The sequence below is a fragment of the Haliotis rufescens genome, unplaced genomic scaffold (genome assembly GCF_023055435.1).
Source record: "Haliotis rufescens isolate VD_foot unplaced genomic scaffold, xgHalRufe1.0.p SCAF_10, whole genome shotgun sequence".
In the NCBI taxonomy this organism is placed as follows: domain Eukaryota; kingdom Metazoa; phylum Mollusca; class Gastropoda; order Lepetellida; family Haliotidae; genus Haliotis; species Haliotis rufescens.
This window is the reverse complement of record NW_025963780.1, coordinates 45,455,272-45,558,958: the sequence shown is the minus strand read 5'-3', so window position 1 is coordinate 45,558,958 and position 103,687 is coordinate 45,455,272. Positions and strand designations below refer to the sequence as shown.

At 42.6% G+C, this 103,687-nt stretch overlaps 2 protein-coding genes across 4 annotated transcripts; both read left to right on the top strand.

Annotated features, from left to right (window-relative positions):
• The first annotated feature begins 33,855 nt into the window (after positions 1 to 33,855).
• On the top strand, positions 33,856 to 78,318 carry LOC124115624 (heparan-alpha-glucosaminide N-acetyltransferase-like). The gene is made up of 17 exons (XM_048391358.1): positions 33,856 to 34,137; positions 60,482 to 60,690; positions 61,346 to 61,473; positions 62,707 to 62,825; positions 64,088 to 64,157; positions 65,138 to 65,219; positions 67,296 to 67,405; positions 67,595 to 67,702; positions 68,473 to 68,621; positions 70,573 to 70,685; positions 71,998 to 72,119; positions 73,603 to 73,729; positions 74,040 to 74,126; positions 74,723 to 74,797; positions 75,476 to 75,546; positions 75,964 to 76,076; positions 77,087 to 78,318. Exons 1-17 carry the CDS (start codon positions 34,071 to 34,073, stop codon positions 77,260 to 77,262), a joined length of 1,926 nt encoding a protein of 641 aa, XP_048247315.1. The 5' UTR covers positions 33,856 to 34,070; the 3' UTR covers positions 77,263 to 78,318.
• A 7,608-nt stretch (positions 78,319 to 85,926) lies between these two features.
• LOC124115619 (aquaporin-11-like) lies at positions 85,927 to 96,633 on the top strand. Of its 3 annotated transcripts, none has more exons than XM_046476674.2 (4): positions 85,927 to 86,243; positions 86,815 to 86,943; positions 89,266 to 89,910; positions 92,570 to 96,633. In XM_046476674.2, the coding sequence occupies exons 3-4, from the start codon at positions 89,271 to 89,273 to the stop codon at positions 92,773 to 92,775; spliced, it is 846 nt and encodes a 281-aa protein (XP_046332630.1). In that variant the 5' UTR covers positions 85,927 to 86,243; positions 86,815 to 86,943; positions 89,266 to 89,270; the 3' UTR covers positions 92,776 to 96,633. The 3 variants fall into 3 exon arrangements, 2 of the variants coding, with proteins under 2 accessions (XP_046332630.1, XP_046332629.1); XR_006858004.2 differs by lacking the exon at positions 86,815 to 86,943 and having other exon boundaries at positions 85,928 to 86,243; positions 92,570 to 93,688; positions 93,743 to 96,633; XM_046476673.2 differs by lacking the exon at positions 86,815 to 86,943 and having other exon boundaries at positions 85,928 to 86,243.
• The last annotated feature ends 7,054 nt before the right edge of the window (positions 96,634 to 103,687 follow it).

Genomic DNA, 103,687 nt, shown 5'->3' with positions numbered 1-103,687 from the left:
AACAGAGAGGTTACACACGTTCAAAGACAAGGGGGGATAACTCCGTTATACTTAGCACTAGTATATTTTACTTAGTAAGAATTAGCTGTGGATAAGGACAATATATTTCCGTGGTGATATGTTAACGAGGAAGCAAACTATTTCAACACAAATTTCGATATTGAAACTGTACACGTTTAGGTATAAACAAACCCATAAGAAATGATAAAATCTTACTTCATAAAAGAGGAATTAAAAGCGAAATAGATGGCCTTATCTAACCTGTAAAGTTAGACCTAAGATTCCAACATTCTCCTGATTGTGCAAGTGTAGTTTGACTAATGTTGCGCCATTTTTAATGGAGCACTAGCCTTTTCATCAAAGATAATGAATTACTAAACAAATGACACCATTCTATTTGACGTCATGCCTGGTTTCATGGCATTGGCAACAGACGGATGACACTGGTATTTTGATAATATATGTCTCCCCTACTTTTCGTTCATGGTATGGAAAATATCGATGTATAAAACGAAATTTGACGCTTTTTCGACACAGCATAAAATGACTGCTTTTACAATGTAGATAATGTCTTGAATACATAAACAATTACATAATTCACCGTGTATCTTCATTGGACAAGACACGCATCAATTTTACGTAATCAAATACCCAAAAGATTGTTTAAAAACATCCCAAATTATATTAAATATTGGACATGTTCATTTGTGATTTCTTGTCTTCATCTCGGGGGCGGTCGGGTAGCCTAGTGATTAAAGCGTTCGCTCGTCACGTCGAAGACCCGGGTTCGATTCCCGACATGGGTACAATGTTTGAAGCCCTATTTCTGGCGTCCCCCGCCGTGATATTGCTGGAATATTGCTAAAAGCGGCGTAAAACCATCCTCACTTACTCACTCTTCATCTCGTCTCAGAATCATGCAATTAAAGATGCGAGAAATGTTCATTTGGTATAGAACTATGAGAAGAGTCGTATCAGGCTCGACCAACGGGGTAATGACACGACCGACGGGGTAATGACACGACCAACGGGGTAATGACACCGTTTAAACTTTTTATACTATGAACAATTCTTGGAGAAATATAGTAAACTGTTCAAAATCCTGTGATCACAATATTTAAAAAAAGGGTGAATCCATTGATTATATAATACAAAACGAGAGGTATTATTCGTAAATCGTTTGTGACTAACACGCGCACCTGGCGTACGTGTCATTGGTATCACCTTTCTGTATATCACTAACGAAATAAAAAACAATTCCAAGACCAAGACAATTCTTTTAACATTGTGCACATATTTTAACAAAAATATTTATTCATTTTGTAAAAGTAATATATTCAGCTAAGGATTTAAAATAAAATGAAACGGCTGTTCATTGACCTATTTTTTTAATGAAATTACAATATTGAGTATTACACCCCAAAGGAATACGTACACGTTGCAGTTACTAGTGGGGTGTACTATGAGATACATTTACATTTCATCTTCTAACACTCGTCTCAAGGGGGAAAAAATATCGTATACGATACTATAAACTTATCAATTTCTTATGTAAACAATGTTCAAACAAACAGGAGAATGTCAAAGATTCATACATTTTGTGGCCAAAATCTACGGATGATCAGATGCTCGTACCTGTATCCATGGCTGAAGGATGAGGTGATCCGATGTTCGTACCTGTATCCATGGCTGAAGGATGAGATGATCCGATGTTCGTACCTGTATCCATGGCTGTAGGATGAGAAGATCCGATGTTCGTGCCTGTATCCATAGCTGTAGGATGAGATGATCCGATGTTCGTACCTGTATCCATGGCTGAAGGATGAGTTTATCCGATGTTCGTACTTGTATCCATGGCTGAAGGATGAGATGATCCGATGTTCGTACCTGTATCCATGGCTGTAGGATGAGATGATCCGATGTTCGTACCTGTATCCGTGGCTGAAGGATGAGATGATCCGATGTTCGTACCTGTATCCATGGCTGAAGGATGAGGTAATCCGATGTTCGTACCTGTATCCATGGCTGTAGGATGAGATGATCCGATGTTCGTACTTGTATCCATGGCTGAAGGATGAGGTGATCCGATGTTTGTACCTGTATCCATGGCTGAAGGATGGGAAGATCCGATGTTCGTACCTGTATCCATGGCTGAAGGATGAGATGATCCGATGTTCGTACTTGTATCCATGGCTGAAGGATGAGATGATCCGATGTTCGTACCTGTATCCATGGCTGAAGGATGAGGTGATCCGATGTTCGCACTTGTATCCATGGCTGAAGGATGAGATGATCCGATGTTCGTACCTGTATCCGTGGCTGAAGGATGAGATGATCCGATGTTCGTACCTGTATCCATGGCTGAAGGATGAGAAGATCCGATGTTCGCACTTGTTTCCATGGCTGAAGGATGGGAAGATCCGATGTTCGTACCTGTATCCGTGGCTGAAGGATCAGGTGATCCGATGTTCGTACCTGTATCCATGGCTGAAGGATGAGAAGATCCGATGTTCGTACCTGTATCCATGGCTGAAGGATGAGAAGATCCGATGTTCGTACCTGTATCCATGGCTGAAGGATGAGAAGATCCGATGTTCGTACCTGTATCCATGGCTGAAGGATGAGGTGATCCGATGTTCGTACCTGTATCCATGGCTGAAGGATGAGAAGATCCGATGTTCGTACCTGTATCCATGGCTGAAGGAAGAGATGATCCGATGTTCGTACCTGTATCCATGGCTGAAGGATGAGGTGATCCGATGTTCGTACCTGTATCCATGGCTGAAGGATGGGAAGATCCGATGTTCGTACCTGTATCCATGGCTGAAGGATGAGGTAATCCGATATTCGTACCTGTATCCATGGCTGTAGGATGAGATGATCCGATGTTCGTACCTGTATCCATGGCTGAAGGATGACTTTATCCGATGTTCGTACCTGTATCCGTGGCTGAAGGATGAGATGATCCGATGTTCGTACCTGTATCCATGGCTGAAGGATGAGTTTATCCGATGTTCGTACTTGTATCCGTGGCTGAAGGATGAGGTGATCCGATGTTCGCACTTGTTTCCATGGCTGAAGGATGAGATGATCCGATGTTCGTACCTATATCCATGGCTGAAGGATGAGTTTATCCGATGTTCGTACTTGTATCCGTGGCTGAAGGATGAGGTGATCCGATGTTCGCACTTGTTTCCATGGCTGAAGGAAGGGATGATCCGATGTTCGTACCTGTATCCATGGCTGAAGGATGAGGTAATCCGATGTTCGTACCTGTATCCATGGCTGAAGGATGAGTTTATCCGATGTTCGTACTTGTATCCGTGGCTGAAGGATGAGGTGATCCGATGTTCGCACTTGTTTCCATGGCTGAAGGATGAGATGATCCGATGTTCGTACCTATATCCATGGCTGAAGGATGAGTTTATCCGATGTTCGTACTTGTATCCGTGGCTGAAGGATGAGGTGATCCGATGTTCGCACTTGTTTCCATGGCTGAAGGAAGGGATGATCCGATGTTCGTACCTGTATCCATGGCTGAAGGATGAGGTGATCCGATGTTCGTACCTGTATCCATGGCTGAAGGATGAGATGATCCGATGTTCGTACCTGTATCCATGGCTGAAAGATGAGATGATCCGATGTTCGTACCTGTATCCATGGCTGAAGCATGAGAAGATCCGATGTTCGTACCTGTATCCATGGCTGAAGGATGAGTTTATCCGATGTTCGTACCTGTATCCATGGCTGAAGGATGAGGTGATCCGATGTTCGTACCTGTATCCATGGCTGAAGGATGAGAAGATCCGATGTTCGTACCTGTATCCATGGCAGAAGGAAGGGATGATCCGATGTTCGTACCTGTATCCATGGCTGAAGGAAGAATTAATCCGATGTTCGTACCTGTATCCATGGCTGAAGGATGAGATGATCCGATGTTCGGACCTGTATACATGGCTGAAGGATGAGAAGATCCGATGTTCGTACCTGTATCCATGGCTGAAGGATGAGTTTATCCGATGTTCGTACTTGTATCCATGGCTCAAGGATGAGGTGATCCGATGTTTGTACTTGTATCCATGGCTGAAGGATGGGAAGATCCGATGTTCGTACTTGTATCCATGGCTGAAGGATGAGGTAATCCGATCTTCGTACCTGTATCCATGGCTGTAGGATGAGATGATCCGATGTTCGTACCTGTATCCATGGCTGAAGGATGACTTAATCCGATGTTCGTACCTGTATCCATGGCAGAAGGATAAGGTGATCCGATGTTCGCACTTGTTTCCATGGCTGAAGGATGGGAAGATCCGATGTTCGTACCTGTATCCTTGGCTGAAGGATGAGTTTATCCGATGTTCGTACCTGTATCCATGGCTGAAGGATGAGGTGATCCGATTTTCGCACTTGTATCCATGGCTGAAGGATGAGATAATCCGATGTTCGTACCTGTATCCGTGGCTGAAGGATGAGATGATCCGATGTTCGTACCTGTATCCATGGCTGAAGGATGAGAAGATCCGATGTTCGTACCTGTATCCATGGCTGAAGGATGAGTTTATCCGATGTTCGTACCTGTATCCATGGCTCAAGGATGAGGTGATCCGATGTTTGTACTTGTATCCATGGCTGAAGGATGAGGTGATCCGATGTTCGTACCTGTATCCATGGCTGAAGGATGAGTTTATCCGATGTTCGTACCTGTATCCATGGCTGAAGGATGAGAAGATCCGATGTTCGTACCTGTATCCATGGCTGAAGGATGACTTAATCCGATGTTCGTACCTGTATCCATGGCTCAAGGATGAGGTGATCCGATGTTTGTACTAGTATCCATGGCTGAAGGATGAGGTGATCCGATGTTCGTACCTGTATCCATGGCTGAAGGATGAGTTTATCCGATGTTCGTACCTGTATCCGTGGCTGAAGGATGAGATGATCCGATGTTCGTACCTGTATCCATGGCTGAAGGATGTGAAGATCCGATGTTCGTACCTGTATCCATGGCTCAAGGATGAGATGATCCGATGTTCGTACTTGTATCCATGGCTGAAGGATGAGATGATCCGATGTTCGTACCTGTATCCATGGCTGAAGGATGAGAAGATCCGATGTTCGGACCTGTATACATGGCTGAAGGATGAGAAGATCCGATGTTCGTACCTGTATCCATGGCTGAAGGATGAGTTTATCCGATGTTCGTACTTGTATCCATGGCTCAAGGATGAGATAATCCGATGTTTGTACTTGTATCCATGGCTGAAGGATGGGAAGATCCGATGTTCGTACTTGTATCCATGGCTGAAGGATGAGGTAATCCGATCTTCGTACCTGTATCCATGGCTGTAGGATGAGATGATCCGATGTTCGTACCTGTATCCATGGCTGAAGGATGACTTAATCCGATGTTCGTACCTGTATCCATGGCAGAAGGATAAGGTGATCCGATGTTCGCACTTGTTTCCATGGCTGAAGGATGGGAAGATCCGATGTTCGTACCTGTATCCTTGGCTGAAGGATGAGTTTATCCGATGTTCGTACCTGTATCCATGGCTGAAGGATGAGGTGATCCGATTTTCGCACTTGTATCCATGGCTGAAGGATGAGATAATCCGATGTTCGTACCTGTATCCGTGGCTGAAGGATGAGATGATCCGATGTTCGTACCTGTATCCATGGCTGAAGGATGAGAAGATCCGATGTTCGTACCTGTATCCATGGCTGAAGGATGAGTTTATCCGATGTTCGTACCTGTATCCATGGCTCAAGGATGAGGTGATCCGATGTTTGTACTTGTATCCATGGCTGAAGGATGAGGTGATCCGATGTTCGTACCTGTATCCATGGCTGAAGGATGAGTTTATCCGATGTTCGTACCTGTATCCATGGCTGAAGGATGAGAAGATCTGATGTTCGTACCTATATCCATGGCTGAAGGATGAGTTTATCCGATGTTCGTACCTGTATCCATGGCTCAAGGATGAGGTGATCCGATGTTTGTACTTGTATCCATGGCTGAAGGATGAGGTGATCCGATGTTCGTACCTGTATCCATGGCTGAAGGATGAGTTTATCCGGTGTTCGTACCTGTATCCGTGGCTGAAGGATGAGATGATCCGATGTTCGTACCTGTATCCATGGCTGAAGGATGTGAAGATCCGATGTTCGTACCTGTATCCATGGCTCAAGGATGAGATGATCCGATGTTCGTACTTGTATCCATGGCTGAAGGATGAGATGATCCGATGTTCGTACCTGTATCCATGGCTGAAGGATGAGAAGATCCGATGTTCGTACCTGTATCCATGGCTGAAGGATGAGAAGATCCGATGTTCGTACCTGTATCCATGGCTGAAGGATGAGATGATCCGATGTTCGTACTTGTATCCATGGCTGAAGGATGAGATGCTCCGATGTTCGTACCTGTATCCATGGCTGAAGGATGAGTTTATCCGATGTTCGTACCTGTATCCATGGCTGAAGGATGAGGTGATCCGATGTTCGTACCTTTATCCATGGCTGAAGGATGAGAAGATCCGATGTTCGTACCTGTATCCATGGCTGAAGGAAGGGATGATCCGATGTTCGTACCTGTATCCATGGCTGAAGGATGAGTTTATCCGATGTTCGTACCTGTATCCATGGCTGAAGGATGAGAAGATCCGATGTTCGTACCTGTATCCATGGCTGAAGGATGAGAAGATCCGATGTTCGTACCTGTATCCGTGGCTGAAGGATGAGAAGATCCGATGTTCGTACCTGTATCCATGGCTGAAGGATGAGGTGATCCGATGTTCGTACCTGTATCCATGGCTGAAGGATGAGAAGATCCGATGTACGTACCTGTATCCATGGCTGAAGGAAGTGATGATCCGATGTTCGTACCTGTATCCATGGCTGAAGGATGAGAAGATCCGATGTTTGTACCTGTATCCATGGCTGAAGGATGAGATGATCCGATGTTCGTACCTGTATCCATGGCTGAAGGATGAGTAACCGATGTTCGTACCTGTATCCATGGCTGAAGGATGAGTTTATCCGATGTTCGTACCTGTATCCATGGCTGAAGGATGACTTTATCCGATGTTCGTACCTGTATCCATGGCAAAAGGATGAGTTTATCCGATGTTCGTACCTGTATCCTTGGCTGAAGGATGAGGTGATCCGATGTTTGTACCTGTATCCATGGCTGAAGGATGGGAAGATCCGATGTTCGTACCTGTATCCATAGCTGAAGGATGAGGTTATCCGATGTTCGTACCTGTATCCGTGGCTGAAGGATGAGATGATCCGATGTTCGTACCTGTATCCATGGCTGTAGGATGAGATGATCCGATGTTCGTACCTGTACCCATGGCTGAAGAATGACTTTATCCGATGTTCGTACCTGTATCCATGGCTGAAGGATGAGGTGATCCGATGTTCGCACTTGTTTCCATGGCTGAAGGATGAGATGATCCGATGTTCGTACCTGTATCCATGGCTGAAGGATGAGAAGATCCGATGTTCGTACCTGTATCCATGGCTGAAGGATGAGTTTATCCGATGTTCGTACCTGTATCCATGGCTGAAGGATGAGGTGATCCGATGTTCGCACTTGTTTCCATGGCTGAAGGATGAGATGATCCGATGTTCGTACCTGTATCAATGGCTGAAGGATGAGAAGATCCGATGTTCGTACCTGTATCCATGGCTGAAGGATGAGTTTATCCGATGTTCGTACCTGTATCCATGGCTGAAGGATGAGTTTATCCGATGTTCGTACCTGTATCCATGGCTGAAGGATGAGGTGATCCGATGTTTGTACCTGTATCCATGGCTGAAGGATGGGAAGATCCGATGTTCGTACCTGTATCCATAGCTGAAGGATGAGGTTATCCGATGTTCGTACCTGTATCCGTGGCTGAAGGATGAGAAGATCCGATGTTCGTACCTGTATCCATGGCTGAAGGATGAGGTGATCTGATGTTCGTACCTGTATCCATGGCTGAAGGATGAGAAGATCCGATGTTCGTACCTGTATCCATGGCTGTAGGATGAGATGATCCGATGTTCGTACCTGTACCCATGGCTGAAGAATGACTTTATCCGATGTTCGTACCTGTATCCATGGCTGAAGGATGAGGTGATCCGATGTTCGTACCTGTATCCATGGCTGAAGGATGAGAAGATCCGATGTTCGTACCTGTATCCATGGCTGAAGGAAGGGATGATCCGATGTTCGTACCTGTATCCATGGCTGAAGGATGAGTTTATCCGATGTTCGTACCTGTATCCGTGGCTGAAGGATGAGATGATCCGATGTTCGTACCTGTATCCATGGCTGAAGGATGAGAAGATCCGATGTTCGTACCTGTATCCATGGCCGAAGGATGAGGTGATCCGATGTTCGTACCTGTATCCTTGGCTGAAGGATGAGTTGATCCGATGTTCGTACCTGTATCCATGGCTGAAGGATGAGGTGATCCGATGTTCGTACCTGTATCCATGGCTGAAGGATGAGTTTATCCGATGTTCGTACTTGTATCCATGGCTGAAGGATGAAGTGATCCGATGTTTGTACCTGTATCCATGGCTGAAGGATGACTTTACCCGATGTTCGTACCTGTATCCATGGCTGAAGGATGAGGTTATCTGATGTTCGTACCTGTATCCATGGCTGAAGGATGAGATGATCCGATGTTCGTACCTGTATCCATGGCTGAAGGATGAGGTGATCCGATGTTCGTACCTGTATCCATGGCTGAAGGATGAGAAGATCCGATGTTTGTACCTGTATCCATGGCTGAAGGATGAGATGATCCGATGTTCGTACTTGTATCCATGGCTGAAGGATGAGTAACCGAAGTTCGTACCTGTATCCATGGCTGAAGGATGAGTTTATCCGATGTTCGTACCTGTATCCATGGCTGAAGGATGACTTTATCCGATGTTCGTACCTGTATCCATGGCAAAAGGATGAGTTTATCCGATGTTCGTACCTGTATCCATGGCTGTAGGATGAGATGATCCGATGTTCGTACCTGTACCCATGGCTGAAGAATGACTTTATCCGATGTTCGTACCTGTATCCATGGCTGAAGGATGAGGTGATCCGATGTTCGCACTTGTTTCCATGGCTGAAGGATGAGATGATCCGATGTTCGTACCTGTATCCATGGCTGAAGGATGAGAAGATCCGATGTTCGTACCTGTATCCATGGCTGAAGGATGAGTTTATCCGATGTTCGTACCTGTATCCATGGCTGAAGGATGAGGTGATCCGATGTTCGTACCTGTATCCATGGCTGAAGGATGAGGTGATCCGATGTTCGTACCTGTATCCATGGCTGAAGGATGAGAAGATCCGATGTTTGTACCTGTATCCATGGCTGAAGGATGAGATGATCCGATGTTCGTACTTGTATCCATGGCTGAAGGATGAGTAACCGAAGTTCGTACCTGTATCCATGGCTGAAGGATGAGTTTATCCGATGTTCGTACCTGTATCCATGGCTGAAGGATGACTTTATCCGATGTTCGTACCTGTATCCATGGCAAAAGGATGAGTTTATCCGATGTTCGTACCTGTATCCATGGCTGTAGGATGAGATGATCCGATGTTCGTACCTGTACCCATGGCTGAAGAATGACTTTATCCGATGTTCGTACCTGTATCCATGGCTGAAGGATGAGGTGATCCGATGTTCGCACTTGTTTCCATGGCTGAAGGATGAGATGATCCGATGTTCGTACCTGTATCCATGGCTGAAGGATGAGAAGATCCGATGTTCGTACCTGTATCCATGGCTGAAGGATGAGTTTATCCGATGTTCGTACCTGTATCCATGGCTGAATGATGAGGTGATCCGATGTTCGTACCTGTATCCATGGCTGAAGGATGAGAAGATCCGATGTTCGTACCTGTATCCATGGCTGAAGGAAGGGATGATCCGATGTTCGTACCTGTATCCATGGCTGAAGGATGAGTTTATCCGATGTTCGTACCTGTATCCGTGGCTGAAGGATGAGATGATCCGATGTTCGTACCTGTATCCATGGCTGAAGGATGAGAAGATCCGATGTTCGTACCTGTATCCATGGCCGAATCATGAGGTGATCCGATGTTCGTACCTGTATCCTTGGCTGAAGGATGAGTTTATCCGATGTTCGTACCTGTATCCATGGCTGAAGGATGAGGTGATCCGATGTTCGTACCTGTATCCATGGCTGAAGGATGAGTTTATCCGATGTTCGTACTTGTATCCATGGCTGAAGGATGAGGTGATCCGATGTTTCTACCTGTATCCATGGCTGAAGGATGACTTTACCCGATGTTCGTACCTGTATCCATGGCTGAAGGATGAGGTTATCTGATGTTCGTACCTGTATCCATGGCTGAAGGATGAGATGATCCGATGTTCGTACCTGTATCCATGGCTGAAGGATGAGGTGATCCGATGTTCGTACCTGTATCCATGGCTGAAGGATGAGAAGATCCGATGTTTGTACCTGTATCCATGGCTGAAGGATGAGATGATCCGATGTTCGTACCTGTATCCATGGCTGAAGGATGAGTAACCGAAGTTCGTACCTGTATCCATGGCTGAAGCATGAGAAGATCCGATGTTCGTACCTGTATCCATGGCTGAAGGATGACTTTATCCGATGTTCGTACCTGTATCCATGGCAAAAGGATGAGATGATCCGATGTTCGTACCTGTATCCATGGCTGAAGGATGAGGTGATCCGATGTTTGTACCTGTATCCATGGCTGAAGGATGGGAAGATCCGATGTTCGTACCTGTATCCATAGCTTAAGGATGAGGTTATCCGATGTTCGTACCTGTATCCATGGCTGAAGGATGAGAAGATCCGATGTTCGTACCTGTATCCATGGCTGAAGGATGAGGTGATCTGATGTTCGTACCTGTATCCATGGCTGAAGGATGAGAAGATCCGATGTTCGTACCTGTATCCATGGCTATAGGATGAGATGATCCGATGTTCGTACCTGTACCCATGGCTGAAGGATGACTTTATCCGATGTTCGTACCTGTTTCCATGGCTGAAGGATGAGGTGATCCGATGTTCGTACCTGTATCCATGGCTGAAGGATGAGAAGATCCGATGTTCGTACCTGTATCCATGGCTCAAGGATGAAATGATCCGATGTTCGTACCTGTATCCATGGCTGAAGGATGAGAAGATCCGATGTTCGTACCTGTATCCATCATGGCTGAAGGATGAGATGATCCGATGTTCGTACCTGTATCCATGGCTGAAGGATGAGATGTTCCGATGCTCGTACCTGTATCCATGGCTGAAGGATGAGTTTATCCGATGTTCGTACCTGTATCCATGGCTGAAGGATGAGGTGATCCGATGTTTGTACCTGTATCCTTGGCTGAAGGATGGGAAGATCCGATGTTCGTACCTGTATCCATGGCTGAAGGATGAGGTTATCCGATGTTCGTACCTGTATCCATGGCTGAAGGATGAGATGATCCGATGTTCGTACCTGTATCCATGGCTGATGGATGAGTTTATCCGATGTTCGTACCTGTATCCATGGCTGAAGGATGAGGTGATCCGATGTTTGTACCTGTATCCATGGCTGAAGGATGGGAAGATCCGATGTTCGTACCTATATCTATGGCTGAAGGATGAGATGATCCGATGTTCGTACCTTTATCCATGGCTGAAGGATTGGAAGATCCGATTTTCGAACCTGTCATTCTGACTAAAGGATGAGAAGACCCCCCGTATTCGTTCGTACCTGCCCAGCAAACACATAAATGTTGTAAAAACATCCGCAAAACATTTCACGAAATGTTCTTGAAATGTTTTAAAAAATGTTTTATTTCACTTTATTTTGTATGGTTCCTGAAACACTGAGCGCCGCTTTCTGTGAACATTTGGTCATAACGTTTCTAAAATGTTTTGAAAACGCACAATGATGTTGGAAAAGCTCAGTGTTTAGCTACCAATGTGTAAAACGCACAACACCAACTAACGGTTAACAAGATACAAATGATTATGACAAATAGTCAGGGGCCGTACACCCTTCAGGCATGTACTGCAGAAAACACAATACCAATGACCGACATGGTAATCCATGCCATGCCTTCAACTTTCCGTCAACAAAGAACTTCAAGACTCAGTTCTGTGGAGATTGTATTACCTTTACCTTTCGAAATTATTGATTGTCAGAAACTTCTTTCTTTAGTTTTGCCTCTATCCACGTTTCTGAAACCTAAACCAAATTCTGAAAATATCTAAAGCAGGTATTTGAAATATATATTGTTAATACATTTAACTGAAGAGATAATATTCAATTTAAGATAATATTTTATCAATATTCAAACAATAATAAATTTGTAGGTATTTGGTGGAAACATATATATTTTAATATTCATTCAGAGACAGATAAATGCTTGTGGTAACTATTATAGTGTAACAGTATCATGCATCACATTGAATACAAATGTATGGTACACCAGGAACACCCCAACCCACTTAACGGTCAGTGGCTGAGTGCAGATACAAATCCAATTCTTAGCATTCGTTTTAAGGCACAAAACCATCAAAAGATACAAGATCTAGTAGCTCATGGTACATGTAATTAACAACAGTGTCTGCACTTACGTTTGCATCAGTCACAGCCCCAGTTGTATTTGATGTATTCCTCAATACATTCAACGTTTACGTTTGTATCTCCTGTAAAGCTGGCGTCTCACTTTCCCCCTTGTTCCACGGTATAACACAGTTATAACTTGAACTTTATTCAATAAGCATTATATTGTAACTCCAAAGATGAAATATATTATATAGGTTCCTAATTTGATTGGGGAAAAACGTTAGTGCACATTTAATATCCACAGAAATAACATCGGAAAAATAATACATGTACATCAGCCTACAGATAAGTAACGTATAAAGCAAGTACAAAAACTAACAAATTATCTAACATATTTTTTCCACATCACACTCCAAGTCGTCCCCTAAATAATGGAGCCGTGGCGAGGCAAACCAGTGACTGACAGTGAGAAACGACCTGTGAACTGTGAACTGTGAACTCAGGTTAGCCCACCGCCGCTTTACTGATGTAAACATTCTTTATTACCCATGTCTCATTTCTTCAGTCGTTGATGATAAATATCTGGACCCATTCGCTCTTCTCTCAAACCAACAGAAGCTTTCTCGAGCTCATAAGCTTGAAATCAACACCCAAACAAGATGGCCCTTCTTAATGCAAGTTCGTCAAAGATAAACATTCATTGCAGCTTCGTACCGCGGTGCTTTGATGTATGATAGAATAAGAAGATGTATTAATGAGCTTTGTTTTGCGACATACGCATAATGTCGTAAAGCGCACGTACAATCTTCAATTGTAAGTCATGAACTTCAGCTGGAAAAGATTTGTCCTCAGTATCAATAATATATGCGACAAAACCCTATCACAAAATGATGACACCAGGTGTTCGCGAATAGGTGAGCATATCCTACCCCACCGGTGGCACCCGTCTCACGCAAAGGCAAGTCAATTGTTCACCTGAAATGGTGCCCCTGAAAATAAGTAAACATATGGTACAATTCAAAATATGGAATTGCATCTGACGTCATGTTTGTCACTGGTGAGTGAGTGAGTGAGTGAGTATGGTTTAACGCCGCTTTTAGCAATGTTCCAGCAATATCACGCGGGGGGTGGGGGGGTGGGGGTGGGGGGGTGTGGGGGGGGGGGGGTGTGGGGGGGGAGGGGGGAGGGCATCAGTAATGGGCTTCACACATTGTACCCATGACGGGAATCGAACCCGGGTCTTCGGCGTGATTGTCACTGATGCATGACAGGAGGGCGCCCTTATGCTACAAGAAGTTATAAGTTGTATATGGGACTGGACACAACACGACGATTCGTGTCCCGTTTGTTTCAACCATGACTGCACATGGTATCTGATTGGTGCAGAGTTAGGGTTAGAGCTAGGGTGACAATAGTGACTGCACATGGTATCTGTGCCGGATGGTTAGGGTTAAAGCTAGGGTGACAATAGTGACTGCACATGGTATCTGATGGGTGCAGAGTTAGGGTTAGAGCTAGGGTGACAATAGTGACTGCACATGGTATCTGATTGTCGGATGGTTAGGGTTAGGGCTAAGGTGACAATAGTGACTGCACATGGTTTCTGATTGGTACAGAGTTAGGGTTAGGGCTAGGGTGACAATAGTGACTGCACATGGTATCTGATTGTCGGATGGCTAGGGTTAGGGCTAAGGTGACAACAGTGACTGCACATGGTATCTGATTGTCGGATGGTTAGGGTTAGAGCTAGTGTGACAATAGTGACTGCACATGGTATCTGATGGGTGCAGGGTTAGGGTTAGGGCTAGGGTGACAATAGTGACTGCACATGGTATCTGATTGTCGGATGGTTAGGGTTAGGGCTAGGGTGACAATAGTGACTGCACTTGGTATCTGATTGTCGGATGGTTAGGGTTAGGGCTAGTGTGACAATAGTGACTGCACATGGTATCTGATTGTCGGATGTTTAGGGTTAGGGCTAGGGTGACAATAGTGACTGCACATGGTATCTGATTGTCGGATGGTTAGGGTTAGAGCTAGGGTGACAATAGTGACTGCACATGGTATCTGATTGTCGGATGGTTAGGGTTAAGTCTAGGGTGACAATAGTGACTGCACATGGTAACTAATTGTCGGATGGTTAGGGTTAGAGCTAGGGTGACAATAGTGACTGCACATGGTATCTGATTGTCGGATGGTTAGGGTTAGGGCTAGGGTGACAACAGTGACTGCACATGGTATCTGATTGTCGGATGGTTAGGGTTAGAGCTAGGGTGACAATAGTGACTGCACATGGTTTCTGATGGGTGCAGGGTTAGGGTTAGGGCTAAGGTGACAACAGTGACTGCACATGGTATCTGATTGTCAGATGGTTAGGGTTAGGGCTATGGTTACAATAGTGACTGCACATGGTATCTGATTGTCTGATGATTAGGGTTAGGGCTAGGGTGACAATAGTGACTGCACATGGTATCTGATTGTCGGATGGTTAGGGTTAGAGCTAGTGTGACAATAGTGACTGCACATGGTATCTGATTGTCGGATGGTTAGGGTTAGAGCTAGGGTGACAATAGTGACTGCACATGGTATCTGATTGTCGGATGGTTAGGGTTAAGTCTAGGGTGACAATAGTGACTGCACATGGTATCTGATTGTCGGATGGTTAGGGTTTGAGCTAGGGTGACAATAGTGACTGCACATGGTATCTGATTGTCGGATGGTTAGGGTTAGAGCTAGGGTGACAATAGTGACTGCACATGGTATCTGATTGTCGGATGGTTAGGGTTAGGGCTAGGGTGACAACAGTGACTGCACATGGTATCTGATTGTCGGATGGTTAGGGTTAGAGCTAGGGTGACAATAGTGACTGCACATGGTTTCTGATGGGTGCAGGGTTAGGGTTAGGGCTAAGGTGACAACAGTGACTGCACATGGTATCTGATTGTCAGATGGTTAGGGTTAGGGCTATGGTTACAACAGTGACTGCACATGGTATCTGATTGTCTGATGATTAGGGTTAGGGCTATGGTTACAATAGTGACTGCAAATGGTATCTGATTGTCGGATGGTTAGGGTTAGAGCTAGGATGACAATAGTGACTGCACATGGTATCTGATTGTCGGATGGTTAGGGTTAAGTCTAGGGTGACAATAGTGACTGCAAATGGTATCTGATTGTCGGATGGTTAGGGTTAGAGCTAGGATGACAATAGTGACTGCACATGGTATCTGATTGTCGGATGGTTAGGGTTAGAGCTAGGATGACAATAGTGACTGCACATGGTTTCTGATGAGTGCAGGGTTAGGGTTAGGGTTAGGGTGACAATAGTGACTTCACATGGTATCTGATGGGTGCAGAGTTAGGGTTACAGCTAAGGTGACAATAGTGACTGCAAATAGTTTCTGATTGTCGGATGGTTAGGGTTAGGGCTAGGGTGACAATATTGACTGCACATGGTATCTGACTGTCGGATGGTTAGGGTTAGGGCTAAGGTGACAATAGTGACTGCACATGGTTTCTGATTGGTACAGAGTTAGGGTTAGGGCTAGGGTGACAACAGTGACTGCACATGGTATCTGATTGTCGGATGGTTAGGGTTAGAGCTAGTGTGACAATAGTGACTGCACATGGTATCTTAAGGGTGCAGGGTTAGGGTTAGGGCTAGGGTGACAATAGTGACTGCACATGGTATCTGATTGTCGGATGGTTAGGGTTAGGGCTAAGGTGACAATAGTGACTGCACATGGTTTCTGATTGGTACAGAGTTAGGGTTAGGGCTAGGGTGACAACAGTGACTGCACATGGTATCTGATTGTCGGATGGTTAGGGTTAGAGCTAGTGTGACAATAGTGACTGCACATGGTATCTGATGGGTGCAGGGTTAGGGTTAGGGCTAGGGTGACAATAGTGACTGCACATGGTATCTGATTGTCGGATGGTTAGGGTTAGGGCTAGGGTGACAATAGTGACTGCACTTGGTATCTGATTGTCGGATGGTTAGGGTTAGGGCTAGGGTGACAATAGTGACTGCACATGGTATCTGATTGTCGGATGGTTAGGGTTAGGGCTAGTGTGACAATAGTGACTGCACATGGTATCTGATTGTCGGATGGTTAGGGTTAGGGCTAGGGTGACAATAGTGACTGCACATGGTATCTGATGGGTGCAAACACGTGTCTCAGATGGCTCACGTTGCTTAGCTCTAAAGATCACGACGGTGATACAGTCTATGAAGTAGTCTGTCTCACAGTTCCTGTATCATCTTATGTCCCCTTCCGCCCAGCCCTTACTGTAATGCGATAGCTCAAAACAAAACAAGCCTAAATGTTCAACAGGTTCCGGCTGAAATTTCCATCTCATGGGGACTCCTTTTTGACTGATAGTTTCTCGTTTTTGCCAAAATAATATATTTTCAGAGACTAAGCTTTAGTCTAACCGTGAAGTACAACTATCCACAAGATCCCATGATATTCTAGATTTCTTCAGACAGGCTGTCCATGTTCCTATCGATATATATCCCAAAACAGTAAGTTGTTTTCTATAAATTCAGAGTGTCTGTGTTATTCTAGCGCTTTGCTAAACATATCAGTTTCAACATTTTCTCGAATTTCTTTTTCAGCATTGGTGAATAGGTTATATGCATGTCAGTGTCGATCTAACCGTATAATTTTGCGCAAAACACATACATACTGATTACAATTGATAAATGGAATATATGTCCCATGTATATATCAGTTTGATTTTGGCTCTTTTTACATGTTATACATAGCTGTAGAAATCAGATATTTAAATACGGGATGTATCAATAACGCTGCCATGTATGTAGCTGTAGAATCACACACTTCTATACACGTTATATATAGCTGTAGAAATGAGATATTTAAATGCAGGATGCATCAATAACACTGTCATGTATAGAGCTGTAGAATCAAACACATAAGGCTGTAGAAATCAGATGTTTAAATACAGGATGAATCATTAACACGGTCATGTATACAGCTGTAGAATCAAACACTTCAATATACGATTTATTACTAACACTGTCATGTATACAGCTGTAGAATCAGACCCTTCTATACACGATGTATCAATAACACTGCCATGTATACAGCTGTAGAATCACACACTTCTATACACGATGTATCAATAACACTGTCATGTATATAGCTGTAGAATCACACACTTCTATACACGATGTATCAATAACACTGTCATGTATACAGCTGTAGAATCAAACTCTTCTATACACGATGTATCAATAACACTGTCATGTATACAGCTGTAGAATCAAACTCTTCTATACACGATGTATCAATAACACTGTCATCTATACAGCTGTAGAATCAAACTCTTCTATGCACGATGTATCAAAAACACTGTCGTGTATATAGCTGTAGAATCACACACTTCTATACACGATGTATCAATAACACTGTCATGTATACAGCTGTAGAATCAAACTCTTCTATACACGATGTATCAATAACACTGTCATGTATACAGCTGTAGAATCAAACTCTTCTATACACGATGTATCAATAACACTGTCATGTATACAGCTGTAGAATTAAACTCTTCTATGCACGATGTATCAATAACACTGTCGTGTATATAGCTGTAGAATCACACACTTCTATACACGATGTATCAATAACACTGTCATGTATACAGCTGTAGAATCAAACTCTTCTATGCACGATGTATCAATAACACTGTCATGTATACAGCTATAGAATCAGACCCTTCTATGCACGATGTATCAATAATACTGTCATGTATATAGCTGTAGAATCACACACTTCTATACACGATGTATCAATAATATTGTCATGTATACAACTGTAGAATCACACACTTCGATACACGATGTATCAATAATACTGTCATGTATATAGCTGTAGAATCAAACTCTTCTATACACGATGTATCAATAACACTGTCATGTATACAGCTGTAGAATCAAACTCTTCTATACACGATGTATCAATAACACTGTCATCTATACAGCTGTAGAATCAGACCCTTCTATGCACGATGTATCAATAACACTGTCATGTATACAGCTGTAGAATCAGACCCTTCTATGCACGATGTATCAATAATACTGTCATGTATATAGCTGTAGAATCACACACTTCTATACACGATGTATCAATTATACTGTCATGTATATAGCTGTAGAATCACACACTTCTATACAGGGTGTATCAATAACACTGTCATGTATACAGCTGTAGAATCACACACTTCTATGCACGATGTATCAATAATACTGTCATGTATATAGCTGTAGAATCACACACTTCTATGCACGATGTATCAATAACACTGTCATGTATACAACTCTAGAATCACACACTTCTATACACGATGTATCAATAATACTGTCATGTATAGAGCTGTAGAATCACACACTTCTATACACGATGTATCAATAACACTGTCATGTGTACAGCTGTAGAATCAGACACTTCTATACACGATGTATCAATAATACTGTCATGTATATAGCTGTAGAATCACACACTTCTATACACGATGTATCAATAACACTGTCATGTGTACAGCTGTAGAATCAGACACTTCTATACACGATGTACCAATAACACTGTCATGTATACAGCTGTAGAATCAGACACTTCTATCCAGATGTATCAATAACACTGTCATGAATACAGCTGTAGAATCACACACTTCTATGCACGATGTATCAATAACACTCTCATGTATACAGCTGTAGAATCACACACTTCTATACACAATGTATCAATAATACTGTCATGTGTACAGCTGTAGAATCAGACACTTCTATACACGATGTATCAATAACACTGTCATGTATACAGCTGTAGAATCACACACTTCTATACACGATGTATCAATAACACTGTCATCTATACAGCTGTAGAATCATACACTTCGATACACATTATATATAGCTGTAGAAATCAGATATTTAAATACAGGATGTATCATTAACACTGCCATGTATAGAGCTGTAGAATCAAACACTTCAATACACGATGTATCAATAACACTGCCATGTATACAGCTGTAGAATCACGGACTTCTATACACGATGTATCAATAACACTGCCATGTATACAGCTGTAGAATCACACACTTCTATACACATTATATAGCTGTAGAAATCAAATATTAAAACACAGGATGTATCAATAACACTGTCAGTTGTATAGCTGTCGATCAGACACTTCTATACATGATGTAATACTAGCACTGTCAGGTGAATAGCTGTTGAATCATACACTTCTATATATGACGTAATAATAGCACTGTCATATACAGCTGTAGAATCATACACTTCTATACATGATGTAATAATAACACTGTCATGTATACAGGTGTAGAAACATACCCTTCTATATATGATGTAATAATAACACTGTCATGTATACAGGTGTAGAATCATACACTTCTATATATGACGTAATAATAACACTGTCATGTATACAGGTGTAGAATCATACCCTTCTATATATGTTGTAATAATAACACTGTCAGGTGTACAGGTGTAGAATCATACCCTTCTATATATGATGTAATAATAACACTGTCATGTATACAGCTGTAGAAACATACCCTTCTATATATGATGTAATAATAACACTGTCATGTATGCAGGTGTAGAAACATACCCTTCTATATATGATGTAATAATAACACTGTCATGTATACATGTAGAATCATACCCTTCTATATATGATGTAATAATAACACTGTCAGGTGTACAGGTGTAGAAACATACCCTTCTATATATGATGTAATAATAACACTGTCATTTATGCAGGTGTAGAATCATACCCTTCTATATATGATGTAATAATAACACTGTCATGTATACAGGTGTAGAAACATACCCTTCTATATATGATGTAATAATAACACTGTCATGTATGCAGGTGTAGAATCATACCCTTCTATATATGATGTAATAATAACACTGTCATGTATACAGGTGTAGAAACATACACTTCTATACATGATGTAATAATAACACTGTCATGTATACAGGTGTAGAATCATACCCTTCTATATATGATGTAATAATAACACTGTCATGTATACAGGTGTAGAAACATACACTTCTATATATGATGTAATAATAACACTGTCATGTATACAGGTGTAGAAACATACCCTTCTATATATGATGTAATAATAACACTGTCATGTATGCAGGTGTAGAATCATACACTTCTATACATGATGTAATAATAACACTGTCATGTATACAGGTGTAGAAACATGCCCTTTTATGTATGATGTAATAATAACACTGTCATGTATACAGGTGTAGAAACATACCCTTTTATGTATGATGTAATAATAACACTGTCATGTATACAGGTGTAGAAACATACATTTCTATATATGATGTAATAATAACACTGTCATGTATACAGGTGTAGAAACATACCCTTTTATGTATGATGTAATAATAACACTGTCATGTATACAGGTGTAGAAACATACCCTTTTATGTGTGATGTAATAATAACACTGTCATGTATACAGGTGTAGAATCATACCCTTTTATGTATGATGTAATAATAACACTGTCATGTATACAGGTGTAGAAACATACCCTTTTATGTATGATGTAATAATAACACTGTCATGTATACAGGTGTAGAATCATACCCTTTTATGTATGATGTAATAATAACACTGTCATGTATACAGGTGTAGAAACATACCCTTTTATGTATGATGTAATAATAACACTGTCATGTATACAGCTGTAGAAACATACACTTCTATACATGATGTAATAATAACACTGTCATGTATACAGCTGTAGAAACATACACTTCTATACATGATGTAATAATAACACTGTCATGTATACAGCTGTAGAATCATACCCTTCTATACATGATGTAATAATAACACTGTCATGTATACAGGTGTAGAAACATACACTTCTATACATGATGTAATAATAACACTGTCATGTATACAGCTGTAGAAACATACACTTCTATACATGATGTAATAATAACACTGTCATGTATACAGCTGTAGAATCATACCCTTCTATACATGATGTAATAATAACACTGTCATGTATACAGGTGTAGAAACATACACTTCTATACATGATGCAATAATAACACTGTCATGTATACAGCTGTAGAAACATACCCTTTTATGTATGATGTAATAATAACACTGTCATGTATACAGGTGTAGAAACATACCCTTCTATATATGATGTAATAATAACACATGTCAGGTGTACAGGTGTAGAAACATACCCTTCTATACATGATGTAATAATAACACTGTCATGTATGTAGCTGTAGAATCAGACCCTTCTATATATGATGTAATAATAACACTGTCATGTATACAGGTGTAGAATCATACCCTTCTATACATGATGTAATAATAACACTGTCATGTATACAGGTGTAGAATCATACCCTTCTATATATGATGTAATAATAACACTGTCATATACAGGTGTAGAAACATACCCTTCTATATATGATGTAATAATAACACTGTCATGTATACAGGTGTAGAATCATACCCTTCTATACATGATGTAATAATAACACTGTCATGTATACAGCTGTAGAAACATACCCTTCTATATATGATGTAATAATAACACTGTCATGTATACAGGTGTAGAAACATACCCTTCTATATATGATTTAATGATAACACTGTCATGTATACAGGTGTAGAAACATACACTTCTATATATGATGTAATAATAACACTGTCATGTATACAGGTGTAGAAACATACACTACTATACATGATGTAATAATAACACTGTCATGTATACAGCTGTAGAATCATACACTTCTATACATGATGTAATAATAACACTGTCATATACAGCTGTAGAAACATACACTTCTATACATGATGTAATAATAACACTGTCATGTATACAGCTGTAGAAACATACACTTCTATATATGATGTAATAATAACACTGTCATGTATACAGGTGTAGAAACATACCCTTCTATATATGATGTAATGATAACACTGTCATGTATACAGGTGTAGAAACATACACTTCTATATATGATGTAATAATAACACTGTCATGTATACAGGTGTAGAAACATACACTTCTATACATGATGTAATAATAACACTGTCATGTATACAGCTGTAGAAACATACACTTCTATATATGATGTAATAATAACACTGTCATGTATACAGCTGTAGAAACATACCCTTCTATATATGATGTAATAATAACACTGTCATGTATACAGGTGTAGAAACATACCCTTCTATACATGATGTAATAATAACACTGTCATGTATACAGGTGTAGAATCATACCCTTCTATACATGATGTAATAATAACACTGTCATGTATACAGCTGTAGAATCATACCCTTCTATATATGATGTAATAATAACACTGTCATGTATACAGCTGTAGAAACATACACTTCTATATATGATGTAATAATAACACTGTCATGTATACAGGTGTAGAAACATACACTTCTATACATGATGTAATAATAACACTGTCATGTATACAGCTGTAGAAACATACACTTCTATATATGATGTAATAATAACACTGTCAGGTATACAGTTGTAGAAACATACACTTCTATGCATGATGTAATAATAACACTGTCATGTATGCAGGTGTAGAAACATACACTTCTATATATGATGTAATAATAACACTGTCAGGTATACAGGTGTAGAAACATACACTTATATGCATGATGTAATAATAACACTGTCATGTATGCAGGTGTAGAAACATACACTTCTATATATGATGTAATAATAACACTGTTATGTATACAGGTGTAGAAACATACCCTTCTATATATGATGTAATAATAACACTGTCATGTATACAGGTGTAGAAACATACCCTTCTATATATGATGTAATAATAACACTGTCATGTATACAGCTGTAGAAACATACCCTTCTATATATGATGTAATAATAACACTGTCATGTATACAGCTGTAGAAACATACCCTTCTATATATGATGTAATAATAACACTGTCATGTATACAGCTGTAGAAACATACCCTTCTATATATGATGTAATAATAACACATGTCAGGTGTACAGCTGTAGAAACATACACTTCTATATATGATGTAATAATAACACTGTCATGTATACAGCTGTAGAAACATACACTTCTATATATGATGTAATAATAACACTGTCATGTATACAGGTGTAGAAACATACCCTTCTATACATGATGTAATAATAACACTGTCATGTATACAGGTGTAGAATCATACCCTTCTATACATGATGTAATAATAACACTGTCATGTATACAGCTGTAGAATCATACCCTTCTATATATGATGTAATAATAACACTGTCATGTATACAGCTGTAGAAACATACACTTCTATATATGATGTAATAATAACACTGTCATGTATACAGCTGTAGAAACATACACTTCTATACATGATGTAATAATAACACTGTCATGTATACAGCTGTAGAAACATACACTTCTATATATGATGTAATAATAACACTGTCAGGTATACAGTTGTAGAAACATACACTTCTATGCATGATGTAATAATAACACTGTCATGTATGCAGGTGTAGAAACATACACTTCTATATATGATGTAATAATAACACTGTCAGGTATACAGGTGTAGAAACATACACTTATATGCATGATGTAATAATAACACTGTCATGTATGCAGGTGTAGAAACATACACTTCTATATATGATGTAATAATAACACTGTCATGTATACAGGTGTAGAAACATACCCTTCTATATATGATGTAATAATAACACTGTCATGTATACAGGTGTAGAAACATACCCTTCTATATATGATGTAATAATAACACTGTCATGTATACAGCTGTAGAAACATACCCTTCTATATATGATGTAATAATAACACTGTCATGTATACAGCTGTAGAAACATACCCTTCTATATATGATGTAATAATAACACTGTCATGTATACAGCTGTAGAAACATACCCTTCTATATATGATGTAATAATAACACATGTCAGGTGTACAGCTGTTGAATCAGAATCAGAGGCACGTGGTACCAGTAAGACCGTCATGGATATTACTTTAGAATCAAACAGTTCTATACACGATGTATCATAACACTGTCGTGTATATAGCTCTAGAATGTTCCTATAACGCTCAGAAATTCCAGAGTCCTACTTTGACTAGTCCCAGACCCCGTGTCTCGCCTCTTGTGACTGTATGCGCAGCTTGTAGCGTAGTTCTACCGGAACTAGCGAGGCAGAGGCTCGGGCCGCCAGGACTGGCTGGGGAAGTGCCCGGCTCTTTACTTGGTGGACCAAGAGAACCTTGAAAGTAAGTTCAGGGGACACAGTACCCCATCAATGTGCGATCCCCGGAAGAAGCAATCATTATGGTCCAGGAGCTCAACCGACATGACGATGCCAAGAAATACAACCAGGATAAACCCGCTGAGGTCAAGACCATTATCTATCTATATCCGTTGACCACAACAGACATGACGAGGCCAAGAAATACAACCAGGATAAACCAACTGAGGCCAAGACCATTACTTATCTATACCTGTTGACGACAACAAACGTGCCGAGGACAAGAAATATAACCAAGGATCAACCTGCTGAGGCCAAGACCATTGCTTATCTGTCGTTATGATCTTTGTGATCAAATGATGAGTGTATTTAATGCCATTTAATGTTCAACCCAGATGATGGTTAGACTATTGCTAACTTTGTCTGGACGAGACACAGTACAGTCGATCAGGCAGCTGATATTGTGAATCTTCATGAGACAAGGGAGTTAACTGTCCAGTTTCCACCCTTGCCAAACGAGGCTGGATTTTCGGAGTAATCATTTGACTGGACTATCGAGTCTATGCATAGACTTTTGTTGTCCTTACATGTACATAGCTATGCTCTCTGCCTCATAGCATTCATTCACGTGATGAAGGAATACGCATATACTCCGAAACGTTGCCATTTGAAATGTCATTCAAATACCTTAACCATTTCTTTGTGAGATACATATTCTCATTAATTCCTTCTATCCAGAGGCAGTCATCTCCGACATGTGTTCTTCAAACCCAGGCAAATCTTTATTAACTAAGTCTTAATGTGTGACTATGAGCATAGCAAAAAGTGTCTGTTGCCCACACCATGACACCATTGGTCCTATCGTACAGGGGAGTGTTACCATCAACGGGCTACGTGGAAATCTGTTGCCGTGACAGGATACTGTTCTCAGTGCTTTCGGGGGGAACATTTTCACCTGAACAAAGTCGTATTCACAATCTGATTTTGAGGTTAGGAACCGTGTTATCCTTTCACACAACACATCAGCACAGCATTTAAACTCGGGGAGAATGAAGATTAGAATAAACTCTGGTTTAATGTTGTAAATACATTGTGTGACTTCCGGCGAGGAACTGAGGTGTTACATGAAAACATAGTGCAATATCGCATACTATCCTACACAGTTGCAAGAATGACACGAGTGCGTTCTGCACCAGTGTTCTTGTCTAATGCCCCTTGGAGGTGCTTGGCGGTGTTTGTCAGGGATGAGTAAATCGCAACATGACCACTTTGTGTGATAAAGCATTGCTTGGGTCGAGGTGAACTTTAAAGTTTAGTTGCCACCAGCATGTATATATGCGCTGCCATTATCACGTGGTGTTCAGATCATGAAATGTTCGTATCAGTTGCATTTCGGGCGGTCGGGTAGCCCAGTTCGCTCGTCACGCCGAGGACCCGGGTTCGATTCCCCACATGGGTACAGTATGTGAAGCCAACTTCTGGTTTCACATCGCCGTGATATTGCTGGAATATTGGATCAGCAGCGTAAAACGTTCGCCCAAATAATGTTTAGATGCGTTCGTCAACACTAACTCATGATCGCGCATGCATCTAAAATAACGTCCAAAGCAGTTTTAAACCGCTGAAATTCCTTTCTAACGCATTGTCTTTATCACATGCAGTCTCAAGCACCTTCCTTTCATACTACAGTATGCGTGTTCGTGTCATGTCGTATCTATACGAAGTGAATCTATATCGAGTGTTTTACATTTGTCTAAATGCGTGTCGACAGAGGCTGACTTGGTTGATGCATGTCTACGTATCCCAATTGCGTAGATGCTTATGATATCAATCACTTGTTTGTCTGGTCCACACTCGATTATTTACAGACCACCGTCATATAGTTTGAATATTGCAGAGTGCGGCGTTAAACAACAAATAAACAAACAAACAAACTGAACCTACTCAAATTTGTGCGACGTGCTACGTTAACAAATGAAACAAACAAGATCATTTGCTCTGTCAATATCATATACATTGCAGACCACGGACACTGGACTCTGTGTATTACACGTAACCTCTATTTTTAGGAACTTTACGTCGTCGATCTTGACACACACTCACGATAGGCTTAACACAGCGACCACTTCGTTGAAGGAGGCTTACCTTACATAATGTTCCTCGTCGGGCGAGATCCGGCTCGGGACGTCATCGCCATCGGTTTCAGGGATGTGTTGAAAGTGTAACCCACACAAACCTAACAGCGGGCACGCGGGGCCCAGTCGTAATAGGCGCCGCGATTCGCTGTGCAGAGTTGCGTCCCTTAGGTGTGTCATGATCACATGGTCGTGGGTTCGATGCCATGTTTCGCACTGATTATGAGCTGTGTGAATAGTAAGTGAGTGAGTATGGTTTTACGCCTCTTTGAGCACACTTTCACGGCGGGGGACTTCATATATAAGCACACCTTGCTCCTGGGCTTCGCTAAAGAAGTACGCGTGAAGATCCGGGTAGAACTGATCTTCAGAAACCCATGCTTGCGGAAACAGGCGACTATGCTTGCCGTAACAGACGACTATGCTTGCCTTAACAGGTGACTATGCTTGCGGTAACAGGCGACTATGCTTGCGGTAACAGGCGACTATGATTGCCGTAACAGACGAATATGCTTGCGGTAACAGGCGACTATGCTTGCCGTAACAGGCGACTGTAACAGGCGACTATGCTTGCCGTAACAGGCGACTGTAACAGGCGGCTATGCTTGCCGTAACAGGCGACTATGCTTGCCGTAACAGGCGACTATGTTTGCCGTAACAGGCGACTATGCTTGCCGTAACAGGCGACTATGCTTGCCGTAACAGGCGACTATGCTTGCTGTAACAGGCGACTGTAACAGGCGACTATGCTTGCCGTAACAGGCGACTGTAACAGGCGACTATGCTTGCCGTAACAGGCGACTATGCTTGCCGTAACAGGCGACTATGTTTGCCGTAACAGGCGACTATGCTTGCCGTAACAGGCGACTATGTTTGCCGTAACAGGCGACTATGTTTTCCGTAACAGACGACTATGCTTGCCTTAACAGGTGACTATGCTTGCGGTAACAGGCGACTATGCTTGCGGTAACAGGCGACTATGATTGCCGTAACAGACGAATATGCTTGCGGTAACAGGCGACTATGCTTGCCGTAACAGGCGACTGTAACAGGCGACTATGCTTGCCGTAACAGGCGACTGTAACAGGCGACTATGCTTGCCGTAACAGGCGACTATGCTTGCCGTAACAGGCGACTATGTTTGCCGTAACAGGCGACTATGCTTGCCGTAACAGGCGACTATGCTTGCCGTAACAAGCGACTATGCTTGCTGTAACAGGCGACTGTAACAGGCGACTATGCTTGCCGTAACAGGCGACTGTAACAGGCGACTATGATTGCCGTAACAGGCGACTATGCTTGCCGTAACAGGCGACTATGTTTGCCGTAACAGGCGACTATGCTTGCCGTAACAGGCGACTATGTTTGCCGTAACAGGCGACTATGTTTTCCGTAACAGACGACTATGCTTGCCGTAACAGGCGACTATGTTTGCCGTAACAGGCGACTATGTCTGCCGTAACAGGCGACTATGTTTGCCGTAACAGGCGACTATGTTTGCCGTAACAGGCGACTATGCTTGCCGTAACAGAACAGGCGACTATGTTTGCCGTAACAGACGACTATGCTTGCCGTAACAGGCGACTATGCTTGCCGTAACAGACGACTATGCTTGCCGCAACAGGCGACTATGCTTGCCGTAACAGACGACTATGCTTGCCGTAACAGGCGACTATGCTTGCCGTAACAAGCGACTATGCTTGCCGTAACAGGCGACTGTGCTTGCCGTAACAAACGACTATGCTTGCCGTAACAGGCGACTGTGCTTTCCGCAACAGGCGACTATGCTTGCCGTAACAGGCGATTAAACTTGATTATTTACAAACCGCCGTCCTGTAGCTGGAATATTGCTGTGTGTGGCGTTAAACAACAAACAAACAAACAAATACCAAAGTCGTAATCGTTTACAACATGACAGCTTCGGGCTTTTCATCCCGCATCCAGTTGATATTACGCGATATTGCTCACTGATAACTCACTCACGTTCGTTAACCTGTACTGTTGAGAATGACATTGCATGCATGTTTATAAGCACCGAGCCCACAGCATGACATATGAACAATCTTCATAGATTTACTGCCCGGTACACTTCGGGAGGGAGTCATTGCAATACCTGAGTTGCCACTGTGACGTTGGGGTAAGATACAGCGAGCCCGTCATACACAACGTTCACACCATCCCGGGGTGGGGTCTCATTCGGAGACTTCAAAGGACGCGGAGAGGCGCTCTCATGACTAAGGTACCTCGCCAGTATGTTCCTTGTGTACACTTACACGAAACAAGGTGCTGGTGTATGCTTACATGACACCAAGTGCTGGTGTATACTTACGTGGTGGTGTATACATACGTGACACCAAGTGGTGGTGTATACTTACGTGACACCAAGTGGTGGTGTATACATACATGACACCAAGTGGTGGTGTATGCTTACGTGACACCAAGTGATGGTGTATGCTTACGTGACACCAAGTGGTGGTGTATACATACATGACACCAAGTGGTGGTGTATGCTTACGTGACACCAAGTGATGGTGTATGCTTACGTGACACCAAGTGGTGGTGTATACATACATGACACCAAGTGGTGGTGTATGCTTACGTGACACCAAGTGGTGGTGTATACATACATGACACCAAGTGGTGGTGTATACATACATGACACCAAGTGGTGGTGTATGCTTACGTGACACCAAGTGGTGGTGTATACATACATGACACCAAGTGGTGGTGTATGCTTACGTGACACCAAGTGATGGTGTATACATACATGACACCAAGTGTTCGTGTAGACTGATAGGACACAAAATGCTGGTCTATGCTTAAATGACATCAAATGCTGGTGTACATTGATATGACATAAAGTGCAGGTGTATACATATATGAAACAAAGTGCTGGTGTACACTCATATGGCATAATGTGCTGGCGTACACTTACATAAGACAAAGTGCTGGTGTACACTGATATAACGTAAAGTGCTGGTGTACACTGATATAACACAAAGTGCTGGTGTACACTGATATAACACAAAGTGCTGGTGTACACTGATATAACACAAAGTGCTGGTGTACACTGATATAACACAAAGTGCTGGTGTACACTGATATAACACAAAGTGCTGGTGTACACTGATATAACACAAAGTGCTGGTGTACACTGATATAACACAAAGTACAGGTGTACACTGATGTAACACAAAGTGCTGGTGTACACTGCTATAACACAAAGTGCTGGTGTACACTGATATAACACAAAGTGCAGGTGAATACTGATATAACACAAAGTGCAGGTGTACACTGATGTAACACAAAGTGCTGGTGTACACTGACATGCCACAAAGTGCTGGTGTACACTGATGTAACACAAAGTGGAGGTGTGCACTGATGTAACACAAAGTGCTGGTGTACACTGATGTAACACAAAGTGCTGGTGTACACTGACATGACACAAAGTGCTGGTGTACACTGATATAACACAAAGTGCAGGTGTACACTGATGTAACACAAAGTGCAGGTGTACACTGCTATAACACAAAGTTCTAGTGTACACTGCTATAACACAAAGTGCTGGTGTACACTGACATGACACAAAGTACTGGTGTACACTTACACAAATGTGCCGCTTCTCCGTGCCATGTGATCAGGGATTGCGTAGTCCCATGTCCGTTTTTGCTTTTTTCCCACCTAAATAGTAAACGTCGGAGATCTTCCTACCGCGGGGCTTTGCTCCCACATCACGCTGACATGGTGTGGTGCACAGTACTGTTCAAACCGTGTAAAGCCCCAAAAGCTCTTTCATCGGATGGCCAGTATCCGAATTCCGTGGTTCGATGCTCATGATGTCAGTCACTGGATTGTCTGGTCCAGATTCGATTATTCACAGACCGCCATCATAGAGCTGGAATATTGCTGAGTGATGCGTTCAACAACAAACAAATAAACTTTCATTAGTTTTATAGTTGTATACATATTTTATTTCAAACAGACGTGCCCTGGAGACACAAACTATGTTGTTCATGGTCGCGAGTTACAAATAATTTCATAATAATTTCGCAGAAGCGCAGCGCCCCGAAGCACAGTCAGTTGAGGGTTGCATGCTGAGTGCTGGGCAGTGACTGGTACAGGGGTTTAGGCGATATTAAAGTATATAAACTCGTAAGACACATTTGCATCTCGTTTTTATTAAAATGTTTTCTCATGTTATGTTCAAATCAGCTTTTAAGTGCTTTACAGTTTTGTTTCCGGCAGAAGTAATGCGATTGAAAGTGTTATTAATTCAAAGCACAATCCAACTTACACTCTTTCTCCTCTAATCGCCAGGCCAAGGACAGGGAGTTACTTCATTTAGATGCCTGTGATGTGAGAGCATCACGTGGACGATGAGGACAGCCTATATACATGTAGCTACGTTCAGACCTAGAAGTCTTGTAAGCTTAAAGGGTCGAAAATGAACGTATTTTCTTGTACTTTTTCAACATGAACATTATTTGAGTAGTAGTTTTACAGCCAAAACAAATATCACAAGTAACTATTTTTATTTTTTGCATTACATCTATTAATATTTTACACACTTGCAGAGAGTTGTAAGTCCATAATAAACACGTCTTGTCCCGTGTGACATGCCAGTTGATAAACGAATGATGTCATTAGACTATTTGACCCGTTACACGTGGTGTACGTACAGCTGTGTGATTCTAACGTCTCAGGTGCGCTGCCTAGTGTTTTCGGGAAAAAATAATAATTACATTCGCTTTATGTGATAATCATCAGGCCAGACTTCTTTGTTTTAGAGAGGGCGGGATTGGGATGTGTGGATTATCATCAGAATAGTGTGCCCGGCGTAAACAATAAACAAACTAAGCTAGCCTAGAGGTTAAGGCGGTCGCTCGCCACGCCGAAAACCAATGTTCAACTCCCCGTACGCCCACGTGCGTACACTTAGTGCTGTTCAGTCTTGGTAGGACCCGCCGCGACCGTGTCTAATATAGGCATATTACTAAAACCAGCGTAAACCTTTACATCCTCAGTGAGTGTCTTCAACAACTTTACAATTCCCTTTCTTATCAAGGTTAAATTTGGGTCGCCGCGTTAATGTCAGCCTGTTCCCCGTACTTTGGTCTGATCTTCTGTCTAGCTAAGATCTCCTTTGGCTAGCAACGTTAACGCTGCCCCAGTGTGTCGCGATCTCCACAGTGGCAAATACTCCAGATACTAACGACTGTGTCCGACATAATATCGGACATTTCTCCAGTGACAGGATTACAGAAAATCCTGTCCCTGAACTGTTGTTTATAAGAAGTCCAGTTAATTTTACAAGAAAAACATTTAATCCGCGGCAATGATCTGGAACTGCCAGTGAAAAATATTAATATTCATGACATGTAATTGTCACTTATTGGGACACTTTTCGCAAATAGAACTTCATTAGAATTCTAAAAATTATACATCATGATAGGGATAAATTTGTCATAGCTCGTGTACTGAGGTTGACAAAATATTCGTTCGCAACTCATGTACATTTTATTCAAATTTCACGGAAGGAAATGTTTTGCTTTCAACACAGATTTTCAATCAAGGTTTCTGCAGCAATTTCGGAAATCTCAATGTAAATATTCAGAGGAATTTACAATGAATAGGACACGTTGCTTGTCAACATGATGCGCGATGCTTACCCGTGCTATTTGACCTTCACATTGAGTGTGCAAGTGAATTTAAGCAATAATCCAGCTCACTTCACGGCGAGAGACACCGGAAATCGACTTCACACATTGTACCAATGAGGGGTTTCGAACCCGGGGCAGAGTACGTATTTTAACCCGGAATCCCAACGTGTTATGTCAGAGGTCAATTCATATAATCATTTCATCACCAGTTCGCCTTTTACGCCCAATAGAATCTGTTTCGGCAAATGGTCGGCAATTTTTCACTGGCGTCACAGCAGTCTTAGCCGCCGCAATTAGCTGTGCAGAGTTGTCTCCCTTAGTACCCATATCCATTGCTTTGCATTTAGGCGTTAAATCTAACAATATTCATTCGACAGCACCATAGACCACCCCAGACGACCCAGTGCCTTGACCCAAGTGTTTGTCTATTTCCCATTAAAAATACAGCCCACACGTCTGTCAACATTTAATGTCTCTGCATGTCTATTATGAAGATCAACGACACGATGACCATGTTAATCTTGGAAAACAGGTTGTGGGAGGGAATGTCAAAATGACAAACAAAATGGAGCTTTGGGAAACGACAGCCTTTCAGGTGAGATTCTAAAAGTATCGTGAAGATTGTACACAGGGAATAGCAGGAAATAGATACAAAATGTTGATGCAACGTGCAAAATGTTACATCTCATCGCTGGAACAATATGTAATTCCGAAATTCGGTCAGTGAAACTGTTTTTAAGCTGAAACATGAGAGGCCGACAAATAAGTCAGTAATCTGATAAAATTGTGTCATCGAACATTGAATATATAATCTAATAAAAAACCCGTTAACTGTCCAAATTGTTGAATTGGTTGAGGAGGTGGTGGCATAAAAGAAAGCCAGGCAGGCATATGGCGACAAATATCAAGACAAAGTGCCGATCCGCATCCAACAGCTCGTCCACAATACAGTGACGTAATGCCAAGGTCAGGTGTAATCCTTCAAACCTAACACGCCAATGAAATTTAGTTGTCTGTCATCAAACACCCTCCTGCCACCTGTAGCAATCGTTGCATGTCCTTGTACGGCATCTCGAGAACAGACGACGAAATAAAAACGCTCCCTCACCCGTTGTCCGGAGACACAAATCGCTATTTAAATGTCTCCAGCTTTTGACAAACATGCTTCCTCGCGATGTTTCGGTAGTGTTTGCTCGTAACATTGCTTTCTGCGTGAGAAAATTTACTGTTGCCAGCCGATTGTCAATTTCCTAAATCGCGGCCTCGTTTTCGTTGTCTCGTGCCTCGCTCGTGTCAGAGCCTCGGTCCTGTATCAAAGTTGTCGTCTGCCTCACACCGAAGCAGACGAGTACATCTGTGACAAGCAAAATGAACACTTCTACATATATGAGGATACATCCGAAGCTTTTTCAACTTGTATTAATTTCTCTGTTTGGTAAGTATATCACATTTCTGTATTTAAAGCATGTTATCCGACATCAACGACACCGGAGGATATTCCACTGAGTTTTTTTAAACAGCGGTGTTACAGACGAGCCGTGTTCAGTCATAAATCTCCGCTGTCACGTTAAAAAGAGGCAGTTCTCCTATGGGTGACAAATAACTGAAATATTCTAGACATAAATAGGAACGTGTACCTTCACGTAGAAAAGATCTTTTAATTGTTTGTGACAACAACGAGTTATTTATGTGTCTCATATTGTCTATGTCCTAACTCGGCATGATAATGTTGATTTTGTTGCACACAATCCTACAAACTCGGCCGATTATAGTTTTAAAAGGAGCATTTGGTCACGGGAGCCTTGCGTCTGTTATTTGCTTAGCAACTAAAGTTACTTTAGTATGAGGGTTTCGAAAAGTTCAACATCATGTAATCGTGTGTCTTGTTCGTTTTGTGAGATGTGAATGGTCTTGGCCAAACACGACACAGCAACAGCTCATATCACAACAAACTGATAACGCTGTGTAAAAAGTAATTTCTCCCCTGTCTACTACCCATATTCTAAAACATGCTCAAGACATTTATATGCTTTTTAACATACCTTTACAGCATCAAGCAATATCTTGCATACGTATCAATTCTGGCCAAAAGGTATTATGAGAGGGCAGGTGTAAACAATCATATGATTTTCTTGTCAGAAAGTTTGTAAAAGTGTTGAGGACATTAGTTTCCGAAGTTTAGTTAAGTTGTTGTCATTAGGAAGGACATTGGATGTTGGTTCTGCGTCTGTCTATGCTACGTCACAAACATCATCAAAATATTTCCTTTCAGACACTTGACATTTATTTCGTTATTAAGAAGGTGAAGATGGCATTCTGATGTTTTAAGTTAAATCAAATATGTAAGATGTTTCATATATTTAACACGTGTAGATGAAATTATATTTGCACTGACAATGAGTAAACGCAATGACCAGGGAGAAGAATGTAAATTAGGAATGCATCTACAGCGACGCTAATTGAGGTATTTAAGTATTTTATAAATTTCGTGTACAATGTTTAACCGCGTAAGCATTTTCGCATCAGTCCTGCTGATGATTGCGGAATACTAACCACAAATCCTTTTGACCCCCTGCGTTTCTATAGCTAATCTTAACGCGTTTATAACGGGTTATCCCGGTGGAAACAAAGTAAAAGTACTCTCTGTTTGATAAGGAAATAAACCTACTGTTTTGAAAGTTGAGGTAGTCTAACTAGATTAGATACATCTCATTCGAATTTCGAACGGAGTGCTTTAGCTAAAATGTCTGATACCGCCGTTCATTTAGCTGAAGATGAGCTGGCGATAACATTAAATAAATTTAGAATCAAAATCCAGCATTCGTCACTGTCATGGGAGAAAGCGATTTATCTTCAGACTGAGCTTTTTGGACATCTTCAAGATATCAAATCACGAGATCAATTGTGCTGCTTCGCTTATAACTGTCAAATTTAAAGACCACCTCACACATCGCGTTTTATACGAAACACGCGATAACTCAGGCCTCTGTAGAAACCATCCGCCTGTGTGTCTCATTTACCTGTCCCACTATTACTTCCTGACCTACCATGTCAATATAAAGCTCTGAAATATGTATTTAGAATATCTTGCACACGCTATTTAAACATGAAGACTAGGTAAGCTCTAAGAAATTCCTATTGACGTATCTTGCAAACACCATTTTTCGAGCAAAGTTCGAGTACATCAACGAATATCTGCCGAAACATTTTCTATTGTGGGTACAGGGCAAAAGAGGGATGAAATGTATGAATTTCTATGAATCATATCTATATTTGCTTTCGGAAACAGTAGGGGCGGTGGGGTAGCCTAGTGGTGAAAGCGTTCGCTCGTCACGTCCGGGTTCGATTCCCCACATGGGTACAATGTGTGAAGACTAATTTCTGGTGGTATTGCTGGAATATTGCTAAAAGCGGCGTAAAACCATACTCACTCACTCACTCAGAAAGAGTAAATCTAACGTCAATTGCTCTCTACAGATCGTACCACATCCAGCTCAGTATTGAAGCCAGTGTTACAAGCCTAGAGGCACAAACCTGACAGAATACTGTCTCAATGGCGACTCTTTACGTGCCCGAAATTCAAACTGACACTGGTCTGCTATCTAGGTTACTTGTATACGTCTGTTTACCTGTAGATACTGTGTACATTATTGGTCGCCTCGGTGAGGTCCCCACGAGATGTATGCTGACGTTTATATTCCTATACAACAAACATTAACCTACTTATGAAGATAGATAAGTCACAGCGATTTGAAGGGGGGTAAGTGTTTATCAGGCTTATTAAAACACAGAAACTGACGAGTTAACTGTCAAATTCTGTCTGATTGAGAAGTATCGTTAGTATCCAATAACTGGCCACATTTCAAGGTGTTCTTGGCTCCAGGTGTTCTTGGCTCCAGGTGTTCTGGGCTCTAGGTGTTCTGGCCCAGGTGTTCTGGGCTCTATGTCTTCTCGGCTCCGGGTGTTCTGGGCTCCAGGTGTTCCGGGCTCCAGGTGTTCTGGGCTCTATGTCTTCTGGGCTCCGGGTGTTCTGGGCTCCAGGTGTTCTGGGCTCCAGGTGTTCCGGGCTCAAGGTGTTCTGGGCTCTATGTCTTCTGGGCTACAGGTGTTCTGGGCTCTGTCTTCTGGGCTCCAGGTGTTCTGGGCTCTAGGTGTTCCGGGCTCTAGGTGTTCCGGGCTCTGTCTTCTGGGCTCCAGGTGTTCTGGGTTCAAGGTGTTCTGGGCTCTATGTCTTCTGGGCTCCAGGTGTTCTGGGCTCCCGGTGTTCTGGGCTCCAGGTGTTCTGGGCTCTAGGTGTTCCGGGCTCCAGGTGTTCTGGGCTCCAGGTGTTCTGGGTTCAAGGTTTTCTGGGCTCCAGGTGTTCTGGGCTCCAGGTGTTCTGGGCTCCAGGTGTTCTGGGCTGTGAAGCTGGGTCAAGTAACGTCTTATGTGACCAAGGTGGTTTGAAAGCTTAAGGTTTCTGTATTGTTCTTTTTATTGCTTACTTCCTGATTGTATTGTGTTACTTTAGGATGTTTAGTAATTACTTAAGAAGAAAAAAGTAGCATTGCGTGACTCTTCCGGCCCGTGGTAATTATCAGTGAGAGAGACAGTCGTGCTACCACTGGCTGGGCGCTTGTGTTAACTTATTCCACATGTTCCGTGTCGGGCATCACCTTTTCTCCGAGTTTGTCACTCATCATCTACCGTGCTGGATTTTGTTTATTTGTTGTTTGATGCCAGCTCTATGGCGGAGGTCTGTGAGTAATCGAGTCTGGATCAGACAATCCAGTGTCCGACATCATGAGCCCCAATCGACGCAATTGAGATACGATGACATGCATTCGCTGACACCAATACCTACAATGTATATATATATATATATATATATATATATATCGGAGACAGTGTGTTTGATTTAACACGTGTTCCAGTTATATCACGGCGTGTCAGCTTAATGTAGGCGGAAAGCCCGAAGTGATGCAGGTCTCAGACGTTTACCGTTTTTAGTGAAAACAACGATCACGGGCATGGTGCTGACAAACCTCAAAACAAAAACGGGGCGAACCGGGATTCGAACCCACAATAATAGGTTACAGGCGTGCCCTAGGGACTTAACTCTGCACAGCGAATTGCGGCGCCTGAGAGAACTTGGTCAACTGTCTCCCATTCTATATATTTATATACTATGAGTTATATACATATGTTATACATGTGCTATGTTTATTTATATAACGCGCGCGAGAATGTATTTACCATTGACACGTTGTAGCTATATCTGAACCAAGGACTATTCGAGGGATTTTAAAACAAAACTGTAAACTAAAGTTACTGATATGATGCCATGAGACTTGCATAGTTTTTATAGGTAGACGGATTTTATTTACCTCCATGTTTGACGCAATGCTCATTGCTCAATGTACACCTGTAGTTTTCATGGGCTGACGTAAAAAAAACACAATGTCATATCCTTTCACCAAAATGGGAGTTTTATCTATTTTGGCACACAAGCAAACAAAACGTTTCTAATCCGAAGCTTTACCCCGTCATATGTGTAAGATGTGGACACATGGATAAACAATACCGTCATCCTATTTGTCTTTCCATGACACAATGTACGGTTAAACAGACGTCTGGCAAAACAAATAAAGTGGTTCTTTCAGCCTAGGGATTTCTACCTCAAATATATACGGAAGTATGTTATTATTAGCAGCCACTAATAATGTTCAACCTACTCAGGAGCTCCAGTATGTTTAAGGTGTATCTAAACCTGCATTTAGCTGTCTTACGTTGCAAGTCTATTGTTATACATAAGCTTCTTTTGATTCCTGTTGCCAAAACATTGAAGTGGTTTAATTTTAAACAGTAAGAAACAGAAGTAAAGTATTTTTGTTTGGTGTTTAACGACGCACTCAGTAATTGCAATTTTCCAGCTATATGACGGCGGTCTGTAAATAATCTAGTCTGGACCAGATAATTCAGTGACTGACATCATGAGCATCGATCCACGCCTTGGTTTGTTTGTTTGTTTGTTGTCTAACGCCACACTCAGCAATATTCCAGCTATATGGCGGCGGTCTGTAAAATAAACGAGTCTGGACCAGACAATTCAGTGATTAATATCATGAGCATCGATCCACGCAATTGGGGTGAGGTGAGGTGAAATTGGGTTTAACGTCGCGTCCACGCAATTGGGATACGATGACATGCATTAACCAAGTCAGCGAGCCTGACCACCCGATCCCCTTAGTCGCCTTTAACGACAAGCATAGTCACCTTTTACGGCAAGCATGGGTTGCTGAAGACCTATTCTATCACGCCATTGGTATACAATGACATGCATCAACCAAGTCAGCGAGCCTGACCACCCGATCCCGTTAGTCGCCTCTTACGACAAGCATAGTCACCTTTTACGGCAAGCATGGGTTGCTGAAGACCTATTCTATCCCGGATCTTCACGGGTTAGAAGCAAAATAACGGTGATAGCTCACCAGCTGTGTTTGTGTATTGTCTAACTGTGTCCAAAATATGGACCCCTCTTCAGAGTTATCCTGGATCCGCCATTGACTGTATGCAATTGCAACCACATATTTGTCTGGTCTGTAAGATATTATGGAAGATATATAAAGATATCTGACGTCAACGGTCACGCACTCAATCGTTATTCAAGTGGTAAGCCAGCTGCATGTGGTTCTTCACATACGTGGTCAGCAGAAAACAGCAACATGGGAGCATCTATGGTAGTCACCAGCCTTCTCTCGTTTGAATGTCTTGGATTTTTGTCTCAATAAAAAGTAAATGTCAGAACGTGTGCCGACTCCAATATGTCACAGGTGTACCTTTCGCCCATGTTTCACATCTGCATCTCGCATTACAGAAGAGTCAGGGAAAGAGGTCCACCCCAGTCCACGACGGTGGTGAATCATGAGGACGTACAATTTCAAACGTCAAAGCATATTGTGATGAATGTCTGCCCTGTGACAAGAAAGATAGTCTTTACAAACGACAAGGACAGGTTAACAGAAACATTTCCTCAAATTATCGCAGATTTATGATAATTATGCCAAGTTCGAGATATGATGACAACTAGGTTACCAGGGGCCTCGTTCTACAAACCGCCACAATTGTCGTTATTCTAACACTTTAAGGTAGACTTGCTACAAACATTAAAATAATATATTTTTCAACATAATCCCCTACCGCATTGTTTAACATTTGCCAACGACGTTGGGGGGATTTTCCCCAGGTCCGTAGAAGTCTTCTTGGCTGACAAAAAGATATCCACAACTGCTACGACGTAACCGTTCGAGTTGAAGTAGGTTCCGGCTCGAGGTTTCTTCATGTTTGGGAACAGATGGACGTTTGGCCAAGACAGATCAGGAGAAACGGGTGGGTGCTGAAAGAGTTCAATGCATGGTAATGGCTGATTTGTGCACTGGCCCGCTGTCCTGAAGGAAGAGCATGCCTTTCCTCAGATTCCCACGTCTCCTGGTCTTAGAAATGTCATGCAGTAATTGCCTCAAAAGCACAGCATAAAATGCTCAGTTCATGTTTGGCTTTTGGAACATACTCCACCATAATGAAATCCTCGGCATCCCAGAACACTGAGGCCATTACCCGCGAATGGAACAGTCTTTTCTGTCAGATGTTGTGGATGTTGGTTTGAAGAGATTTCACAGGTTTCATCTACAGTCACACATAGCTGCCAGAACCTTTCCGCATCAGCTTCAAACTTAGCGAGATTATCCAGAGACATGTGCCTGGTGATTTCTTATCAGATGTCAGAAGCTTTTGAACCCAACGAACTGATACTTCTTCATTGCCAGAGTTTCTGTGATTATGGAATGTAGTCTCTCATGGGACATGTCGGTCATTAGAATATCGTGGATTCTTTGGATCATTTCTGACGTCACTAGCCTTCCAGGACGGGGACCATCTTCAAGGCTCTTCTCGCTACGCCTAAGCTCAGCTGGCCACATCTTTATGGTGACATTGTGAGGGGCCTCTGTCCCTAGTGTTGTACTCATATCTCCAAGGATGGCTTTTGGTGTTTAACCCTTTTTCTGCAAATGCTTGATCACTGCACTTTCCTGAAGCTTGCTCATTTCCCATAGGTCTGAGACCCGTGCTTATCTTCCTGACTTGTCACAGCGAAACTCACGTTCTGTGGATATACACTCTTGAAAAAAAGAAACGCACAGGTAGTATGTTGTTAATTGAACCTGACTACACAATAAACCCGGTGTATTAATTGGATATATGTTATTGGAAAATGTTGGTGGCCTGATATTCGACAAACTGTGCGTCAAAACGCAGCCATTGTCTTAAACGGAAATGTTTTCACACTTGTTAAAACATGTCATGGAGGAAAACAGTAAGGCAAAATGCAAGTGCAAGATATGACTTTCGTAATTCGTGGTAGTGGCTATAAAAAAGCAAGCATAAGCCAATAATTGGTCATTCAATTGTCAACATTTTTCAAGTTAATTAATGCCGAGACTCAGCGCTGCCGATCGGAACATCGCCAAAGAGGAGAATCGCAGTCTTCTGTTGCACGCCACTTCAACGTTCACCAAAGCTCTCCCTACTGCATGGCCGTCCAGCGTACACGGTGTCTGCACCACTGTAGACGTGTTTGACGGTGGTTTCCTGTCAAAATGAGACGTCTGGCGGGTCTTCTGGCGATAATCCCTGCACATCTGAGGCGACGACATACGGTTTGTGAAGATATTCGTCGAAGGCCAGGGATGCTTCTTGCAGTCATTGTTGCTGGCTGGAATCGATTTCGTAGGTGTGTTGTTCGAATCCAGTTGTCTTGTCGATTATTGGTAACACGTGGCCTGCCACTCCGAGGATGGTCTCTGACTGCAATCATCTGTTGCCAACGTTGCCATAAACACCAAATGGTGTTTCTGTGGACGTTAAATTGTCTTACAACATCACGTTGACTCGATCCTGCTTCAAGCATACCAATGGCTCGAAGACGCTCATTTTCGGACAGGCGTGGCATTTCGTAATGTTGAATAATTCGTAATATTGTTGTTTTTCTGAGTGGTTGTTGTCAGCACGGTGCTAAACAATGCATATGGAATCCCGTTAACGCACGTTTTCAAACCCATTCTTGGGTAGTGAAATGCACGGGGCTTGCATAAAAGTCAACTTTGCATGGAATGCATTCTTTTCTGTAGCAGTAGCGTTTTTGTGACTTGATTGCATACATGTACCACAATATTGAAAACCAAACTTTACTTGTTTGAAAAAAACACCAAACTATTGGTGTCACAGGAACTTTTGTTGTTTTGATATCAAATATCTGGTCTTTTTTGCTTTAATGCGGCGTTACAACAACAAACAAATAACGCCGCACTCTGCGACATGCCAGCTATATGACGGCGGTCTGTAGATAAGGTAATCGACTTTGGACCAGACAATCCAGTAAGTAATATCAGAAGCATCGATCCACGCAATTGGAATACGATGACATGCATCAACCAAGTCAGCGAGCCTGACCACCCGATACCATTAGTCGCCTCTTACGGCAAGGATGGGTTGCTGAAGACCTATTCTACACCGGATTTTCCCAGGTCGCGTAAGATTAGTAAGTCACAACATTTGCGTGTTTGTTGTTTAACCAGCATTCTAGTTATATGACGGCGGCCTGTAAGTATTTGAGACTGGACCACACAGTCATGGGACTGAGATAATAAGCAACGATTCCGGGCCACCGGGCCTGCCCACCCGAAGCACAATTCCCCTCTTACGACCAGCATGGGTTGCTAGGATACAGTGAATTCGTCCGAAAGAAAATAAATTTCCGAATCAAAACATCATTGTTGCAAAATAATGTCATTGTTATATGAAGAGGTTTCCCACGGTAATCTGCCATAATGCGAGGTATCTGTTTTTGGGGGTTGCACTTTGGAAGATTTTTATGTAAAACCTAGTTTCTGTTTCCATACCTCACCTGAACAGGTTGTGTTGACAGTCTTCAATAACGCACTAGCTCACCTTCATCTCCCCTCACATACAGACACCTTTCTTCCTCACACGGAAACAGAACACGACCTTTGCACGTGACAGGTTCCTCTTTCATCCTCTTTATGGGGGAGGGGAGACTGATTGTGGGGACTGAGTAGATACTGCCCTTAGCATGACCTTTTTGCAAGAGGATCTTAAATTACCTAATTTGTAGTACGTGGAAAGGGCGTGAACACGTCGCGAAATTCGTACGAGGGATAGGAGAAGTGACCTTGTGACTTTGCGTCCTACAATAGGCCGCTTATACTGTGTTAATCATATCGCATTTGCCGTTCGAAATGTTTGAATTCGCAAGTACATGCAAACGAGGGTTTAAGTTCCTGCTTGAATCCTTTGTTTTGTTTCAGATAAGCCCAAGTGCACCCACATCCGTTAGTTTTGATATCTGACCATCTTGTCACAATTCAGATAATACTTAAACATACATTCATTTTCTATTGTCTTGCGTCATCGTCGGTCCCAAGGAATGCTATAGGAAACTTGTATTTTAGAAATACGGACATGTAGCCATGCTGCTTACACAGACGTAAGCAATGAGTTAGAAACTGGCATTTACCCAAAGTCTAAAACAACAGAAACGGCTTTTGTTGGTACGTAGTGTATTACGTAACAGCAAATTCCATGGAAACTATGTTTAAAGAATTTCAGCTTGTGCGTTCGTTCGTTTTTATCCAAAACACATTACACCGAAGCAGTTGCCTTGTCACCTATATGCATCGGCTTTGTGTTGGAGTTGTGAAGCTGTGCCATCTTATCTTACCGGTGATATATGTTTTCAAATGCACTGTGATGAAAGTCTGTTCAATGTTAATGGTGACCCGTGAAGATCCGGGATAGAATAGGTCTTCAGCAACCCATGCTTGCCGTAAAAGGCGACTATGCTTGGCGTAAGATGCCAATAACTATAAAACTATAAACCCTGGTATGCCAGTCCAAGATGCCAATAACGGAATCGGGTGATCAGACTCGCTGACGTGGTTGATGCATGTCATCGATCCCAATGGCGTGGATCGATGCTCATGATGTCAATCACTGGATTGCCTGGACCAGACTCGATTATTTACAGACCACCGCCATATAGCTGAAATATTACAAAATGTGGCGTTAAACAACAAACAAACAATGCTAATGGTAAACAAATCAATGTATACTTTACTGAACATGGTTAAGATTGAACTTTTACTTTTTACTTCTACAATATAAATATGAGTGAATATTCTTTTCAAAGAAAAGAGGATGAAAGATAATTAATACTAGACGAACTAATCGCTATGTCACGGTTTATTTTTGTGAATGCATGTGAGTTATCTCAGATATTTCACATGTAACTATACATTTCAACGCTGTTACATTTAATAATTTACGTCCATTAAAATAACGTACACAAGTATAGTCAGACTGATCCCTTCTTCCTTGAGTTCAAATATCAAAATATCTTATTAGAACGAAGCTGTACACGTGAGAACCACACGGTGACGTTTTATTATATACTTCTAGGCTAAATGAAAGAAAACTGCCTATCTCTTAGATCTCACAGAAGCAGTAGAAGTGTTATCCAGTAATTTGCAGGAATAAACACCCTCCTACCCTCCAGAAATATTCTCAATATGGAACTAGCCACATAATGTATCAAGTTACTATAAACAAAGTTTCCCCCTGTGCTTGACCCACACAGCACCATGGCTCAGACATAGCACAGCATGACATGCAGACAATGATGACTTGACCCACACAGCACCATGGCTCAGCCATAGCACAGCATGACATGCAGACAATGATGACTTGACCCACACAGCACCATGGCTCAGACATAGCACAGCACGACATGCAGACAGTGATGACTTGACCCACACAGCACCATGGCTCAGACATAGCAAGCATGACATGCAGACAATGATGACTTGACCCACACAGCACCATGGCTGAGCCATAGCACAGCATGACATGCAGACAATGATGACTTGACCCACACAGCACCATGGCTCAGACATAGCACAGCATGACATGCAGACAATGATTACTTGACCCACACAGCACCATGGCTCAGCCATAGCACAGCATGACATGCAGACAATGATGACTTGACCCACAAAGCACCATGGCTCAGACATAGCACAGCATGACATGCAGACAATGATGACTTGACCCACACAGCACCATGGCTGAGCCATAGCACAGCATGACATGCAGACAATGATGACTTGACCCACACAGCACCATGGCTGAGCCATAGCACAGCATGACATGCAGACAATGATGACTTGACCCACACAGCACCATGGCTCAGACATAGCACAGCATGACATGCAGACAATGATGACTTGACCCACACAGCACCATGGCTCAGCCATAGCACAGCATGACATGCAGACAATGATGACTTGACCCACACAGCACCATGGCTCAGACATAGCACAGCATGACATGCAGACAATGATGACTTGACCCACAAAGCACCATGGCTCAGACATAGCACAGCATGACATGCAGACAATGATTACTTGACCCACACAGCACCATGGCTCAGACATAGCACAGCATGACATGCAGACAATGATGACTTGACCCACACAGCACCATGGCTCAGATATAGCACAGCATGACATGCAGGAATGATGACTTGACCCACACAGCACCATGGCTCAGCCATAGCACAGCATGACATGCAGACAATGATTACTTGACCCACACAGCACCATGGCTCAGAGATAGCACAGCATGACATGCAGACAATGATGACGTAGGTTACTAAGTAGCCTGAATCACCAAACAGTTAAACAGATAACTAACATTAACCAAAAGCAGATATTAAAGAAAACATTTTATTATATCTTCAGATATAGCTTACAAAATAACAAAGTGATATTATGTTCACATGTGAACATTTTGTTTGCGTAATTGTACTTGATGTCTATAGTCTATATATCTCCTGGTCACCTGTCTGTACTCTACTGTGGTAATTTTCAAGATTGTGCAAACATTGCATATATTATTCTTTTAACTCGTTTTTAATTACAAAATAAAATATGAACACCCTTTCGTCCACATACTGTCATTGTTAATTGTGCTAGTCACCATGTATGTGTTTGGTGTAAGACAAGATAGATGCAATATTTAAATGGCAAAGCATTATGATTCATTCATACACAATACAGACATACATCATAACACAAAGGAATCATTTAAAGAACATATCAGTGTTACAAGTTTGATGATCTTATACATAAAATGTCATAAGTTGGATATGATCAATGGGTAAAGATTTGAAAACATATGCAATTGATATTGATGGCTTCATTATTTGAGAGGATGTAGTGAATAAATTGTTTTCATTATTGTGGACATTTACATTTTGTGTGGATAATTTTCCAAAGAGTATATACTTTCTTGAGTGCGTTTGTTTCAGTGAAGTAGGTGGTGTTCTTCATCACCAGTGGTTGAATGTGTAGAGCATAGCCTCTGATGTAGTGGGGTGGGGTGGCTTTGCATGTCTTCCAAGTTCTATAGGTAATGTATGGTTACTTAATCTTTGTTTAGAAAGGTACCCTCGATATGTTCTTATTTTACAGTGACTGAGATAAGGCTTTAATTTTAGTTCTTTTTTAACTACCCTCTATGTCCTCTGTTTGTTTCCTGTGCCTTTAATTGTATTAGCATCTTGACGAGATTCCTTGACGAGGAAGACGAATTTACACTTTATTGTCTGTTTGGATGTTGGAGATGGGAAATCTGAATTAATTATAATACTTCTAAGAATAGATTCAGTTGGTATACCCATCCTATTTGTTTATTCGCCGAAGATGTACTTTCAGCAAAAGCATTCTGAAGTATTATATTTTGTTACATCTTCGCGAGGCAAGGACGTTAAGTAACTACATAAGTCCAGTTTCCACCCTTGCCGAACTAGGCTGGAATTTTCAGGCTCGATCGTTGCGCCACCAATTGCTATTACGAGTTATGTCCCTTCTATTGACCAATCTGATTTAACCATCTAATCGATAATACATAGTTCCGACCGGGAGCACTTTGTAGTTTCTTGTTGTTTTGTTTATGTTTATTTCAGGGATTATGATTGAGGGGCGGTGTGAAAATCTAACCTGCGCTAACCGATGTCTGCTGCGTGTCGAAAACCTGAACCATGTTCATTTAGAATTGATTACTAAACGTCCTTCACCTTACCTCAATCTGTGTAATACAAACATGAACGTGCACATATTTTAATTTGATGAAGTTATTTGCACCACATTCGAGATTCTTCCCACGCCCCGAAGTGGCAGTTATTTGTGCGGTGGTGGTTTCTTGGATGCAAACTGCAAGATAAGGCAGGAGTGGTTGACTGTAGTCGAGATGCGGGATGCACTACGAAATATTAAAAAGGAACATTGAGAACTGCCAGCGACATACCGACGCAAGAGCGAGCAAACTGTGCATGTCAGTTTATGAGCAGTGTTACCTATTCACCACGACCGCTGTTATTGTACGTGTATGGGTAGGCAGTGTTTTTGCTTGTTATGATAAGATTATCTGACAGGGTCTACATTGTAATAACACGGGCCTTACCTCGCGTAGTGCATCAATCACGTGACCACCTTGATTAAGGACATGGCAGATATGCAAACTATTTGTGGACGTCCAGTTGGCGGTACACATGCTTTGCAAATCCTTCAGTCGCCGAAATCTGCACGTTGAAATCCATGTTATTTACAAACCGGATGTCTAGTTCGTTTCGCGATTTTGATTGGACTATGCAGAGACTCGTTAGTCCAGCCATCATGTGACTCCGGAATTCCAGCCAAGTTCGGCAAGGATGTTGGGTAGCCCAGTGGATAAGGCTTTCGCTCCTCATTCCTAACACCCGGGTTCAAAGATGTATGAAGTTTCTTCCTTGAGTCTCCTGCTGTGATATTCCATGAATTGTCGGAGTAAAACTCACTAATTCACTTAATAAATTTAAAACAAATACTCTATTCACGGAAGCCGAATGTCAGTCTTAATGAAAGGGCACATTTGTCAAATGCATTAATCAATGAAGAAATGAAATTGATTAAGTTACAGGGATTTAGTTAATGACGAATTAAAGAAAAATATTTGACTTGGCAAAACACCCAAACCTACATAATGATCCACACCAAAAACTGAAATGTTAAACACAAAAGCGCCACCAGCTGTGTGTTGTCCGTTAGACAATATGTGTTTAACTTTTTCGTCTAACCACAACAAAATATGTACACTCATTTAATGCTTCTGTGTGCAAATGCCACCAAAGAAAAGTTATATTTTTAAAAGTTAAATACACATATTCAAGCACGGCTATGCTGCCTTGTGTGCAGACTGGCTACCAAAACACAACATGTCTTCTCCCTTTACAATACATTTTTTTGTCAAAACAAATTTTAGGAAGTTTAAGACGCTTCCACAGTCTGTGCTTAGCCTCAATATATACATTTGCTAACTTCTACAAAGTTTTCTATTTCTCCTTCGACACTCCGCCCTTGGATCGTCCACAAACCCCTTTCTCTGCACAGCCGGGGAAAGATCTTTAGTTATCTTGCCAACGCAAGCACTTTGTTTGCGCAGTATTGCCGTTTTGGCTTTTTTGTTGTGTGATGGGGGCGACTGAACATGTTTGTCTAAACGTCCAATGTTTGCGGCCTTGGTCGCTCTCTCAAGAAAATCCCAGATATCGGAATCGGATTGGTCATCGCGTTAATATGCGAGTTATTTTGACATTGGTCGAAGTATGACATAATATGCTGACGTATTACCTCATAACGTCGTCCGTGTTTTCACTGGGCGTTCAAACAAAAGCTCTATTGCAAGTTTGCTTGCCTCCATTTAAGATATCATTTGAATTTTGTTTCAATGTCATCACGGGAATTCCGGCATTGAGTAAGTAGAATGCGTCTGAGTGGGGTATGCATGTTGAAACGGCGGACTGGCAGTGTAATAGTGGCGTAAATCCGTATTAGTACAAGCAGACACACACGCGAATGGGTGAAATAAGGGAAATCCTCTCAAACGTGACGATGAACCCCATTTCACCTCCACAATACTATCTACATATATATGGGACTTGTATTCAATGTATACGACCTGACAAACTGACTCTATAATGACTTACATGTAGGTCCCTGACGTTGATTTACTCATTTTCAATTAATCCTTCGCGTTATCAAATAAACATCTACTTATAGTGTTACCCTGACAAGCTGAGTATCCGTCTGGTCTTGTTAAAGAGTGAAACGGTTTCTCTTGGGATTCACCATCATGCACATCTTCACAGGATAAAAATAGCCTTTGACCCTTCATCTACTGTTTGTTTGGTTGTTGTTTAACGCCACACTCAGCACAATTCTAGCTACATGACTGCGGTCTGTAAATAATCGAGTCTGGACCAGACAATCCAGTGATTGACATCAAGAGCATCGATCTACGTATTTGGGATACGATGGCATGCATCAACCAAGTCAGCGAGCCTGACCACCCGATCCCGTTAGTCGTCTCTTACGACAAGCATAGTCACCTTTTACGGTAAGCATGGGTAGCTGAAGACCTATTCTAACCCGGCTCTTAATAGGTCTACTGTCTGCTGGTACATATCTTTAGCTACACAGTGTATGTAGCTCGTCCTGTAGGAAACCATGGTCATGCAATGATGTCAACTCATGTCAGCGAGTGCCCGGAACATCCTGAGAACTTTTACCAAGAAAAACGAAGTATGCGGAAACCAAATGTGAAAGTCGCAGTTGCGCCGATAGCGTGATAGGTTAACCCGCACCAGGACACATTTTATAGCTTTCTTTTATAGCAAGGATTACCATGAGCAGATGAACTTTGGGGAAAAGAATATTTTACAAGCACGCATGTTAGACATGTAAACTTCGTAGTTCAGCCAATTTCGGGTTCAGACACATACGATGTCGATTGTTTGATACTAGCATTACTGAGAAGTAACGGATGCAAAAGTAGAGATAAATAATGGATAACTGCTTTATTAACTGTAACGGCGACGTTTCTGTCTATATCGAAGCCTGCGTGACAACGGTGTAAGGATCTCTACCGAAGCCTGCGTGACAACGGTGTAAGGATCTATACCGAAGCCTGCGTGACAACGGTGTAAGGATCTATACCGAAACGTCGCCTTTACTCTAAATAAATAAGTTGTTATCCTCAAATTGTCTATACTTTAACATACCATTGCGATGGCAAAGATCATATTTCTGTTATTATTCATCCCAGAAAATGTTTGAAATATATAGTTTACCTTAATGACTGGTGATTTTTGAATGTTAAAGCTCGATTTATACTGTAATGGGCGTGGCTTCTTTACGATTGACTTTTCTCGTCACGAGCTGTTCTCCCTTTCGCGAAAACATTTGAATACTGCATTATACACAATGCCGCCTTCCTGTAAACCACGCCCCAACCTCAACGTAGAGCCGGTCAGGGTGACCTGCTCTGACTACAAACGTCTTTGAACAAAACAGCAAAACAGGATAAATTTTTAAACCGACGACGGAAGTTGGAGTACATATAATGCTTCACATAGTCAAGGAGGCACGGGTTACCCAGCCGTCTAAGGCGCGCGAATCGCCGTGCAGACCTGTATCCCCTGGACACGCAAGAAACCTGTGATTGTAGGTTCGAATCCAGGCTCGCTTCGATTAGGTTGCTAGGTTTGTCTTCACCAGACCCCTGCTCGTGGATTTCACCAAAGTGGTAAACGTCTGAGACGGGCCGTCCCGAATTAAGCTGGCATACAGTGATATAATTGGAATACTGTTCACAGCGGCGTTACAACCAATACACTCACCAACCACATATTCAAAAAACAACTTTGTGTGGAACAGTTTGTTTTGAATCCATTAACCCAGTGTGTATCGAATTAAAGCTATAAGCTACATTCAGGTTTCATGGTTTCATGGATTCTCGCACATTAACACGTCGCTATATAAGTACAATAATCTTGGACGCGACGTTAAATCCAATTTCACCTTACCACCACCTCTCTCGCACATGAAGTTAAATTTTTAGTCTGTTTGTTTGTTGTTTAATGCCGCACCCAGCAATATTCAAGCTTTAAGACGGCGGTCTGGAAATAATCGAGTCTGGACCAGACAATCCAGTGACTGACATCATGAGCATCGATCCACGCAATTGGGACACGATGGCATTCATCAACCAAGTCAGCGAGAATGACCACCCGATCTCGTTAGTCGCCTCTTACATGTACAACAAGCATAGCCGCCTTTTGTGCGGAAAATTAAACATTTATATGCCCGACCTACCGACCTACCAAAGTTGTATTATTGTGTATAATAGTTTTCGAAGAGAATATGTAAATATGAGGTAATTTCTTCCAAATGATGTCAAACGTAGGATTTCCGTGATAAACATACCAACGGACATACGTACTGCACACATGTAACGGGCGTAAGTTTCGGCCCTCGGATGGTAGCTCAGGGTGGAGACGGAAGACAAAACTCAGGGGTGAAGTTTAAGACGACAGCAGCCATGTTTATTGTTGATGGTTTGGAATAAGTCGAAAAGGTACATGTTGATAAAAACGTGACAGAACGCACACCGCGATCGAGTGGCCAATGTTCCCGGTTGGAGACTCGCTGTCACTTATCTTCTGGCTGTCTCCCTGACTGACCATGTCAGTCGGGTTTTGTAGAGCGAGGTATTACGTAACGTGTGGCAAGGTCATTGTCCCACGTGTATGTATAGACGTAAGATCCGGCGACGTTAGGAGGTGTTAATTGAAATTTATAGATAGCGCTGGAGATTAAGGGTCCTGACGGAAGGGGCTTATGATAAGAGGGGATACTCCGAATTTTTGCTGAATATATTAAACAAAGAGCAAAGAATTTCGGTGCACTTGGAAACATATTGAACCAGTTAGGTATTTAGATAAATGAAATGTTAAATAAGTATTGAAATGGTTTGCACTATAACACGTGTACCAACCTAACTATGTGAATATCTTCCAATTTTAGGGAATCCGATGACAATATTCATGGCCGTCCCCATGTAGGTATCTGTGTATTTACTACCGGCATTGTTCGTCATGGGTTCCCTCCATTGCGCCTGAACTTACCAAAGTCACTCCAACAACAGCGAGGATTTGTCATAATACTGATCACTAGCTTTTAGTGTAGTGCGTACGCCGGGTTTAACGACGGCGCTTTGAAAAGTAGTGTAATTATACCTGCCTTGAGTGTTGTCACTTACTATACATGTTCAGGTCTTATGTTCTCCTCTAGATTGTCGCGGTCTGTGGCATGGACGCTACTAGCTGTTCAGGCGTCGGGAGCCATTGTGCTTTCTTTATAATTTCAGGAGAAATAGTTGTGTGTCTTTTTTCACAGCATGTACCATTTTTTTAGGCAAAATTATGCCAATACATTTGCATGGTTCTGCAATATGCGGTGCTACGTATAACGCTATAATTGAAAATGTCACACTTCATTTTCAAATGTTTTCCAGGTGTCGATAAGTTTGCCTCTTTCAAGGCAATCCTTGGTGAAACAGGCCGTAGTAATATTTTGTAGCCAGCCGATTAAGGGTAATTAAGTATTGGATTAAGTTACTTAGAATGATGCCTGATAGATACCCATATCAGTGTTACAAAATGTTGAAGGTACTTGATGATAATTGTAAAAAAATGAGTTTCAGATGTGAGTTAGTGTCAGTGGCTTTTCATATGTATGGATTCCCCAAGATGAGGGAGATACACAGTTATTTTATATTTATTTAAGCGAAGACTAAAGGATATATTTTGTCAACAGTGGCACCAAAGTATTTCTGTATAACTATATCTTAGCATTTACAGTAAAGTAAAATCATTGTTACAAACGGAAAGATATTAACTTGTTTAAACGATAGAAGTATAATTACAGCTTATTGTAAACTTATGTAAGTGTATGTCGTATGCCCAAAGACGGGGATATTGTGAACTCTATTTGTAGAAACAGTTCATCCGGAGAAGTAGAGGATGAATACAATGTCTTACTTATATGTGAAACGTAGTCCCATTTAAGGCATAGATTTCTCCCCATGTTGCAAGGTATTTTTAAAGACCGTCAGTTAATGATAAATCTGCTAAACTATGAAAATCCTAATATGATCCATGCTGTTTCTGTATATTTAAAACATGTCTTTGTAATGAGAAATGTGCAACTTGTTTTAAAATCTAATCATGTACATCACGTGACACATGTTAAATACAGTCTGCATTGTACTAGGGGCCTTGATGCCTAAATTACTGAATAAACTGTCTGTTTGTTTGTAATTATATCACATGGTGTCACCTTAATTTCAGAAGAAAATGACGAAGGTAAATATTTAATACCATATTAAATCCCTAAAAAAATTGGTATGATGAGGGTCACGATCAAATCGAATCAAATCTGGGAATCGAAGCCACGATCAGCGGATACTGGGACAGACAAGGGACGCAACTCTAGTCAGTGGGGCTAGACATGGATGCCTTTCTGTATTTCTACCATTAAGATATGTCTTTCTTTATGGTCCATCCTGAAACTACGGACCCTGTTGACAGGGAGTTTATTCAATAGGAAAAAAATGACACTGAAAAAATTCCTAACCTTAGGTGACTTAGGTAAATCAATTTGAGGAGGCACTTTGTGTCAACAATCCCCCTATTTCTGGTTTTCTTTCCGAGGGTGTAGAAGTACCACTGAAGGGAAAAAGGTCACGCGGTCACGTGACATGGACAGAAATTCGCTTGTTCACGGACCAAGTCATTTGTTTGAACCAAACATCTTTCCTCTTGCAAGATCCGTTCCGCATATTTCCATTCTGTAAAATATTTCGGCTAGCCTTTCATGTTGTTTAATCCGAATGTTTGGCGTTATCATAGTTATTTGGGCTTCTCCGTCTCAATAGCATGCGAAGCTTCGAGGCGATTGAAGTCCTTTGACCATTGCTAATATTGCCACTCGGGGGTTGTGGTGGTTGCAGGGGTCCTGGGGCTAGGGGGTGGCCTACTGCGTGGAGAAGACTCAGTGTACACTTGAGGGAGGAGGGGATGTATGTGTGTGTGATGTACACCACCCCTCCAGTGTTTGTGAAGGAGGCTAAAACATATCATGGTTCTGCTTCACAGCCATACATTACATTGTTTGTTTTTTAAGTCCAAATTCCGTGGAGTTATTGTCTGATATTTCTAGTTATCCTCTTAATCCTCTGAGTGACAGTCCCTTACCAAATCTGATGTTACAGTGTGAATGTACCCCTTACTAGATCTGATGCTACAGTGTGATTGTGTCCCTTACCAAATCTGATGTTACAGTGTGAATGTGCCCCTTACTAGATCTGATACTACAGTGTGATTGTGTCCCTTACCAAATCTGATGTTACAGTGTGAATGTACCCCTTACTAGATCTGATGCTACAGTGTGATTGTGTCCCTTACCAAATCTGATGTTACAGTGTGAATGTGCCCCTTACTAGATCTGATACTACAGTGTGATTGTGTCCCTTACCAAATCTGATGTTACAGTATGATTGTGTCCCTTACTAGATCTGATACTACAGTGTGATTGTCCATGTGTCCCTTACCAAATCTGATGTTACAGTATGATTGTGTCCCTTACTAGATCTGATACTACAGTGTGATTGTGCCCCTTACTAGATCTGATACTACAGTGTGATTGTGTCCCTTACCAAATCTGATGTTACAGTGTGATTGTGTCCCTTACCAAATCTGATGTTACAGTGTGAATGTGCCCCTTACTAGATCTGATACTACAGTGTGATTGTGTCCCTTACCAAATCTGATGTTACAGTATGATTGTGTCCCTTACTAGATCTGATACTACAGTGTGATTGTCCATGTGTCCCTTACCAAATCTGATGTTACAGTATGATTGTGTCCCTTACTAGATCTGATACTACAGTGTGATTGTGCCCCTTACTAGATCTGATACTACAGTGTGATTGTGTCCCTTACCAAATCTGATGTTACAGTGTGATTGTGCCCCTTACTAGATCTGATGTTACAGTGTGATTGTGTCTCTTACTAGATCTGATACTACAGTGTGATTGTGTCCCTTACTAGATCTGATGTTACAGTGTGATTGTGTCCCTTACTAGATATGATACTACAGTGTGATTGTGCCCCTTACTAGATCTGATGTTACAGTGTGATTGTGTCCCTTACTAGATCTGATGTTACAGTGTGATTGTGTCTCTTACTAGATCTGATACTACAGTGTGATTGTGTCTCTTACTAGATCTGATGCTACAGTATGATTGTGTCTCTTACTAGATCTGATACTACAGTGTGATTGTGTCCCTTACTAGATCTGATACTACAGTGTGATTGTGTCTCTTACTAGATCTGATGCTACAGTGTGATTGTGTCCTTTACTAGATCTGATGTTACAGTGTGATTGGGCCCCTTACTAGATCTGATGTTACAGTGTGATTGTGTCCCTTACCAAATCTGATGCTACAGTGTGATTGTGTCCTTTACTAGATCTGAAGTTACAGTGTGATTGGGCCCCTAACTAGATCTGATGCTACAGTGTGATTGTGTCTCTTACTAGATCTGATACTACAGTGTGATTGTGTCCCTTACTAGATCTGATACTACAGTGTGATTGTGTCTCTTACTAGATCTGATGCTACAGTGTGATTGTGTCCTTTACTAGATCTGATGTTACAGTGTGATTGGGCCCCTTACTAGATCTGATGCTACAGTGTGATTGGGCCCCTTACTAGATCTGATGTTACAGTGTGATTGTGTCCCTTACTGGATCTGATGCTACAGTGTGATTGGGCCCCTTACTAGATCTGATGTTACAGTGTGATTGTGTCTCTTACTAGATCTGATGTTACAGTGTGATTGTGTCTCTTACTAGATCTGATGCTACAGTGTGAATGTGCCCCTTACTAGATCTGATGCTACAGTGTGATTGTGTCCCTTACCAAATCTGATGTTACAGTGTGATTGTGCCCCTTACTAGATCTGATACTACAGTGTGATTGTGTCCCTTACCAAATCTGATGTTACAGTATGATTGTGTCCCTTACTAGATCTGATACTACAGTGTGATTGTGTCCCTTACCAAATCTGATGTTACAGTATGATTGTGTCCCTTACTAGATCTGATACTACAGTGTGATTGTGCCCCTTACTAGATCTGATACTACAGTGTGATTGTGTCCCTTACCAAATCTGATGTTACAGTGTGATTGTGCCCCTTACTAGATCTGATACTACAGTGTGATTGTGTCCCTTACTAGATCTGATGTTACAGTGTGATTGTGTCCCTTACTAGATATGATACTACAGTGTGATTGTGCCCCTTACTAGATCTGATGTTACAGTGTGATTGTGCCCCTTACTAGATCTGATGTTACAGTGTGATTGTGTCTCTTACTAGATCTGATACTACAGTGTGATTGTGTCTCTTACTAGATCTGATGTTACAGTGTGATTGTGTCTCTTACTAGATCTGATACTACAGTGTGATTGTGTCCCTTACTAGATCTGATACTACAGTGTGATTGTGTCTCTCACTAGATCTGATGCTACAGTGTGATTGTGTCCTTTACTAGATCTGATGTTACAGTGTGATTGGGCCCCTTACTAGATCTGATGCTACAGTGTGATTGTGTCCCTTACCAAATCTGATGCTACAGTGTGATTGTGTCCTTTACTAGATCTGATGTTACAGTGTGATTGTGCCCCTTACTAGATCTGATGCTACAGTGTGATTGTGTCTCTTACTAGATCTGATACTACAGTGTGATTGTGTCCCTTACTAGATCTGATACTACAGTGTGATTGTGTCTCTTACTAGATCTGATGCTACAGTGTGATTGTGTCTCTTACTTGATCTGATGCTACAGTATGATTGTGCCCCTTACTCGATCTGATGTTACAGTGTGATTGTGTCTCTTACTTGATCTGATGCTACAGTGTGATTGTGCCTCTTACTAGATCTGATGTTACAGTGTGATTGTGTCCCTTACTAGATCTGATGCTACAGTGTGATTGTGACTCTTACTAGATCTGATGCTACAGTATGATTGTGTCCTTTACTCGATCTGATGCTACAGTGTGATTGTGACTCTTACTAGATCTGATGTTACAGTGTGATTGTGTCTCTTACTTGATCTGATGCTACAGTGTGATTGTGACTCTTACTAGATCTGATGTTAGAGTGTGATTGTGTCTCTTACTTGATCTGATGCTACAGTGTGATTGTGTCCCTTACTTGATCTGATGTTACAGTGTGATTGTGCCCCTTACTAGATCTGATGTTATAGTGTGATTGTGTCTCTTACTTGATCTGATGCTACAGTATGATTGTGCCCCTTACTAGATTTGATGTTACAGTGTGATTGTGTCTCTTACTTGATCTGATGCTACAGTATGATTGTGCCCCTTACTAGATCTGATGTTACAGTGTGATTGTGTCTCTTACTTGATCTGATGCTACAGTGTGATTGTGCCTCTTACTTGATCTGATGCTACAGTGTAATTGTGCCTCTTACTTGATCTGATGCTACAGTGTGATTGTGCCCCTTACTAGATCTGATGTTACAGTGTGATTGTGTCTCTTACTTGATCTGATGCTACAGTATGATTGTGTCCCTTACTAGATCTGATGTTACAGTGTGATTGTGTCTCTTACTTGATCTGATGCTACAGTATGATTGTGCCCCTTACTAAATCTGATGTTACGGTGTGATTGTGTCTCTTACTTGATCTGATGCTACAGTGTGATTGTGTCTCTTACTTGATCTGATGCTACAGTATGATTGTGCCCCTTACTAGATCTGATGTTACAGTGTGATTGTGTCTCTTACTTGATCTGATGCTACAGTATGATTGTGCCCCTTACTCGATCTGATGTTACAGTGTGATTGTGTCTCTTACTAGATCTGATGCTACAGTGTGATTGTGTCTCTTACTTGATCTGATGCTACAGTGTGATTGTGTCTCTTACTTGATCTGATGCTACTTTGTGATTGTGTCTCTTACTTGATCTGATGCTACAGTATGATTGTGCCCCTTACTAGATCTGATGTTACAGTGTGATTGTGTCTCTTACTTGATCTGATGCTACAGTATGATTGTGCCCCTTACTAGATCTGATGTTACAGTGTGATTGTGTCTCTTACTTGATCTGATGCTACAGTGTGATTGTGTCTCTTACTTGATCTGATGCTACAGTGTGATTGTGTCTCTTACTTGATCTGATGCTACAGTATGATTGTGCCCCTTACTAGATCTGATGTTACAGTGTGATTGTGTCTCTTACTTGATCTGATGCTACAGTATGATTGTGCCCCTTACTCGATCTGATGTTACAGTGTGATTGTGTCTCTTACTTGATCTGATGCTACAGTGTGATTGTGCCTCCTACTAGATCTGATGTTACAGTGTGATTGTGTCCCTTACTAGATCTGATGTTACAGTGTGATTGTGTCTCTTACTTGATCTGATGCTACAGTATGATTGTGCCCCTTACTCGATCTTATGCTACAGTGTGATTGTGTCTCTTACTTGATCTGATGCTATTGTGTGATTGTGTCTCTTACTTGATCTGATGCTATTGTGTGATTGTGTCTCTTACTTGATCTGATGCTACAGTATGATTGTGCCCCTTACTCGATCTGATGTTACAGTGTGATTGTGTCCCTTACTAGATCTGATGTTACAGTGTGATTGTGTCTCTTACTTGATCTGATGCTACAGTATGATTGTGCCCCTTACTCGATCTTATGCTACAGTGTGATTGTGTCTCTTACTTGATCTGATGCTATTGTGTGATTGTGTCTCTTACTTGATCTGATGCTATTGTGTGATTGTGTCTCTTACTTGATCTGATGCTACAGTGTGATTGTTCCTCGCTAGATCTGATGCTACAGTGTGATTGTGTCTCTTACTTGATCTGATGCTACAGTGTGATTGTGTCTCTTACTTGATCTGATGCTACAGTGTGATTGTTCCTCGCTAGATCTGATGCTACAGTGTGATTGTGTCTCTTACTTGATCTGATGCTACAGTGTGATTGTTCCTCGCTAGATCAGATGATAACTCATTGTCCCTATTCAGACCTGAGGCTGTAGCGATGAAATCCTTACAAGATCCGAGGCTTTAGCGTGAGGCCCTTACTAGTTACGAGGATGTAGCGTGAGGCCCTTACTAGTTCTAAGGATGTAGCGTGATTGTGTCTCCCACAAGATCAGATGTTGCATAGACAGTTTGCAGAGATCTGTTGCTACATAGATTCCCCATTACTAACACTACACTCGATGGATTATGCCATTAAATATTCAGTAGATTCTGAATTCCTCGTAACTTTCACTGCTTCCCACAGGGTGATGCCGGGACAGAATCGGTTGTTGTGTGTTGTTTAACGCCGCACCCAGCAATAATCCAGCTATATGACGGCGGACTGAAAATAATCAAGCCTGGACCAGACAATCCAGTGATCTACACAGTTGGGATACGATGCCATGCATCAACTAAGTCAGCGAGCCTGACCACCTGATCCCGTTAGTCGCCTTTTACGGCAAGCATGGGTTGCTGGAGACCGATTCTACCCCGGATCACGGGTCGACAGAATGGGTCCCAAGTGTCCCATAAAGCCGCCTAAATCGGAATAGGATGTGTTGGCTATCGACGAGTAAACAAACTTTCATTCTCCTACACAACACAAACTGAAAAGCAGAAAATGGGTGAAACTCTTTTTTCCTTTTTTAAAAAAAACAACTCTTTCATTTGATGACATTTGTGAAGACGGTTCTCAAAGTCAAAAGCTTTTTGTTTGTTGTCGGTAATTTGTCCCGAAGCAAACAATGTGGTCACCAGGTGGATCTCATAGAGCTGACCCAGAATCTAGGGTTCGAACCCATCTACGAGATCTCATTAAATGTTGTGTGCTTTGGATGAAACTCTTAGGATGTGTGTAGTTCCCCATTAGCATCACCAAACACGAGCTGGGGCCCGGGACTGGTATTGCAACTGCCATGGGTTGTGTGAGTAGGAAGTAGTCATTTGCTTGTGGATCTAATTTGTTCACATTCGTGGTCAGAAGCAATCGTGTCACCAGCTCTCTTATGCTTTGGCATTTGGGTCTGTCAGATGAGACTGAACTGCATTTAATAAAGAATTATATTTATATCATCAGTCCCTATTATTCTACATGGAAATAAGCTTGTACTCGACAACCTGGATTTCGTTTGAGCCAGAATATTATTCGCTCATATTTCGGAAATGGACTGCCGTTTGACTCGCATCTTTCGTATTTTATTTTATTATAATATCACAGTTACATCATTACAATATTAAAATAAAATAAATTGCAATTCCGAGGGAAAATGGTGCCCTGGTTTGTACTAATAAGCACTGATTTTAATAATAAACAACGGACAACTCTATTTACTTGTGTTAGAAGCCCGTGAAGATCCGGGTCTTCAGCTACCCATGGCTACTAACGCGATCGGGTGGTCAGACTTGCTGACTTGGTTGATGCATGCATTCGTATCCCAACTGCGTGGATCGATCTCATGGTTTCAATCACTGGATTGTCTGGTCCAGACTCGATTATTTACAGACCGCTGTCATAAAGCTGGAATATTGCAGAGTGCGGCGGTAAACACCAAACAAACAAAACAATATTTGTGTTAGTTTACGAGCGCTTCAAGCAGAATTTCATTTCGCACAACCTTTTCTCCATGTAACATATATTTATTCATGCGATCATCCATTGCAGTTTCTGCTGCCCTGTCACAAGAGACGACTTCAGCGACGGTAACAACGACACAAAGTGGCAACTCCTCCAGATGGGACTTCATCCGTTACTTCAACGCCCACAGATCCGACGAAAAACCCGACCTGACTTATGACAAGGCGTGGTTCACCATCAACACCAGTGTCAACTTTGACCTCCAACTATGGGCACAGACTACACAGTGTTTGCGGGTACTGAGGGGCACCGTGTATTTTCAGTATAATCATTGTCGTAGGAGTAGGCAACGCGTAGGCAACTAGTAGGCAACTGATAAATAGATGTATTTACAGTTTAGTACTTACGGAAAAAAAAAAAAAAAAAAATTATATGAGTTGCCCGTTAAAGGCGAAATAATTAGCATATTGGATTGAACATACTGGATAGAACCAGCATGTAGCATGTACTCTATTCCAAGCTACAATATTTCTACCTCAAGAGTAGAGTCTGTCTCTTATACAAACCCTTTAACAAATATAGCCAATACAGCCCATGCAAGTCTACAATTGATGATTTCTACAGTTTCACGCTTAAAATAAAGATAGTCTCTGGGCTCCTTTTATTATTCTTTATTTTGATAATTTACAACGTTTTTCGGTAAAATATGTTCAGAGACTTCAGAGACTAAACGTAAGTCTAGGGAGAGGCTTACACGTGAGGTCATTACATGCCGAGGCTGTCCACGTTAGATCCACGTTAGATGAAGATTTTCTCCTTATCAATGCTTGTTTTATTGGAATAGTGCGATACCTGTCTCAAACGCAAGATAGCACCCTAAGAGTACAACGATCTCATTTAATTTGTGACAGTACACACTGTTAATATAACATTGTGTACCTCTATTTCCAGTGTCCCTTGCGGCAGATAGACACGATCCATGGCCCTAACACTAGCACCATCCTCATCGACACCAAGTGGCCCATGAGGGTCAAGCTGGCCAGACAGCACCCCACTGACCACGTTGAGGATATCTGCAGGTGAAGACCCTATAACTGCCGTGGGGGTGGGGACCGGAAGGGTGTGGTTTTAGATATGTTGGGTTCTAGAGTGCGTCTGTATGGGTGCGTGTGAGCGCGCGTGTGTATGATAATAATTCTAACCACATAATATCTGTTTATGTGTTATGAAATTCCATCGCTATTTTTTTCCCGACGTTTGACCTGAATGCTTCGTTTTTCACTCCTTGAATATCTAGCTTACAGTTCAATTTACGACGGCAGATTCTTTTCCATTCAGCGTGTTGTTTTGGGTATATATCATTCTTCAAATGAGTCATGTGTACTTTGAGCACATAAACCGTTTTTGACATTTGCGTGATGTTCGTTCTGCAGCGATACATCGCCTCGTATTTCACCCTGCACGTCGAATCATGAATCACACCTTATATCACACCCGTGAAGATCCGGGGTAGAATAGGTCTTCAGCAACCCATGCTTGCGTAAAAGGCAACTATGCTTGTCGCAAGAGACGACTAACGAGATCGCGTGGTCAGGCTCGCTGACTTGGTTGATGCATATCATCGTATCCCAATTGGATCGATGCTCATGAAGTCAGTCACTGGATTGCCTGGTCCCGACTCGATTATTTACAAACCGCCGTCATATAGCTGAAATATTGCTGAGTGCGGCGTGAAACAACAAACAAACAAACCTAATATCAGATAGGCTGCAGTTCGTTTCAGTTCGGGCACGTGGTTTTTATGGTTGCCATCTGAGCTATTTTTGACAGAGCTTCCCCGAAATGGGGCTCCCGTGTGTGAGATTCGTTACGACGTCATTTGAGTCGACTCTGACGTTAGTTGGAGTAGTAATATTGTAATGATGCATTGTAAACTGCATATATTTTCGCACATAATGAGGGTAAACTACTTTGTATGGTAAAGCTTAGATAATATCGAGCAATTGTGTGTCAAGGTCACGAGTACCGTAAGGTTGTATAATGTAATAGTCACGTGGAATAGAGAGACTATTCACTAATAAAACTAGTGGATCCAGTTGTAATATGCAGTTTTCCCCCTAACTGACCACGATGCCTATAGGCTTGATGTGAGCCGGGTCTGCTTTGTCGATGGGGGCACATTTTCTGTTTTCGGTTACGCTGATGACGATTTAACGAGCGCTTCCAGCTTCCGATTGCGCACTCGTTGAGGTAAGTACATGCTGCGTATTGCGAGGTTGCAGGGATGTAACACAGACGCCTCACTGTTCCAGCTTTGAGCTGCATTACCGCGAGGCGGGGGACTACTGGCTGTTCCTGGACTACCAGGCCTACATCGAAGGGACGGCCTGCGACCTGCTGCTGGCTAACGAACCCCTGCCAGCGGAAATACGTAAGTTTGTTTGTTTGTTGTTGAACGCCGCACTCAGCAATATTCAAGCTATATGACGGCGGTCTGTAAATAATCGAGTCTGGACCAGACAATCCAGTAATTGACATCATGAGCATCGATCTACGCAATTGGGATCAAAGACATGCATCAACCAAGTCAGTGAGCCTGACCACCCGATCCAATTAGTCGCCTCTTCAGCGTTAAGCACAATCATGTCTCGTCATTCATTCAACATAATACAGGGGCGGTCGGGTAGCCTAGCGGTTAAAGCGTTCGCTCGTCACGCCGAAGACCCGGGCTCGATTCCCGACATGGGTACAATATGTGAAGCCCATTTCTGGTGTCCCCCGCCGTGATGTTGCTGGAATATTGCTAAAAGCGGCGTAAGACCATACTCACTCACTCAGCATAATACAGTCCCCCAACTTACAACACATGTACTGTGGAGAATCTGTCAATGGGTACTGTGGAGAATCTGTCAATGGGTACTGTGGAGAATCTGCCAATGGGTACTGTGGAGAATCTGTCAGTGGGTACAGTGGAGAATCTGTCAATGGGTACAGTGGAGAATCTGTCAATGGGTACCGTGGAGAATCCGTCAGTGGGTACAGTGGAGAATCGGTCAATGGGTACAGTGGAGAATCTGTCAATGGGTACCGTGGAGAATCTGTCAATGGGTACAGCGTATGTTGTGACACGTTGTGGATACTAGCGGTAGAACAGGATATGATGAATGTTGACGCGAACACCTGGTGTCATTACTGAGTTTGCACTGATCCATTCATATAGTTTTCATCACTCCATTGACTTTTAGTCCTAAGCCCTTCGTTTCGGCAGATATCTATCTCTCATTCTCTGGCGCTGACGTTTGAAGTTCTATGTCGGATATTATCTTGATGTGATATACAACGTTTAACAGACAAGCTGAATCATCAGTTGGGTGACTGCAGCTGAATACGAATATCAGTGAAGACACCATTACATGCAGGTATAGACACTTTCTGTGGTCGTAGGATGACTAAGATGACCACAGACAAGGAGACTGTGGAATTGATATTGTTTAGGTATATAGTTTCTTACTAAATGCCGGGGCAAGTCTATATCAAACTAACCAAGTCTAGTTTGCTTGATTCCACATATGAAAACAGCAGAAGAGGAAAGGTTCTTTCTAAAATAATGTTTTATTATTATTTAAAGACATGTTTACATTGACTTAGTGTTAGTCTAGTGGACATCCATCAAATGTATTCTGTCTGTTTCAGCCATACTGTTTACAGTGCTGGGTTTGCTCGGCCTGGCCGGACTGTGGGCCATCATTAAGTGTATTTACAGGTCAGTAGCACGGGGAAGACGGACGACACACAAATAACGTCCAGAATAACATCGGGCATCTGACCTTTAACCTAACGACCTGTAATGATCACCAGCCCAAGGAAACACCTTACCCCAGTGTCCCCTGTCTCCCTCCCCTCTCTGTCCTACAGAACCTGGAGAATAAATTAAAATCCAATCCAACTCAAGTCTAGACTGGCAAGTTGTGATTGCCTTGAATAAAGCATTGCGTATTTGGATTTTATTTTGTATTTTGTTGATATATATTTTAAATAAGGTAGCTATTATTCTGGGACTAAATGTTACTCTACACTCACGCCATGCAACCGCCGCACCTCCGCTTATGGCCTGTCAACTATTTCCACATTTACGTACCCCCAACGTAGCCCTAGTGTACCATTATGCAGGGGGCGATTTAGCTATATAAAACATGTACCAGTGCAACCTAATATTAATATAGAAAAAAATCAATGTGTGTCTACGTTACATTTCCACACATTGACCTTTGAACACCCAACACCTCTGAGCTTTATGAACCACTCTACATCACCAATCCTTAATCCCTATGTTACGTGTAATTTGTCATGCGTTCTTGGGCTTGACGTCACCAATCTGTGTGTAATTCAAGATTGCCTATGTTCCTATTTCGTTTTGCAGCAATACGTCATAAATGTATGTAAAATCATGACACAATCATCAGAGATCTGATATTTTATTTATCTAGACTCCTTTATGCATCTATGTTTCAGCTTTGATAAATGTATGGGACCAGAGTGCAACTAGTTGTCTGGTGCGACAAGGTTTCCATGTCAACATGCACCTGGTGCACCTTAAATCAAGTTCCCTGAATCGAGACCTAGATATAGAGAAATATTGTTTTATAGTATTTCCTTCCAACATTCAGAATCTGTTATTTATTGTGCCCGAGATACGGAAACTCCTGTGGGATTAAAGTTCATTCTGTCCTGCTTACGCTACAGACGCAGTAGATCCGCTCCGTGTTTCGGGAAGAGCGCGGACATCACAGATCCCCGAGAACACTCAGAAGCCAATAATTCCGTGGTAGGTAGTTCAAGCGAGGTGGAATTAATACCTATTCATGAGACGATTGACTTAACCTGAGAAGTGGTCTGGAGACAATAAACTATTTCAGTGTGCTTCAGGTACATATTGAAACATTTAATATATCGCATATCAATGACAAGCATCTATGCATTTCGATGCTTACTAACTATTGCAATATTATTTTATCATGTACAATAACTGACAGTGTGTTAATAAGAAAATGAACTTGACAACATGTGCGTGCGTGTGCGCGCGCGCGCGCGCGCGCGTGTGTGTGTGTATCGAACGCTGCTTATCAACTCTCACTGTGTGACATGGAGTGTGATGTGTTGATACAATGTGATGTGGAGTGTGATGTGTTGATACAATGTGATGTGTTGATAAAATGTGATGTGGAGCGTGATGTGTTGATACAATGTGATGTGGAGTGTGATGTGTTGATACAATGTGATGTGTTGATACAATGTGACATGGAGTGTGATGTGTTGATACAATGTGATGTGTTGATACATTGTGATGTGGAGTGTGATGTGTTGATACAATGTGATGTGGAGTGTGATGTGTTGATACAATGTGATGTGGAGTGTGATGTGTTGATACAATGTGATGTGGAGTGTGAGGTGTTGATACAATGTGATGTGGAGTGTGATGTGTTGATACAATGTGATGTGGAGGGTGAGGTGTTGATACAATGTGATGTGGAGTGTGAGGTGTTGATACAATGTGATGTGGAGTGTGATGTGTTGATACAATGTGATGTGTTGATACAATGTGATGTGGAGTGTGAGGTGTTGATACAATGTGATGTGGAGTGTGATGTGTTGATACAATGTGATGTGGAGTGTGATGTGTTGATACAATGTGATGTGTTGATACAATGTGATGTGGAGTGTGAGGTGTTGATACAATGTGATGTGGAGTGTGATGTGTTGATACAATGTGATGTGGAGTGTGAGGTGTTGATACAATGTGATGTGGAGTGTGAGGTGTTGATACAATGTGATGTGGAGTGTGATGTGTTGATACAATGTGATGTGTTGATACATTGTGATGTGGAGTGTGATGTGTTGATACAATGTGATGTGGAGTGTGATGTGTTGATACAATGTGATGTGGAGTGTGATGTGTTGATACAATGTGATGTGGAGTGTGAGGTGTTGATACAATGTGATGTGGAGTGTGATGTGTTGATACATTGTGATGTGGAGTGTGAGGTGTTGATACAATGTGATGTGGAGTGTGATGTGTTGATACAATGTGATGTGTTGATACAGTGTGATGTGGAGTGTGAGGTGTTGATACAATGTGATGTGTTGATACAATGTGATGTGGAGTGTGATGTGTTGATACAATGTGATGTGTTGATACAGTGTGATGTGGAGTGTGAGGTGTTGATACAATGTGATGTGTTGATACAATGTGATGTGTTGATACAATGTGATGTGGAGTGTGAGGTGTTGATACAATGTGATGTGGAGTGTGATGTGTTGATACAATGTGAGGTGTTGATACAGTGTGATGTGGAGTGTGATGTGTTGATACATTGTGATGTGGAGTGTGATGTGTTGATACAATGTGATGTGTTGATACATTGTGATGTGTTGATACAGTGTGATGTGTTGATACATTGTGATGTGTTGATACATTGTGACATGGAGTGTGATGTGTTGATACATTGTGATGTGTTGATACAGTGTGATGTGTTGATACATTGTGATGTGGAGTGTGATGTGTTGATACAGTGTGATGTGTTGATACAATGTGATGTGGAGTGTGATGTGTTGATACATTGTGATGTGTTGATACATTGTGACATGGAGTGTGATGTGTTGATACATTGTGATGTGTTGATACAGTGTGATGTGTTGATACATTGTGATGTGGAGTGTGATGTGTTGATACAGTGTGATGTGTTGATACAATGTGATGTGGAGTGTGAGGTGTTGATACAATGTGATGTGGAGTGTGATGTGTTGATACAATGTGATGTGGAGTGTGATGTGTTGATACAGTGTGATGTGTTGATACAGTGTGATGTGGAGTGTGATGTGTTGATACATTGTATACGTGCAGAACATGGACCCCCTGAGTAAAGCCAATGGTGATGTAGAAAACGGAGGCCCCACGAAGGTGACCGAACTGAAGAAAAAGAAGAGACTGCGTTCCCTGGACACATTCAGGGGGTAAGTGTTTGTGTTTCTCAACACGGCAAATCTCACACTAAATCCTCAATGACTAACGGACAACCAATTCCCAAAACTAGGCGGACCAACCTTAAGGAACGATACAGCGTCAGTCATATGTTAAATGACAGTGGTCGATTGTGAAAGCGATTATAACATAATGTTGACACTTTTTTTCCACATCTTCAGCTTGTCCTTGAGCGTAATGATCTTCGTGAACTACGGCGGCGGTGGCTACTGGTTCTTTGAGCACCCTCCCTGGAACGGCCTGACCTTGGCTGACCTTGTCTTCCCCTGGTACGTCAGTGGCACGTCACAATGTCCCTGGGACACAAAATAGTATATTACAGTAGATCCTCCATATATTAATATGGAAAGTTTCGTTTGGAACGATATCGACCGGTATAGAAGAATGTCTGTATAAAACGTATGTACATGTGTAATGCAGATATGTATCTGTATGTGGGGGACACGTGAAGACCCGGGTTAGGTCTTCAGCAATCCCTGTGTATTCTGAAGGGCGACTATGCTTGTCGTAAATGGCGACTAACGGTATCGAGTGGTCTTGCTCGATGACTTTTGATGCATGACTTGATATCAATCACTGGATTGTCTGGTCCAGACTCGATTATATGCAGAACGCCGCAAGTAGCTGGAAAATTGCTGAATGCGGCGTTAAATATGTATATACATAAATTATGTATTCTCTGTGCAGAGTTAAGTCCCATAGGCATTCCAGAAACTTATGATCGTAGGTTCGAATCCCAGATTCTCCCAGATTATGTTTCTCAGTTTGTCAGAACCATACCCATAAGCTTATCCTGTGACGTGTAGGGTTTCAGGGTGATTGTGACGATAATTATGTGTTCGCCCTTCAGGTGATCCTGTGACGAGTAGGATCCAGTGTGGGAGTGGAGATATTACAAATTTTAGTTCGTTATAACCGTAGTTCGTTACAAGCATATATACAGCATATATACAGCAAATAGCGGGGACAAAATACAAAATAATAGTTCGTTATAGCGTGTTCGTTATAAACGTAGTTTACTGTAGTTTGTTGTTTCTAGGTTCATCTTCATCATGGGCACGGCTATGAACTTCTCGTTCCGGAGCATGTACAAGCGCGGCAAGACACGGTGTCAGATCTTCTGGAAGATTATCAAGAGGTCCTGTATTCTGTTCGGTCTGGGAATCATCCTGGCTACCTCGTGGGGACGTAAGTGTCTTCGGTGGTACTCTGTCGACGGTCTTAACATAGATAATAGCTCAATGTAATCAGTCGTTTCCTGAACATCGTGGGCTCTCATGATAAGATGTTTATGGTTTAACGCCGCACTCAGCAATATGACGGCGGTCTGTACATAATCGAGTGTGGACCAGACAATCCAGTGATTGACAACATGATCATCGATCCACGCAATTGGGATACGATGACATGCATCAACCAAGTCAACGAATCTGACCACCCGATCCCATTAGTTGCCTCTTACGACAAGCATAGTCGCCTTTTACGACAAGCATGGGTTGCTATCCCGGATCTTCACGGGTCAGAAATAAATAAACAGGCGAGTCACATATTATCTCTGTTGGTGAGGGTATGCCGGATGCCGAGCCCTGTTTAGTGGTATTGCGGATGCCGATCCCTGTTTAGTGGTATGCCGGATGCCGAGCCCTGTTTAGTGGTATTCCGGATGCCGAGCCCTGTTTAGTGTTGTGCCGGATGCCGAGTCCTGTTTGGTGGTATTCCGGATGCCGAGCCCTGTTTAGTGTTGTGCCGGATGCCGAGCCCTGTTTGGTGTTATGCCGGATGCCGAGCCCTGTTTAGTGGTATTCCGGACGCCGAGCCCTGTTTAGTGTTAAGCCGGATGCCGAGCCCTGTTTGGTGTTATGCCGGATGCCGAGCCCTGTTTGGTGTTATGCCGGATGCCGAGCCCTGTTTAGTGTTATGCCGGATGCTGTGCCCTGTTTAGTGGTATTCCGGACGCCGAGCCCTGTTTAGTGTTAAGCCGGATGCCGAGCCCTGTTTGGTGTTATGCCGGATGCCGAGCCCTGTTTGGTGTTATGCCGGACGCCGAGCCCTGTTTAGTGTTATGCCGGATGCCGAGCCCTGTTTAGTGGTATTCCGGACGCCGAGCCCTGTTTAGTGTTAAGCCGGATGCCGAGCCCTGTTTAGTGGTATTCCGGACGCCGAGCCCTGTTTGGTGTTATGCCGGATGCCGAGCCCTGTTTAGTGTTATGCCGGATGCTGTGCCCTGTTTAGTGGTATTCCGGACGCCGAGCCCTGTTTGGTGTTATGCCGGATGCCGAGCCCTGTTTAGTGGTATTCCGGACGCCGAGCCCTGTTTAGTGTTAAGCCGGATGCCGAGCCCTGTTTAGTGGTATTCCGGACGCCGAGCCCTGTTTAGTGGTATTGCGGACACCGAGCCCTGTTTAGTGTTATGCCGGATGCCGAGCCCTCTTTAGTGGTATTGCGGACACCGAGCCCTGTTTTGTGTTATGCCGGATGCCGAGCCCTCTTTAGTGGTATTGCGGACACCGAGCCCTGTTTAGTGTTATGCCGGATGCCGAGCCCTCTTTAGTGGTATTGCGGACGCCGAGCCCTGTTTAGTGGTATGCCGGATGCCGAGCCCTGTTTAGTGGTATTGCGGACACCGAGCCCTGTTTAGTGTTATGCCGGATGCCGAGCCCTCTTTAGTGGTATTGCGGACACCGAGCCCTGTTTAGTGGTATGCCGGATGCCGAGCCCTGTTTAGTGTTATGCCGGATGCCGAGCCCTGTTTAGTGGTATTGCGGACGCCGAGCCCTGTTTAGTGTTATGCCGGATGTCTAGCCCTGTTTAGTGGTATTCCGGATGCCGAGCGCTGTTTAGTGGTATTCCGGATGCCGCAGTGCACTGCGCTGGATGCCATTATAAGTGTATCTGATACGAAGGTGCCAATATTTTGATGTTGAAATTTATGTTTCGTCTTTTTTCCTTGTAATAACTTACAGATCAATGAAACATTTATCTCTCAGCTTAAGAGCACGCCCGGGTTTGGATTAAAATCCAGCAACCTTTTGCATCTCGTAGGTTGTAATTCTGTAGTTAGAATACGCTATGCTAGTACTTTGGGTCAGGGTGAGAGCAGTTTTGATCATATAAACATGTGTATCCTCCTGCCTGTCAGCCACGGACCTCACCAAGCTGCGCGTCCCCGGCGTCTTACAGAGATTCGGCGTGACCTACCTCATCATCGCCCTCACGGAGCTCGTCTGTCACCGGAAAGAAGATTCACACGCGGTATGTTAAATGTTGAAATTAATAGTGAAAACAAAGTAAAACATCTACGGGGTTATTTCTTACCTCATCGCTTACATTAACAGGCGTCAATAGCAATACACGTGTGTCAGAGGATTACGACACAGACAACATGTAGTTGGTTTATTATATAATTAATGCACTTCCTAGGGTAAATATTTAATGCACGCTCCTAGGGTAAATATTTAATGCACGTTCCTAGGGTAAATATTTAATGCACGCTCCTAGGGTAAATATTTAATGCACGTTCCTAGGGTAAATATTTAATGCACGCTCCTAGGGTAAATATTTAATGCACGTTCCTAGGGTAAATATTTAATGCACGCTCCTAGGGTAAATATTTAATGCACGCTCCTAGGGTAAATATTTAATGCACGTTCCTAGGGTAAATATTTAATGCACGCTCCTAGGGTAAATATTTAATGCACGTTCCTAGGGTAAATATTTAATGCACGCTCCTAGGGTAAATATTTAATGCACGTTCCTACGGTAAATATTTAATGCACGCTCCTAGGGTAAATATTTAATGCACGCTCCTAGGGTAAATATTTAATGCACGTTCCTAGGGTAAATATTTAATGCACGCTCCTAGGGTAAATATTTAATGCACGTTCCTAGGGTAAATATTTAATGCACGCTCCTAGGGTAAATATTTAATGCACGTTCCTAGGGTAAATATTTAATGCACGCTCCTAGGGTAAATATTTAATGCACGTTCCTAGGGTAAATATTTAATGCACGCTCCTAGGGTAAATATTTAATGCACGCTCCTAGGGTAAATATTTAATGCACGCTGCTAGGGTAAATATTTAATGCACGCTCCTAGGGTAAATACGATGTGTGGCTGGGTATGGCATTGCGACACTGTTAGTATTCAGGCAATAACACCAGAAATGGGCGACACGTGTGTAAGCGAAGATACGCATTTGTCAATGTTCTAAATCGAATTGTGTGTTTTACCAAATAATACATTTGACACAACTGCAATCAATTCATATATTTGAAGGGATATTACGTGTTAAGGTAGCTCTACGTGTTTTGTAATGCAGTGAATAGGAGGCGACTAAATAGGTCGGGTTGTCAGGCCCGGTAAGTTGGTTCATTGCCTGTCGTCGTACACAGTACAGTTTACGTGGGACGTTTCTCATAACATCAACCACTGGTCTCCCTGGTTTTTAACGGTTTTTAACGGACACTGAGGTAAAGATGACCGATTGCTTTAACAAGATTTTCTAAATCATCATCTAGCTTAAATCAGAGACTATTAAATCATTTTTGACGAAACTGTTTTCAGGATCGCAAGTGGTCGGCTATCCGTGACATCGTTCTGTACCTCCCTGCGTGGGTCTTCCACCTGTGTCTCCTGGCCGCGTACCTCGGCCTGACCTTCGGCCTGCCAGTACCCGGATGTCCCACGTAAGCCAAACACCAAGGCCATGGTCATGTTCACTCCCCATCTACACAGACAGACAGACAGACAGACAGACATATTATTTATGTTTCACTGTGTGTACAGCATTATTTACAACAAGAATCAGTACGTGCAGCTCCATGGCCCTTTTGTTAATGCACTGGGTGCGTTTTTCCGAATCGTACGTGTTTCCCGACTAATGGTTTGCATGTATGGTATTTCACGTCTCACATCTTGATCAGTAACAGTTACAGTTTTCTTTGATCAATTCTTTATTCTTAGTCGCTTAGGGACCAAACATCGAACACCATGAGGGGCATAGTTTATGCCATACTAAAATGGGACTTTTGCGGTTGTCCATATTCTCATTTTCGTAGAAAGCCTTTGCTACATTATGGAAAGGCAAAGTGGGAAATATAATGATCTTGGTGTGGTCGTCCTGTGAATATAAGCTCAGTTTAATACATGTATACGGTAAATCTAGAAATACTCAGGAGTAAATATCCATTAAAGCGATAATCTAATAGGATGCACACGGTCGTGCAGATCCGGGGTAGAATAGGTCTTCAGCAACCCATGCTTGCCGTAAAAGTCGATTATGCTTGTCGTAAGAGGCGACTAACAGGATCAGGTGGTCAGGCTCGTTGACTTGATGCATGGCATCGTATCCCAACTGTGTAGATCACTGGATTGTCTGGTCCAGACAAGTGGCGGCTACATGTTTCCGGGTTAGGATGGATCAGCGACTATGCTTGTCGTAAGAGGCGACTAAGGGGATCTGGTGGTCAGGCTCGCTGACTTGGTTGATGCATGTCATCGATCCCAATCGCGTGGATCGATGCTCATGATGTCAATCACAGGATTGTCTGGTCCAGACTGGATTATTTACAGACCGCCGTCATATTGCTGGAATATTGCTGAGTGCGGCGTTAAACAACAAACAAAAAACCCACTTATAATCAATATCACCGCCCGGCCCTAGAAATGACATCATCATGTATTTCAATAGTAATAACTGTACAGATATCAATCAGGGGCACTCCATTTAATAGGACGAGTTGGGGAGGGCGAGGGTCTGTGCTTTATCTAGAGGAGAGATCACAGTACTTTAAAATAAAACTGATAGAATGCGCTGAAAAACTGTTTTGGGGCCTGAACCTACATTGTATGAGTACATTCAGCACCAACTATTGTGTGTACACCTTAAGGATTCATGGTTGTTTCTGAAGCGTTGGTGGTAATACAGACCAGTTCACCGCTCGTGTCGGAGAAGTTTCCAGATAACATCACTATGATGGACCAGGTTATTTCTTATCCTCGTAGACGTCGTAGACCGTTGCTGAAGCTATCAACCATTGGTTGCCCGGATCTCCGTCCATTAACGCTGACATATCTGGGAGTTTGATATACTTATCCTGCGACAACCATACTAGCTACACACAAATGGAAATCACACGTGTTTCAACTAACATAAGGTTGTGTTCACAGGGGATACATCGGCCCAGGTGGTTTGAGTGACGGAGGCAAGAACTACAACTGTACTGGTGGGGCCGCCAGGCACATTGATTACGTGTTGCTAGGCAACAACCATATATACCAGTTCCCCACTCCACAGGTACGTCATCTCGTTATTAAGATCATATCAATTAAATACATAACACCAGATTTTTCTTTCAGACCTAAACTGTAAATATTTACATTTCAGTCAACTGATTTAGTAGTTTTTTATATTAACGTAAAAATTACAAAACTGTCTCCTAACAAATTATATAACTATATTTCGTGCAGGGCTTCTTGATAACCTATTTACCCATTGCGTGTTTATTCCACCGTAATCATACCATGTCTTTAGATAACACGACAGGTTTGTAGAGCCATTGATTATTATTACATGCGAGGCCTTTATGATATTCATCACGTTTCAGGAATTATATGAGACACAGGTTCCATATGACCCGGAAGGAATTCTAGGGGTTTTGACATCGGTTTTCCTTTGCTTTTTGGGAGTGCAGGTATGTCGTCACTATAATACGTGTGGTTTCAATGTTTCGAGTTTACAATCAGACCCTGGTAATTCATGAGAAAAACGTGTTTCAGTTAAATGAACAAACTGATGAAAAATCTTACTCCTAATTAAAAATATTCCCGCATTTCCTGATCGGTAACATCAACGTGGTTGAGAAAACGCCATTGTAAAGAGTAACTTGTCTTGAACAGACCGTATACATTGTCTATTTATGATTTAGTCTCGTTGAAGCACAACTATTAAGCCGCGACCACTTACGTATCTGACCCGTGAAGATCCGGGGTGGAATAGCTCTTCAGCAAGCCATGCTTGTCGTAAGAGGCGACTGACCGGATCGGGTGGTCAGGCTCGCTGACTTGGTTGATGCATGGCATCGTATCCCAATTGCGTGGATCAATGCTCATGATGTCAATCACTGGATTGTCTTGTCCAGACTCGATAATTTACAGGCCTACGTCATAAAGCTGGAATATTGCTGAGTGCGGCGTTAAACAACAAACAAACAAAACAAAACATAAACAGAGCTGCGGTCTATACAACCGTTAGTGTAACTTGTAGCTAAGTGTGGTCTGACTGTTTCAGGCTGGGCGCATCATCATCACGTACCAGTCTCACACAGGCCGTATAGTGAGGTGGCTCATCTGGGGCGTCGTCACGGTAGGAAGGATGTACATGATGTCTGTATTACTGTGGTCAACCTTGTGGTCCCCGGCAACCTTTGATTTTCGTTGGGGGGGATTTCGTGGATCGGGTGGTCAGACTTGGTGACTTTAATCATTGCGCTGCGTCGTATTCCGATATCTGTCACTGGCTTGCCTTGTCCAAATCATACTACTTGAATATTGCTTAGTGTGGCGTTCAGCAAACAAAGATATATTTGTCGTTGTGAGTTGAAATGGTCCTATCGTCAGATTAAATATTTCACTCATGTAGCGACGTGTATGCACGTGTGTGTATGGCGGCTTGTACTAGTCAAGACGTATATAGTGCTATTCCACTGAGATACCATGCCACAGTTAACATGGATATCCCATTCAGTGACTCCGAGCCGGCCAGTCGAGTGCCAGGCAGGGTAATAAAAAGTAGCATCTTTTACCTGTATTTGCTGTGGCGTGTCCACTGGCTATCGCAGTTAGGAAAAAGAGTACTGAACTGATTGTCCTTAATTACAGGTCAGCTAACCCTAGTCCTTTATTGACATTTTGAAATATCGTAATATTACAGGAGGCCAAAACAGCAAAACAAAATCACACTTTGTTGACATGTTTGACCCTATCTTGTCGCGGACAGTGACTGACAAATCATGTCATACTTGAAAAACATTTGGCTTTTCAGGGAGCGATTGCTGCATTGCTTTGCAAGGGTAGTCAAAACGACGGCTGGATTCCTATAAACAAAAACCTATGGTAAGTGTAGTATTCGGGCATTAATCGGCATACCTTCATACCCCAACTTCATACCAGACAATACATCCCCTTAATCTATGTTCCTCTACAATAAATAATAACTAATGTCATTGTTTGCGTAACATCATGTTTTTTTCTAATTGATAAAACCCATTAAGACACTGTTGCTGCATGGTTGAAACGTCGCACCCAGACAAAGGTAGACGTTTCTCATGAGATCAATCACTGGTTTGTCAGGTCCAGACTCGATTATTTAACAGGCCGCCAACATATTACTGGATATCGTTTCTTATTGCGGCGTTAAACATGAAACAGAAAGACACAATTATACTGTGCCATGTTCCACGTGGTCTGCACACGAGCATTACATAAAACAATATTGTTTTTATAAGAGCTAACAATGTCATTGTTTTCTAGGTCGGTGTCATTCGTGCTGGTGACGGCCAGTTTCGCCTTCTTCCTGCTGTCCGCCATGTATGTATTCATGGACATTGTGCACTGGTGGGAAGGCGGGCCGTTCGTATATCCAGGTAAATCACATGTTAGTGGTCTATGGTTGCAGCGGCGGCTACATGTTTCCGGGTTAGGATGGATCAGCGACTATGCTTGTCGTAAGAGGCGACTAACGGGATCGGGTGGTCAGGCTCGCTGACTTGGTTGATGCATGTCATCTTATCCCAGTTGCGTGGATCGATGTTCGTGATGTCAATCACTGGAATGTCTGGTCCAGGCTCGATTATTTACAGACCGCCGTCATATAGCTTGAATATTGCGGCGTTAAACAATAAACAAACAAACAAAACAGGTTGGGTCACCAGCATCCTTTGCTCGTCCTAAGAGGCGATTGATGAGTCAGGGGTCAGACTCTGTGCCATCGTACTCCCTGTAGATGGGACGGCGCTAAGGCTCGGGCCTCGTTCCACAAAGCGATCTTGGCGCTAGGAAATGCGTACCTCTGATACCATAACTAAGACTTGCGACAGTCGTAACGCTAAGATTGTTTTGTGCAGCGCAGCCCTAGTCCATCATTTTCTTCTTTCATTGCTTTGGTTTGATCAAGGTTACAACATTCAAGGCCTCAATAAAGCTTTCAAAAAGTCTTATGGTAGACATGTGGAGGACATTTCTAAATTTGACGCATCAGTCACAAAATTGCAATTCCCTATTTTGACTTTTTTTCAGGTGAACAATTGACTTGACTTTGCATGTGTTTGTGACGGGTGCCACCGGTTGGGCAGGATACGCTTACCTTTTAGTGAGCACCTGGTATCATTACTATTTGATAGTGATTCTTCAATACGTGCTCATGATATAGTCGGAATCGTACAGTCGACTCTGCTTTATGTAGATATTTCGTTTGGATATGGAAAGTGTTTTGTCGCTTCAGTTACTTGGACACCATTATCACAGTAAATTAGATACAACTAAGGGGGTGATTTATTAGAAGTCAGTCAGACATTCTGTCAAATTTACATTGAACCCCATGTGGGGGCTATGGTACAATCTGTGTGGTCTGTGATGTACATGACGTCTGCTTCAGGTATGAACTCCATCGTGGTGTACGTGGGCCACGACCTGCTGTGGCGGCTGTTCCCCATTAACTGGGAAATCGAGCACATCCACTGGAAGCTGCTGCTGCAGGACGTGTGGGGCGCCGGCATCTGGTGCTTCATCGCCTACCTCATGTTCCGCAAGAAGTTCTTTGTTGCAATTTAAAGGACTTGTCTTGGAAGAGGCACAATCTTCAAGAAAAGTGCCTTATCCATGGCGAGAAAGTTGAAGAACATTTGTTCCTGTTAAGTGACATAAGTGTGTTCCACGTTTATTGTTCAACGAGATCTTTATGTCAGTGTAACCCTCGAGGTTTGAGAATATGACGAAACGTAAGAACAGAGACCCTTGGAATAGTTAGGTTTCTAAAGCATCCTGTATTACAGGTCACACGACCTTTGGCCAAACAAAAAACAAACATATCACTACATGTTACACGCTGTCAATCACGAGAGACGTATCTGTTAGTTCAAATCTTGTAACGGCTGGTAGTTATTGGCTGGTAGTTATTGGCTGGTAGTTATTGGGCTGGCACCGCAAGTCGTTAGGCGTACCGAAACCCAGGGTCGGGGATTCGAATCCCGGTTCGCCATGGTTACATGTTTTCGTTTAGCAGCGCCATATTTCCTAAACTAGCTTTATAATATAAGAGTGAATCTTGTTTGACATTGCCTTTTCCGTGCTGATGGGTTTAACCAAAGCGGTAAACGGCGTCCTCCAACATAAAGATGACACGACTTGATATAACAACAACACTGTTCAAACCGGCGTCAAACCGGCCTCACTCACTCACTCACTCACACACTGGCCGTGGTGCATTATTTCTCTTTTCAAGCCCTACCGCTCATTAGGAGTCATTGTCCTGGTTACCAAACAGAATACACATACACAGTACATCCTTCCAAACTTTACATCAGATTATAAACCAGTTCAACAACGAGTCTTGTTGTGGTACAAAATGTTCCCTCAACCGTGTGACTGAAGCGTCTGTTCAATCGTGGCTGCAAGTCTGCTTCGCCGTGCTTCCCTCATCTTCATGTCGTCACAACCTCATTGCGTGGTGTGATAGTTTCGAGGTGAGGGGAAATTGGGGTTAACGTCGCGTCCAAGATTATTGCACTTATATAGCGACGTGCAAGCACGTGTGTGTGTGTGTGTGGCTGCTTGTACTAGTCCGGACTGATGCTAGCTCACTGAGATACCATGCCGCAGTTTAACATGAATACCCCACTCAGACACAGTATACTGACTCCGAGCCGACCAGTCCTTGTTTTAGCCCCTTAATGCAGAGGGCCAAGCAGGGTAACAACAAGTACCATCTTATAACGTCTTTTCATATGACGCGGCCCGGGATCGGACCCTGGACGCTCTCCCACTAGACCACGGAGGCGGTCATGATAGTCAAACTGCGCGCCAGTAACACAAGTATGGTTAAAAGGATCATCTATAGTAGAAACATCGGCTCTAAATATGTTCAGTGAAATTTCGTTAACCTGGACGGCACCGTTCCCGATGAATCGTCCGGATAAACACATGTCTGGATCAACGAGTCCCGGATACAGACCCCCTTTCATTTTTAACGGTCGTTCCCCCAGGTTGGGTCCGGACTAGCCAGGTTCCAGTGAATACATGCATACCCTGCTTTAAAAAAACTACTTGATATTATGAACCCATAGTCCCAGTCACTTGGAGCGAAGACTTCCTTTTTTGGATATTAGTTTTATCATATTCACAATCACGATGTATTCGTTTAGTATAGGAGTATCGTTAATGAACCCATGTTCAACATTGCATGAAATCATGACTCACGTCGCCCGGAAGAAAGGCCCATCTTCATGATCGTGGTATGCTTCTGTTCATTTCATTCCACTCTTTTGTTCAAACTAATGTACGACAATACACAAAATATGGAATAATGTTTCGAAGCGAAAGTTAAAGTTGTAGAGCAGTTGATGTCCAAGAGTAAATATGTCCTCATCCTAGTGTTAACTGTAAACATTTCATTTTATACACAATGTCTATCTTATGGTTTATTGTAACCAAATACATAAGGATATCAACAAATATTGATTTTGAATACTTTTCATATTTATCCATAGTTTCAATGCTGATGTTTCATAGTGTCATATGTATATTGTCATTTTGTGTATAATATTACTAAAACTTCGTCGCATTGTATTTTTTGTGCTTCGTTCATGTGTGAACACTGTAAAATTTGTATTTATATTTAATATATATGATGCTTATTAATTATGTGATGATCAATAAACTCGTATACTGAATGACCGTTTCTGTTGTGAGGGGAGTACATTGCCAGTGAGTGAGTGAGGTGGGTTTAAAGCCGCTTTGAGCAGAATTTCAGTACCACGACGTGTCAAGCTGACGTGGGAGAAAAGTCTGACGTCACGCAGGCCGTGCGCGTTCCATCCTCGATTACCAAGTGTATTACAATTGTATATTTCCATTCTATTCTGATAAACAACCTGGGTCTCGTATACCTCAGCCTTGGACGGATTCGAGTATCCGTTAAGTTAAAGATATTATGGAATGGAGATAGTGGCATCACTTTCAAAAGGAAGTTATGTTGGCGAAATGGTTATTTATCATGATAGTCGATATAACATACTAGCAATGAGCATCAGAATCTAGCTGCAGTTATCATTGTTACCACCACAACACGGAGGCTTGCCTCAAACTCACGCAGCGGGTACGTGGCGTTAAGGAGAGGGATTTTATGAACGCTTCTTCATGTATCCTGTTGCCATCAAATGCTTGTCCAATGATGGTTCTTTGTGGAAGATTCAAGGCGTTCTCTTCAAGCCAGTGTTACGACAAGCGGGAACTGTAGATTCTACATCGTAACTCCCAACTTGAGGAAAAAAACTATATGTGGGCACATCAACTTTATTCAGTCATGAAGGTCAAATCCTTTTCCATGTTCCACTTTTACTTTCCGACATCCACAATAGACACAGGTCTGCCTTAAGCCTTCAAAGCTTTCTACCGAACAATGCTCATTATGCACCGGCCTTCACAAGCTCTGTCAGAATACAAATTACAGAATATCGTGGAAATATTAGACCCACTAGTTCACAAACAATGTACGTTCTTCACACACACAAACTGCCTGGCAAAAGAAAGAAAACACTTAAAAATTGGATTTGACAAAAACGATTTCAAACGTTATAAAAACATTACTACACTGGAAACAGTCGCCGAAACACTGAAAACTTATGTTTGGTGTCTGTCTGTTATTAAACGCCACACCCAGTAATATTCCAGCTTTATGACGGCGGTCTGTAAATAATCGAGTGATTAATATCATGAGCATCGAGCCACGCAATTCGGATCGATGACATGTATCAACCCAGTCAGCGAGCCTGATCACCCGATCCCGTTAACGGCCCTTTACGACAAGCATAGTCGTCTTTTACGGCAAGCATGTGTTGCTGAAGATCTATTCTAACCCGGGTCTGCAAACCTATGGTTCACGCAAACTACGATATCTCGATACCCGTATCAAATATATCACCATCAAATAACCTTTTCCTGTTTGCTTCATGTTTAGCCGCCATCAAACATGGCTATATACTTTGTGTTGCCCGGCAATCAATTTCCAAGCGTTACATAAATCTTAATTTGATATTTCTACAGGGTTAAAAAGGCTCTCTTATACCACTGCGCTGTTTGCTGTGGAGCTCCCAGGTCGGCTTAAATATTTCAAGATCTAATGATATTACGAGTGTCAGAAATGCACTATCATATATGTCTTTACACTTATGCAATTATGTCACACGTGATTTAATAGATCTAGAAATATTCAAGCTGTGACATCATGGCCTTGGGTGGCGGGCCGTCACTCGAGGCCGGTGTTTATATACGGGTAACGAGTATGACACACGGAGAACGATCGGAACACCTCGCCCCTTTCCTTAACTGTAAAGAAATCTCGGCTGTGACTGTAGGCCTAGGAAGGGGGCATCTTGTCCCCATACACTCAACACACTTCCGCTTAAACACATATTTTGCTCGTTAACTGTCAGTGCGTAATTTTCAGAGTTATATATTTGTCCTAACTATACTCACCGACAAAAGAAAAGCGAATACCGTACATATTAGAGAAGAGAATATATGGATGTCAGCTTCTTTATTATGAGGAACACGTTTCGGAGTACATGCTTTCTCATTCATCCATCCAAAACGTTGTGTTCCTCATAATAAAGAATTCGACATCCATAAATTCTCTTGCTTATGTGTATCACTTCTAAATGCCTTTCAAAGACACCATACATGTTGGTTAATATATGAAGAATTGCTCATATTCAAGAGATATTACATGGGTTCGATGCACAAACGAACATACTGGTATGTTGTGTGAACCGACGCTCAAGAAAGCATCACATGTGACGTCATAGATCCATGGCTCAAAATGTACCATTAGTCACGTGCAGGATTAGCGTGCAAAGTTTGGAAATCGACGTAAGTGTACGTGTGTGTCTGTACGTGTGTGTGTGTGTGTTTGCGTGCATGCGTGAGTGGCTGCTTGTACTTATGGGTCGGCTTTATAGTGCTAGCCCACAGAGAAACCATGCCACAGTTTAACATGGATACCCCACTCAGACACAGTATACTGACCCCGAGCCGACCAGTCCCCGTTTCATCAACTAATGTCGAACGCCAGGCAGGGTAACAACAAGTTCCATCTTTTAAGTCGTTTGATATGACGCGGCAAGACTATCGGATTAACGACTTTCGCTCTTCAGGCAGACGCTCTATTGTGGAAAGACCTCAGTGGTCAAGGCAAGGCTGTTTTAGTATCACATCATGCCAGGTCAATGTCGATATACGGTACCAGCTTACTTATACCTATACACAGTTCAGGCCGTTGTGGTGTATATTCTCGTTGTAAACCTCGCTGGCTCATAACACGCACTGTTTACGACATATTCTTTGACCAGGTGTGTGACGGTCGATGCGAGTGTGAGTGTAAATTGGTCAGTGTGTCACAGACTTCTCACAGTTCACTAACAACACGTTTTCTGCTTTTCAATGCATCCTTCATAACACACGGTCTAGGGGCTGTGGAATGTCTGACAGCTGTAACTCCGAGGTCTATATCTTAATAATTCACCACACAACAGTGAAGGCGCCATGTCAGATGTTCAGCTGGTGGGCGTGATGTCGGCCGTCGTAACGTGGATGCCACTGAATGTTTCACAACAGTGTAAATCAATCAGCCTGTCAGTAGGTGTGGTACACGTTTACGAGTGGTGTTCACAGCCGCATCAACTACATGAAGCATCTCATCTACGACTGCCAACTATAGAGATGATCGCGCTTATGTGTTTAGGGATGGTAAATATCCTGCATTATGTGTAATCATTGTAATTAGCGACACTTAGCGGGCTAAATACATACTATTAGCGTATATTCTAACAGAACAAGCGCGATAATAACTTTATCATATAATGTCATTCTCAAACTCTGATTCCGAAAACTTATTCCCATCTCTCACAAACGCGACCTGAACATGAACAGTTTTCCTGGAATGTGCGCTTTAATATATTACGTTTGAGTGAGTGAGTATGGTTTTACGCCGCTTTTAGCAATATTCCAGCAATATCACGGCGGAGGACACCAGAAATGGGCTTCACACATTGTACCCATGTCGGGAATCGAACCCGGGTCTTCAGCGTGACGAGCGAACGCTTTAACCACTAGGCTACCCGACCGCCCGAAATTACATTTGAAGTTCTATGATTAGTCAGTCGGACGATGACAACAGTCAGTATTTTTCTTACTGAAACCCCTTTTAAGACAGTGCCGTAACTGCATATTGACATAAATATTTACGACATGCCTTTCACGGCAATACATCGGCCCGCCCGCTAGAGTAGTTGCCCTTTGTCAAGGGGACGCTACTCTGGTCTATGCGACATCACGTTTGATAGAGTCTGCCTGATCTGTCGGATGTAACGTCACGAGATGGAGTCAGATGTCCACACGTTGACCAAATGAAACAAGGTAACATTTCGGACATATTTCGGCCCACTGTTTTCTTGTTTCAAGCCGCAGAGGTCCACAAGACTGTTATGGAAACTGCCTTCGCTTTTTAATCGTTTCGTAATTTACATCTCTAAAACATCTAAAAACTTGTAAAATGTCTCGTCCCTATTATACACACATTTTCGGTGCCTTTGACGGTGCGATTAAAGAATTAATTCGTCACTTGTCACTCCTTTAAAGACATCTACTTTAATTGAAAAAAATAGTTTATCTGCGAAATCATCAAATTCTGAATTCAAAGAAGACTTTGCTTTTAGAAAATAACAACTAGACCTAATCAGACAATTTCGAACACTTTCTGAAAATCTAATTTCTGACAAATGTCTGGCCCTGAAACATGGATAGAAAGCAATTTTTCAGATATTTCAATATATTTAGTGATTCTGCGAGACGCCATTTTCACCAACACTGCTATGGAGTTCATGTTTTATAAATACTGCTACGAGCATGACCAAGCCAGTTCTGTTTTTCGGTTCAATTCATTTTCTTGTAATAAATGAAACAAACGGGTGATTAAATCATCTTTTGTTTCACTCGGGTAGGGTGGTGTCTCCCACCCCAACAACGCTATACTTTTAAGTTGAAATTATGTATTTTGTACTTGATTTTATCTTTTGCCTCGAAGATATAGATACGTTTTCCTCTACAATTGTTCCAATTGATGTTTTGTTTTATAAAGGGAGTGAGGGATTGGAAGGGTTTCTCACCCAAATTTTAAATTGAAATTATCTCTTTGTACTTCCTCTATTGCTTCGAAGAAATAAATGGACAACACTGAAAAGTAGAAGGTGTGTTGGGGTGTTCAGTTCCTGTATCAGACTCAACAGCACCTCGATACGTCTTTCCGGTACGCAAACCATGAACATCTTCTTTGTATCATCTCTTTAGTGCCCCCCAAAGACTCGAAAGGTTGTTGCCAACGGTTGTATTTCCGCTCAGCGAAGGTGTATTCGTCCACCTCGATAACAACGCCTGGTCCCCCACTCGGTCTTCACCGTTGACATTTCACAAACTTCACGAAGGAAACTTCGCCGGGTCAACCTTTGTGTTACTGCTCACTCTCATGTCATGGTGTATGGTTTTCAAAGTGGAACCGGGTCGGTCGCTTAGATGAGTGATTAAAGCATTCACGCTGAAGATGCAGGGTAAAATAGGTCTTCAGCAACCTATGCTTGTCGATGCTCATGATGTCAATCACTGGATTGTCTGGTCCAGACTCGAATATTTAAAGACCACCGCCATATAGCTGGAACAGACCATATCACAAGCACATCAGACACACATCACAGTCACAAGCACATCATGCGAATGCACACCACAAACACATCACAAGCACAACACAACCACACCATAACGCACACCATGCACAACCACACCATGCGAAAGCACAACACAAGCACATTATGCACAAGCACACCATACACATCACAAGCACACCACTCGCACATCACAGGCATATCACAAGCACACCATACACATGGACAACACAAGCATATTATGCACAAGCACACCTTACACGTCACAAGCACACCATACACATGGACAACACAAGCACATTATGCACAAGCACACCTTACACGTCACAAGCACACCATACACATCACAAGCACACCATGCCCAAGCACACCACAAGCACAACAATCAGCGGAGTTCCTCCGAGTAAAACAAGAAGTCGGAATACAAGACTGGCCTCAGGGTATACATGAAGATAGTGTTGCAGTAACACAAGCAGTCGGAATACAAGACTAGCCTCAGTGTCTACATGAAGATAGTGTTGCAGTAACACAAGCAGTCGGAATACAAGACTAGCCTCAGTGTCTACATGAAGATAGTGTGTACAGCTGCACAAGCAGTCGGAATACAAGACCAGCCTAAGTGTCTACATGAAGATAGTGTGTACAGCTGCACAAGCAGTCGGAATAAGACTAGCCCCAGTGTCTACATGACAATTGTTTTAAAGCTATTATCAAATAAGGACATAGCAATAGTTGGCCAATGACAAGGAAGAGCAGCCATGTAGCGGGTTATAGTTGACACGAACCTAAATCACAGTTTACAATACAAATATATCAAACAGGAAATATAGTTCAAGAAAAGGTGCAAGTGACACACAATGGTGACACGTCAACAGATGATATCAGTATAGAAATCTCTCATCTCACCTGGGGCCGTTTCCAGTGTAAATGTAGTGTATTGCTGATATCAACATTCTATATGTTTCACCTGATGGAGTAAGCATGTATACTCCGAAACGTTGTGTTCCTCATTATATAGAAGATGCCATCCTTTAATTCTCGTCCTTATGTGTATCACTTCTAAATGCCTTTCACCGCCTCCGTGGTCTAGTGGTAGAGCGTCCGCCCGGAGAGCGGGAGGTCCGGGGTTCGGTCCCCGGCCGCGTCATACCAAAAGACCTTAAAACATGGTACTTGTTGTTACCCTATCTGGGGCTCGGCATTAAGGGGCTAAAACAAGTACTGGTCGGCTCGGAGTGTCTGAGTGGGGTATTTATGTTAAACTGCGGCACGGCACACACACACGTGCATGCACGTCGCTATATAAGTGCAATAATCTTGGACGCGACGTTAAACCCAATTTCACCTCACCTCACCTCACCTCACCTAAATGCCTTTCAAAGACCTATATGTTAACAGACTAAGTGTTAGTGTAGTCAGATACATAGTCAAAGTCAATCCGACACAATTCAAGGTGAAACGTGCGAGTGTCAAGGGCTATCTCTCTCCTGTTATACCCCTCGTACAGTACAGACCCAGACTGTACGGCCGGCTATAAATGGCTCGGGCGGCTGTTGTGTGCGAGTCGGGGTTGGGCGAGTCTACTCACTGCAGCCTGGATTCACGGGTCCACATGTGTTAGGCGAGACCACCTCCTGTTGCACGGACTGTTTACCGACACAGCTGAGGAGGGTATTCACGGCATACAGGTCACTCTGCGTGGACAGTGGCTACTTTCCACAAACACGGACAGTTGTTTCGAGTAGGAAGTGTATTTGGTGGTTAAACACCACACAGCGTTTCCAGTGTTTGACAGCTTCCGTAACTTGAATAATCTAAGTGCAGGTATGTATTGATGTGTGACTGATGGAGTGACTTAATGGGTCATAGCATACTGACCTAGATGCACATATGTTCAGTGTGGGCCTGGAGCGTATTAGTAACCATAGCAACAAGTAGTACCGTATACGTTACTTTCAGTGTAAATTGAAAGGGGAGCAACTGCTGGAGGGGAATACCAGTGAGCTCTATCGTACAGGTTCGCTGGAATGTTTTGCATTTCAAGTAATAAGCACTTTCACCGCTCGTCACGCAAGACGTGGTCTTGACATGTCTGTTCGTGACCGAGGTATAACGTACATCTTGTCTGTCATTCCATGCACGACGTAGCCGATTGTCCACGAGTCAGTCGTGATTGCTCGTGCATTTCGACAATTAAGGTCATGGAAGTGAACTCACCACCTCGTCTGCATCTGGCCTGGTTAAAACACAGACAGAGCGACGATACCTTGTCCGTTTAGTGAGAACCATGAAAAATGACACAAGCTTGCCAGACGGTCTCTACCCGGCAGACATTTCCTAATATTTGATACTGGTAAATGAGTATTGTTTTACGCCGCTTTTTGCAATATTCCAGCAAAATCACGACGGGGGGACATCAGAAAGGGGACCTGAACCCGGCAGACAGTATTGCGGACGTGACACAGGGCGACACCAACGATAGAAACTAGCACTAGTCCTGTAGCCAAACTGCCCAATAGTTAAGGTACCATACGGATTAGTAGAAGTTTACCATTTATTAGGATTTTGTTATATGTTATGATTATAAGGACTAGCGGACTAAACATGTTAGTTTCTGCCGCTGTACACGGATAAACACGAGAGCGGCAGATGTTGGAGGATACAGGGGCAAGCTAGAGCGGTGTTGCTGTACTGCTGGTTACTGGGGCACAGATGTCTGTCGCAAACGGTCCGCTCGTCCTCGTAATTAATGTTCATTCCCTCCTGCCTAATGTGTTCGGTGTGTGTGGGGATTGCTGACTTGAAACGGTCCCCGGTATACCTCATGCTGGTCGTAAAAACAAACTCAAATGGAGTGGAGTGAGTATTGTTGTACATCGCTTTTAGCAATATTCCAGCAACATCATGACGGGGGACAGTAGTAATGTACCCATGTGTGGAATCGAACCCAGGTTTTCGGCGTGACGGGAACGCTTTAACCACAAGGCTACTCCACCGCCGAGACTTACATGGGGATCAAGGTGGTCTGTCTCACTGAACTGGGTAATTTGTGTCATCGTACCCCGCCCTGAAGTAGCGTAAAAAACTGCGGCGTAAAACAACAAACCGAACCCCTCAGTGTAAAGGACGCTATATCTGTCTGTCTGTGAATAATCGAATCTGGACCAGACAATCCAGTTATTGACATCAAGAGCATCGATCCACGCAATTGGGATACGATGACATGCATCAGGTCAGCGAGCCTGACCACCCGATCCTCCTACGACAAGCAAAGTCGCATGGGTTGCTGAAGATTCTACCCCGGATTTTCACGGGTCCGTTCATCCACTGAATATCCATCAACTTTTACTTAGTTACTTATTGTTGCCCTTTTGTCGCGGAGTGTAGGTGGATGGGTGACTGTGTTCGGCGGCTTGAGTGCCTGGGGCTTCGGCCCTGAACACATATAACATGTGATGTCTCCCCTGGCAAGAGCCTTTGTTCGATGTGTGCCTCTGTTCACCCAGCAGTGAATGGGTACCCGGTAGGATGAGATGGAGATGTGACCACCAAACGTTGCAATGCCTGCTGGAACCGTCTATCACCGAACAGGGAGGTTGGATTGTATACTCCCAGGGAGCTAAAAATGAAAATCGCGTGCACACTGATCCATTAACAGTCACTGTGGTTAATAATGTTCCCGCTTTGGGCATACACAAGTGTGGATTTTAGCGCTTCTTCTTCTTGTTATTTTATTTTTTTATTAACATAAAATGATTTGGATTTTCATGGCTTAAACTAAAGTGAACGTAGCTTTGGGTTACTCATTCTTGCCTTGCCTCCAGTAGTTAATTTGTTTAAGATGTTCATCTGTCATTGTAAAATGTCAGCTTTAGGATTAGGAATGTGTGATGATCTTATTCACTGTCAGGAGATGAGAATAACATTAACAAAACAGTGTGAATATCACACTGTATAAATGTGTTTAGAATGTGAACACACTTAAGGCATGTTTAGATCTAAACATGTTTAGGAATGTGTTTAAATCCTAACCGGAATATACATTTGGTGTGTTGTGTCTTAACACATTTAGGGTGTAAACACATAAAATGAGCTATCGTCTCACAGCCTAAACCTAGAGCTTTATCATGTTTAGAATTTAAACTGACCCGTGAAGATCCGGGATAGAATAGGTCTTCAGCAACCTAGCTTGTCATAATAGGCGACTAATGGGATTGGGACTTGGTACATGTCATCGTATCCCAATTGTGCACATCGATGCTTATAATGTTAGTCACTGGACTGTCTGGTCCAGACTCGATTTTTTACAAACCGCCGTCATATAGCTGGAATATGCTGAGTGCGGCGCTAAACAACAACCAACCAACAAAACAAACGGAAAGTCCACCCAACGCCCTTTAATCTCCCTGAATAATGCAAATGTTTCCCATGTTTCTCATTTTTCCCATGTTTCTCATGTTCCCCATGTTTCTCTTGTTTTTCATGTTTCCCATGTTTCTCTTATTCTCATGTTTCTCTTGTTTCTCGTGTGTCCCATGTTTCTCTTGTTTTCCACTTTACCCTTGTTTCCCATGTTTCTCATGTCCCCTTGTTGCCGATGTTTCTCTTGTTTCTCATGTTTCTCTTATTTCTCTTGTTTCTCATGTGTCCAATGTTTCCCTTGTTTCCCATTTCCCCTTGTTTCCCATGTTTCTCATGTCCCCTTGTTTCCCATGTTTCTCATGTTTCCCATGTTTCTCTTGTTTCTCATGTTTCTCTTGTTTCCCATGGCTCCCATGTTTCCCATGTTTCTCATGGCTCCCATGTTTCTCATGTTCCCTTGTTTCCCTTGTTTCCCATGTTTCAGTCACCATGACGTGGAGGAGTCTCTGGGCCCTGGTGCTGGGGCAGAACCCAGACAGCGAGTTCCTGGAACCCTACGCTGCCTCTCTCATCTTCTTCCTCACCAACATGGCTTCGGGGATCGTCCTCCGTTCCCTCAACAAGGTCTTCTCTCCGAAATGGGCTCAGGAGTACATTGCTGACTTCCTGTCAACGATGGAAGCGTGTGCCTATTTCTTCGAGAACAATTTCGTGTACAAGTATTACGGCTCGTTCTGGCTTGGTATCGCCATTGTGGTCCAATGTTTCATCTGTGGCCGAACATTCGAAGGATCCTCGGAGAATCCGGTCCAAGCGTTTTACAAGCTGGTGACTGGAGAAATTAAATTTCCGAAGGCAATCTTAAAAATAGTTATTCAGAGTTTAGCAGGACTTGCTTCGTATCGGTTCGCGCAGCTAGTGTGGTCACTGGATTTGATCTCGGACCATCATGAAAGATATTACGAGACCGAGTGTGCGTCTGACCTGAACGTGACCCTGACCTTCGGTTTCTTGATAGAGATGGCGGCGACGTTGTCAGATAACTGGTTATGTATGCAGACGGTTTCACGGATGTCGCTACTGGATGAGTTAGTCAAGTATGCAAATGGAGCTATCATGATTGTCGTCGGTATGTATAATTTATCTTACAGATCAACTGTTCACCGTCACCTTCCATAGCTACACGCTCACAGCCCGTGTTATCAATGCATGTAGATAATTATGTCAGTGTTTAGTCTCGTCACTTTAGCAGCACGACAACCATAAATCGACTGGATTTCTTTATCATGTTGGTCACATCGACGTAGTCAAGCTGTATATCATTTTCCTCTCCTAAACGACATCTTAATTTCTAATGACGTGATGGATGTGGTTTTTGTCTAAAACCGAAGGAACGGTGGCCATAATAAAAAGTGAGGTGAAGTTGGATTTAACGCCGCGCCTAAGATTATCGCACTTATATGTCGACGTGGATGCGCGCGCTTTCGTGCGTGCGTGCGTGTGTGTGTGTGTGTTTGTGTGCGTGTGCGTGTGCGTGTTTGTGTGCGTGTGTGTGTTTGTTGTTCGCGTGTGTGTGTCTGGACTGATGCCGATTTATAGTGCTAGCCCACTAAGATACCATGCCGCAGTTTAACATGAATACCCCACTCACACAGTATACTGACTCCGAGCCGACCAGTCCTTGTTTCAGCCCCTTAATGCAGAGCGCCAGACAGGTTAACAAGAAGTAGCATCTTTTAACGTCATTTCGTATGACGCGGCCAGGGATCGTACCTCTAACCTTCCGCTCTCACATCGCTCGAGTGAAATAAACAAGAAATGAAAACATTTTATGTGAATTAAAAGTCAAAGGGTAACTTCCTTTCTTGCAGTGAACACGGCGGGAGGGAAGGGGAGGTCATATTTCAGGGGGAACGGGCGGCCCAGTCGTACATTGTATAAGTCGCCGCGATTTGGTTAGCAGAGTTGCGTCCCTTGGACACGCCAGAAACCTATGATTGTGGGTTCAAATCCCGGTTCGCACCGATTATGTTTCTAGGTTTGTCAGCTCAATACCCGTGCTCGTGGGTTTCACCGAAGTGGTAAATGTCGAATACCTGTATCACTTCGGGCTTTCCTCCCACATTAAGTCGATACGCCGCGATATAACTGGAATACTGTTTAAAGCGGCGTTAAACCCAACTGACTCACTCACTTACTATGATCAGCATTAGGATATAGGTGCGTTAGAAGCCAACCCGTCATCCTGTATTTCACCTAAGTCACGTGTAAAATCAAGTCTGCCTTAAGCTGAATCGCCGTGATATATTTGACCTACTATTTTTAGCGGCGTTAAACGTTGCCCTCTATTTCGGATGTTGTGGTTGTTGTCCTGGTTCACGTTTTCACCACGTCCCCTTGTTTACGTCCTGTTGTGACGTCAACTGCAGTCTTTTCAGAAACGTCAAATGTTCACTTGTTTCAGCTGGTTCCCTTGGTATACACGAACTACCCGTGAGACTTGAGGGTTTGGTTTGTTGTTTAACGCCGCACTCAGCAATAGTCCAGCTCTATGACGGTGCTCTGTAAATTATCGAGTCTGGACCACACAATCCAGTGATTGATATCATGAGCACCGATCCTACGCAGTTGGGATATGATGACATGTATCAACCAAGTCAGCGAGCCTGACCATCTGATCCCGTTGTCGCCTCTTACGACAAGCATAGTCGCCTTTTACGGCAAGCGTTGGTTGCTGAAGACCTATTCCATCCCGGATCTTCACGGGTACATAAGTCTTGATGTACGTTCAGCCCCAGTTCGACACTCACATTAATGGTGATATCCACTGCTGATAATTTATTTTCGGTACACCAGAAATCAGTAGATCGGAAATTGACTATACGATATTCCGTTTGAATATCGTCTGTTTATATATCTGACTACACTAACACTTAGTCTGTGAACATATAGGTCTTTGAAAGGCATTAAGAAGTGGTACAAATCAGGAAGTGAACTAATGGATGTCAACCTCTTTATGATCAGGAACAGGTATGTTTACACCTGTATCACCTAATGAAGGAGTAAGTCTGTACTCCGAAACGTTGTGTTCCTCATAATAAGAAGTTGACATCCATGAATTCTCTTGCTTGTGTTTATATATCGTTATCGATATCAGATTCGTGGTTGCGGGAGCTGAAATGATCCCATATTCATTTCGTGACAGTGAGTGAGTGAGTTTGGATTAACGCCGCTTTGAAAAGTACTTAGCGCGACTAAGGGAAACGATTCTCCACAACGAACTGCAACGCGTTACACGACTCGAGAACGCCCTGTGGGGATTCCGGGTTAGAATAGGTCCCCAGCAACCCGTGCTGGGTGAAATGGGCGACCAAATGGATCGGGTGGTCAGGACTGACTTGATAGTGTGTCATCGTACCCCAATGCGTACAATGTAGGTCGTTGTTCACAATATTACTTGACTGTCTAGTCCAGACTCCATGATATACAGGCCGGCGCCAATAAGCTGGAATATTCCTGAATTGTTTGATAGGCATTACTCAGAAGTTGACGGATGACAAAGTTGACACATTTTATGGATAACAACTTCTTTAATACTGTAAAGGCGACGTTTCGGTACAGATCCTTATATCGTTATACTGTTGTCAAGCAAGACTGTGTTTATGGATTCTTGTGGAATATTGCTGAAGTAGGCAGTAAACAAGAAACGAACGAACGACTGGGCAAAACGGACCTCCTATTTCATGGAATCCTAATCCAAAAATATTTTTGAATATTTTGCTTTCCAGGTATGGCCACAACCGGCATGTACTTCAACCCCGCCATGGCGTCTGGGCACACGCTGGGCTGCAAGGGCACCGCCATGTTGGAACACTTCCTGGTCTACTGGATCGGACCATTTGTCGGGTGCCTCGCCGCCATTGTCCTGAACAAGGTGCTCCACGTGGACATGTCTGAAGCTGCTCAGGCGGACAAGAGGAAGAAACTGGAATAACTGTCACATACGAAAAAAAGTATTAGGTCAGGAATTCCTGAAAATTCAATTTATTTAGGGTTTGTCTTTCCATCCTTGCACTTCCTCCACAATAACGGAATGTCATCGTTAAGTTTTATACTGTAACTAATGATGCACAAGTCAATGGAGACAGTTACGTTGGTAGGAATTGTCCTACAGTTACTGCTAGTTATAATAACCAATGCGAGGAAGTATCTCCGCGAAGTAATGCTAAAATTCCATATGGCCAAAAGAGTTCAGTTTTGTTCCCGACTACCAATACACAAAACGAGTGGGTAACTAACAAGCCATATGTTTAGGTTCACGTTGTTGAACCCAGACGAGATAGGGTAGTATTGCATCAACGGTTCCTGTACACAGCGGTTCGGTAGATTTGCTACCATCGTTGTCCATATTGTTACATTGCGTCAAAATCCCACTCACCCACTTGGTATTACAAAATACCAACATTGATAAAGATGAGTATCGATTTCAACGAAGCGACGTGTAAATCTGTACATGAGACAACAAACTATGTCAACGTGTCCTCTCAGGCAGGCTTTCCACACCGAGCGGCCGCCAGTACATCTGTCGATGAATCACTAATCCACGACAAGTACTGTCGCTGGCGCTACCTCCGTAGCGTTACAATAAGCTTTAGATAAACGAAATACCTGTGCTACATGTTGAGGCGAAAACTAATGGTGTTAGCTGTCAATCCTGACAATGTTATATTGTAGACATAGACCTATAGACCGTTGGTAAGCCGTTGACCTCAGTAATGTTGTCGTGTACACCCAACCAGGTGGACGTCCTTAAACCGTTGACGTTGACGATGTTACGGCGTAGACACAAACAGGTCGACGATGATTAACCGTTGACGTTGACGATGTTACGGCGTAGACACAAACAGGTCGACGATGATTAACCGTTGACGTTGACGATGTTACGGCGTAGACACAAACAGGTGGACGTTGATTAACCGTTACAGTGGCGATTAAATCAACGTTTGTAACGAGTGGGCAATAAGTGATCACCACAATAACAGGTTCGAGATGCCGCGGTCCTTAACGTAATGTAACTAATATTGTACATGGACCTCTCGATACAGCGAAACATTGACCACGAAGGAGTGTTAACTATCGTTTAAGTTCGAATTTCGGATACAACGAACTGTTTGTGCAGATCCCTTGGGACTGACAGGTTAGTTTCAAGGCCGTAGTTAACTTTTTTTGACAGGGAGGGTAAATATTTGTACAAGTATCACTTGTCCCCAACTTGATTCAAATTAAACTGTTTTCTATAAAAAAATCCAGGGGGGGGGGCAACTGCTGGCCACTACGCCACTGAGTTTACAGTGCTGAACCGGCATGTTCCAGTAGAGAGTTTACTGTTACCATTCACATTTCCGAGTGATCTCTAGATCTCACACTTATTCCCTTGAGATTATAGCTTTAATATCTGTGTACATTCCCATTGGTACATCCCCGTTCCTATATGGTGCTACAGAGACCATAGGTTATTTTACATTGAACCTCGTGAAACCGGACGATACCGATACTGATGCATTGTGTGGATTAACACATGTCCGGATTAACGAATCTCCGGTACGCGGTGATGTATCTGGTTTTGTACAGTAGCTGTCCGGAGTGTTAGGTGTCCGGGATAACGAGGTTCCACTGTATTATATTTGATGCACTAGCTGTGTATTCACGTGTGCCTGCCCCCATATTTTCACATAATTGGTTTTATTTCGAAGTTAAAACCATTCATTTTTACATTCCGCTTCCTCAATTGTTTTTGGGTGGCATGGTTAGACCAACTAGATATTTAAATCTCGAGATTTGTGGACGAAATGGTATTGGATCAGTAACAAAATATCGAGAAAGGCTAGGATAGTCATTAGGGCATGACCTTATCGTCATCACTGCCTCTGTTGAACTATTTACTGCATCGGCTACGATGTGTATGTAACGGCGTGACGTCATCCGACAGACGACATTCTTAGCTTGTCAACTTGCTGACGGAGTTAACCTCTTTGGTCATGTGGACAAGGCGTCCGGCCTCTGATCAGAAGATCCGTGGTTCGAATCCCATCACGGGACTCGGAGTCTTTATGGCCGCTTCATGTAGAAATAAGCGAGGCACGTGGGATGTGATAAGCAATACAAGCGGTATGTTCAATCTTACAATCATGTCGTGTACAAATAACTTGAAGCACTTGTAAAATGTCCCCGCTCTGTCCTCCCGGCCACTGGATTGGCTTTGCGGGAAGATCATGTACTCTGCAGCCGCGGACTTCTGCAATGTGACTTATATGGCATAAAACAATATTTACTCACTAACACTTTGTCAGGCTCGCGGTAGAGTGGGCGTCTTGCATACATCACACCTACTGGCGCAGTTCACCGAGAAAATATACAGTGATTTGTATTCATGATTATTTTGCAACAAAAGCGATCGATGACTATTGTCATGGGGGTGAGACTATACACGCTGTTCAGTGCTAATGATTTCTGACAACATAAATAGACACTGAAAGAAGCTGCCTAACACTACAACGCCTACACCAGTTGACTCTTCATCATTCTAACCCGGGGGCGTTTGGTTGGATGTTTAGGAGAGTGTTTTTTCGTCATACGAAATGACCGGGTTCCTTCCCCACATGGGTACAATGTGTGAAGTCCATTTCCGGTGCTTAGGAGGAGGACAACTTTACTCACTCATTCACTTTTATAACCGCGTGCACTGACATAAACTATGGAAAAACTTGGTCCTTGAGTGTTTGGTCTACTCGCTCCGTCGATGGCGGTATGGTAGCCCAGTTTGTAAAGCGTTCGCTCGTCACGCCGAAGGCCCAGGTTCGATTCCCCACATGGGTACAATGTTTAAGGGACATTTGTGGTATCCCCGGCTGTGATATTGCTGTAATATTGCTAGAAACGGGGTACACCGTACTACAAACATATTCTCTTACTCCAAGGCCTCCGTGGGGCTGTAGTATCTAGTAATCTCTAACCGAAGTGCCTGTCATGAGACAATCGGTTCGAGAGTAGCACCAGTATTCCTTCACACTAACGTGCGGTGTTTAATGTGATATTCATGCTGTGGCGCATACTTAGTATTACCATTTATCAGCATTTCACCCCAAAGTATCAATTGTAACTATTGAGAGTTGTGCGGATATCCAACGTTCAGATTAAATTGCATTTGAAGTTGGTGCGTAGAAAGGTAAGGCCATCTCAAACACAAGTGTTTATCACCTTTCTTGTTTTAAATGGATAATGGTTTATTTTTAATTTTATTTTTAATTTCGATTTTCCAACTACAGCTACGTTGGTACTAACTAAAACAAATGACACCCCTTCAATCCACCAAAAACCTCTGCTCCGACTGGTTTCTGGATCCTCCGCGTGGTATCGCTCCTCTTCCTTCCAAACCTGTCGCAGAAACGAACGGGAACCAGTCTACCCGATTTGCAAACTCACAAACGACGTTATATTTACTAGTCATCGGGACCGGTAACACTAAAAAGTGCAACTTCAGAATGTTAAAAAACGATAATTTTCTAAATAATGTGGAACCGGAACCTCATGCTACATACGCATAGATGACTTTTTGAATTTCGAAAGAATAGGTTCGGGCAGATTGCAGGGGCAGACTTTGATGAGAAATAATATATTGTATGTGGCCTTCTGCGGACCATGGGTCCAGTGATCCTTCAAATCGTTGTCATTTGAATGTTTTTTCATCTGCAATGTGTTTTTTATCGGAATGTTTAACCGTTGCATTGTTTACGCAGAATTGTTAACATTTTACCACAATCTAGCCTTGTTAATAAAACTGACATTTAATGGCTGCTTTGTTATCGTTGATATTTTACAGTCCGACGTCGTCAATATTTCACGCGTTTGTATTCACATTCCTCCATCACCCGTGAATGCCAAAGACCGGTTGGAGGGAATCGCCATTTTAAGCAACGCATCAAGCCACGGCCTGGAAGAGGAGGACCAGTGTGTGTTCAGACCAATGAGTCCTCCAATTATATCAGCAGTATGTCTTGTGCCATGTGCAGTAGTGTTCGCACACAGACCATGGACCAGTGAAGATCGGGGATAGAATTTGTCTTCAGCAACCCATGCTTGTCGAAAGAGGCGACTAACGGGAACTGATGCATGTCATTGTATACCAATTGCATGGAACGATGCTCATGATATCAATCACTGGATTGTCAGGTTCAGACTTGATTATTTATATAATATATATAGACCGCCGTCATATAGCTGTAATATTGCCGAGTGCGGCGTTAAACAACAAACAAACAAACAAGGTTTACAACAATTGAATGTACACGCTGATGGCAAAAGTGCCAAATAATGCCTTCTGTAAATCTCAAGAGGCGAGGACGAAGCAACAGGAATGATGCTCACCATTAGTCGATCCATTACGTCACTTCCTCAAAGCTACGTATATATTTTGCCCAACCTGTCGCTCTGCTTAAAACTGTAAACACAGTATGCTTGAAATAATCTAGTACGTGAAGTTAAACCTACGTTTCACCTCACCTTTGCGCCAGTAGAGACCCGTGAAGATGCGGGTTGAGAATAGGTCTTCAGCAACCAATGCTTCCCCTAGGAGGCGACTATGCTTGTCGTTACAGGCGCCTAACGGGACCGGGTGGTCAGACTCGCTTACTTGGTTGAAGCATGTCGTATCCCAATTGCGTAAATAGATATCGCTGCTCATGATGTCAATCACTGGACTGTTTGGTCCTGACTTGATTATTTACAGACCGCTGTCATATAGCTGTAACATTCCTGAGTGCCGCGTTAAAAAACAAACAAACAAACAAACAAAGCATCTGTTGAGTGAGTATGGTTTTACGCCGCTTTTATCAATATTCCAGCAATATCACGGCGGGGGACACCAGACATGGGCTTCACACATTGTACCCATGTCGGGAATCATCTGTTAATGTGAGCTCGTACTTGCGAGCATCCCCGGGAACACGCAGTATTGTAGTACCAACTTGTCAGCAGTATTGTAGTACCAACTTGTCAGCAGTATTGTAGTACCAACTTGTCAGCAGTATTGTAGTACCAACTTGTCAGCAGTATTGTAGTACCAACTTGTCAGCAGAAACATGATCCTACACATGTACAAACTGAGAACAATGTCACATGTAGATATTTGCTGAAGGTACTTACGAGTGCAGGTGATAGGGCAGTAAAGCATGGACGGTTCGTAACGCTGTCCCTGGTGAATGCTAAGATACAACATCCAAGTTGAACTTGCCTGGTGATACCTCAAGACAAAACAATGGAGAGCACTAATATAGTTCTATAGAGAGCACTAATATAGTTCTACCCTCAGAGGCTCCATGATAACACATAATTGCGTCCTAAAGTTAGCTGTCTTGTCTTGCGGACATGTATGTTAAGGTCCAAAAATAGCCATTAACAGGCCTGGATATTGCGTGAGTGAATGTTATTTTACGCAATATTCCATTTTTCGATTACCGCGTTACAGACATGCAGGCGTTGGTCTATATCAGGAAGCTGGAGACTATCCTCGTCCGTGCAACTTTGATTCCAACGGTTATCTGACGACTGAACCTGGATTTGAATCAATCTAACAGTTTAGGATTGCAATGATGAACTATATCAACTGTCTCAGATTTACGCTCCATTTAAGTGAGTGAGTGAGTATAGTTTTACGCCGCTTTTAGCAATATTCCAGCAATATCACGGCGGGGGACACCAGAAATGGGCTTCACACATTGTTCCCATGTCGGGAATCGAACCCGGGTCTTCGGCGTGACAAGCGAACGCTTTAACCACTAGGCTACCCGACCGCCCCGCTCCATTTAAGCTCGGTTAGGACCTTTGCGAACGCGAAATATGAGTAACAGCAAATACCATTGTGTGCGTGATGATTCTTAACTGCGAATTGCTGATGGAATATTATCTATCATTTCTGCTGTGACAGCCAGCTGCTGCTTTATTATAGATATGATGAGTAAATGTGTCAGGCATAAATTAGTCTGCTCAACATTTTCGTCGTTTCTGTTGCCAGTTAAATTAAAATCTGAAAGCGATATGAGTTAGTTTCATAGTCAATTAGTTTCCACCAGCTGCACATAGACTTTGCCGATGGTATCGGATCTGCATATATACGTCTCGCATGTCACACTGAAATATTCTCCTGTACATGTTCAATCAACCACAGATGTGTTTCACTTCGTTCTGAAGTTAATCCCAGCTGTTGCCGAAAGCGAGGGGATTTCTGTGAGTGAGTATGGTTTTACGCCGCTTTTAGCAATATTACAGCAACATGTGGGTGACATCGATAAGTGTGTATGTATGCGTGCGTGGGTTTAGTTGGAACACGTACAAGTCTGTTGATCGTGATGAATATGCCATGCACTTTGTGAATACAAAAATCCATGGATATAACGAGCTGTCATCATTTGTGAGTGAGTGAGTTGGGTTTAACGCCGCTTTCAACATTATTTCAGTTGTATCACGGCGTGTCAGCTTAATGTGGGAGGAAAGCCCGAGGTGATTCAGATCTAAGACGTTTACCACTTCGGTGAAACCCACGAGCACAGGTATGGTGCTGTCAAACCTAGAAACATAATATGTGCTAACCGCGACAAGTCACGGGCTGGAATCCATCGACTCCTGAACTGACCGTCATTTCTTGCTCGTATCGATTTCCATATTGGCATCAAATGGATTAATTTATTAACATTTATATTGGGGTTTTTTTCTGAATATAGTAGAGATCATGTTCCGTACAGTTCACATATGCTGTAATAGTCATGCATGGTAGTCAAAGCTATCTGACATACTTTATTATCATCCGTTTATGCACGTTGCCCATCATATTTTTCCATATTCACACGCGCGCTGCTCATTTGAATGAGTTTGGTATATAGTTTACTTTTGTCACTTCCTATCCCTGTTCTGAAACACTATTTTAAATTTATCTGAGGATAAATAAATAAATATATAGTAAGGAAAAACCTATATACTTGCACATGCTTCTGGTTATAACAAGCGTACCTTGGAAGATATACTCTTCAATAAATGAAACGCACAGTTCATTTGACATGACTACACACAAACAACCGGTATATTAATTGGATATATGTTATTGGAAAATGTTGTTGGCCTGATATTCGACATACGGTGCGTCAAAACGCAACCATTGTCGATTTGCAATGTCTTAAACGGCGTTGTTTTCACACTTGTTCAAACATGTCATGGAGGAAAACAGTGAGTGAATGAGTGAGCTAATATTTAACGTCACATCGGCAATATTTCAGCCATACCGTAACGAGAAGTTATACATTAAATATACATATATTTAGACTTTATAAAAACCTGTCATCGAAGGACAGTATGATAACTAGAATATCACAGATACGATTTTTTTAAACTAGTTTAGGAACATCTAAAAGCAACAAAACTAAGTGAACAACACAAAAAAGGGCTAGAGATCGCCAGTAACTAAAGGGAGATCACCACACCAGGGACCATGGGGACTTACAGTACCTTTGCTTCCTGCATGGACCAGGAAAACAGTGAAGCAACATGCACGTGCAAGTTATGGCATTCGTAACTCGTGGTAGTGGCTAGAAAAAGGCAAGCATAAGCCAATAATTGGTCATTCAATGCCGAGACTCAGCGCTACCGATCGGAACATCGCCATAGGACGTATCCAAAGAGGGAAATCGCAGTCATCTGATGCACGCCACTTCAACGTCCACCACAGTATCATTTGCCGCCTTTGGGGCCGATACACACAGTTCAATTCCACTGCAGACCGTCCGAGAACCAGCCGTCTAAGACTTACCACCCCTGCACAGGATCGCTACATTCGACTGTTCCACCAACGTCATCGCAACGCCACAGCTGCAGAGACTGCAGGACGCACCCCTGGTTTGAGGATATCGGACCAGACTGTCAGGAACCATCTTCGCGAGGCTGGAATCCGACCCAGAAGACCAGTTATCGTCCCTGTTTTGCAACAGATCCATCGACAGTGACGCTTTCGTTGGTGCCATACTTTGCAGAATTTGAAAAAAAACTGGTGACAAGAGTGAGGTTTGGCGATGCCAACAACAACGGCTTGCCCTGACCGTCGAGTTCTCCAGATCTCAACCCAATCGAACACCTTTGTACGTCAACGTCAGAACACGCCAGAGACACTCCCACAACTGGCCAACGCGTTACAAGCAGAATGGCGCATATTTCCGCAGGACAGAATTCATACACTTATCAAGTCAGTGCTGAGGAGATGCAGAGCGTGATTGCTGCCCGGGGCGGTCACACGAGATACTGAGTTCAGCGCAACCTTGTGGCCTTATGTGACATGACAATGAACAGTTTTCAATGCCTTTGTACAAAGACAACGCGTGACTATCGAGCTCCAAACTTTCATATTTGTATCTATGATATTAAATTAAATATATCGACTTTATAAGGTACAATAAATTTACTGAAAATATACCTGTGCGTTTCGTTTGTTGGAGAGTGTATATTCCATGCATTCACATATGCATTGACTAACACTTAGTCAATGAAAACATGTCTTTAAAATAATTTCGAAAGAACCTTTCCTCTTCTGCTGTTTTCATATGTGGAATCAAGCAAACTACAACTTGTTTTTTTTATATCTGGACTAATTTAATCTCCTCATTTTCACTTGGATCCATGAAGTACATGGCTACACGTGATCCATTTTGACCTCAAGAAGATGAAGGTAACGTCTGAAATTTATTAAAAATGTTCCGACAATGAACTGTCTGATTCCTCTAACATGAAAGTATACTAGAGTCATTTTATATGTTACTTAATTAACTTGTACAAAACGAAGACTCATAGGTTCGTCTATTGAACCTTTGTCCCCTAACCAAGCAGTGATCGTGTCCTTTACTTCACAGTTTAAACGCTCAACTGAACCTTGGACTTGTGGGTGTCTGGTCTTCCCATGGACCACTAGATGGCCAGGTCATGGACGCTTGAGCCCAGTGACTACAGATACAGTGGAGATAGAGGTGGTAGTAGTAGTACCAGTGGAAGTAGTAGTAGTAGTAGTAGTAGTAGTAGTAGTAGTAGTAGTGGTGACTATTATTGCATCACTGCAAGGGTCATCAACAGAAATGTTAAAATGTTGTAACGTAATTACCCCACGCACGTGAACCGAGTTAGCGAAATCAGAGCGTACCCTTAAGGAACTAGTGTGATCCGAATGTGGGGACAGAGATGCTCTAACAATGACGGAAAGAAGCCGCTGTGTTTATGTGAAATCTGCTGTCGAGGCAATCAGTATCAGAACGTCAACCCTACCTGATACAGCGAGTAGCTGCTTGCATAAATAATCCACGATTCATATCGCACCTGTGTGTATTATTGGAGCCAAGGAGACACTGATTATAGACAGTCTTGAAGTGATGTTTTTTTTTTATAAACAAGACATTTACAGAATTGCGCATTACTGTATGTGTACTGTATTCGTGGTCGCCGAGTACATGTCGCTCCAAGAATAAGTCGCTTCAGCTGGGGTTGTCGTTTTCACGAGTACGGCAAGCATCAGCATAAGTCTGTCCCTTCCACCCACCTCCTCCTGTAATGCTGTAGCTCTGAATGAAGCAAGTCAAGGTTTTCAACACTTTCAGGTCTGTATTCATCTTCAATCTGAAAATTATATATTTACCGAGACAAATAGCGCTAGTCCAGAAGCAGCAGCAGTAGTGGTGGTAGAAGTAGCTGTAGTGATGGTAGACGTAGCAGTAGTGGTGGTAGACGTAGCAGTAGTGGTGGTAGAAGCAGCAGTAGTGGTGGTAGAAGTACTAGTAGTGGTGGTAGAAGTAGCAGTAGTGGTGGTAGAAGTAGCAGTAGTGGTGGTAGAAGCAGCAGTAGTGGTGGTAGTAGTAGCAGTAGTGGTGGTAGTAGTAGTAGTAGTAGTGGTGGTAGAAGTAGTAGTAGTGGTGGTAGTAGTAGTAGTAGTAGTGGTGGTAGAAGTAGTAGTAGTGGTGGTAGAAGTAGCAGTAGTGGTGGTAGTAGTAGCAGTAGTGGTGGTAGAAGTAGCAGTAGTGGTGGTAGAAGTAGCAGTAGTGGTGGTAGTAGTAGCAGTAGTGGTGGTAGAAGTAGCAGTAGTGGTGGTAGAAGTAGCAGTAGTGGTGGTAGACGTAGTAGTAGTGGTGGTAGAAGTAGTAGTAGTGGTGGTATTAGTAGCAGTAGTGGTGGTAGTAGTAGTAGTAGTGGTGGTAGAAGTAGCAGTAGTGGTGGTAGAAGCAGCAGTAGTGGTGGTAGAAGTAGTAGTAGTGGTGGTAGACGTAGCAGTAGTGGTGGTAGTAGTAGTAGTAGTAGTGGTGGCAGAAGCAGCAGTAGTGGTGGTAGTAGTAGCAGTAGTGGTGGTAGAAGCAGCAGTAGTGGTGGTAGAAGCAGCAGTAGTGGTGGTAGACGTAGCAGTAGTGGTGGTAGAAGTAGAAGTAGTGGTGGTAGAAGCAGCAGTAGTGGTGGTAGTAGCAGCAGTAGTGGTGGTAGAAGTAGTAGTAGTGGTGGTAGACGTAGTAGTAGTGGTGGTAGAAGTAGTAGTAGTGGTGGTAGAAGCAGCAGTAGTGGTGGTAGACGTAGCAGTAGTGGTGGTAGAAGTAGTAGTAGTGGTGGTAGAAGCAGTAGTAGTGGTGGTAGACGTAGCAGTAGTGGTGGTAGAAGTAGTAGTAGTGGTGGTAGAAGCAGCAGTAGTGGTGGTAGTAGCAGCAGTAGTGGTGGTAGAAGCAGCAGTAGTGGTGGTAGACGTAGCAGTAGTGGTGGTAGAAGTAGCAGTAGTGGTGGTAGAAGTAGCAGTTGTGGTGGTAGAAGTAGTAGTAGTAGTGGTAGTAGCAGTAGTGGTGGTAGAA

Excerpts from the sequence above, each read along its gene's own strand:
- LOC124115624 (XM_048391358.1), top strand. The coding sequence starts at position 34,071 with ATGAACACTTCTACATATATGAGGATACATCCGAAGCTTTTTCAACTT. Across the intron at positions 61,474-62,706 it reads CACGTTGAGGATATCTGCAG|CTTTGAGCTGCATTACCGCG; the intron begins GTGAAGACCCTA and ends TCACTGTTCCAG. Across the intron at positions 65,220-67,295 it reads CAGAAGCCAATAATTCCGTG|AACATGGACCCCCTGAGTAA; the intron begins GTAGGTAGTTCA and ends GTATACGTGCAG.
- LOC124115619 (XM_046476674.2), top strand. The coding sequence starts at position 89,271 with ATGACGTGGAGGAGTCTCTGGGCCCTGGTGCTGGGGCAGAACCCAGAC. Across the intron at positions 89,911-92,569 it reads AGCTATCATGATTGTCGTCG|GTATGGCCACAACCGGCATG; the intron begins GTATGTATAATT and ends TTTGCTTTCCAG.